General features: G+C 36.4%; 2 protein-coding genes across 4 annotated transcripts; both read left to right on the forward strand.

Moving 5' to 3' along the window:
* The first annotated feature begins 11998 nt into the window (after positions 1–11998).
* LOC101706570 (calcium-activated chloride channel regulator 4-like) lies at positions 11999–44794 on the forward strand. 3 transcript variants are annotated; one of them, XM_087213025.1, is made up of 14 exons: positions 11999–12205; positions 21133–21273; positions 21419–21566; positions 24191–24299; positions 26056–26233; positions 26661–26879; positions 29886–30113; positions 34263–34440; positions 35049–35155; positions 37835–38050; positions 39439–39706; positions 41685–41855; positions 43048–43278; positions 43649–44794. In XM_087213025.1, the coding sequence occupies exons 1-14, from the start codon at positions 12047–12049 to the stop codon at positions 44086–44088; spliced, it is 2793 nt and encodes a 930-aa protein (XP_087069151.1). In that variant the 5' UTR covers positions 11999–12046; the 3' UTR covers positions 44089–44794. The 3 variants fall into 3 exon arrangements, with proteins under 3 accessions (XP_087069151.1, XP_087069152.1, XP_087069153.1); XM_087213026.1 differs by lacking the exon at positions 11999–12205 and adding an exon at positions 12546–12719; XM_087213027.1 differs by lacking the exon at positions 11999–12205 and adding an exon at positions 17067–17104.
* An 18823-nt stretch (positions 44795–63617) lies between these two features.
* On the forward strand, positions 63618–97537 carry LOC101706201 (calcium-activated chloride channel regulator 4-like). Its single transcript, XM_087213028.1, has 14 exons — positions 63618–63809; positions 68858–68998; positions 69140–69287; positions 71140–71248; positions 72909–73086; positions 73514–73732; positions 79611–79838; positions 82437–82614; positions 83214–83320; positions 86600–86815; positions 87339–87606; positions 89828–89992; positions 90863–91096; positions 96803–97537. Exons 1-14 carry the CDS (start codon positions 63630–63632, stop codon positions 97180–97182), a joined length of 2751 nt encoding a protein of 916 aa, XP_087069154.1. The 5' UTR covers positions 63618–63629; the 3' UTR covers positions 97183–97537.
* The last annotated feature ends 42607 nt before the right edge of the window (positions 97538–140144 follow it).

Below are 140144 nucleotides of genomic sequence, written 5' to 3' on the forward strand. Positions count from 1 at the left end.
AAAGTGAATATAAACTTTGTATATTGCAAACATGTACTAATTAAAATTTTAAAAATAAAGATGGATAATTTAGTTCTATAAAAAATAAAATAAGACATCATGAATAAGTCTTTTCTACTTGAAAAGATTTTGGAAACTATGACAACTTTATAAACTTTTATCCCATTTGTATTTACTTAATCTCATTTTTAGTAAGTGTGGTTGAATTTGTCCTTAAACAAACCTAGCCATTGAAAGAGGTGAGGAAATACCTCTCCAAAATAAGTTGCTTTTGGAATGTTCACTACTTTGAGCTACAGGAACTTGAAAAATACCAAAATTAAGAGTGTAGCTTTCTGAATTACCACAAGCTGCTAGACAGATCCACCAAAAGGAATGCTATTGTTATCAATCCTCTCCCTAGGAAGTTTCAGCAACCAAGGAAGATTGACTTTCATCACAGGAGAAACTCAAGACAGATCTTGTCACAAACTATTATCTGTCCCCCTAAGAACCCATTCATTTTTACTCCAAATAATTTATTTTGAGGATGAATCGCTTCTTCATTGCCTGACCATTATACTAGATAGTGATGAGTTCTGTCTGAATAGCAAATAAAGGATTTTCCTACCAAAGATAATGATCTACTCTTGCAGACTTTGACAAAGGAAATGTGGTATTAAAGGTAAGACAGCTTGGTGATATGGACTGTAAAGCAAAGCCAGAATATTCTGTTGGCCACAAAATCTTTAAGAAAGCTGCCAAATTGCCTATTTGTGGATGGAAGAATTTTGAAAATTGAATTTTTTGTACCATTTGGTTAATACTGTAAAGAGATTGATGGATCACAGCACAGTCCTCTAGAAGGAATAATCTCCCTCATCCAACTCCATGAAGAAAACCTGCAGGGAGGTAGGTATGTTCTTTATAGACCTGGTAACCTCTCCTTGACAGGTTTGAGTGTCCAAGTTTGGGGGGAGAGGCAGGAAAGAGCTGAAGTACTACTTTGCAGCCTAAAGAAAAAGCATTTGGAGTTCCAGGAACTTAACAATGCAAGAAGTAAAAGGAAGAAGAAAAAAAAGGGAAGGTAGAGAGAAACTGGACACTAAGGAAGAAGAGCCAATGAGAAATTCTTGTGGTAGAGTGTCCCAAGAATGTACAACAGTATGTGATTTCACATTGTTCTTTGTTTAGTGTACTGGGGCTTTAAATTGGCAAAAACAAAGACACAGCCATCGCCCTTTCAGAGTTTGGAGCTGATTTCCACACTGACACAGGGGTCAAGCAAATGATCAAAATATTAGCTTTATATATGGTGAGGTAAAACTAACAAGAGTGATCTGACCCAAAGCCAAAATTGGGATTTCTAGTGGTTTTCCTCACATCTAGAAGTCAGAAAGACACACCCTTTGCACTCCAAATTAGATGAAAAATAGATACTTATCCACTAGGTCAAAGGAACCAATACCTACCCCAACCCCATTAATTAGAAGCTGTTGTTAGGGAAAGAGCCTGGTTTCCAGATCTTGCTCCAGAAGTTAGGATAGGGCCTGACCCATGTATGCAGCACAGGAGTCCAAGCAGGACAGGCACATTACCAACAGAAAGATCCAAAGACATGGAAGAAGAAGCCAAATGTCATACAATTAACTCCAAGCTATTACATCCCAAGTTCTGTGTTGAGGTGAATAACTCAGGATAACTGAAATAGAGATTATCTTCAGAAAAATGTAAAAGGGTGAGTAACTTAGCATTACAGTTCAGAAAGAAACACTAGTTTTATAATTAAAAATTTTACAAACATGCCTTCACTAAAATGAGAAATGAAATATAGACCACATGACTACATCAACTATAATCCAAGTATTATAGAAGACAAGATTGCAATTAGTGACCAGGAAAAGAAAGCTTTCCTTAAAATTGTAAGGGACCATGAGAAATCAATCCAGCAGCTGCTAGACGATGGAAAGAAGAATAACATAAGACTGATTGGAGACAATGAAGAAACAGGAGAGTGCAGACGGCATAAAGAAAACTGTTCACAGAAGTGATGGCAGAAAATTTCCCAAGCAGGGGAAAAGAACTTGACATACAGATAAGTGAGGTATATAGGACTACAAATAGCCTTGATCAAAAAAAATCTACACAAAGGCATATAATTGTTAAGATTCCAGAAACCCAACAGAAGAACAAACTACTACAAGCAGTTAGAGAAAAGAAACAAATCACATACAAAGGAAAGCCCATCAGAAACACAGCAGACTTCTCAATGCAAATCATCAAGGCAAGAAGAGGCCTTCTGTCCCACCGCTTGTGTCCAGAGGAAGGGGCTTCTGAGCCACCGTCCCACTTCACCTGGTATAGAGGAAGGGGCTTCCCAGCCACCATCACTCCCACTGCTCCCAGCCCAGAGGAAAGGGCTTTTGGGCTGCCTTCTGTCCCACTGCTCCCAGCCCAGAGGAAGGGGCTTCTGGGCCACCATCCCTACTGCAGCTCCCAGCCCCTGTCCCACCTCTCCCAGCTCAGAGGAGGTGATCCAGGTGGGTGCCAACAGCACCCCCCCCCAGTCAAAATGAGAAAACATGTAAATAAGCCTCAAAACCAGACTTCAAGATCACCTACAACAACTCCAAAGGGAAATGAGATGAAACACTCTGATACTCAACCACCTGGGCCCACTGAACTGGAAACAAAAGGGGATCTGGAAAAAAATGAAATCAGAAATAATTTCTCAGATAACAGGAGAAATTGTGCTCCTAGTGCAAGACATGATTAATAAATCTAGAGAGGAGCTGAGGAACAGGATGGAATCCCAACATAGGAAACAAATGGAATCCATAAAAAAGATGTAAATAGATTTCCAGGAGATGAAAAACTCCACTGAAAGTCTACACAGCAGAATGAGCCAATGTGAGGACAGAATTTCAGATACAGAAGATAAGATTGCAATTAATGACCAGGAAAAGAAAAATTGCTTCAAAATTATAAGGGAACATGAGAAATCAGGGCAAGAAGAGCTTGGAGTGATGTATTTCAAGCACTAAAGGAAAACAACCTCCAACACAGATTGATGTACCCTGCAAAACTATCTTTCAAAATTGACGGTGAAACAAGATACTTTCATGACAAAGAGCACCTTAGGAACTTTATGAATACCAAACCAGCATTTAAAAATATTTTAGCCCATATCCTAGGAAAAGACAACAAGGATCACAACCCCAGGAAGCCCTGCAAAACAATCCATTGAGCACAACAAAAAATTAAATGCAAAGAGGGAGAATCCAATAAAAAGAAAAAGTCATGACAACTGTAACTCAATATGTATCAGTTATAACCATCAATGTTATTGGTCTCAACTCACCAATCAAAAGTAGACTGGCAGAATGGGTCAAGAAGCAAGATCCAACAATATACTTCTTACAAGAAACACACTTAATTCAAAAAGAAACTCAAAGACTGAAAGTTAAAGGGTAGAAAACAATACTCCATGTGATGGGAACTCCAAAAAAAGCAGGAGTAGCTATCCTCTTTGCAGATCAAGTAGATTTTAAACCAACACTGATTAAGAGAGACAAAGAAGGTCACTATATCCTTGTAAAGGGAACAATCCAAGGAGAAGAGATGACAATCATAAATATGCACCAAACACTAGTGCACCCAACTATATAAAACAAATACTAACAGATGTGAAAAATCATATAAGCACTAATACAAGAGTAGTGCAGGACCTCAATACCCCACTGTCACAAATAGATAGATCAACTAGACAAAAAACAAGCAACAAAACACTAGAACGCAACCAAACTCTAGAACAAATGAACTTATCAGATGTTTACAGAGTGTTCCACCCCACAAAATCAGAATAAAATTCTTTTCAGCTACATATGGGTTGTTCTCCAAAATAGACCACATACTCGCTCATAGAACATATATAGGTAAGTGCAAAGGAATTGAAGTTCTCCGCTGTATATTATCAGACCATAGTGCGATGAAATTGGAGATCCATGGCAAAAGAAAACACAAAAATTTCATAAACACATAGAAATTGAACAAAACACTTCTGAATAACAAATGAGTCACAGAGGAAATTAATGAAATCAGACAGTTCCTTCAATTAAATGACAATGACAATACAACATTTCAGAATCTATAGGACACAATGAAAGCAGCCTTATGAGGGAAATTCATAGCACTGAATATTCATGTTAGAAAAACAGAGCAAGCCCAATTAAACAACCTGATGCTGAACCTCAAGCTTCTAGAAAAAGAAGAGCAGGACATATCCAAAGCTCATACAAGGGAGGAAATTATAAATATCAGAGCAGACATCAATGCAAAGGAGACTAAGAGAATGATACAAAAAATCAATGAAGCCAAGAGTTGGTTCTTCGAAAGAATCAACAAAATTGACAAACCCTTAGCCACATTATCAGAAAAAGGAAAGAAAAGTCCCAAATCCATGCAGTTAGGAATGAAAAGGATGAAATTACAATGGATCAAGCAGAAATCCAGAGGATCATCAATACCTACTTCAAGAACCTATATTCCAATAAGATGGAAAACACAGAAGAAATGGGCAGATTTCTAGATATGTATGAATTACCAAAGTTGAACAAAGAAGACCTAGAAATTCTAAATGACCCAATATCAATCAATGAAATTGAAAATGTAATTAAAAACTTACCAACTAATAAAAGCCGGGGTCCTGATGGCTTCACTGCTGATTTCTACAAGACATTTAGAGAGGAACTGCTGCCACTACTGTTTAAACTCTTCAATGAAATTGAAAGGGAAGCAGTACTCCCAAATTCATTCCTGGTAGCAAGCATCACCTTGATTCCCAAAGCAGAGAAAGACCCAATGGAAAAAGAGAGCTATATGCCAATCTCACTAATGAACATAGAGACAAAATTCCTTAATAAGATACTGGCAAATAAAATGCAGAAGATCATCAAGAAGATCATACACCCTGATCAAGTGGGATTCATCCCAGGGATTCAGGGGATGGTTCAACATATGCAAATCAATCAATGTAATACATTATATCAATAGAGCCAAGAACAAAAACTATATGATAATCTCAATAAAAGCAGAAAAACATTTGACAAAATCCAACATGCATTTATGATAAAAACCTTGCACAAAATTGAAATAGATGGTCTCAACCTCAATCTGATAAAAGCCATCTATGAAAACCCAACAGCCAATATCATACTAAATGGTCAAAAACTGAAATCCTTCACACTAAAATCAGGAACAAGACAAGGATGTCCACTATCATCATTCCTGTTCAATGTAACTTTGGGAACATTAGTCAAGGCAATTAGACAAGAGAATGGAATAAAGATAGGAAATGAAGAAGTCAAATTGTCATTATTTGCAGATGACATGATACTCTATATAGACGACCCCAAAAATTCCACCAAAAGTCTTCTAGACTTAACAAGCAAATTCAGTAGAGTAGCTGGTTACAAGGCCAACACACAAAAATCAATAGCTTTCTTCTACATGAATAACAGACTCACTGAGAAAGAAATAAGGCAAAGAATTCCTTTCACAATAGCATCCAAAATACTGAAATACCTAGGAATCAACCTAACAAAAGAAATCAAAGACCTCTTCTCTGAAAACTATAACACTTTGAAAAGAGACATTGAAGATGATATCAGGAAATGGACAGACATCCCCTGCTCCTGGGTAGGAAGGATCAACATAGTGAAAATGGCCATAATTCCAAAACTGCTATATAGATTCAATGCAATCCTAATTGAAATCCCAGCAGCATACCTCATGGACCTTGAGAAAACAATCCAAAAATTCATTTGGAAAAAGAAGAGATTGAGAATAGCAAAAGCCATTCTAGGCAACAGACCCATGGCAGGGTGTATCACAATCCCCAACTTGAAACTATACTACAAAGCTACTGTGATAAAAAGAGTACACAGTACTGGCAAAGAAATAGACCTGAGGACCAGTGGAACACATTAGAAGATGCAGAAACAATTCCAGACACACTCAGCCACCTCATCTTCGACAAAGGAGCCAAACATCATCACTGGAGGAACAATAGCCTCTTTAATAAATGGTGCTGGAAAAACTGGGTTTCAACTTGCCAAAGACTACAACTAGACCTGTATCTCTCACCATGCACTAAACTAAAATCAAAATGGATTAAAGATCTAAATATTAAAACAGAAACACTAAACCGGCTGGAAGAGTGTTTGGGAAGAACTCTTGAAAATACTGGTGTAGGAAAAGATTTTATGAACAAAACCTCAGCTGCCCGTGAACTAGCACAAACAATCAACAAGTGGGATCTCTTCTTTATAAAAAGCTTCTGCACAGCAATAGAAACCACCAACAGTGTGAAGAGACAACCCACAATGTGGGAAAAAATTTTCAACAGCAGTCCCTCAGACAAAGGTCTACTAAATCAAATGTATAAAGAACTTTGAAAAATCAGACCTTCCAAATTTAAAGACCCAATCCAAAAATGGGCATCTGAAATGAACAGACATTTCTCAGACAAAGAAGTAGAAATGCCAAATAAACATATGAAAAAATGTTCAACATCACTGGTCATTCGAGAGATGCAAATGAAAACAATGCTGAGATTCCACCTTACCCCAGAAAGAATGGCTGCTATCATTTAATCAGCCAATAACAAATGCTAGCAGGGCTGTGGGGAAAGAGGAACCCTGCTCCACTGCTGTTGAGAGTGTCATCTGGTGCAACCACTGTGGAAATCAGTATGGAGATACCTCAAAGAACTAGGACTGGAAGTCCCATTTGACCCCGCTCTTCCCCTGCTGGGTATCTTCCCCAAAGAATTAAAAGAATCATACCACAGTGATATATGTGCACCCATGTTCATAGCAGCACAGTTTGTAATAGCTAAAACTTGGAAACAGCCCAAATGCCCATCAACTGGAGACTAGAGAAAGAAAATGTGGGGGTTTTTAAAAAATAAAATGGAGTACTACTCAGCCATAAAAAATGAGAAATTAGAGACATTTATAGGTAAATGGATGCACTTTGAGGTGATACTCTTAAGTGAAATAAATGAGACACACATGTGTAAATACTGAATAGTTTTCCTGGTGTGAGAAACTGAAAGTGTAAATAAGAATGAAAAGGTATAATAGATAATATGAAATAGGAAGAAAGGGGGCAAAGTGGAAGGGGAAGTGGGAGGGGTAGGGGAAAGGAAAGAAGGGAATGGAATTAATATGTGAAAATGAAAAAATGGAAACAAAGTCTCTGTAAATAGGGAAGGATGGAGGCATTGAAGGGAGGGCAGGGGAAGGGAGAAAATATAAGTACCAAGGTATTATATAAAGGTGCAAATTTCCAATGATGAATGTCTTTATATTGTATACCTAAAATGTACCAATAAAAGGATATATAAAGAAAAAAATAAAATTTTTTATTAGAAAAAAAGAAAGTGGCCATTGCTCTCCTAGCTTGTGGCTGACTCAGGACTCATAGTCCTATGACAGATTATATCTCTGTCATCATGATAACAAGAAGCTCTTATTCTCCCTGGAGAATTAACTATTGGTCCTCTGAATTCCCAGCAGAGAACCTGCAATGGGATGTTAAAAAGAAAAAACAAAACAAAACAAAAAATGGACACCTTTTTTTGCACATGACATGCTATTTTTCTTTTGAGGAATATATGATGAACTTCCTTCATAACAAATTTCACATGGCAAAGTCCAATTCCGTTTATTTTATAGCTCTTGAGAAACAATGTTATTGAGCCAATAAAATGTCTGTTTGAAATTCAAAGAAAGTTCAAGAGAGAATTATTAACACACTGGAGGTAAATTCTTCTAAGATTTTCATATTTACTCAACCTTTCAATAGTGTTAATCTATTACCCACTTATAAAATATACATCAGTTATATTTTCTGTTAACACACATTGTGTATATTAATGGCAGTCACTATATGTATTTACATACACGCAGTTTCTTTTGTTGTATCTAAATAAATTATAAACTTACCTTTATAAACTATTTTCTGAGTTATCATAAGTAAACTTTTTTGAGCTACAATAGCTAAAAACTGAATTCGAAGTTGAGTAAATCCTTTTATACATAATTAAATGTATATACTGAGAGAATACACAGTAATTATATTTGCAAAATAAAATTTTTGCCAATTTTGTAGTATTGAGCATATCAACCTAAAGATATTACTAAATGTAAAAATAACTACAACTAAATATGAAATTAGTGTATGATATTCAAGATCACTGGGAGAATTTTAGCACACTAGCATTAAATATATCAAATGCCCCTAATCAGGTGTAGAATTAGAGAGAAAAATCAAAATTGGAATTAAACTGATAAACTATGGAGAAACAAATTTCAAATACATCAGTAAAACCAAAGAAACTGTCTAGAGTGGAACACAAATATATTAAAATTTGTGGAATATGGTTAAGATAGAATTAAGTAGACATTTGTTCCTAGGCAAAAATAAAATGAACAAAAATAAATTAGCTAAATAATAAACCTGAGAAGCTAGAAAGAATTACATTATAAACCTAAAAGTATCAAAACCAATGACTAATGATAAAAGGTGAAATAGTGAAATACAAGTACCACCAATATGCCAAAGAAATGCAGCAAAATATAATTTGGGTTGTATAATTTCCTTGATTAGTGAAGTCATGGTAAAAAGCTTCCCCTTACATTTTCTAATCCTCCAAACTGGAAATCTAAAATATATAAATGTTCATCAATAGAATTCTTAAATGATAGCTAATTTACAGTACAAAATGGTATTCAATGTTTTAAAAGGAGATTCTACATATATTAACATAGATTAGTTTTGATAACCACATACATACATGTGCCAGCCTATTGCATGTGACACATCCATATAACCTTGCTTTTATTTTCCTCATATTTTTATTTAAATTGACTCACTTTAAAGAGAAAAAACAACATTCATGTCATTCTACAGTAATATCTGTGAAAATGCAAGTTTGGTATATTGGATATTGTAGGACTGCATAACTCTGTAATCATAAAACTCCCCTAGCCCCACCTGTGATTGAATGTGAGTAAATAGATAAAGATGCTTCTTAGTTCCAGGTCACTAGATAAGATCGTATCAGCCATAATTATCCAACTCTTTGTTCCGGACACCACTATCTATAGAACAATCTACAAAGCATCTGCTGACTATCAGTACATGTCAGGCTAATTAACATACGAATGTAAGACCAGTAAACCTTTGTTCCTTCTTCTGTAAATTTCACCTGTTAACTCCCCTGCAAGCCCCTATAAAAAGAGCCTCGGACTCTGGACTGACGCCTCTCTAAGCTACTTTGCTTTGGGAGTGCCATCTGGCCAGACTAAGGTCTGTTTCACTTTCCAACTTGTCCGGTGTGTTCCTTCCCGGGTGTTCTTCTCTGCAGTCAGCTCTTTGGAGCATTTGGTAAGGCCCTTGGTCTTACATTCTGGAGGCACCCTGGGATCCCTAGGTGTGCTTCACTATAGTCAACTCCTCGGAGCGTTTGGTAAGGACAGCGGTCTTACATTATATTTTTCTATCACATGTAAAGCGAATGCATAACAAATTTTTTCAAGACTCTTCCTTGACCCAGTCATGGGCAAGGAATCCCAGCTCTCTTGATTGATGCAAGTCAGACTGGTTGCCCAGCTTGGATCTGGATTAGACCACTAATCACAGTCTTTTCTGGCTTGTGACAAAGCTGGCCTGTGCCAGAATGTCTTCTGAGGTTGCATGGTGGAAAACATGGACTAGTCACTGGACCAGCCAACTGGAATCCATCAGAAGTTATGGACAGGGATGGTTCTGGGCCACAAAGCAGCTCCTACTTCCTTCTTTACAAAAATGATAATATCAGCCACAGAGATCATTGGAAAAGAATCAACAACATATATTTGTCTCAAATTCCAGGGTTTCTCTGATGCCAGGAACAAGCAGAGGACTATTATACATGCATATTTACCTATTTCTCCCAGGCTATATATGCTCAGTGCCTGAAAGATTTTCCTAACTCTTTTGACAAAGCAAAATTCTCTCCCTGGCCATCTTTTAACCAAGACTTTCTCGAACTTACTGAGTAAATAAGAACTCCTCCTCAGATTAAACTAAATAATCCTCCACACAACAAAGAGGATCCAACCCCATCCCCATCTCCAACATTTCAAAGATTTTGAACAAGCTGCTGTTTAGGCATTGTGATATGTTACTTTTATTAAAATCATAATCAGGCACTGTATCAATCAGTCCAACAGTCAAAAATAATTTCCTGAGTACAAATTCTATGGGATGAGAGTTTATTTGGTGCTAGAGGATACCACACTGAAATCATGTGAAAGGCAAGGAATAATAGGAAGAGAAGGTAGCAAGGGAACCTGAAGATTCCATAGGACGTTTTGTTTAATACCCCATTCTATACCTATTCCAGCTCATCACAGCTTCCCTGGGGTCGCCAGGGTGACATCTCTATGCAGAATCTGTGCAACAAAGTAATTCCATGTACAATTATCCTGCAATATTCCTGAGGGAGTGGAAGGAGAACATATGATGCAGCCTGAGAAATGAGAATCTGGATAACTGAGATTGAGAATCTGGATAACTGAGATAGAGAATCCATCTTGAGGGTGTGGCCAAAATTTCACCATTGTATTCCTTATCTCAACTCCTAAAGATAGTTTGGGCTATCCTATTCCATTTAATTGATTGATCGATTGATTTGTTTGACAGAGGCCCCTCTTTTGACTTCTTATGGATCATGGTTCCCTTTACCTTAGAACAATACATTCTTTTTTAAAAAAGGTTTACATCCATTTGTAAAAGTATAATCTGTTAGATTATTAAAAGTTATACATAGCTTGAGAAAAAGAGAAATGGGTTGCTCATCTCCAGAAAATACAACATTTGAAACATTTGAAGTATTTCAAACAAAAGCTATAGTCAGCCTTCATCAGTTGATTCAGTGCCATTAGAACAATACATTCTTGGTTTATCATAACTCCTAAACTAATTCCTTCTCTCCTCTTTTTTTTGTTTAACTGTTTACACTATTTGCCTTATGACACATTGCTTTCTTATCCAATGAATAAATCCCTGAGCCCTGGCTAAGAAAGCTATGTTTAGAGTCTTATTCTGACTTTCAATATCTATGTGATCTTGGCAAGTTTCAAACTCTGTAATCCTCAGATTCTCCACACCTAAAATGAAGGTAATATATGTCATTACCTGTGAGATAATCTGTGCTTTGGTAAGTATTGATTAAATGTTATCTATAAATGTTATTCTACTATCTTACCAGTAGTAAAGTACCAAACATTGTTATTATACATAGATATAAAACAAGCTCTATTCATTCTATACTTGACAGAATTTCTCTTGAGTTTAATAACTTGACATTTTCAAATCTTAAATGTATCAAAGCCATTATCTTAACTTTAGATTTCAAATAAATCTTACCTCATTTGATGTTATTTATATTTTATGATCTTACATTCTCTTGTACTATTTATGCCATAATGTTTAAAAGATAAAAAAAATCTAGATAATAATTACATTGCTCTGTAAGCTGAGGAACATTTTTAACATGATGCAATTTATTGTTCAATTTAGTATGAATTTTGTTAATTTTCACATTATACTACACAAAGTATAAATTAATCAATTTAGGAAATTAATCAAAAGTAGGAAGTATAAAAAGTTTCCCACTAGTTCAAGATTATTTCCCATTATTCTTTGTCAACAGTTTCTTTTAAATGCAAATAAATACATTTTAAAAAGTAAAAAAAAAGTATCTCAAGAGGAAAATGTTCAGTACATTTTATAAAGTTTTGATTTCTATTACGCTTTTTGATCACTTGATTTACAGTAACATACAATAAAATACTATGTAAACTGAAGGAAATCTTTTCGCCTCTCGTAACATTGACCTTTATACAGTGAATATCACCTAATCAGCAATAGAGATAAGTTTTAGGCATATATATATATATATATATGGAGAAAAACAAGGCACAAGAAAATCTTCTTGAACAACTTGAGAGCAACAATGGGGTTATTCAGAGCCCTTGCTTCCCTCTTAGTCCTACACCTGCTGCAGGGCTCCAACGCTTCCCTAGTGCAGCTGAATGGCAACGGCTATGAAGACATCATTATTGCTATAGACCCTGCTGTTCCAGAAGATGGAGAGATAATTGAACAAATAAAGGTAAGGAGAAAGGGTGTTTGGTTTGAATTATGAAGAAAAAGTTAGTATTAACTGATTATTTTGGAGCTCTGAATGCTGCAGGAAGTTTAGAATCAGCTTGGTGCAGTGCAGACAGTGCTGGAGGGACAGAAGGAGATGGATGGAGTCCTGGGCAGGGTTCCACCCCGTTTCACCACAAGACCGAAGACAGGCTCAAGTCTTCCCTGAGCCTCAGCTTCCGCATCTGCAAATTAGCTCTTGGCCTCATATGATGTAAATATTGAATGCTCCTGGCATGTTGGTGTAGAGAATAGTGAATTAAAGAGAAAAAGGCCTCTGATCTCATAGACTACAATTAATAAAAAGGAATAAATTGCCAGGTGAGATGGTAGTAGGTTGCTGTGGAGTACATAAATCAGGAAAGGAGGACACAGAGTGTGAAGTGTGGCTGGAATAAGAGAATGGTGTCTGGGCAGAGACCGACATGAGTGAGGAAGAGGCCCTTGGAAGCCTGCAGGATGGGAAGAGCACGGAGGTGAGAGCCTGCTTGATGTGACAAAGGAAACAATGGTGAATGAGCAGAAGGAAAGGTTGGGGGAGCTGAAGTTGGTGAAGCGGCAGTGCCCCGACCACTGGGAAGACTTGGGCTTTTACAGGAGATGTGTGCTCTCGTGCGTGTTCTGGGGTCACCATGCCTGAGGCAGACGAAAATGGCGAAGGGTTTGCACTTCCCTCATCCTGTATAAACACTGTGGCCTCATAGAGGTGCAGAAGGACCAGATAGGGAGCGTGGACAGGTGAGAAGTGATGGTGACTGGGGCAGGGAAGTCATGGTAGAGATCGATAAAGTTTGTGACTCTGAACATATTTTGAGGGTGTCATAGGCAATATTTCCTGAGGGTTTCGATATGTGTGGGGTCGGCTAGGGAGGGAGGAAGTGTAAGAGTTAAGCAGGCTTCAAAAATTTTGCCTGATCCCTTGGAAAGATGGAACAATCATCAACTGGGAAGAAAAGACTAAAAATTTGATAGTTTGGAAAGCTGAATTTAGTTGAGCTCATTTGGAAGTAGACAAGCCTTTTAGACATCCATGTAAATTGAGATAGGGATTTGGACAAAAACTTGTATGTAGATAAAAGTTTCAGAGTCATCAACATGTAGATGATATAAGTCCATAGATGACAGGAAGTACAAGAGAAAGGCTCCAAGACTGACTCAAAAAATTTGATACCTAAAGTTTCCTCCAATTATATTTCATATAGTATAGAGATTGCTACTACAACTATATGATTATTTTTCCTTTTCCTGACTCCAATATCCAATAATTCTTTATATTCAATTCTTCCACTCCTGTGTCCTAATGTTCACAGTTCAAGCCTTTTAAAGTACAGTTGTGACCAGGTGATTCTGTGCCTGCCATTTGTCACTCATTCTTTATAAACTCTGTTGTAGCACAGAGGTGTTTGCTTACTGATACCCTTTGAATTATAAGAGAAAATAAAGACTGCTTTTTGTAAAGAATGTAGTTTTGAGAAGCAGATAGCACAGCTGACTCAGAATGATAGAATTTTAGTGTTCAAACTCAAACAGTTTTGAACTTTTATGAACATAGGTATCTGTATTTGATAAAATTTTTAAAGGCAAAAATCTTAATATGTTCCTTTATTGAATGCTACATGTAGAAATTCAATTTAATTCTTTGTGATATGTCTAGGTTTCACAATGTTTCCCTATATTCAGTGTTCTACAGAGTTCTTGAGTTTGTATCAAGTAACCTTGAAAAATATCATGATCTACATTATACAGAATAAAATGGGAGTTTTTAAAGGCCAAATGATTTTTCCAAGGACACACTAAGTAGCATAGTCAGAACTAAGAAAGAAGAAAATATAGAAAGAAAAGAAAGAAAGAAGGAAAGAAAGAAAGAAAGAAAGAGAGAGAGAGAAAGGAAAAAACCCACCAACGAAACAGTTTGTGATTTTAATCTAATTCCTAGGTGTCCTAACATAGGAAAGTCTATACTGAACTGATTTGTAATTCATAAATTGAGATGTTCAGTTTTCAAATTTTCTTTTTCTTTGAGTTTTTGTTTCTTCTTCATTTGGAAGTAACTACTTTTTAAAATATTATTTTATTGGTACATTTTAGGTATATGGTATAATAACATTCATCATTGCAAATTTGCACCTTTACATAATCTCTTTTGGTTCTTGTTTTTCCCCCTCCCCCTGCCCTCTCTTTAACCTCTCCATCCCTCCCTATTTACAAAGACTTTGTTTCCATTTTTTCTTTTTCTCATATTAATTCCATTCCCTTCCTTCCTTTCCCCTACCCCTCCTACTTCCCCTTTCCCTTTGCCCCTCTTCTTCCTATTTCACATTATCTATTATACCTTTTAGTCCTTATTTACACTTTCAGTTTCTCACACTAGAGAAACTATTCAGTATTTACACGAGTGTCCTGTTTATTTCACTTAAGAGTATCGCCTCTACGTGCATCCATTTAGCTATAAATGTCTCTAATTTCTCATTTTTACTCCATTTTATTAAAAAACCACATTTTCTTTATCCAGTCTCCAGGTGATGGGCAATTGGGCTGCTTCCAAGTTTTAGTTATTACAAATTGTGCTGCTATGAACATGGGTACACATATATCATTGTGGTATGACCCTTTTAATTCTTTGGGGAAGATACCCAGCAGGGGAATAGCTGGGTCAAATGGGATTTACAGTCCTAGTTCTTTGAGGTATCTCCATACTGATTTCCACAGTGGTTGCACCAGTCTGCACTCCCACCAGCAGTGGAGGAGGGTTCCTCTTTCCCCACAGACGTGCCAGCATTTGTTATTGGTTGAGTTTAAGAGAGCAGCCATTCTTTCTGGAGTTAGGTGGAATCTTAGCATTGTTTTCATTTGCATCTCTCCAATGACCAGTGATGTTGAGCATTTTTTCATGTTTATTTGCTTTTTCTACTTCTTTGTGTGAGAAATGTCTCTTCATTTCAGATGCCCATTTTTGGACTGGGTCTTTAAATTTGGGAAGTCTGATTTTTTTAAGTTCTTCATAGATTCTAGATAGTAGACCTTTGTCTGAGGAGCAGCAGGTAAAAATTTTTCCCATATTGTGGGTTGTCTCCACACTGTTGGTGGTTTCTCTTGCTGTGCAGAAACTTTTTATTAAGAAGAGATCTCACTTGTTGATTGTTTGTCCTAGTTCACGGGCAACTGAGGTTTTGTTCATAAAATCTTTTCCTACACCAGTGTCTTCAAGAGTACTACCTAACCTCTGTTCCAACCAATTCAGTGTTTCTATTTTAATATGTAGATCTTTAGCGCAGGGGATTTAGCTCAGTGGTTTCGCCACCTGCCACGCAAGCACAAGAACCCAAGTTCGATCTCTAGTACAAAAAAAAAAACTTAGATCTTTAATCCATTTCGATTTTAGTTTAGTGCATGGTGAGAGATATAGGTCTAGTTTTAGTCTTTGGCAAGTTGAAACCCTACTTTTCCAGCACCATTTATTAAAGAGGCTATCTTTCCTCCAGTGAGGGTGTTTGGCTCCTTTATCGAAGATGAAATGGCTGAGTGTGTCTGGAGTTGTTTTGCAATTTTCTAATCTGTTCCACTGGTCCTCAAGTCCGTTTCTTTGCCAGTACCATGCTGTTTTTATCACAGTAGCTTTGTAGTATAGTTTCAAGTTAGGAATTGTGATACCCCCTGCCATGAGTCTGTTGCCTAGAATGGCTTTTGCTATTCTAGATCTCTTCTTGTTCCAAATGAATTTTTGGATTGTTTTCTCAAGGTCTGTGAAGTATGCTGCTCGGATTTCAATTGGGATTGCATTGAATCTATATAGTAGTTTTGGAAGTATGGCCATTTTCACTATGTTGATCCTTCCTACCCAGGAGCAGGGGATGTCTTTCCATTTTCTGATAACGTCTTCAATCTCTCTTTTCAGAGTACCATAGTTTTCAGGGAAAAGGTCTTCAATTTCTTTCGTTAGGTTGATTCCTAGGTATTTCAGTATTTTGGATGCTATTGTGAAAGGAATTCTTTGCTTTATTTCTCTCTCTGTGAATCTGTTGTTCATGTAGAGGAAAGCTATGGATTTTTGTGTGTTGACCTTGTATCCAGCTACTTGACTGAATTTGGTTACTAAGTCTAGAAGACTTTTGGTGGAGTTCTTGGGGTCTTCTATATACAGTATCATGTCATCTGCAAATAATGACAATTTGACTTCTTCAATTCCTATCTTTATTCCTTTTATTTCTTTCTCTTGTCTAATTACTGTGGCAAATGTTTCCAAAACTATATTGAACAGGAGTGGAGATAGTAGACATCCTTGTCTTGTTCTTGATTTTAGTGTGAAGGATTTCAGTTTTTGACCATTAAGTATGATATTGGATGTTAGTTTTTCATAGATGGCTTTTATCAGATTTAGGTAGAGACCATCTATCCCAAGTTTTTGTAGGGTTTTTATCATAAATCCCTGTTGAATTTTGTCAAATGCTTTTTCTGCATCTATGGAGATAATCATATGGTTTTTGTCCTTGGCTCTATTGATATAGTGTATTACATTGATTGATTTGTGTATGCTGAACCATCCCTGCATCCCTGGGATGAATCCCACTTGGTCAGGGTGTATGATCTTCTTGATGATTGTCTATATTCTATTTGCCAGTATCTTATTAAGGATTTTTACATCTATGTTCATTAGTGAGATTGGCCTATAGTTCTCTTTTTCTATTGGTTCTTTCTCTGCTTTGGGGATCAAGGTGATGCTTGATTCCAGGAAAGAATTTGGGAGTACTGCTTCCCTTTCAATTTCACTGAAGAGTTTAAACAGTAGTGGCAGTAGTTCCTCTCTAAATTGTCTTGCAGAATTCAACAATGAAGCCATCAGGACCTGGGCTTTTCTTAGTTGGTAAGTTTTTAATTACGTTTTCAATTTCATTAATTGATATTGGGTCATTAAGAATTTTTAGGTCTTCTTCATTCAGCTTTGGTAATTCATACGTATCTAGGAATCTGTTCATTTCTTTTGTGTTTTCCAGGTTATTGGCATATAGTTTCTCAAAGTAGGTATGAATGATCCTCTGGATTTCTGCTGAGTCTGTTGTAATTTCACCCTTTCATTCCTAACTCTGTGGATTTGGGCCTTTTGTTTCCTTTTTCTGGTAAGGTTGGCTAGGGGTTTGTCAATATCACTTATACTTTCAAAGAACCAACTCTTGGCTTCATTGATTTTTTGTATCATTCTCTTAGTCTCCATTGCATTGATTTCTGCCCTGATCTTTGTAATTTCCTCCCTTGTATGAGCTTTGGGGTTGTCCTGCTCTTCTTTTTCTAGAAGCTTGAGGTTGAGCATCAGGTTGTTTAATTGGGCTTGCTCTGTTTTCCTAATATAAGTATTCACTGCTATGAATTTCCCTTGTAAGACTGCTTTCATTGTGCCCTATAGATCTCAAAATGTTGTATTGTCATTGTCATTTAATTGAACAAACTGTCTGATTTCTTCTTTAATTTCCTCTGTGACCCATTGGTTATTCAGAAATATGTTGTTCAATTTTCATTTGTTTATGAAATTTTTTGAGTTTCTTTTGCTATGGATCTCCAATTTCATCGCACTATGGTCTGATAATATACAGGGGATAACTTCAATTCCTTTGCACTTACTTAAATATATTCTATGAGTGAGTATGTGGTTTATTTTGGAGAACAACCCATATGCAGCTGAAAAGAATACGTATTCTGATTTTGTGGGGTGTAACACTCTGTAAACATCTGTTAAGTTCATTTGTTGAAGAGTTCAATTGAGTTCTAGTATTTCATTGCTTATTTTTTGTCTAGATGAACTATCTATTTCTGACAGTGGGTTATTGAGGTCCTCCACTACTATTGTATTAGTGCATATATGATTTTTCATGTCTGTTAGTATTTGTTTTATGTAGTTGGGTGCACTAGCGTTTGGTGCATATATATTTATGATTGTCATCTCTTCCTCTTGGATTTTTCCCTTTACAAGGATATAGTGTCCTTCTTTGTCTCTCTCAATCAGTGTGGGTTTGAAATCTACTTTTTCTGCAAAGAGGATAGCTACTCCTGTTTTTTTTCAGGTTCTCATCTCATGGATTATTGTTTTCCACCCTTTAACTTTCAATCTATCAGTTTCTTTTTGAATTAAGTGTATTTCTTGTATGCAGCATATTGTTGGATTTTGCTTCTTGACCCATTCTGCTGGTCTTTTTCTTTTGATTGGTGAATTGAGACCATTAACATTGATGGTTATAACCGATACTTATTGACTTATCATTGTCATGACTTTTCCTTTTTATTGGATTCTCCCCTGTTTGTGTTTAGTTTCTTGTCATGCCCAATGGATTTATTCTGCTGGGCCTCCTGGGGTTGTGATCCTCATTGTCTTTTCCTAAGATATTGTCTAAAAGTTTTTGGAGTGCTGATTTGGTATTCATGAAGTTCTTGAGGTGCTCTTTGACATGAAAGTATCTTATTTCTCCATAAATTTTGAAAGATAGTTTTGCAGGGTACATCAATCTGGGTTGGAGGCTGTTTTCCTTTAGGGCTTAGAATACATCACTCCAAGCTCTTCTTGCCTTGGGGATTTGCATTTAGAAGTCTGCTATGATTCTGATGGACTTTCCTTTGTATGTGATTTGTTTCTTTTCTCTAAGTGCTTGTAGAACTTTTTTCTTCTGTTGAGTTTCTGGAATCTTAACAATTATATGCCTATGTGTAGATTTTTTTGATCAAGGCTATTTGGATTCCTATATGCCTCACTTATCTGTATCTCAAGTTTTTTTCCCTGCTTGGGAAGTTTTCTGCCATTACTTCTGCAAAGAGTTTTTTTTATGCCATCTGCACTCTCTCCTGTTTCTTCATTGACTCCAATCAGTCTTATGTTGAATCTTCTTTCCATCATCTAGCAGCTGCTGGATTCATTTCTCGTTGTCCCTTATAATTTTGAAACAATTTTCTTTTCCTGGCCACTAATTGCAATCTTATCTTCTATATCTGAAATTCTGCCCTCACATTGGTTCCTTCTGATGTACAGACTTTCAGTGGAGTTTTTAATCTCCTGGAAATCTGTTTGCATCTGTTTCATGGATTCCATTTGTTTCCTATGTTGGGATTCTATCATGTTCCTCAGCTCCTCTATTTTTTTATGTGTGTCCTCTGTACATTTATTAATCACGTCTTGCACTATGGAAACAATCTCTCCTGTTATGTGAGAAATTATTTCTGGTTTCATTTTTTCCAGATTCTCTTTTGTTGCCAGTTCAGGAAGTCCAGGTGGTTGAGTATCAGAGTGTTCCATCTCATTTCCCTTTGGGGTTGCTGTAGGTGATCTGGAAATCTGGTTTTGAGACTTGATGTGTCTTTTATTTAATATCCTAGTTGGCTTTAAAAAGATAAAATTCTGAGAAGGAATTTAGAGGGGATACTATAGGAATTTTGCTTAGAAAACATTTGAGAAACATTATTAACCACTCTAAGTTATCCCAGGAGATGGCATCCACTGATAGAGTCTCTGAAATCTCTCCACAGCCTATAAACACTTCACTATCCAAGACAGTCACTTGCAGACTCCTAATCCACAACCCACATAATCACACAAAGAAACCTTACTTCAATTTTTCAATCTATAACTGATTTTGAACCATCAAACACAATTTTCTTTCATATCCATAGAACTACCACTCCAAACAATAATAACATGTTGATACCTAAATGTCAAAAGGAAAGAAAAAAAGAGAAGAAAAGAAAAAGAAAAAAACGTATCCTTAGGAAAGAAGTGGAATTCTTTCATCTGTCTTAGGTCATTCCATCCTATTTTGGAGCTCTCCAAAGCTACTTTCCTCATTCCCCATTTGTCCTTTCTGCCTTTATATCTCTGAACTACATCCTTCAGATTCATGGTTCTGAACCCATTTAATTTGTTGATTTGGTACAGTAAATGTCAAAACAAGGGACTCTTAAAGAGAATCAGGAAGAGAGCCTTGGAACTACTAAAGAACAGTTCAGTTGTGGGCTTGTGTTAGAGCAGTAAGCATCAAGGGGGAGCCTGTCTTGAAAAACAGTGTAGACTGGGATGATTCACCAAGATGAAGAAGCTGAAATGATCATCCATCACTTAGGATTCCTCAAATATTCAGTGGATTTGATCACATAGAACAGATCACCCTAAGTGCTTTTTATCCATCTAGATGATATCCCACTAGAAAATAAGCTTTAAGGAGAGTCAATTTATCTTATTCACCATGCTCATTTCAGGTTCATAGCTTTTCCAGTTTGATGGCAGAGTAATACCTCTGTGATAAAAACTTTATTTCTTCTGCACAATTTTCCCTAACTGTAGCCATCGGGCACTTACCCAAGTTACTCCTCCTAGTAGTAGGGTAAGGAGAAGTAAGTTCCACCTAATACCAGTTCCTACAGACTGTTCCTCAGCTACATCAGCTAAAGCTGTTCTTCACCCAGACTTCTTCTATCAGAAATAATAACAGATTTAGGACTGCTGATGTGCATAGTATATTCCTTCTTTGTGCTAAAAATAAAGGTAAGTAATGAAGGATCCATGAAAAGGTGAGGAAACTGAATTTCAGAGCACTACAAAAATCAAGCAAGATCTGCTACCCAGAAAGTGCTAACAGCACCCTTGGGACTAAGTAAATGACTCCAAAGTCCATGTACATATTTATAGTAACAAACTTTTCTGAACACCATGCCTAAGCAGCTGCCTTTTGAAGTAAAAGATCTAAAGACTAACAAGATTTTCATCATGCAGGATGAAGTGATAAAAAAGGATTGGCAGGTGGCAGAGCTGGGATTATGGGCAGAGACCCTACTCATAGCTCAGTTGCTTCTGTATTAACTAACAGTGTATTAACTCGCACTCAACTGACCTCATATACTTTTTTCCTTCCATGATAGGCTATGGTGACCACAGCATCTAATTACCTGTTTGAAGCCACAGAAAAGAGATTTTTTTTCAAAAATGTATCTGTATTGATTCCTGACACTTGGGAGGGAAAACCTCAATACAGGAGGCCAAGATATGAGAGCTACACACAGGTAAGTGTTAAAATTATCTCCAACAGAAAGGAGTATTTCATGATGCTTCTTAGATTTTTCACAGATGGATTGTTTCAAACTTGTTCTCACTAAATATCGTCATTTCTGCTCTTAATGTTTTCATAATCTTTTTCAACATTCTCAGGCTGATGTTATAGTTGCACCACCGACCCTCCAGGGCAAAGATGAACCTTATACCAGGCAGTTCACAGAATGTGGAGAAAAAGCAGAATATATTCATTTCACTCCTGACTTTGTACGAGGAAAAAAACAAGATGAATATGGGCCATTAGGTAGGAAATTTGGTCAAAACATTTGATTTTCAACAAAAAAATCTGTTCCCAGGTTCAAATCCTGATTCTTCTGTATATTAGATATGTGTGAAATCAAAGATGTATCTTCTCAGACCTTATTTCTGTCCAAATATGAATAGAAGAGTCCTACATTATAGAATTTTTAAAATAGAAAATTATTTAATTACACAATATAGTGTATAACAGTGCCCTGAGAAATTTAGACAGAGAGCAGGAACAATAAATGTTAAGACATACTTTTAGTTTCCAAGTTTCAAGTTTTCCATAGTAAGATATTAATTAGTTTCATGCCAGCTTCCTGGATTCCAGATGTACAATAAGCTGGAAACAGCCACAATACCAGTTACCTGTCAAGAGAAAAATTCAGAGGAGGTTAGTAACTGCTACGATTATTTAAACTTTCTGTTTGAGGCAAACAAAACTGTCTATAATTCATCATTTGGACCTATTAAAATTGCAATTTCATCTACTTCAATCTAAATATCAAGATTACTTGTTCAATTAAATGAAATCATATTATTTTTAAAAGACAAATTATAGATAAAGGCCAATTCATGTATCATTATTCACTAAAAACTTTCATGACCCCCCATACACCAGACTCATCTCCAAATGCCTGTTAAGTGAACATTCATGGAGTCTCTTGTCTCTGCCATAGCTCAACCAGCACTAGTCAACTTGAATTTGTTCCTCATTCCCATCTTGAAACCTCCATATTTCCTCCCATTGCAATCTTACATCCTCCCCAGATTTTATCCCTACCAAGTTTGTCTCCTTGCCCTCTAACCTTTTGCATCCTCTTCACTGTTCTTTCTTGCTACCTGGCATGTCCAGAAAACTCTTCAACCATAAGTACAAATGATTCAATTCCCCTACCACTCTCATGCTTAGCGCTTGTTTGACTTACTCAATCTCTAGTACTGAATGATTCAGCTGGGCTCTATCTCCTCTATATCCACAGAAGAGGAAGACTTTTCCAATTTTTAAGGCCAATCCCCCCATCTGAGCTCTTGATCATTCTTCATATCCCACATCTCAGTCTTATCTGAGGACAGATTCTGCCCTTCCTCTTAGGAGTCTTTATTATATAAGGTGATGTGTGTGTTTGTGAAAAAAAGACATTCTGCAAACCATGCCCTAAAACAACAAAGCTTTTGGAAAAATAAGATGAAAAGTAAAGCCCCCAAAATCTATATAATTTGTAATGATTATGGTAAAAAGAAAACAGTGAGAATAGGTCCCTAGAATGATCATTTGGACCCCTAAGGCAGCAACTCTGGGTGTCTGGAGACTACTACAGCATGTGCATAACACACATTAGAAATGAGACGAAAGTAGCCCAAAATAAGACAAGATGTAGATGGGAACAGAATTCTACATCTTTTCGGGTGAGTCTGGGAAGCAGGCCAGGTTGAGGAGAGAGCAGATCTGGAAGCAGACATGGCTAAGAAGGCAGCCGCAGGTGCAGCAGTTTCATACTGTCTTCGGGTCAGCTAAGTTCCTGTTGTAGTAGTTGACATGAGCGGTTTCCTCCTCCATGAAAGTTATCCCACTCCCACTAACTTGACTTGGTTTTCACAGAACATTACCAGCAATTTTAAATTTTAAAGTATAAAGTAATAACTTAAGGATCTTGTTATAATGCAGACTCTGATTCAATAGGTTTCGAGTAGGCCAGAAACTGCTTCTCCAACAAGTTTCCAAGCTGTTGCCCCTGCCTCAGACCACATTCAGGGTAGCAAGGGCTTAGAGGAGAAACATGACTTCTCTTCCCTATTACTAATAGTTCCCTCCTATTTTCAGATCTCATATGAGGTTATCTGAGCTGAGGAAACACACATTACAGCAGAACTGACTTCCAGCTCTCCCTCTCCATTTCTGTTTCCTCTCAAGTTATTCCCAATACTGCTAAAACAAGAATTCTGCTTGTTTCTTCTTTCTGCATCTCAAACTGGTTTCACTTTTATTTCATTCATCTGGAAATTTCTATAAAAAATGTTTTATTCCAACTCTTCTCAAAACATCTCCAAGTGAAAGACTGTATGTTCATATTTTTAATGCCTAGAATTCCACTTAATGTATATAACTAAAAATACTAAAATACTAATTGTTTTATATAAATAATGTTTATATATACTACAAATGAGTCACTTCATTTTGACAATTCCCAAATCCTATACAGTGTATAATAGTGTTTCTCAATCGTTCTTTTCATTGGCAACTTCAGCAAGACCATTTTTAGACATTTTTATCCTTGTTACAGCCACATAATATCTCAAAATAACAGAATTATTATATAAAGTTGAAGTTTGAAGAGTAAGAACTTTTGATTCCTTTGGACACAAACCCAAATCCCAGCCTACTGTGACAATAGTATATATTCCACAAATTTTTATTGATTAAACTGTTGTAGAGTAAAATTATAATACATGAGGTAAAAATACAATGCTATCTAATGCAATAGGTTCCTTTTATATATGAAAATACAAATGGTTAGGAGTTATGGAAAACCTAAATCTAAATATATCTGTGACTGCAAGATCTTAAAATTTTTGAGATATGGGATTTGTCATTTGAATGTTGGTCACAATATTTTCCCACAGGGAGGCTGTTTGTCCATGAGTGGGCCCATCTCCGCTGGGGAGTGTTTGATGAATACAATGAAGATGAGCCTTTCTACAGCGCCAAGTCAAAGAAAATTGAAGCCACAAGGCAAGGCTACTTAAATTCTCCTAACACAATATCAGACTTTTACCAAATTTTATTTTTTAACCTGACTTATTATAAATGATAATCACTCATGTCTGACCTGAAGCAGATGACAGATGCAATATCACAAAACTGCTTTTACTTTGTTAGAAAATTTCTCTTCAAGTAGCTAGTTATCTATTTAAAATACACATTACTTCAATGGCAAGCATTTTTTGGCAATTTTACACATTTTACACTTGCCTGCCATACCTGCCAGAACTCACTTTGAAGCTATGCACAATGCAGGTGGACTTACTATACATTTGGAGATCAAAATCAGTCCATTTTGGTTAAAATCAGTCTAAAATGGTTAAGTACTACTGAATTGTTTAGAACTTAACTGGTGAATTACTGCATAAAATCAAGTGGCTTCAAAGAGCCAACCAAGAACTTCTTGGAGATTTTTACAGGTCAGTTTAAAATATTGATCTAGCATTGCAGTTAATAATAAACTGTTCTTTAAATTATGAGATCAAGAGAGCAAGCCTGATGGGAGGGATCCATTTAAAGTAGGGTGCCATCAGCAACTTGTGGTACATGTCCTGTTACGATTAAAGAATTGTCACTAATTTGCAAATTAAAAGGAATATGATTTCAATGAAAACTGCTTCTCTGCCCCGTTGCACCAGGTCTTAGGGACGTATTTTGTTTATTGTTTTTTGTTTTTCTGAGACAGGGTTTCACTATGTACTTCAGGCTGATCTTAAACTCACTTACGTAGCCCAGGCTGGCCTCAAACATATGTCAATCCTCCTGCATCAGCCTCCCAAGTGCTGGGATTACAGGTGTGTGGCACCACATCCAGATAGGGACATATTTTGAAAAGTATTACATTGATTACGCTTTTTAAGCCATATCTGCCCAAATGGTTTTTTCAGCCCTAAAATATTCATCATGAGTGTTCATATAGATGGCAACATTATGTTAACTAAGTTTGGGGGAATAGAAGAATAGACATATTTAAGAGACTCCCTAAGGACTGAAGGAGATCTAGTCATAGTTTTCTGACTTTCACATGAAAACCTATGGAGGAGATGAGACATAGTCACATCCCAGCATATCTGCCATAATATCTGCCGCCTATTGCCAATTCCATACAAGCACATGTTGTAATGCCTCCATCAATATTTATTCTATTGTCATTTTTTACAGCTCCTCACTCTTTGCTTCCAGTCACATTTCTTTCTGGATAAGAAGGTCTTGAACAGGGGGCGGGGATTTAGCTCAGTTGCACCGTGCCTGCCTCACAAGCGCAAGGTCCTGAGTTCCATCCCTGGATCCAAAAAAAAGAATGTCTTGAATAATCAAAACACTTGTGGCTTTGCCTTTTCCCATTTTGGAGGGATATCTGCTTAAGAAGTGTGCAGAGAATGTAGTACCCAGAGGAAATGGTTTCACAAGTTCCTTTATCCAGGTGCCTGTAGTGCATTCACCAACATAAGGCCAGCAGGAGAGATCTGTGAGCAAGACCCTAGCAGCTTTAATTACATCCGAGAACTCAGTCAAGTATAGCACTTAAATGTTTCCATTTTGCCCTCTTAAAAAATAAATGATTGCTTTGATTGGACCTCTTAAAATTTGTTATGAGCATAGGAAGTAAATGGAACACACAAAAGAAACACCTTGATGTAAACATTATCATGAACAGAAGCACTTAAGATTTTAAGAAGTATTAATGACTAAGTTGCCTAAATGATTAACTGTCACATATTTTCAGGTGTTCCACAGGCATCTCTGGGACAAACAGTGTTTATACCTGTCAAGGAGGTAGCTGTGTGACTAAAAGATGCAGAATAGATTCTGCCACAAAATTGTATGAAAAAGATTGTCAGTTCTTCCCTGATAAAGTTCAAATAGAAAAAGCTTCCATAATGTTTATGCAAAGCATTGATTCTGTAAGTATGCCAATCCTTGCTTTCAGAATTTATAATCGAAGCATATGTATGATTTTATTTAATTATTTATTTTGTGGTGCTGGTGATTGAATCCAGGCCTTTCCACATGCTAGGTACGCACTCTACCTAACAGTGTTGCACTTCTAGGCCCCAATTGTCCGATTTTAAAATATGTATCCAGATGACATGAGGATTAAATACATCAATATAGAATTTGTTAGTCATTGGCTGACACATGGTAAGCATTTAACTAGCGTCACCTCTTGCTACTATTATGGTCAGCCTACTTTAATACTGACTTGTGTTAATTATATTTCATCCAATAAAAGTATATTTGTAGAACATAATCTAAATCATTCAAGTTTATAGTTAGGTTTTCTATTATGTGGTAGAGTAAAATTATTTTTTCATTTAATCAACCTTCTAGGTTGCTGAATTCTGCAATGAAAAAAACCATAACCGAGAAGCTCCAAGTCTGCAAAACCTAAAGTGCAATTACAGAAGTACCTGGGAAGTGATCAGCAATTCTGAGGACTTTAAATCCACCACACCAATGGTGGCACCACCTCCTCCACCTGCCTTCTCATTGCTGAGGATCAGTGAAAGAATTGTGTGCCTCGTTCTTGATAAGTCTGGAAGCATGGGTGTAAGTTCAACGGGCCCATTTTTCTGGGTATAGCATAGGGGGTGATTAAATGCTAGGAACACACTGTACTCTACCTGTACCTGGATTGCTCCAAATCATGGTGATAGAGTGGTGGAGAGCCTCAAATATGGACTTTCAGGAATTTTTCACTGTGATTTGGTTCCAGGAATTCAGAGGGAAATTTGGATATGGGTCATGGGTAGGTACCACCAAGGAGCATAGTGCAGGGAATGGAGAAGGCAAATGGATGAGGCAGTGTACATCCTGGGCAGTCACCTAGGAAAGAGGGATGCAAGTATCTTCTAATTTTTATTTAGTGCCCGTTAATTTTCAAAAACATTGGATTTCAGTGTGATATTTTCATACATGCATGTAACATATTTTGATAATATCCATGCCCCTATTACCTTCCTTTTCAACCCTTTGACCTTCTATTATTCCTTCCTCTCATGTCTACTTTTGTTTCTCTTTTTGTTTTCAATTCCACATATGGAAGAAAAGATATCTTTCTGATCTGGCTTATTTTGCTTAACACAAGGCTTTCTAGTTGCATACATTTTCCTGCAAATGACATAATTTTATTCTTTGTGGCTGAACAATACTCGATTTTATACAGAGTATATACCACATTTTTTATCCATTCATCCATAGTTGGGCATGTAGGCTGGTTCCATACCTTGATTATTGTGAACTCTATTGTGACTCTCTATGGTATGATAACTTTAATACCTTTAGGTATATACCAAGGCAAAGTATAGCTGGGTCATGCACTACTTCTATTTTTATTTTTTTGAGGACCCTCTATACTGATTACCATAGTAGCTGTACTAACTTATATTCCCTCTGATAGTATAAAAGGTTTCCTAATTTTTGCCTCATTAGCATTTGTTATTTTTTGTATTCTTGGTGATAGCCATTCTGACTGAGGTGATATACAATCTCAATGTAGTTTGGATTTGCATTTTCCCAATGGCTAAAGATGGTAAGTATTTTTCATATGTTTAGTAGCCATTTATGTTTCCTTTGAGAATTATCTGTTCAATTCACATGCCCAATATTCTAGATATTAATGCTCTGTCAGAAGAGTAGGTAGAAAAGATTATTTCCCATTCTATAGACTTTTTCTTCAATCTATTGTTTCCTTTGCAGTGCCAAAACTTCTTAATGTAATATTGTCTCATTATTGGAGTCCTATCCAGAAATACTTTTCCTATGCCCATGGATTTAAGTGTTTCTGGTTTTTTTTTCTTAGCACTTTCAAAGCTTCAGGTCTTATTATAGGTCTTTGATTTGTTTTGAATTGATCTTTGTACAGGATGAATTGTTGGAATCTAGTTTAAATTCTCTACTTGTGGTTATGCAATTTTCTAAGCACCATCTGTTAAAGAGATGTCTGTTTTCCAATTTATGTTTTTGTCACCTTTGTCAAGAATCATGGCTGAAGTTATGTGAATATATTTCTATTTCATTGGTCTGTGAGTCTATTTTTGTTCCAATACCATGCTGTCTTCATTACTGTGACTTTCTAGTATAGTTTGAAATCAAGTATTGCTATGCCGCCTGACTTGCTCTTTTTACTCAGGATGGCTTTGGCTATTCTGAGTCTTCTGTGTCTTTACAAGAATTTTAGCAGGTTTTTTTCTCATTCTACTATGAATATCAGTGGTATTTTGACAGGAATTGCCCTGAATCTGTAGAGCATTTTGGGTAATATGGCCATTTTAATAAGATTAATTCTGCAAATCTGTAAATGTAAAAATCTTTCCATCTCTTTCTGTTTTCTTCAATCATTTATCTTTTTAAATGTTTACTGTAGAGGTCTTTCAATTCCTTGGTTAGACTGATTCCTAGGATAAATTTTAAATTATTGTTAATGGAATTATTTTCCTGACTTCTTTCTTAGGTACATTATTAGGGAATATGAAAGCTATTAATATATTAGTATTGATTTAGGATCCTGCTGCTTTGTTGAATCTGTTTACCAGATCTAAAAATCTTTTGGTGGAGTTTTTAGTCTTCTCAATAAAGGATAATATCTTCTGTAAAAAAAAAAAAAAAAAAAAAAAAAAAAAGGATAATTTGACTTCTTCCTTTCCAATTCATGTCCTTTTTATTATTTTTTTCTCTGTTGTAATTGCTCTGGTTAAAATTTCAAGCACTTTATTGAATAGGGGTGGTGAGAGGGCACAGCCTTGACTCAGTATCTGATTGTAGAGGAGATGCTTTCAGTTTTTCACCATTCAGTTGGTGATGTGAATCTGGACAGGTGACCAAAGAGCGAATTTTTTTTTTTGCTTAAATTCTTTTATTGGTACATTTTAGGTCTACAATACCTTTACCTTCATCATTGGGTGCTTGTACCTGTACATGATGTATCTTGGTTCTTGTTTTTTCCCCATTTCCTGTGCTCCCTTCACCCCAAAGAGCCAATTTTGATTAACCTATTGGTGGGGAAAAGTTAGGAGTAAGTAGCAGAAGAAAAGGGGGGAGGTAGGGACTGGGCTTCTCAGGATTTAGCCTCAGCTCAGGGAGGTTTCACCTTTGGGGTAAACTTGACCTCAGCAAAGGGGGCGATTTCAACTCTGATTGGAGTCTAGAGAGCCTGGTTGGATTTGTGAGCTCTGGGATGTGATTTCATCTTAAGATGGCGGGCACAGAGGCTACCAATAATAATGACAGGGGCTCTAATGTGTAAGTCGTCACCTCCCATTCCAACTCAATCTCCATCCTAGCTTCTGCTTTTAACTTGGATGATTAGCAGCCAGGAATCTGCTCTGGTTGAAAAGTATGAGCTCTTTATTTACTACAATATATACATCCCATAATACACATAACCACATTTTTTACTTTATCAATTGAAAAAAATGACTATTGCTTTTTTCAAAAATGCTAATTAACATTCATAAAAGGTTCTCACCAATAAATTTATCGCACTCATTTTGTGTTACATTATTATCTTCACTTGTTTTTGTTGTTGTTGTTGTTGTTGTCCCTTTTTTTACTCAGGCTGAAGAGCGACTTAAGCGAATGAATCAAGCAGCAAAACACTTCCTGCTGCACACTGTGGAAAATGGTTCCTGGGTAGGAATGGTTCAATTTGATAGTAGGCCAAACATTAACAGTGAGTTAATACAAGTAAGAAGCAAGAGCGAAAGAGACACCCTGGTGAAGAGCTTGCCTACACAAGCTGGTGGAGGAACTATTATCTGTGAAGGGCTTAGATCTGCATTTCAGGTGAAAGTCATACTGTAAATACATTTTGTTCTTCTTGTTCTTGTTTTCAGGACATTTTAATGTGAAGTGCAGTTGCACATATTTGCAGCCTATTTCTTTTTGTTTGTTTTGTTTTTGATACAGGATTTTGCTATATAGTTCAAGCTGGCCTTGAAATCATGGTAATTCTCCTGCCTCAGCCTCCTGAATGCCTTACAGCCTAATTTTAACACCATTAATCTTAAGAGGCACAGGATAAAAGCACATATAAAAAATTTATTTAATGTGTTTTTAGTGTTTCACTGAATCCTTGCCTTAACTGTGGGGGAATAAACACCTACAAGAATGCCACTAGATTATAAACACAATGAAGTGAGGGATTTTTCTCGCTTGTTACTATACAAAAGTGAGTACTCAATGAATTTCACTTAAATAAATAAGTATTCTTGAGCACAAAAGCAATCACCTTTGGATTAATAAAGAAATTACATGGTTTGAATCCACTTTGGACCAAGTATCCTTTTAGTTTATTGGTCATTCAAATAGGGAAAACTGACATGTATCAACTAAAGCAAACGTAGCAGGGACTGTTGGTCATAGTTAACAGTTAAGGTAAGCCATATGAGTTAACACATGAACTTTGACAGCAGAGGTAGGAAGTAGCAGGGTAAGTACTTTGCTGATAGTTGAGGCATTCTCCTGCTTAGAAATCCTTTCTTTCTCTCATAGTCTATGAAATTAAGTCTGAGTTCCTCAGTTTAATGTTATTGAAGTCTCCCAGACCCTGCAATTGCACTTACCTACCTTTCCAGGCTTTTTTTTCAGTTCTCCTCTCCAATGTCTATGCTCCGAGCAATTTACTGCCTATACTGTCCTCCAAGCCCACCGTGTGCTAGCTGCTCCATACTTATGCACAGGCAATTCCTCTTCCTAAAAAATATGTTTTTCTTTCTCATCTCTCTGTATTTTAAAATTTCACCAATTCCTCAAAATCCTTTCTCCTTTGTGTAGCTTTTCTGTTCCACCACCAACCATATTGAGTCTCTTTTATGAATTACATAGCATTGTAGTGTAGGTTTGTAACACGAAGATCTACATTCAAATCAAAATGGTCACTTATTAGCTTTATGACCCTAATAGCATGATCCTTGACCCCTCTAGTTCTGGATTACTTCAGCAGTAAAATTGGATAGTTAAAGCTAGCACAAAGGGTTTTTTTATGATTTCAGTTATTTAACATGTATTTATTGTCTTCTTTTAATGTGCCAAGCAAATCTTCTTTTCTCTTGTGGTGCATAACAGTGGGAAACAGATACTACACAGATTAATTAGAATGGTAATAGTACATTACGGAGACAATGTTGTGAAGAATCCTAGCATAGTGATCTGGTCATAAATAACTGGAAATGGAGGGTAATTACTTGAAGTAGATAGAGAGATTAGTGAAGCCACTACAATCTCTCCAAAGGGTAACTCAAAGCTAAAGATTTGAAGGATGAGGAGTTAATCCTGCATGCAGTAGGGGAGCAAAAAGTGCCTTGGGAAAGAGGTGGGAAAGCACCAGATAATTCTAAGTGGTAAAAGTTAATGGCAATGGACATTGGCATAAAAGACTGTATGAAATGTGGCTGGAGAAGTAACAATGACTAAAACTTTCAAAGCTTCAAAACATACATAAATAGTTTATATTTTCTTTTAAGCACAGCAGAGCTACTGAAGGGTTTCAAGCATCAAAGTGTGATAATCAATGTCCTGTATGTTTCAGGAATGTGACTCTTGATGCTCTGTAAAAAAGAAAAAGTAGGGAGAAAATTTGGTAATAAGGAGACAATTTGGGATCTTAGAATTAGATAAAATTATAAATGTAAAAATGTAGTTAACACATAACAAATTTTCAGTAAATGGTAGCATTACAATATTTTTTATTTATTGTGAATTATAGTTATGTTGTATAATATGTTGTACATATTAGCTGTACTTTGTTGCTCATCTTTCCACCTCCTCAGTCTCTGACCAAAACTCAGTAAATATTATTAATTGGAATTCAAGTCTTTACATGAATGTAGAAATGAACTGTAACTACTAGATCTCCATCACAGTGGTTGACATGTTGTCCTCAGTGAACAAATTAATACAAAAAAGTGAGAGGTGAAATAAGAAAACTCCACTTCATCCCTGAATCTACATTTTGCACTCATAAGTATGAGAGGAGGGAGATGGTAACGCTGTATAAATACCATAAATACGTGAAAATCATTCTCCATTTTTAAGTTTGGTTTCATGCATATCAGAGCATGAATATCACAACATATATAATAGTCATTCTGCCTCAAAATAAACAAAATTTATGGAGGTTTTGAGTTTTCCCCACTATCAGCTTTATTAGGGACTATACACTCCAAATCCTGTTCTACAAACCTATACATACCTTCATGCCATGCTTGAGAAAGCCAATGATAATAGGGCATTTTCTTCTGTCTGGCTTAGACTCAGTTTCCCATTTTGCTCAAGGAAGCCACTACCAGTTAAAGCTGTCAGAGAAGATGAAATATAATTGCTATCCTGAGATAATGTTTTTGATCCTCTATACAAGTTTCTACTTCAGAACTCTGAGTTTTCATCTGTTGAGACTTTTGTAAAAAAAAAAAAAAAAAAAAGGACTAAGCTACAAATAAAATTCATTAAGTATTACTCATATGGTTTTGAGCATCATAAATGCTCCTAGTTCTGGGCTCATTGCTAATAAATGTAAATTAAAAGTTATGTAATAAGTTCCTAACCTCAACATGTTTAGAACTAAACCTATCTTTCATGTATAAACATACTGAGGATTTTCTAATTAGGAATCAATAAGATGTTTTTATGTTGAGGTGGATTCTTCATTCATTATCTGTCTAGATTTATACACTAAAGGTTTGTCAGAGGGTAGTTCAGTCAAAGAAGCAAAAAAATTAATGTTCCATTTAACATTTTTATTTGGGATATCTGGTCCACCTGAGTTTCCCAGGCTGTGTTATTTCTTACTGGAATACCAGGGTTATGTCCCACAGTGATGAAGAATGAAACAGGATGGAGATGGTATTTAAAGGATATAAAGGCAAGTAAGTAAAAGATATAAAGACAAGGAAGTCAAGCTCCTACTATCTGGAGGGGGTTCTGGGTTGGATACCCATGAGGGCTCTTTGTCTAGGGATTTTTAAAGGATTTAAAAGGAAGTTCAGGCTATTGTATAAGCAATATAGCCTCTACCCTATAGGAAACTGCACAAGTTTTAGAGTCCAGTCTATGGAGCATTCATTCAGTGACCACGCAGGGCCCATAGGCTTGAGCCAATGGCTCACCTGATCACGCTCTGAGAAGATCCTAAACCACTGAAGGACACCTGGTATATGTTTTTGTAAGATTCCTGGAGACTCAGAAGATTCCATTTTGGGTATCCTATCTCTATTTGGGGACCACTGCCATTACTGCCTGATAGAATCCTAACTCCTGTCTCTCTAATCCTGTTATATTGTCACTGACATTTAATAGAGACAGAATTTTCCAAAGCTTTGCTTCCACCAATAGTCATTTGAATAAATATTCCCTGCAGTGGGATTGGGGAGCAGAAAAAGATTGAAAGTTAAGGTCCCCTGGGGTAGCTAGGCATGATGGTGCTTACCTGTAACCCCAATAGTCTGGGAGACTGAATCAAATGATCACAATTCAAGCCCAGATGGGGCAACTTAAGAGAGACTCTGTCCTAAGGAAAAGAGGGAAAGGAAAAACTATGAGAAAAGAAAAAAAAATGGAAATGATGTCTATGTAAATAGGGATGGGCACACAGGTAATGGGGAAAAAATAAGAACCAAGATACATCAGTGCAGGTACAAACACCCAATGATAAATGTAAACAAATTGTATGCCTAAAATGTACCAATAAAAGAACAACAACAAAAAAAAAAAAGCAAAAAGAACTGGAGATGGAAGCTGCTGATTGAGCCTTGGCTCCATCCTTAATACAAAATTTCTTTTAAATCCCTAGGCATTGTTGATTGTAAATTCTATGGCTTTAAAATAGACAATATCTTTTATATTCTGAATACTTCTATTTTCTCTGTCATTTTTTTTCTAATTTTCCATCAATCTTTTTAATCAAGTATCAGAGTTGTAGCTGAATTCTGTTTGCAGGTGATTAGAAGCAAAGACTTCCAATTAGATGGGTCTGAAATAGTGCTGCTGACTGATGGGGAAGACAATACAGTAGGAAATTGTAAGAATGAAGTGAAAGAAAGCGGGGCCATCATTCATTTCATTGCTCTGGGACCATCTGCTGATAAAGCAGTAAATGAGATGCAGAATACAACAGGTAAAACATGGTCTACATATTCCAGGCCTGTTATAACAATGTATAAATGGCAAAGTTGACAACCCAACATCTTTTGAGCTCCTCCTCTGTGGGTTGGAGTTAGAGACCATGAAGCCTACTCCCTGTGCTAGTGATCCTCAGACCAGCTGTATGGAGAGACAAATAAAACTGCTGATCAAATCACATAGTCAGATAACATTTCTTCATAACAGGAGGAACATAGAATTCTAATTTTTTCTTTCTGATCTACTCTGTTTGGAAAATCTAAAACCCAATGTTGTTAGAACTACGTCTTAAATAAAAATGAGTAACTGTTTAAAGACTGTGAACTAAATACACGGAATTTTAACACTCTTCATAGTCTGATTATTTGATGTACTGTCTTTCATCAGCTAAGATTGTGATACTCAGATAGTAAAGTATCTTATGCTTCCCGTTAAGATATTTTAAATTCACATTTCAGAGTTAATCTTATGCTATCTGCCATTGATCTGTTTAATGATACATATTAAAACTGTCACTTGTTTAAACTGTTGCCTGATTAACTAATAAAATGTGATAAGTACTTATTTTCTAGAAATCAACCAGCTCATGCATTTACATTTTAGGAGGAAAATATTTTTACGCTTCAGATAAAGCCGAAAACAATGGCCTTATTGATGCTTTTGCAGCCCTTACATCAGAAAATGCTGATCCCAGACAGAAGTCCCTTCAGGTAAGTGTTCCAACTCCTAGGTTTTTGTATTTTCACTTACCATAACAAAGAAAAACAATTGGGTAGCTTTAAGTTTTGAGTTCTATATTCCTTTCAAAGTAAAATCTTAATTAAAATCAAAACCAGAAATATAAAATATTCTTTAGATATAACCAAATTAAATGGTCAATAAGAGTAAAATAACATGAAATAGACAATATTTTTTATGTTCCCATAGAGGTTAGTTAGTTAAGGGATATCTTTAAGACTAAATGCTATCAATTTTCCAACAAAACTAGACTTTGTCTAAAACAAAGCACTGAATTTTCAATGAAAATGTTTTTTAAAATTTCTCACGTTTCCAAGCTTACCTCACCCTTCTCTGTTTTGATATAGTTTTAGATAAATGAAAGCAAACATCTAGTTTGAAAATGCAAGAATTATCTGGGAAATAAACAGAATAGTAAGGCAAATAATTATTGTATACCTACAATCCTAGGGCTTCTCTCACTTCTTCAACAACATTTTTCCATTGGCTTTATATTTTATTTACCTCTTTCTGAACTCAACTCTTTTTCTCACCGTGTTTCATTTTCTGTTACTGAGATTTCAAAAGTTTTAGTAATCTTTAGGCTCTTAATTCATGTCTCATGTACAATTCGACACACTTGTTTCTATCAAAATATATTTTACAAAACTGTTTCTCTTCTTTCCTTTCCCTCAAATGTACAATATGTTTCTTTGTGACAAGAGTTCAGTCTTCTGTTTTGCAGATTTTCAAGACATTAGCTACATTAAGACTGACCGTATGGGCTGGGGATTTAGCTCAGTGGTGCCGCCGCCTGCTTCAAAAGCGCAAGGTCCCGAGTTCAATCTACAATACAAAAAAAAAAAAAAAAGACTGGCCGGAATCACCTCAACAAACCTATTTGTCTCTATTCTACAACAATGAAATGAGCAGAAGTTACAGAACATGGGTTTAGCATATGAGCAGATTGGTCTGGAGATCTGTTCTGCAGATTTATCCTGCATATGAGTTAAAAATTCATCTGAGATCTAGCCTGAAAGTTTATGGAGAATAAAAGAAAGGAAAATAAAGAGAATTTTGGAGATTTTTCAACCTGATGATGGGGAAATTTTTCAACCTGTTGATGGGGAAAGTGATGACAGATCTGAAATTGACAAGTATAGAGGACAAATTGATTTTTTTTTTTTTGGAAGAAGTGATTTTGAGGGTATTATTTTATAATCTATTTTTCTTTTAATAATTTTGAATGTATGAAGGTAACTCCAAGTGTAACATTCCAAAGACATTTAAAAGTATGAAAGCAGAATATTGGAATCAGTTAGAAAGGAGCCTACTGTGCAATGAAAGGTTGTTTTAAAGTAAAATTAATTCCCTTCTATCACCATGAGATTGAAGGTATTTTCAGTTGAGGACTGGGTTAGAGTAGAAACAAGATTTCTTATTGTTCCTGGACAGGCACCCCCTAGGAGGCACCTAAGTGAGTGAACAAAGTGAGATTTCCTGAGACTTTACGTGAAGTGAAATACGGTACACACAGAAAAGCAACGGCCTCACTTACAAGTGGAATCTAAAAACGTGGACTCGTAGAAGCAAAGAGCAGATGTTAGCAGCCATTGAGGTGTGGAGATGGGAGAGATGTTAGGCAAAGGATATAAAATTTTAGTTAGGAGAAATAAGTTCAAGTGAACTATTATACAAACATGGTGGCTATAGTTAATAACATAATAGTGTATTCTTGAGAATCATGAAAATAGTGTTCTTACTATGAAAATGAAAAGTTTGTGGAGTAATGTTTATGTTAATTACCTTGATTTAGTTCTTGCATAATGTGTACACATTTCAAAACATCATGTTAGCTGGGCCTGGTGGTGCATATTTAAAATTCCAGCACTCCGGTAAATATACACAAATTTTGTCATTTTTAAAAATAAATTAGTTTAACCAAAAAGTTGGCTCTCTTCTGGTGAGCATTGTCAGCAAAGACTTGAACAACTTCTTTACATCTCCTCTCAGAAAAGGTCTTCTTACATTCTCTTTTAGGATTACCTCCTTCATATACCAGTCTGTCGTTTTCTTGAATATATGTGCTGTCCACTTGCTCACTCTTTGTCATATGTGAAAAAATTATTTAAAGTTTCCACATCAGGAAAATATCCATGAAAGCTTATTAGTCCTAATTTTATCATTGAGACCCTCACTCTGTCTCTACTTAAATACTCTATTCCCCTGTAATTCTTTTGATCCTCATCATGATGTTTAAACTAAGGATAACACACACACACACACACACACACACACACACACACACATAGATAGTCCTATGTGACTGTAGCTCTCTTTACTGGTGAAGATTATACTGGATATTTACCCAGGACACTGGGAAAAATAATAATAGGATCATATCCCTACCTGTGGCACCATGTTCCTGCTATGGGCTTTTATTATACACTGCCTTTCCTCAGACCCTGTGTTTCCACATTTCCTGGCTCACAGATGTTGCATTTCACAAATCAATATTCAGTATATTCAGTAAGTTCAGTATTCAGTAAGCGTAAGGTGGTATGCTGTATATAAACTTGTTTTCAGATCACAAATTAAGAAGCATATTTAAAAGAAAAAAGAATACAGTTGTTATTTTTTATAGTCATTAATGTTTAAATATATTTAAACAGCTTGAAAGTAAGGGACTAACCTTGAACAGTGATGCCTGGATGAATGGCACTGTGGTAATTGATAGCACTGTGGGGAAGGACACGTTCTTTCTCATCACGTGGAACAAACAGCCTCCCAGTATTTCCCTCTGGGCTCCCAATGGAACACTGACAGAACCTTTCACACTGGACTCTAATTCCAGAATGGCCTTTCTCACTATTCCAGGAAACGCACAGGTAAGCAATCAGCTTTTACACTTCCTCTGAATTTTTTAAAGCTTAAAATAAATTGTTTAATGTCATAACTGTTAGTGTCAACAATTATATTTTCTGTGAATTAAGATAAAATATGTACTTTCCTTGACCACGTGATCCTGAAAGATGTAATGACAGGAAACAGGAAAAAAATATGTATCAGGAGAAAGGAAGAGAAGGTAGTCCAAGAAGAATTCTAAGAAGGAAGTATAGGAAGAATCTGGATGACTTGATATGCACAAAGCCACAACCAAGGCAAAGTTCCCAAAACTAATTTATTCCAGCTGAGATGAGACATAGGATTAGCAGCATTTATGCCATTAGTCAGGGTACCCAGGCTAGATTTCCTCAATTTGCACCCGTTTTTAAAAATTAATTTTATTGGTACATTTTAGGTATACAATATGATATTCGTCATTGGAAATTTTCACCTTGACATAATCTCTCTTGGTTCTTGTTTTTCCCCCTTCCCCTGCCCTCCCTTCAACCCCTCCATTCCTCCCTATTTACAAAGACTTTGTTTCCATTTTTTCATTTTCTCATATTAATTCCATTCCCTTCTTTCCTTTCCCCTTCCCCTCCCACTCACCCCTCCCCTTTGCCCCCTTTCTTCCTATTTCACATTATCTATTATACCTTTTAGTCCTTATTTACACTTTCAGTTTCTCACACTAGAGAAACTATTTGGTACTGACACATGTGTGTCCTATTTATTTCACTTAAAAGTATTGCCTTAATGTGCATCCATTTAGCCATAAATGTCTCTAATTTCTCATTTTTTATGGCTGAGTAGTACTCCATTTTATAAAAAAAACCACACACACATTTTCTTTATCCAGTCTCCAGTTGATGGGCAATTGGGCTGCTTCCAAGTTTTAGCTATTACAAATTGTGCTGCTATGGACATGGATGTACATAACATATATCACTGTGGTATAATTCTTTTAATTCTTTGGGGAAGATACAAAGCAAGGGAATAGCTGGGTCAAATGGGACTTCCAGTCCTAGTTCTTTGAGGTATCTTCATACTGATTTCCACAGTGGTTGCACCAGTCTACACATCCACCAGCAATGGAGCAGGGTTCCTCTTTCCCCACACCCCCGCCAGGATTTGTTATTGGTTGATTTCTTGATAGCAGCCATTCTTTCTGGAGTGAGGTGGAATCTCAGCACTGTTTTCATTTGCATCTCTTGAATGACCAGTGATGGTAAACATTTTTTCATATGCTTATTTAATTTGCACCTTTTTAAAACCATCAACCACCTGTTTATTCTAGTCCACACTTCTATGATTTATTTTAGAAATGCATAATGAAATCAGAAAATAGCTTGACAATATATACTTACTATTTTTCCATTGAACATTGTAGGTGGGCACTTGGACTTACAGCCTTCAAGCCAAGGAAATTTCAGAAACACTGACTATTACAGTAACATCTCGGGCAGCAAATTCTGCTGTGCCTCCAATCATGGTGAATGCTAAAATGAATAAAGATACAAACAGCTTCCCCAGCCCCATGATTGTTTATGCAGAAGTTAAACAAGGATTTGTACCCATTCTTGGAGCTAATGTGACCGCTATCATTGAATCAAAAAGTGGAAACACGAAAGTTCTGGACCTTTTAGATAATGGCGCAGGTATTAATTCACAGGATTTTATTCATAAGTCCATATTTTCCTAACTCGGGGTATGTTATGTCCCTATAGTAGTGTAGGGCAGGAAGACAGATACCAAATGAATTGAAGCAGATTACAGAAGAATAATAGAAACAGCAGGAAATTCAGTCAGCTAAAACATAGTGTTTAGCAAATGTGTAGCACATGCTAAGCCCTTAATGATTGTTATTTATTGTTATCATCATCAGACAGCCAATGTTGGTCACCAGTTAGAAAGGTATCATTCAGGGTGGTGAGGACAGAATCTGGAATTCTAGGCAAGTGCTACTTAAGGGGACGTCATCGAGAAAGTCTGGGCAGAGAAGCTGAAGCAGAGATGCTGACTAAATGGTAGATCCCAGGCCCTGGCAGGGAAAAAGAGAGAAGAGTAGTCCCTTCAGCTGAAACAAAGTAAAAATACAGTCCTGAGAGCTGTGCCCCAGGGGCAGGTAGAACTACCACAAAAGAGGAGGATTCATCACTAGCACATCAGGTGTCAGGTCTGGCTCACAGAAAACAAGGGACAGTGCTGGCCACTCTGTCTTCTCGTGTTTGACTGGGTGGTGCTCAAGGACCTTTTTCCAGACTCTGAAGTTTTCTGGCAACTGAATCTTCTGTTAGTAGGTCAGTGAACAAGGAAATAAGCAATTTGATACATATCCGAATTATTACAGAATTTTACCTTTCGCGGGGTAATTTATTCATTCATTTTATAATCCTGTCTTCAACTAGAGTTGGCACATTGTTCCTCGATGTACCTCAGTGCTGTCTTCCTCACTACTCTTTTCCCTTTTCATAAAATCTTCTACACAACGTTAAAATGTACCTGTATGTGGATTTATTTCAGATGAATATGTAGCTAATTGGAAAATTAGCTTATTTGGAATGCCTTTACCTAAGAAGCCTGATGATTGACAGTGGCTTAGAACAGGCATTCTCACACTTTAGTATGCAAAAGAATCTTCTGCAGAATGTGTTGAAGCACATACTACTGAGATCCTTCTCTGGACTGTCCAGCTACTAGCGTGTATAAAAGTCTTCAGAGTTAGAGAGATACAGACACCGTTGGTCAAAGTACTGTACCTTATTTTAAGATCCTCTGATTTAGACTATTAAACTTGCTGGGAAATGTACTTTGCAATTTAATAGGTAACTCCAATGCTGGGCAAGAAGTGTACAGTATTCCTGAGCTCCTCAAAATATTTATTCTAATGGTAGATGGTCTTGTCTTCTTCCAGACTAGAGAGTTAATGGATCAAGAGAGAAAGGAAAAAAGATGAACTATTGAAGATAAAACAAAACAAATAGATTTAGATAACTATAGTAAAAATAAATCTTCCAACATATAGCTTTTTCTTAAAGAAAACCCTTTAGAAGGGCCGGGGATCTAGCTCAGAGGTTCTGCTGCCTGCCTCGCAAGCACAAGGTCCAGAGTTCAATCCCCAGTACCAAAAAAAAAAAAAACGCTTTAGATTTAAATAGACATGGCACAATTAATTTGATTATGTAAGCAAATCAACTGTCAGATAAATGGGAAGAAGAATACTATATATTGTAAACAAATCAATGAGGGACAGAAAGATGAGGTATATAAGTATTTATTATACATATGCAATTAAAATATGTATGTATGGGGCAGGGGATTTAGCTCAGTGATGCTGGCACCTACCTCACAAGCACAAGGTCCCAAGTTCAATCTCCAGTACCAAAAAAAAAAGATTAAAAAAATTTGTTTAAATATGTATATATGTGTTATATAGGTATGCATACATAGATATCAAAATAACTCTAGGGCATCAATTCATCAATACATTGGGCACAGTATAATGGAAATATTCTCTACAAGGTCACTCCCAAAATAGCAAGCAGAGGTAATACTTGACAGGGCCAATGCTTCTCTTAGAGGATGCATGAGTTTATTTAATTTACAACAATAATTTATTTTCCATTCTTTAACAAGGTGCTGATTTGTTCAAAGATGACGGGGTCTACTCCAGATATTTTATAGATTTTTCAGAAAATGGCAGATACAGCTTAAAAGTACAGGCTCATGGAGGAACAAACTCTGCCAGACAAAGCTTACAGCATCCACTGAATAGAGCTGCATATATACCAGGCTGGGTAGTGAATGGTGAGTACCTCATGGAATCTGAAATCAGTGATAGCTTAAGTAGTATTTATGAGTTGATTATGACTAAGGTAAAGCTTCAAACATTTTACAACTCAGTGTGTAGCTCTTCCTGTTTCTGGAATGAAGATGCCAGTTAATTGCCTCCAAAATCACCTTTAGAAAAATGTGTGGCGCTCAAATGTGTCAGCTTAGAATTATGTTAGTTTTGAACACATTGATGACATAAACAATAATATAGTGGTGTCTCTGTTCATGAACTTAATGTGTTCTACAATTTTGGAAAAGATGCCCACATTTGTGTTTCTGTGGGAAAGAGGCCACAGTCATGTTTGTCACCCAGTGAAGAATTTGCAAACAAAAACAAAATTTTGCCAAACGCTTCTGTCTGTGAACCAAATTATTTGCATACAAAAGTGTTCATGAGCTGAGGTATCACTGTACACTCAATTTTCAGCTCAGAACAAAGGAAAAAAATCTAATATTTTATGAGCCTAGATACAAGCTAATAGCAGAATTCATCCTTCTAATTACATGTGATATCACAGTAAACATTTATTTGGAATGTTATTATTAAGTCAAAACCATGAAGCTGGTGTGGTGTGCACACCTGTAATCCCAGCACTCAGGAGGCTGAGGTGGAAGGATAACCATGAGTTCAAGGCCAGCCTGGGCTACATAGTGAGTTCAAGGCCAGCGTGAACTACACAGTAAGACCCTGTCTCTAAAAAAAAGTGTAAAATAAGGTAATAACAAGTATTGACAATGCATATTCTTTCCTACTTTTCCTTTGCCTACTCCCTTATGTGACAGTTCAGGGTTTTTAGTTATCAGTTGGAATACACTTAGCACTTGCAGCAAGAAGGGAGGAAAGAACCTGGCTCAAGTGTTTGGAAGGGAACTGACAATTATTTCCCTAGGTATATTCCTAGCTTGAGATAATTTGAGAAAAAAATACATTATAAGGCATATATTGAATTACATATCATTATTTTCATTCAGGGTATTCCAAAGCAATTTGTTATCTAGACTTGTCCTACAACACCTTGGTTAGTATACTAAAGGAAGAATTCTCATACCAATTGGATATTTAAGATAGCGTGACAAGACTTAATTAAAAATGTAACTGTATATATGTGGGGGGGTAACATAAGTACAATTTTGCCCATTTGAAACTAGAAAATGTATAATGCAGGGAGTATTCAAGGAAACCCACCAAGACCTGAAACTGAGGATACCCAGGGAATCTTAGAGAATTTCAGCAGAACAGCATCTGGAGGTGCATTTATGGTATCAGGATTTCCAAGTACTTCCTTCACTGACCCGTACCCACCAAGTCAAATCACGGACCTGGATGCTGTACCTGAAGGAGAAGAGATCACTCTCACATGGACTGCACCAGGAGAGAATTTTGACGTTGGAAAAGGTAGGAACAAAGTGTCATGTGCTTTGTTCATGTGGTGAAAGGTGATGATTGCAAAAGCAAGGTGTCAGGTTGGCTTAGGTGAGAACAATTTTTAATATATACTTCAGTGAAGTATAAATTTGAAAACCTGGTATTTTTGAATCAATGAAACATGACACATTTTACCTTGGTCCTACTTTTCATACAAAGATAGTAGTATTTGGCAGAGTTTAAAAGTCAGAATTCAGCTTGTATTGAAAAATGAGTAAGACTTCTGATATGAACATATACTTTCCGAAATTATTTATTCCCAAAATTATTTTTAAATGAATACAAAGAAATTTAATATGACATGCTACAATTACTAAACTACATGTAACTTTTTTCTTAGTTCAACGATACATCATAAGGATAAGTGGAAACATGATTGACCTAAGAGATAATTTTGAAGATGCTCTTCAAGTTAACACTACTGACCTGTTACCAAAGGAGGCCAACTCCAAGGAAGCCTTTACATTTAAACCAGGAAATATCCCAGAGGAAAATGCAACCCACATATTCATTGCCATTCAAAGTGTAGACCAAAGCAATTTGACATCAGAAGTGTCCAACATTGCACAAGTGGCTTTGTTTATTCCTCAAGCAGATCCTAGTCCTGATGAAAGTCATCCTAACCCTAGTCCTAATAAAAATTATAATTCTGGAGTTAATATTTCTATTCTTGTCTTATCAGTAGTGGGGTCTGTTATAGTTGTTAGTATTATTTTAAGCACCACTATTTGTATTTTAAAAAAGAAAAACTCTTCAGGCAGACCTAGAACAGGGTTTTAAAAAGCAAAACAGTGTAGTCTCTCTTATGTGAAGGTGCAAATTTGAAATGATGAATGTCATTATATTGTATACCTAAAATGTACCAATGATTAGAATGAATAATCGATAATGCAAAATAGGAAGAAAAGGTCCAAAGGGGTAGGCGTAGTGGGAGGGGCAGGGGAAAGGAAGGAAGGGAAAGGAAAAATGATGAGAAATGGAAAAAATAGAAATAAAGTCTTTGTAAATAGGGAAGGGTGGAGGGGGTGAAGGGAGGGCTAGGAATGGGGAAAAAATAAGAACCAAGATGCATTATGTAAAGGTACAATTCCCAATGAGAAATGTAATTGTGTTATATACCTACACTGTACCAATAAAAGAATTGAATAAAGTGGAAAAAAAACAAAACAATGTAAGTAAAGGATATCTCTGAATTTCTAAATTTCTAAACTACTGAAACAGTATTGAGCTGTCTAGAAAGGATCTTTGATTAACAGTAAAAACTTCATAGGAACTGTCAATACTCTACTAATTTCATTCACTTTTATTTTATTTTTCATTGTGATAAATAAAAAGATCATTTTTCATATTGATCCCTAATTGTGCATTATCATTGTGATGAACTCTTTTCTGAATGATATTCAAATTTCATTAAAAAGTTAAAATTGTCTATTTGAGTATTCAAAATACACATTAAAAAGCAAATAAATAATATTTGGGAATAATGAATTTGGTGTTGGTGCTATTGGTATTAATTGATGGAATTATAGTCACCAAAAATCTCCAGTTATACTATACATTATAATGCTAAGTTGATATTTACTGCCATTCCTGGGTATAGGAGATAATAGAAAAAATATCATGTACTTCCTGTCAAACAATAGCATTTCCTGATTTCAGTTCAGTATGAATATGTAGCATCTTTTTTCTTAAAAACCCATACTTGCTTATGTACTTTTTCTTTCAGCACAGAAAAAGATTACTACTATCTATTGCTACTATTATCTATAGTATATCTATATATTATATTTATCTATTATATCTATATATTATATCTATATTAGCTACTTTCTATTGACTCTATTTTCAGAAAAGGAAAACAAAATATATTTAAAACATATTTTCATTCATCATTCAGTTCACAGCCTTGAAGTTGCGACCACATGCAGGTTGAGAAGAGCAGGCTCACATGACAGTCCATCTTTATAAGCTTATCAATGTCCAGGTTTACAATATGGTTGTCCTTTTCTTCAACTGCCAATTTTCTCATGCTTCACAGGGAGTTTTATTCCCCTAACTCAGCAACTAGAAGAACTGAAGAGGATCTCACCAAAAGCATCCACTCATTTACTCCCTTAGTTCGTGCATGTTGGTCAAGAATCATTTGCTGATTTGGAAGTTAACTAAAATGAGTCATATAAGCCAAGCCCAAGGGTCACTTTTAACAGTCTTCCAACACAGACTAGACTTTTACCTGGCATAAATAATTTGGTCTGATTAGCAGGGTTGACAGAAAGGGCCTGTAGTTTAAGTTCGAAGTGATAAAAGATCAAGGGAACAAAAACTAGATCGGAGACTCCCGATTACCAGGGTGCTTTGACTTACTCCCACAGCACTTCAAGAGAAACAGTTGTGCTCTGGGGCACTTAGGGACTATGCTTTTGACAGAGAAAATCATGGCAGTGTTGATTCTTTTAGCAGGTTTCACCTGCTTAGGCAGAACTAATGACTGAAGATGTATACATACACATGGAGAAAATATAGGAGAGTAGGAGAGGAATGTTAGACGCCTGGCCTTTTACCAAGAGAGAACTGAAAATCTAAAGTTCTGTATTGGTGATAGAGATACGATGCAACAGTCAGACTTTCCCTGTCTCTTTCCCACCCATCCACCCCATGGGCCTTTTAGCAAGCTTATCTGACCACTTGTTTCTCTCTCTGATGCTCCAGTGCAATGACTATGTTCAGGTGGATGGCAGTAGTAGGCTATTCCCCTCCACTGGTCAGTACCTAATATAGTTCTATTTCCAGATCTGCATCAAGATAGAGATAAGTAAGTAAGAATAAGAAAACTAAATGTTGATTATGGTTGAGATAGGACAGGCTGAATACTTCGTGTTGCCCCATCAATATGAAATGGAGCCGGGGATTTAGCTCAGTGGTTCCGGCGCCTGCCTCGAAAGCAGAAGGTCCTGAGTTTAATCCCCGGTACCAAAAAAAAAAAAGAAATGAAATGGAGACTTCTCTGCTTAAAAATTAGTAGGAATTTAAAGATATCAATAGCAAAGAATTTAACTGAGTTCAGAGCCATCTAAGCACTGAGCCCTGAACAACTCCACAGCCCCATGCCCACAAATCCAGCTCTGCCTCTAGCATGAGAAAAACTAGCAATAGAATCTGTAGAATAAGGTGTCCTCAGGGTCTCTCCATTTAAGGACATGACACCACTCATAGTCTCAGAGTTGGTCTAGTTAATCATGTCAAAGTACCAGGTTTAGGAAGCAAGTTTAGGCTCAATACCACTGGGAAGGTATCTAGAAGTAGAAAATCAATCTAAACTGTCCCAGTAAGAAAGAAAGGAGCCCTTTGTGAATGGGCGCAGCTCCTATTCCAATCTCAGACACTCAAATGTCTTCAGGGCTCCTGAACAGGAAAAAGCCAGAACCAGCAGTCATCTAAGTGGATGGTACCTCTGTACACAAGCAGTCTAAAACGTTATAAGCTAAACATCTGCCCCTACAGGTCTGTCACTGTTGTAGTGCTGAGAAGTAATATACAATCACAGTTTCAGTTCCCCATGACTGAGGGAAATGCCATCCTATATTTCTATTCATGTAATGAAGGCTGGTGTTATAGAACTGAGTGTCCAAGAGAGTTTGAATAAATGGTGGAAGCTAAAATGTGATGCCTGATAAGTAGTCATACCAGCATTAAATAAGCCTCCAAAGAGTGGAACTCAAAGTAACACAGAAATGATGGAGGCCAACTGATCATCAAAAAATGTCTAGTGGCTAATACCCAAAATAGATTCCAAAGATGCACAAATCCTGTCATTCATGACATTGTAGTTCTTTCTCTCATTGGGTCTGAACCGGATGAATGACTTAACTAATGATTAATTAGTAGCATGCAGCAGATATGACACATTTCTACTTTTTTTGTTTTTGTGAACCCTAACCTGACCTATCAAAATTCAAATATGCTAATAGACAGCACTGGAGGTTCAAGGAGTATCAAGAAAGTAGTTAACCCTTCTTTTAGATTTTTCAGTTTGTAGTCATCTGACTGATTATAAACAGCAAAGAAACTTCCTTTTAAACCCAACAGACTCCACCAAGAGAATCACGGAAAAAACAAAATTTGTGTGGCTTGAAGCCATGGGTTTATGGTGGTTTGGTCCACAATACTAGATTAGCAAAACAACCAACTACTGATAATACAAATTCCATTGGGAAAACATACCTACTATGACTACTACAAAGCAAGGAACTTACTATAAGAGCTAGTAATAGGAGGTGAAGGATTAAAGAAAGAAATTGAGCATAAGAAAATGTCTGGTGAGCTTATCTACAGCACTGGAGTTGATGCTGAATGTTGGATGTTGAGACTAGGCACATCCAGGAACAGGACTGAAACTTTGAAGAGGCTGGTGTAGAATTCTGTGGACTTTTGCATAGCTACCACCTCTGTAGGGTTGTTGCCAAGCATCCTTTGGTCGTCTGGGGCCACTGTGGGTCAGCTCACTCAGGCTTCAGGAAGAAAACTCAGACATGGAACAAAGAACAGCAAGGTCACCAGTCCACCCGCATCTGTTTCTTACACCCTCTTATCACCCACCTTCAGACAGCTATGGGCTGCTGCTTTACTTCCTCCTTCCAATTTCAAGTCCATTATTCTTTTGGCCAACTCTACCAGCAAATTATAAAGATTTTAGGAAATATAGGTCTGATTCATTCAAGTTGCCTGAGCAAAGCCACTACCATCATGGAAGTCTGCAACTGCAACCAACTGTGGATAGCAAAGAATTTACTTCTGTGCAAGTGAGGGATTCTATCTGTCCTCAGCCCAATAAAAAGGCAGTAAGTTAGAAGCTCTGAGCTCCTGTGACCCAGAAGACACTCAGTACACACTGGTGACACTGATAGAGAACTTTCAGCACATCCTCATGTAGAACTGTGGAACCATATTGCACTGGTCCACTTCTTCACTTAAATCTGTATATGTAACGGTCCCAAGTGCCAAGGAATAGAGGCCCCCAGCTCTGAGGAGCTGAGACTTTCAGGCCACCATATCACTCCCCATAGCACCAAGGAGCAGAGCACCCCCCCAGCACCAAGCAGCTGAGCCTTTCAGGCTGCCTTACCACCACCCCCCCATGCTGAGGAACAGAGCCCTTGTCCAGCACTGAAGAGGTGGGCCAAACAGGCACCAGCACCACACACACACACACACACACCTTTGAAATAAGAAGACAATAAACAAGAAGACAATAAACAAGTCTCAAAACCAGACTTCGAGATCACCTAAAGCAACACCAAAGGGAAACAAGTTGGAAATATCTGATACTCAGCAACCTGGACTTCCTGAACTGGCAACAAAAGAGGATCTGGAAATAATGAAATCAGAAATAATTTCTCAGATAACAGCAGAGATTGTGCCCATAGTGCAAGACGTGATTAATAAACCTAGAATGGACACAAACAGAGGAGCCAAGGAACATGATGGAATCTCAACATAGAAAACAAATGGAATCTGTAAAGCAGATGCAAACAGATTTCCAGGAGATTAAAGACTCCATTGAAAGTCTACATAGCAGAATGAGCCAATGTGAGGACAGAATTTCAGATATAAAAGATAAGATTGCAATTAGTGACCAGTAAAAGAAAAATTTCTTTAAAATAGTAAGGAACCACGAGAAATCAATCCAGCAGCTGCTACACAATATAAAGAATAACATAAGACTGATCAGAGTCAATGAAGAAACAAGAGAGAGTGCAGATGACATAAGAAAACTGTTCACAGAAGTGATGGCAGAAAACTTCCCAAGCAGGGGGAAAGAACTTGACACACAGATAAGTGAGGCATATAGGACTCCAACTAGCCTTGGTCAAAAAAAATTTACACATAGGCATATCATACTTAAGATTCCCAGAACCCAACAGAAGAACAAAATTCTACAAGCAGTTAGAGGAAAGAAACAAATCACATACAAAGGAAAGCCCATCAGAATCACAGCAGACCCCTCAACACAAACCCTCAAGGCAAGAAAAGCCTAAAGGAAACAGCCTCTGACCCAGATTGATGTACCCTGCAAAACAATTTTTTAAAATTGATGGAGAAATAAGATATTTTCATGACAAAGAACACCTTAGTAACTTCATGAATACCAAACCAGCACTCCAGAAAATTGTAGACAAAATCCTAGGAAAAGACATTGAGGATCACAACCCCAGGAAGCCCAGCAAAATGAATCCATTGGGCATGACGAGAAATTAAACACAAAGGGGGAGAATCCAACAAAAAGAAAAAATCATGACAAGGATAAGTCAATACGTTTCAGGTATAACCATCAATATTAATGGTATAAATTCACCAGTCAAAAGAAAAAGACTAGCAGAATGGGTCAAGAAGCAAGATCCAACAATAAGCTACAAAAAACACACTTAATTCAAAATAAACTCATAGACTGAAAGTCAAATAGTGGAAAACAATACTCCATGCGACAGAAACCAAAAAAAAGCAGGAGTACCTATACTCTTTGCAGATAAAGTAGATTTCAAACCAACACTGATTAAGAGAGACTAAGAAGGACACTATATCCTTGTAAAGAGAACAATCCAACAGGAAGAGATGATAATCATAAATATATATGCACTAAATAGTAGTGCCCCCAACTATATAAAACAAATATGAATGGACATGAAAAGTCCAATAAGCACTAATACAATAGTAGTGGGGGAGCTCAATACCCCACTGTCACAGATAGTTCAACTAGACAAAAAACAAGCAATGAAATACTAGAACACAATCAAACTCTTGAGCAAATGAACTTAACAGATGTTTACAGAGTGTTACACCCCACAAAATCAGAATACACATTCTTTTCAGCTGTACACGGGTCGTTCTCCAAAACAGACCACATACTTGCTCATAGAAGTTATCCCCTGTATATTATCAGACCATAGTGCAATGAAATTGGAGATAAATAGCAAAAGAAACTGCAAAAATTTTATAAACACATAGAAGTTGAACAACGCACTTCTGAATAAACAATGAGTAACAGAGGAAATTAAAGAAGAAATCAGACAGTTCCTTCAATTACATGGCAATGACTATACAACATATCAGAATCTATAGGACACAATGAAAGCAGTCTTATGAGGGAAATTCATAGCAGTTAATACTCATATTAGGAACATAGAGTGAGCCCAATTAAACAACCTGATGCTGAACCTCAAGCTTCTAGAAAAAGAAGAGTAGGACAAACCCAAAGCTCATACAAGGGAGGAAATTACAAAGATCAGAGCAGATATCAATGCAATGGAGACTAAGAGAACAATACAAGAAATCAATGAAGCCAAGAGTTGGTTCTTTGAAAGAATAAACAACATTGACAAACCCTTAGCCAACCTTATCAGAAAAAGGAGAGAAAAGGCCCAAATCCATGCAGTTAGGAATTAAAAGGGTAAAAGTACAATGGATCCAGCAGAAATCTAGAGGATCATCAATACCTACTTCCAGAACCTATACACCAATAAGATGGAAAACACAGAAGAAATGGACAGATTCCTAGATATGTATGAATTACCAAAGTTGAACAAAGAAGACCTAAAAATTCTAAATGACCCAATATCCATCAATGAAATTGAAAACATAATTAGAAACTAACCAACTAAGAAAAGCCCGGGCCCTGATGGCTTCACTGCTGAATTCTAAAAGACATTTAGAGAGGAACTACTGTCACTGCTTTTGAAACTCTTCAATGAAATTGAAAGGGAAGCAATACTCCCGAATTTATTCCTGGAAGCAAGCATCACCTTGATCCCCAAAGCAGAGAAAGACCCAACAAAAAAAGAGAACTATAGGCCAATCTCACTAATGAACACAGATGCAAAAATCCTTAATAAGATAATGGCAAACAGAATGCAGAAGATCATCAAGAAGATCATACACCCTGACCAACTTGGATTCATCTCAGGGATGCATGGATGGTTCAACATAAGCAAATCATTTGATGTAATACACTATATCAATAGAGCCAAGGACGAAAACCATATGATCATCTCCATAGATGCAGAAAAAGCATTTGACAAAATCCAACATGCATTTATGAAAAAAAACCTACAAAAAATTGGAATAGATGGTCTCTACCTCAAACTGATAAAAGTCATCTATGAAAAACCAACAGCCAATAACATACTAAATGGTCAAAAACTGAAATCCCTCACACTAAAATCAGGAACAAGACAAGGATGTCCACTATCACCACTCTTGTTCAATATAGTTTTGGAAGCATTTGCCACAGCAATAAGACAAGAGAAAGAAATAAAAGGAATAAAGATAGGTAATGAAGAAGTCAAATTGTCATTATTTGCAGATGACATGATACTGTATATAGAAGACCCCAAGAACTCCACCAAAAGTCTTCTAGACTTAATAACCAAATTCAGTCAAGTAGCTGGTTACAAGGTAAACACACAAAAATCAATAGCTTTCCTCTACATGAACAACAGACTCACTGACAGAGAAATAGGGCAAACAATTCCTTTCACAATAGCATCCAAAAAATTGAAATACATAGGAATCAACCTAAGAAAAGAAATCAAAGACCTCTTCTCTAAAAACTATAGCACTTTGAAAAGGGAGATTGAAGATGATATAAGAAAATGGAAAGATATCCCCTGCTCCTGGATAGGAAGGATCAACATAGTGAAAATGGCCATACTTCCAAAACTACTGTATAGATTCATTGCAATCCTAATTTAAATCCCAGCAGCATACTTCATGGACCTTGAGAAAACAATCCAAAAATTCATTTGGAGCAAGAAGAGACCCAGAATAGCAAAAGCAATTCTACATAACAGAGCCATGGCAGGGCGTATCACAATCCCCAACTTGAAACTATACTACAAAGCTACTGTGATAAAAAGAGCACACGATTCTGGCAAAGAAACAGACCTGAGGACCAGTGGAACACATTAGAAGATGCAGAAACAATTCCAGACACACTCAGCCACCTCATCTTCGACGAAGGAGCCAAACATCATCACTGCAGGAAAGGTAGCCTCTTTAATAAATGGTGCTAGAAAAATTGGGTTTCAACTTGCCAAAGACTACAACTAGACCTATATCTCTCACCATGCACTAAACTAAAATCTAAATGGATTAAAGATCTAAATATTAAAACAGAAACACTAAACCGGCTGGAAGAGTGTTTGGGAAGAACTCTTGAAGACACTGGTGTAGGAAAAGATTTTATGAACAAAACCTCAGTTGCCCGTGAACTAGCACAAACAATCAACAAGTGGGATCTCTTCTTTATAAAAAGCTTCTGCACAGCAAGAGAAACCACCAGCAGTATGAAGAGACAACCCACAATGTGGGAAAAAATTTTCACCTGCTGTCCCTCAGACAAAGGTCTACTATCTCGAATGTATAAAGAACTTAAAAATATCAGACCTCTCAAATTTAAAGACCCAATCCAAAAATGGGCATCTGAAATGAAAAGACATTTCTCACACAAAGAAGTAGAAATAGCAAATAAACATATGAAAAAATGTTCAACATCATTGGTCATTTGAGAGATGCAAATGAAAACAAATGCTGAGATTTCACCTTACCCCAGAAAGAATGGCTGCCATCATGAAATCAACCAATAAAAAATGCTGACTGGGCTGTGGGGAAAGAGGACTGCTCCAGTGCTGGTGGGAGCGTAGACTGGTACAACCACTGTGGAAATCAGTATGGAGATACCTCAAAGAACTAGGACTGGAAGTCCCATTTGACCCAGCTATTCTCCTGCTGGGTATCTTCCCCAAAGAATTAAAAGACTCGTACCCCAGTGATATATGTGTACCCATGTTCATAGTAGCACAATTTGTAATAGCTAAAACTTAGAAGCAACCCAATTGCCCATCAGCTGGAGACTAGAGAAAGAAAATGTGGGGTTTTTATAAAATGGAGTACTACTCAGCCATAAAAAATGAGAAATTAGAGACATTTATAGCTAAATGGATGCACGTTGAGGCAATACTCTTAAGTAAAATAAATAGGACACACATGTGTAAATACTGAATAGTTTCTCTAGTGTGAGAACCTGAAAGTGTAAATAAGGACTAAAAGGTATAATAGATACTGTGAAATAGGAAAAAAAGGGGCAAAGGTGAAGCTGAAGTGGGAGGGGTAAGCAAAAGGAAAGAAGGGAATGGAATTAATATGAGAAAAAGGAAAAATGGAAACAAAGTCTTTGTAATAGGGAAGGATGGAGGGATTGAAGGGAGGGCAGGGAAATGAGGAAAAAATAAGAACCAGGAGTCATTATGTAAATGTGCAAATTTCCAATGATGAATGTCATTATATTGCATACCTAAAATGTACCAATAAAATTTTTTTTAAAACATGTATTTCTAAAACTTTTGTTACTCTTGTTTTCTGGTTCAGTAATGAGCCTGAGTCAAAAGAATTTAAGATAAGTTTAAGTTGCCATTTTCATGAATCGTCTAACTGATACATATGTGTTTGGGACTGAATAGAGAAGGATGATCTGCCAAAAAGCAAATATAAAGAAAAAGGAAAAAAGGCTATGCAGTACTTCTGAAAACAGGAGAAAATAAAAAATTCAAGAGAATTTATGGTCATGGAAAGAATAATTCAAAGAGGAAAACTCGACCAACAACTTTGATTAATGCTGAGCAGTGGCCATTTTTTTAGCAGTGTAAAGTAAATTAATGAACTTAATAAGAGAAATTTTTAAAGAAAGAATGAGAGTAAGTAGAAATTAGAAGTAATTTGTGGCAAAGAGGGGCTTTATTTGTAGAGAAATTATTAAATTTTGTTTTAAATGTTACAGAATTTTATATTTTTAACTCTGCATATCTAAAATTGACTAAAAACTTAAAAGAAGTCTTTGGAGGGGTATTCTATTTGCAGAAAAAGTGCATTTCAAGCCAATACTGATTAATAGAGACAAAGAAAGTCACTACATCCACATAAAGGGAACAATCTAAGAGGAAGAGATAAGTCATAAATACATATGTACCAAATATAAGCATACCCAACTATATTAAAACAAATACTAATGGACATGAAAATCAAATAACCACTGATACAATTGAAATGGGGGACCTCAATACATCACTGTCACAAAAGACAGATCAACTAGACAAAATAATCAACAAAGAAATATCATAACTGAAACTTTTGAACAAATATACTCAGTAGATATCTACAGAGTGTTCCACCCCACAACATCAGAATACACATTCTTCTCAACTATACACGTGGTGTTCTCCAAAATAGACCACATATTAGCTCATAGAATATGCTTAAGTTAAATGCAAAGGAATTGAAATTATCTCATCCACACTATCAGACCATAGTGCAATGAAATTGGAAATCAGTGGTAAAAGAAACCACAAAAACACGTGGAAATTAAATAACACCCTCCTGAACAACCAATGGGTCACAGATAAAATTAAAAAAGAAATTAGACAGTTTCTACAATTAAACGATAATGAATGCAAATGCAGGACATACTGGAACTTATGGGATGCCATGAAAGCAGCCCTATTTCCAAAGGAAAATTTGTAGCAATGAATTCCCATATCAGAAAAACAGAGCAAGCTTGAATAAACAACCTAATATTGAACCTCAAGCTTCTAGGAAAAAGAAGAACAAGTCAAGTCCAAAGCTGATATGAGAGAGGAAATTATAAAGATCAGAGCAGAAATTAATGCAATTGAGACTAAGAAAACAATACAAAGAATCAATGAATTGAAATATAAAACTGATAAATCCTCAACCAGCCTTATCAAAAAAAAGGAAAGAAAAGACTCAAATCTATGCAATTGGGAATGAAAAAGGTGAAATCACAACAGACCCTGAAGAAATCCAGACGATCATCAATACCTTCTTTGAGACCCCATATTCTAATAAGATGGAAAACACAGAAGAGATGCACAGATTTATAAATACATATAAATTACCAAAGCTAAATCAAGAAGATATAAAAATTCTAAATAAACTAGTATCAGTGAATGAAATTAAAATGCAATTACAAAACTACAAATAAAGAAAAGCCCAGGCCCTGTACAAGAAATTTAGAGAAGATCTAATATTGCTAATTCTCAAACTCTTTAATGAAATTGAAAGGGAAGCAATACTCCCAAACTCATTCCTGGAAGCAAGCATTACCTGATATCAAAACCAGAAAAGAATCCAATGAAAACAAACTGTAGGCCAATCTCCCTCATCAACATGGATGCAAAAATCCTCCATAAGATACTAGCAGATAGAATACAGCAAATCATCAAGTATATACACCAAGTAGGATTCATCCCAGGGATCCAGGGATAGTTCAACATATGTAAATCAATAAATATATGAATAAATAATACACCATATTAACAGAACCAAAGATAAAAGCCATATGATCATCTCATTAGATGCAGAAAAGGCATTTGACAAAGTCCAACAGGCATTCATGATTAAAAAAAACACACAGAAAATTGGAATAGATGGCCTTTACCTCAATCTGATACAACAACCAACATATACTAAATGGAAAAAATTGAATGCTTTTAGCCTAAAATTAGGAACAAGGCAAGAATGCCCATTATTACCAGTCTTATTCAATATAATTCTGGAAACATTAGCCAGAGCAATTAGACAAGAGAAAAAATAAAAGGAATACGGATAGGAAATGAAGAAGTTAAATTGTCATTATTTGCAGATGAAATGATACTCTACATAGAAGACCCCAAAAACTCCACCAAAAAACTTCTAGACTTAATAACCAAATTCAGTAGCATAGCTGGATACAAAGTCAACACTCAAAAGTCAATAGCTTTCCTCTACACAAATAACAAAGTCACTGAGACAGAAATTAGGGAAACAACACCTTTCACAATAGCATCCAGAAAAATGAAATACCTAGGAATCAATCTAATTGATATAGGGGATATAATATAATAAATTTAATAATAAAATAATCTAAATAATATAAATAAGGGATAAATTATAACTCCCAACCTGCTAGACAGCTGAAATGTGAATTTGTGTTCTTTAAAATTGAAGAATGAATTCTAGGAACAATTGAGGCAAAGAGTAAGGAATATTTATTGAGGAAAAGACAGCTCCTGCCTGAGATGGACAGGAGGGGACACCCAGAAAATGGGTTGCCTGGAACCCCATTTCCAAGGAGGGGTTTTATAGAGCAAAGCCATGAAGTGAAGTGGGTACAAAAGTGGGACAAAACCATAGTCAACTAATATGATCTGATAGAAAATCACAAGGAGAGCAGGAGGTAAGACTAAACCAATAAGACTACAAGTACAGTTGCCCAGGTAATATTGATTAAATGGGTATCAAATAGGGAACCAAGTCATGTAGCAACCATACATAGAATGAACAAGAAGTTTCTGGAAAGGAAATGGGCTAGGCAGATTCTGGTCCCCAATTAAGGTGACTGATATCTATTTAGAATATCAACCACTGCTATTTATCTCTAGAGGAAGTATGTAAGTTTAGTACTTTTTCTTTTTTATGATGCTGACCTTCAGTGAATATATTGGCTGGCCCTGTCTAACTGCCTACAAGATATCTAATTAACTTAGTGGTCTACAATATAATGAAGGAAGTAAAAGACCTTCACATTGAAAACTACAGTACTCTGAAAAGGGAGATCAAAGAGAATATCAGAAAATAAAAAGTTATCCCTTGTTCTTGGGTAGGAAGAACCAATATAATGAAAATGGCCATACTTCCAAAATTGTTATATAGATTTAATACAATCCCAATCAGAATACCAATAGCATATCTCACAGAATCAGAGACAACAATCCTAAAATTTATTTGGAACCAGAGAAGACCTAGAATACCAAAAGCAATTCTGGGCAACAAAGGCACAGCAGACAGCATCACAGTTCCTAACTTGAAATTATAGTACAAGGCTACTGTAATAAAAACTTCATGAGGGGCCGGGGATTTCGCTCAGTGATTCCGGCACCTGCCTCACAAGTGCAAGGTCCTGAGTTCGATCCTGGTACCACCAAAAAAAAAAAAAAATCATGATATGGCAAAAAACAAATAAACAAAAAACACTAAAAAACAGACCCAAGGATCAATGGAACAGATCAAAAGATGCAGAAACAACTCCAAACACATTCATCCACCTTATCTTTGACAAAGGACCCAAACACCCTACTAGAAGAAAGATAGCCTCTTTAATAAATGGTGCTGGAAAACCAGGCTTTCGACATGCTGAAGATTAAAACTAGACCTATATCTCTCACCATGCACTAAACTAAAATCAAAATGGATCAAAGATACAAATATTAAAACAGAAATTAAATTTTCTGGAAGACAGAATAGGTAGAACTGTTGAAGACATCAGTACAGGCAAAGACTTTATGAACAAAACCCCAATTCCACATGAAATATCACAAAAAATCAACAACTGGGATCTCATCTTATTAAAAAGCTTTTGCAAAGCAAAAGAAACCACACCTACAGACAACTCACAGTGTGGGAAAAATATTTTTGCCAGCTGTTCCTCAAACAAAGGACTAATATCTAGAATATACAAAGAACTCAAAAAAATCAGAACCCCCCAAATTTAAAGACCCAATCCAAAAATGGACATCTACAATGAATAGAGACTTCTCAGATGAATAAATAGAAATGGCAAATAGATACATGAAAAAAAAGTTCAAATGGGAAGGGAATCAGGGAGGGGAGGGAGAGAAAAGAAGGAAGGGACTAGAAAACAAAAAGGGAAAACAGAAGGAAAAAATGGAAACAAAGCTTTTGTAAATAAGAGGGGAAGAAAGGTTGAAGGGCGGGGAGGGGAATGAGAAAAAAAAGTGAAAAGGCAAGATATAGTATGTACAGGTAAAATTCCCTATGATAAATATTATCATTCTATATGTCTAAAATGCACCAATAAAATTTTTAAAAAGAAATAACTCATATATTTCACAAATAACATTATTTAAAGGAACATGATTAAGGTAAGACATCACTACTGGAAAAGATTTTTTAAATTATGATAATTTCATTTATAAATTTTATTCCATTTACATTCACCTGAATAATTATATTCATTCTTAATAATTATGCTCGATTTGTCCCTTAAACAAAACTACCCCTTGAAGGAGGTCAGGAAATGCCACTCCAAAATAAGTTGCTTTTGGTATATTCATTAATTTAAGCTACAAGCATTTGAAAAATACTAAAATTCAGAGGGAAGCCTTCTGAGTTACCCTTAGCTCATAAAACAAATTCTCCAAAAGGAACCCTACTGTGATCAGTCCTCTCCCCAGGGAGTTGCAACAACCAAGAAGACTGACTTGGATCACAGGGGAAATTCAGATCTAATTAAAAACCATCATTTTTCCTTAAAGAATCCATTCATCCTCCCCCCAATTACTTATTCTAAGAATTCTTCTTCACTACCTGACCATTCATTATACCTAATTTAGGAAGGGGTTTGAGTCAAGTGCCATTACCATTTTTTAATTGACCTGTCTGATAATTGTAATCACTGCCTTTCACCACTGCAAATATCTCCAAAAAGAGGTACAAGGGATGACTTGGGGCCCTGTAACACTGGGGAACCTGTAATGAGTCCCTTCAGTCAATTCAAGTTACAGAGGACCAGAAAAAGGGAATGACAGGCTGAATTGCTCCAGGAGGGGTTTCACAGAAAGTAGAACTTAAGCTGGACATTGAGGAACCGGCATCACAGAAAAATGAGTGTATTCAAGACTATAATAGTGGAGAGTAAGAATAATTTTTTATAAAACATAGACAAATTCTACACAAGGGCAAGATTTATTATAGGTAGTATCAGGAAATGAAATTATGAGAGAAAATTATGGAATTATCTTTCACTCTCCATTCCCATGTAGAGAACATCTAGGAAGCTAGGTTCCCCTTCCTTTATGAGACTACACAGCTCTTTATAGCCAACATCACCTCCCCATGACGAGTTTGAGCATACAACTTTGGGAGGAGGGGCAGGAAGGATCTGTGCTACTGCTTCGCAGAACAGGGAGAAAACACTGGAGTTCCAGGAACTTAGCAATCCAAGAAGGAAGAAGGAAGAAGAGAATAAAGATAAGGCGAGGGAAAACTGAACACTATGAAGGGCCAATGAGAAATCCTTAAGGGTAGAGCATTCTCAGAATGTACAAACACTATGTGATTTCACATTGGCAAAACCAAAACACAGTCATTCCCCTTTCAGAGTTTGGAAGTGATTTGCAACAGACAAAAGATGCTTGCTTATCTGACTAGGTACCAAAGGAATCACCCTTCCTATTAACTGGACACTGTAAGGAAGCAGAGCCCAGCTTCCAGACTTGTATCTAGAAGGCTTAACCCATAAGTGCTTAGCACAGGAATCCAAAACAGAACACACACATTTCCAACAGAGATCCAAAGAGGTGGGAGAAGAAACTAAGCATTACACAATAAATCCCAAGCTATTACATTCCAGGTTCTGTGTCAAGGTGAGTAACATATAATAACTAAGATCCAGAATTACCTGCAGAAAAACAAAAGAGTAAACAACTCAACTTCATAGTTCAAAATGAAGCTGTTTCCAGTTTTCTAACTAACAATTTACAAACATGATTCCTACCTGAAAATCAAAAATGAAATCATAGACCACTTGACAACCCCAATTACAATCCAAGTCTTCTTCTCATAAAGAATGTGGCTATTAATCCCCTAGCATGTGGCTGACTTATGATTCAAAGTCCTATGAAAGAAGACCTCTCCATTGCCATGGTAATCGGAATTCTCCCTGGAGAATTCAATGTTTTTCATCTGAAGTCCCAGAGAAGAACTTATAAAGGGATGTTGAAAAAAAAAAAAAAAAAGGAAACAAAAATTAACACCTTGTTTCCTGCTCTTAGGATACTATTCTTCCTGTGAGGAATATATAAGAAACTTCTCTCAAAATAAATTTCACATGGCAAAAGCTGAAGTCCATTTACTTTATAGCTCTTGAGAAAGAATGTTATTGAGCCAATAAAACATCTGTTTAAAATACAAAGAAAGTTGAAGTGATAATTATTAACAGGCCAGAGGTAAGTTCTCCTAAGATCTTAAATATTCACTCTGTCTTTCAACATTGTATCACAGAATCTGTTCATCTATTACTCACCTAAATCAGTTGTTTTCCTATTAACACACAGTAATGGTACATATTAATGGGATTCACCACATTTCCTTATATGTACATAGATTACATTGATCAATCTAAATAAATTATTAATTTAACTTTATAAATTGTTTTGTTTATGAAGCTCTGATAACTAAGCCTTAAAAAAGGTTCTTTGAAGTTGAATAAATCTTTTTATGCATAATAAAGGTTATATACAAAGAGAATGTATAGTAATTATATTTGCAAAATAAAATACTTGCCAGTCTTATAGTTTTGCACATATTAACCTAAAAAGATCTTATTAAAAGTAAAAATAACTACAACCAAATACAAAATTAGCGTAAGATAGTCAACATCACTGGGAGGATTTTGGCAAAATAGTCTCAGCATAAATTATGCCAAATGCTCCTAACCTGGTGTAGAATTAGAGAGAAAATCAAAACAAATTAAACTGATAAACTATGTAGAAACAAATGCCAAATACATTAGTGAAATAAAAAAAAAACTTGTCTAGACTAGAACACAATATATGAAAATTTATGGGAGGTGGTCAAAATAGTGCTCAGTAGGCTGGTGTCAACATTTGTCCCTAAGCAAAAATAAAATGAGCAAAAATAAATTAGCTAAACAATCAACTGCAGAAGCTAGAATTACATTATAAATCTAAAAGTAATAAAAGCAATGACCAATGGTAAAAGATGAAATAATGAAATATAAGCACCACAAGTAACAAGGAGAAGCAGCAAAAATAATTTTCAAATGTATAATTTCTGAGATTAGTAGAGACATGGGGAAAAGCTTCCCCTTCCATTTTCTAATCCCCTAAACTAGAAATCTAAAAAAGATGTTCACCAATAGAATGTTTCGATGATAGCTAATTTACATTACAAAATGGTATTCAGTATTTTAAAAGATGATTCTTTATGTACTAACATAGAGTAGGCTTGCAAACCTCATACATACTCGTCCCAGCCTCATATATCTATTCTATAATTTTCCTGATATTTTCCTTCAAATTGACTCATTTTAAAGAGAGTAAAACAAACTTCACATCATTCTATAGTAATACTGTGAAAGTATGAATTTGATGGAAATATTTTTCTATCAAAGAGTAAAATGAATGCACAATCAATTATTTTTTCAAGGCTCTTCCTTCACCCAGTCATGGACAAGGAATCTCAGCCCTCTTGAGTCATGCAAGTGAGCCTGATTGCCTAAATTGGATCTGGTTTAGACCTAGTTGGCATAGTCCTTTCTGACCTGTGACAAGCCAGCCTGGGCCAGATGTCTTTCTGAGATTGCTTGATGGAGACAGTGGACTACTAGCTGAACCCATCTGAAGTGACAGACAGGGATGGTTCCAAGGGCACTGGATCAGCTCCCCCACTTCCCTCTTTACAAACATAATGACTCTTGTAAATATTTTTCTATTTTCCCAAGGCTACATTTGCTCAGTGTCTAAAGGGAGATTTTCCTAACTCTTTTAGCAAAGAGGAAGTATCTCCCTTCCAATCTTATAACCAAGATTTTCCAGAACTTACTGAGGGAGGAACAGACCTTCCTCAAATTAAACTGAATTAAATAATCCCCCAAATAGTAGAGAGGCTCCAAGTCCCCCAGATATCTCCAGTATTTCAAAGACCTTGGATAAACTACTGTTTAGATGTTGTTATGTTATTTTTGCTTAAAACAATTATTCACTATGTCTCTTGGTCCAACAGTCAAAAATAATTTCCTGAGCACAAATTATGGGATGGGAGCACATTTGGTGCCTGAAGCCACCATGCCATAGTCATGTGAGAGGCAGGGAGCAACAGGAAAGAAAGGTAGCAAGGGAACCTGGGCGCAACTGCATAGGATGGATTTGTGAGTACCCCATCTAGCCCAACTCAGTTTCCCTGGGGTTCCCAGGGTAACAGCTCCATGCCGAAACTGTGCGACAGAGTAACTCTATGAATGTGCTACTGCCCTGCGGTATTCCTGAGGGAGTGGAAGAACGACATAGGGTGCAGCCTGAGAAGGCAGTCTGGGTACCTAAGATAAAGCTTCTGTGTGGAGGACACGGTCAAGATTGCCACATTGTGTCCCCTACACTGAGCTTTTAAAGGCCATGTCTGCTATTCTATTTTCAGTCCTCTTCCATTTTAATATATCCTGGCTCTTTTGATTTCAGGATAATGCATTCTTGATTTATTATCTCAACTTGTAACCCGCCTCCGTCTTCTCTCCCCTTTTTAAAACTTATTACATTAATTTTTCTTATGAAACAACATTGCCCTGATATGGAATGACTAAATCCCCAGGTCATCAGTAACAATATTCATTTTACATCCTGATTCTGATATTTACTACCTCTGTGATTTTGGCAAGTTTTAAACTTTGTATGCCTCAGTTTCTCCATACACTAAGTGAAGAAAATATATATACCAAATTTAGAGAGTTGTAGTGAAATGTAAGTGAAATATTCTCTGCCCAGGAAAATGCTGATGAAATGTTAACTATTAATATTATTCATACTGTATAGATAGTAACCAGCAAAGCATCAGATGTTTTTAACATGTTTCAATAAAAACAAATTCTATTCCTTCTTTACTGGACAGTAATTTTAGTTACTAAATTGACTTTATCAAATCTTAAATTTTATCAAAATCATTAAAATGCTTAAGTTTCATACTCATTTTGCCTATTTTATTTACATTGAATGATCTTATATTCTGTTTTGTTATTGTTTAGATGAGATAAATAATCTAGAAAACAATTAAATTGCTCTGCAAACTGAAGAAAATCGTTAGCATTACTACATCTGTTCATTTCGTTATGAACTTTTATTAATTTTCACAGTACACTCTGCACAAAATGTAAACTCTGTGTCCACATTTAGGAAATCAACCAAAATTAGTGACTATAAAAATATATGTCTCAAGAGAAAAGTAGATATCTCAAAAGAGAAAAATGTACAGTACATTTTGTAAAAAGATCTGATTTCCTGTATGTCTCTTGGTCATTTACTCTACCATACAATAAAACTTGTGTAAATGAAGTCATACATTTTCCTACATATGTTACAGTGACCTTTATACAGCTAGCATTCCATAATTAGCCAACCCTCATAATTTTTAGGAGTATATATATAGTGAAAGAAAAGAGAAAAGCAAGGTGTAAGAAAAGCCTCATGAACAACTCAAGAGGAGCAATGGGGATATTCAGAGCCCTTGCTTCCCTCTTAGTCCTACACCTGCTGCAGGGCTCCAACGCTTCCCTAGTGCAGCTGAATGACAATGGCTATGAAGACATCATTATTGCTATAGACCCTGCTGTTCCAGAAGATGGAGAGATAATTGAACAAATAAAGGTAAGGAGAAAAGGGGTTTCTTTGGTTTGAATTATGAAGAAAGAAAATTAATAGTGACTGCTTATTATGGAAACTGCTGCTGGAAGTTCAGAAGAAGCTTGGTATAGTGAGAACAGCACAGAGGCAGACAGAGTCCTAGACAGAATTTCATTTTGTCTCAAGACCAAAACAAAGCTCAAGTCTTCCCTGAAACTCAGTTTCCTCATCTATATATTAGCTCTTCTTCTCATCTGATCTTGAAATAATTATTTATTAAATACTATGTCATGTTGGAAGAAAGAGCCATGAATTGAAGTCTCCGGTCCCAGGGACTGTATATTCTTTTAAAAGACATGAATGAAGTGGTGAAATGGCAGGTGAGATGGTAGTAAGTTACTTTAGAGGACAATAAATCAGGAAAAGAGGACACAGAGTGTAGGGTGTGTCTGGAACAAGGGGGGAATGTGAGTTACAGTTGCATGTAGGGGATTCAGGAAAGAGCTCACTGAGGATGGGACATCTGGGCAGAGACAGAGATGAGTGAGAGAGGAGCCCCTTGGAAACCTGCTGGATGGGAAGAGCATGGAAGTGAGAGCCTGCTTGATGTGTCTGTGAAAACAACAGTGGATGAGCAGGAACAGGGGTTGGGGGAGCTGAAGCTGGAGTGGCAGCAACACCCAGTTCACAGGCCAGACTTGAGCTTTATTCTGAGTGAGAGGAGAGCCCATGGAAGGCTTCTGAGAAGAGAAGTATGCTCTTGTATGTGTTCTGGAATCACTCTGAGGTGTGCAGGAAATGGTGGAAGGTTTGCATTGTCACTCCTCCTGTATGAAGCTGCTGCAGCATAGAAGTTTAGAAGGACCAGGTAGGAAGCTAAGGCTGGTGAGTACAGAGTAGGTCAGGGAGGTCGTTAGAGGTCACTGAGGTGTGTGATTTTGAAGATATTTTCAGGATATCACAGATAATATGGCCTGATAGTCTAGATGTATGTGGGGCAGGGAAGGAAGGAAATGTAAGAGCAGAGGAAGGCTTCAAGATTTTGCCTGAACACTTGGAAGCATGGGATTTTCTTCATCTGTCAAGGAAAGACTGTAAGTGGAGAATATTTGGCAGTTGGAAGATGCAGAGTTAGTTTGGGGCACTTTGAAGATGAGATGCCTTTTAGATATCCAAGTAGAGAAGATAGGAATCAGAATTCATAGTGAGAATTTGTATGTAGATAAAAATTAAAAATTTGAGAGCCATCAGTCTGTAGATGATATGAGTCCACTGGGTGAGTAAAAACAGAAAGGGAATGGATCCAGAAGCAGCCCAAGGACTCTGATTTTCTAAAGTTTCTTCCCACTATAATATTCCATGTAGCATAGGTACTGCTGTTTCAGCTGTATGAATTATTTTTCCTTTTCCTGGTGTGTCAACATCTAACAATTCTTTCTACTAAAGTCCTCCACTCCTAGGTCCTATTTAAGCTTTGTAATGTACATGACCTGAGTGGTGACCTGCTGTCATGATGGATGACATTTATCATTCATTCCTTATAAACTCCATTGCAACCCAAATCTGTTTGTTTATTGGTACCCTTGGATTCTAGGAGAAAATGAAGATTGCTTTTACTAAAGAGCGTGGATTTGGGGAATAGATAGCCAGCTGATTCTGAATGATAGGTTTTTACTGTTCAGATAATCATTTGGTTGCAAACATTTATGAACCCAGAAATCACTATTTAATAGAATTATTTGTAAGGGAAAAACTTCTTAATATAGTCATCTATTAAATAACGCAAATAGAAATTCAATTATTTGCAGACATTTCTAGATATCACAATGTTTTTTGACATTCAGACCTCTACATAGTCCTTATTTTTATATAACTAAAAAATGTTCTTATAGTGCAAGACATGATTAATAAATCTAAAGAGGACACAGATAAAAAAATAGAGGAGCTGAGGAACATGATGGAATCCCAACATAGGAAACAAATGGAATTCATAAAACAGATACAAACAGATTTCCAGGAGATTAAAAACTCCACTGAAAGTTTATGCAGCAGAATGAGCCAATGTGAGGACAGAATTTCAGATATAAAAGATAAGATTGCAATTAGTGACCAGGAAAAGAAAAATTTCTTTAAAATACTAAAGGACCATGAGAAATGAATCCAGCAGCTGCTAGATGATGCAAAGAATAACATAAGGCTGATCAGAGTCAATGAAAAAACAGGAGAGAGTGCAGGCAACATAAAAAAACTGTTCACAGAAAAGATGGCAAATAACTTCCCAAGCAGGGGGAAAGAACTTGACATACAGATAAATGAGGCATATAGGACTCCAACTAGCCTTGATCAAAAAAATCTACACATAGGCATATAATTGTTAAGATTCCAAAAACCCAACAGAAAAAAAGTTGTGAAATTCCATCATCCATGTAATACATTAAAAAAAAACTTGGGTTCTAAAAAGCCAAATGATTTCTTTCAAGTTCACATTATGCAGCATAATTAGAATTAAGATCCAACTCATGAGATTTGAAGATTGATAGACATGGATTTGAGTTCTGGTTAGGATAGGAAAGATAACAAAATAAACAAAGTAGCAAACAAGAATCACTTTTTTAAAAACTGATGAGCTGATTGCAGTGACACAAGCCTGTACTCCCGGTTACTAGGAGACTGAGGCAGGATTGCAAGCTTAAAGCCAACCTGGGAAATTTGGCGAGAGCCTTCTCAAAAAATCTTTTAAATAACAATTTATAAAAACCTGGAATGTAGCTCTGAGTGAGACTGTGGGTCTCAGAAAACACTGATGAATCAATTTGTGGTTTTAATCCTACTCTTAGGTATACTGTCTAACCATAGTAAGATGTATGCTGAACTGGTTTACAATTCATGGCCTGAAATGGTCAATTTTGAACTTTCCCTATTTTATATATTCATATTTCTTCTTGCTTTAAAATTAGTTACTTTTGCAAACACTGGTGACTTCTCTGACCCACCTAGAATATTATAGAAATTCTGAGAAGGAATTTGGAAGGAATACTACATAAAATGAAAATTCTGCTTAGAAAATCTTTAGGAAGCATTGTGAGCCACTCTAGAATATCCCAGGAGATGACAATCATCTCTTGGATCTCTTAAATCTCTCATGACCTAAGAACACTCCACTAGTCAAGACAACCATGTGGCCAGGGAGTCTCCAAAACAAATGTAGTCCCTTTTAATTGTACAATGAACAACCCAGACAACTGTACACAGCAACCCTATTTGTTCAATCCATAACTCAATTTCAACAGCCAAGAATACTTTTATCTCAAAGAGTCATCATTTTTCAAGAAGAACATAATAACATGCTGAGACATAAATATTAAAAAAAGAGAATGGGAGAAGAGAAGGAAAGGAGGAAAGAAGGGAAGGTGGGAAGGAGGGAGAGGCAACAGGCTTCTTTAGAAACGAAAGAGAATTACTTCCTCTCTCTCTCTCTTAGGTCTGTGCCAAAACAACCTCCACCCTATTTTTGAGCTCTTCAAACTCTTTTCCTAACTCCCAGCTAGTCCACTCAACCCTTAGTGCCCTGAACTCTGTCCTTCTGATTCATCCATGGTTCTGAACCCAGGCAGTTTGCTGACTTCATACTCTAAAGGTGAATCAACACACTGAATGCTCTTACAGAAAACCAGGAAGAAAGCCTGGGAATTCCTGAGGGAGAACTATTTTGTTATGGAACCTGGAAGTATCATAGAGGAGCCAGTTGTGAAAGAAACACTGTAGACTGAGATGTTTCCAGCAAGATGAGGTTTCTGTCATTACCGTTCCCCTAAGGTTCCTCAGTTATTCAGTGGGCTTGATCACATACAACAGATCACCCTAAGTGCCTTTCCCCATATATTTCTCCCACTAGATAGTGAGCTTAACAGAGGGCCAATTTCTCTAATTCATCATGTTAATTTTAGGTTTATGATTAATTTCAGCTTATGGGCATAGAAACAATTCTGTGATCAAAATTTTACCTCCATGTGAATATTCTCATAACTCCACCTATCAGGCTCCAACCCAGTGGCCTCTGCTAGGAGTGGAGTAGGGAGAGGGAAATCCCCTTTAATACTAATTTCTACAGACTGTCTTCTTCAGCTTGCATCAGCTGAAGCTGTTCTTCACTCAAATTTTTATAATCAGAAATATCAGTTTTAAGGCTGCTGATGTGCAGAGTACTTTCTAATTTATTCCATCTTTATGTCCACTACAAAAATAAGTAGTGTTGCTGCAGAATTTGAAGAGACAGGAGAGACCAATGGGAATCGGGAGAATTTACTTCAGGTTTTAGGTGAACACCGGCTCAGCAGACTCCTGTCGAAAGGAAGAGTGATGAACAAAAAGTTCCAGTTTTTATAATTTGGTCAAAGGTGGGGGGTGGGGTCTTTTTAGTGACAAAGTAAGTGAGTTTACCAGAACAGGACAAGGGCAGACAGTTTTGTAATTTAGTCTTATAAAAAGACAGTGTCTTAATGAATCATACGAAAACAGTGTCATAAACTTTGTTTACAGGATATAGTTGTTAATTTTATCTGTACCAGAACAAGGAGTTACAGCTATAAGGGGAGAGGATCCAAGGGTTGAATGGAACTGCCTAAGGCTGGGAAGAACTTGTTTTTTGTTTAAGTCCTGCTTCAGTGTAGCAATGGCCCATTAAGAGGTGGGGAAACTGAATTTCAGAGCGCTACAAAAATGAAGCAAGATCTGCTACCCAGAAAGTACTAACACCACTACTGGAACCAAGTAAATGACTCCAAAGTCCATGTATATATTCATAATCATATTAATCAACTCCTCTAATCACTTTTTAAAAGAAGCAGGCATTTTTTGAGGTTAAAGAACTGAATACTCAAGAGGCTTTCCTTGAGTAGGATGAAGTGGTAGTTTAGGTACTGGGGCTGAAGTTATGTGCAGAGGACATAACCCTGCTTATAGCTCGGTTGCTTTTGTATTAACTAGCAGTGGGAAATGCTGGGGATAAGCCACTGCTCTGTTAGTTCACTCTTACTCTTCCACCCTCACATATTTTATCCCTTTGATAACAGGACATGGTGACCACAGCTTCAACATACCTGTTTGAAGCCACCGAAAAAAGATTCTTTTTCAAAAATGTATCTATATTGATTCCTGAGACTTGGGAAAGAAATCCTGAATACAGCAGCCCAAAATACGAGAACTACAAACATGTAAGTATCAAAATCGTCTCCAACAGAAAGGAATATTTTCTGATGCTCCCTACTTTTGCCATAGATGGTTGCAGAGTCAATCTCATTAAATATTGTCACTTCTACTCTTGATGTGTTTGCAATCTTTTTCAACATTCTCAGGCTGATGTTATAATTGCACCACCAACCCTCCAGGGCAGAGATGAACCTTATACCAAGCAGATCACAGAATGTGGAGAAAAAGGAGAATACATTCATTTCACCCCTGACGTTGTTCTGGGCAAAAAACAAAATGAATATGGACCATCAGGTAGGAGACTGGATAAAACATCTAATTTTCAACACGCAAATGTGTTTCCAGGTTAAGTAAGCAGGCTTTGGAGTCAGAGATCCTAAGCTCAAATACTTGCTCTTCTGTATATTAGTTATGTGTGATGTTAAAGTAATCTATCTTCTCAGAGCTGATTCCTGTCCAAATGTGAATAGAGGAATCCCTACACTGTGGAATTTTTTAACTAGAAGATCTATGTAAATATACTTAATGTAGTGTATAACAATGTCCTCAGAAATTTGAACAGAGCATGAACAATACTAAATATTTTTAAGGCACATGTTTTAGATTTCAAGTTTTCAGTTCTTCATAGGAGGATATTAAATAATCTCATGCCAGCTCCACAGATTCAAGATGTACAGCAAGCTGGAAACAGCCACAATGCCAGTTACCTGTCAAGAGAAAACATTCAGAGGCTGTTAGTAGCTGCTACGGATTACTTAAACTTTTTGTTTGAGGCAAATGAAATTGACTATCATTTGGACCTTTTAAAATTGTGATTTCATCTACTTCAATCTAAATGTTAAGATTATTTGTTCAATTGAACCAAATCATATTATTTTTAAAATGCAAATTATTGATAAAGGAAGGCCAATTCATGTATCATTATTCACTAAAAACTTTCATGAGCCCCCATACACCAGACTCATCTCCAAATGCCTATTAAGTGAGCATTCATGGAGTCTCTTGTCTCTGTCAAAGCTCAGCCAGCACTAGTCACCTTGAACTTGTTGCTCACTCCCATCTTGCAAACTCCATCTCTCCTCCCAACCCAGTCTTACATCTTCCCCAGATTTTATCCTGACCACCATTGTTCTCCGTGGCCCCTCTAATCTTTTGCAGCCTCCTAGCTACTCTTTCCTGCTGCTTGGCATGTCCAGCAAGCTCTTCGAACACAAGTTGGAGACTCAATTCCCACACCACTCTCATGCTTAGCATTTATTTGACTTACTCGATCTCCAGCGCTGAGTGATTCATCCAGGCTATATGTCCTCTATATCCAGCTGCCATAGAAGAGGAAGACTTTTCCGATTTTTAAGACCAATGCTCCCATCTGAGCTCTTGATATTTCTTCTTATCGTACACCTCAGTCATATTCTGTTGCTTATTCTGCCCTTCTTCTTAGTTGTCTTTATTACATAAAGTGATGTGTATGTTTGTGGAAAAAAAAAAACACATTTTGCAAACCATGCCCTCCAACAATAAAGCTTTGGGAAAAATAAGATGAAGAATAAAGCCCTCAAAATCTAATTTTGTAATAAATATAATAACAAGAACAATGAGAATAGGTTACTGGAAAGAACATTTGGACCACTAAGGTAGTAACTCTGTATGGCTGCAGGGTGGCAAGGCATACACACACACACACACACACACACACAAGATAAGAACAAAGTAGCTCAAAATGAGACCACCTCAGCAGGAACATTTTTAGATTTTTTTTTTAGTTATATCCACATAGTATTTAAAACAATAGAATTACTTTATATTTGCTTATGAGGCTAATAGGCTTGAAGTCTGGAGAGCCATATACCATTTTAATGTGTAAGACCTTTTGATCCCCAAGGACATAAATCCAAATGCTAATCTATTCCAATGATAGTATACATTCCGCCAAATGTTTTATTGATGAAACGTGTGTGGAATAAAATGATAATATATATATAAGGTAAAAATATAATGTTATTCAATGTGATAGGCCCCTTTTAAATGTTAAGAGTTATGGAAAACTTAAATCTAAATATATTTATGCTTGAAACATCTTAAAATTTTTGAGATGTAGGATTTGTCACCTGTATGTTGATCACGTGTTTGACATGATTTCCCACAGGGAGAATTCTTGTACACGAGTGGGCCCACCTCCGCTGGGGAGTATTTGATGAGTACAATGAAGATCAGCCTTTCTACAGTGTCACTGCAAAGAAAATTGAAGCCACAAGGCAAGGCTATTTAAATTCTCTTAACAATATCAGGCTTTTAACTAATTGCATTTTTTTAAACTGACTTATTACAAATGTTAAACACTTACCTATCCCAAAGCAGATGATAGATACAATATATAGTACTTTACTTTTTAGGAAATGTTCTCTTAAAGCAGCTGATTATCTATTTAAAATATACATAATTTCAATGGCAAGCATATTTTGGCAATTTGACACATTTTACACCTACATACCATATAAAGGCTTTGAACTCACATTGCCTGAAGCCATGTACCATGTAAATGGACTGACTATACTTTTGGAGAAGATCAAAATGGATCCAAAACATCAAGAAAAATGGTCAAGTACTACGGAATAGTTAAGTACTTAACTGGTGAATTACTGAGTAAGAAATCATGTAATTTCAAAGAGCCAACTAGGAATTTCTTGGAGATTTATAAAGGTCATTTTAAAACATCCATCTAGCATCACAGTTAATAATAAACTATCCTTTTGATTCTGAGATCAAAAGAACAAAACTGCTAGGAGGAATCCATCTAAAATAGATCGCCATCAGCCTCATCTATGTTACACGCCCTGTTGGAGCAAGGGAATAGTCACTAATGTGCAAATTAAAAGTTACATGATTTCAATGAAGGTCATGTCTCTGCCCCATGGCACCAGGTTTTGTTTTGTTTTGTTTATGTTTTTGTTTTGAAACAGGATCTTGCTATATAGTTCAGGCTGGCCTTGAACTTGCTTATGTACCCCAGGCTGGCCTGGAACTTGTGTCAATCCTCCTGCCTCAGCCTTCCCATTGCTGGCATTGCAGGTGTGTGCCACCACATCCAGCTAGGGACATATTTTGAAAAGTATTACATAAATTACACTTTTGATGTCATATCCCCCAAAACATTTTTTCAGCCTTAGAATATTCATCAAGAGTGTTCCTATAGATGGCAACGTTATGTTAACCAAGTTTGGGGGAATAGAAGCATAGACATGTTTAGGGGATTCCCTAAATGACTAAAGGAAATGTAGTCATCACTTTCTGAATTTGAATTGGAAACCTATGGGAGAGATGAGACATAGCCACATACCAGCATATCTGCTATAATCTCTGCCACCCCTTGCCAATTCCATGTAATAAAACTCATTTTTGAAACCCTCCATCATTCTTTATTCTACTGTCCTTTTTGACAAGATCTGACTCTTTGCTTCCAGTCACATTTCCCTTTGGATAAGAATTCATTGAATAATCAAAACACTTATAGCTCTGCCTTGTCCTGCTTTGTGGGGATATCTGTTTGAGAAATCTGCAGAGAACTTCAAGCTAATATAGTACCCAGAGAAATAGTTTCACAAGTTCCCTCATCTGGGTGCCTGCAGTGCATTCACCATCATAAGGGCCAGCAGAAGAGATCTGTGAACAAGAGCCTAGCAGCCTTAATTACATCCGAGAACTCCATCATGTATAGCACTTAAATGTTTCCACTTAACTCTCTTGAAAAATAAATAATTGTTTTGATTAAAACTCTTAAAATTTGTTATATGCTTAGGAAATAAATGGAACACAAAACAAGCACCTTGATTTAAACATCATCATGAATAGAAACACTGAAGATTTTTTAAAGTATTGACTAAGTTGCCTAAATGATTAACTGTCACATATTTTCAGGTGTTCCGCAGGTATCACTGGGACAAACAGTGTTTATACCTGTCAAGGAGGTAGCTGTGTGACTAGAAGATGCAGAATAGATTCTGCCACAAAATTGTATGAAAAAGATTGTCAGTTCTTCCCTGATAAAGTTCAAACAGAAAAGGCTTCCATAATGTTTATGCAAAGCATTGATTCTGTAAGTATGCCAATCCTTGCTTCCAGAATTTATAATCAAAGCATATGTATGATTTTATTTAATTATTTATTTTGTGGTGCTGGTGATTGAATCCAGGCCTTTCCACATGCTAGGTACGCACTCTACCTAACAGTGTTGCACTTCTAGGCCCCAATTGTCTGATTTTAAAATATGTATCCAGATGACATGAGGATTAAATACATCAATATAGAATTTGTTAGTCATTGGCTGACACATGGTAAGCATTTAACTAGTGTCACCTCTTGTTACTATTATGGTCAGCCTACTTTAATACTGACTTGTGTTAATTATATTTCATCCAATAAAAGTATATTTGTAGAACATAATCTAAATCATTCAGGTTTATAGTTAGGTTTTCTATTATGTGGTACAGTAAAATTATTTTTTCATTTAATCAACCTTCTAGGTTGTTGAATTCTGCAATGAAAAAAACCATAACCGAGAAGCTCCAAGTCTGCAAAACCTAAAGTGCAATTACAGAAGTACCTGGGAAGTGATCAGCAATTCTGAGGACTTTAAATCCACCACACCAATGGTGGCACCACCTCCTCCACCTGCCTTCTCATTGCTGAGGATCAGTGAAAGAATTGTGTGCCTCGTTCTTGATAAGTCTGGAAGCATGGGTGTAAGTTCAACGGGCCCATTTTTCTGGGTATAGCATAGGGGGTGATTAAATGCTAGGAACACACTGTACTCTAATTATACCTGAACTGTTCCAAATTATATGGTGACATAAAGTACCATCATTTCTGGTGATCATGTCTTCAATATATTGCAACAAAATATTATGGTAAAAGAAAGACATCAGTAGAGTTTAAAAAGACCTAACCCAAGAGTGACTTTCTTTTCCAGAAAATGGTTTACTGTAGAGAGCTCTTAGTCAAGCTTTAGTTAGAAGTTCAGTACCAGAGACTGGAGAATTAAATTGCTTTTTGTCATGATTTTTTCTCTGAAAATGTTTGAGAACTTGAGGATTAGTGGATGTTAAACCACATTCCAGGTTAAGGAACAGGAAGAATCATCAGGATCCCTAACATGGATTTTTCTTCTTTGTACTATCTGTACAAATGACTTCTTTATACCAAAAAAAATCAAACAGAAACATCATAATAAAGAATATATGTTTAGATGCAGCCATTCCTTCCATTACCATGCAGCAAATAGAAGGTATTACACTAGGCTCTGAGAATAGAGATCCATCTCCTTGAGAAGTTTATAGTTTAATAGTGAATGTTTTTTCTCCCTTTCTCCATTACCTGGTTAAATCATACTTATCCTTCTAAATTTAGGTGAGGCACTCAATTCCTCCAGTAGATGGACTGAACACATTGCCTGCTATTGGCCCTTCTGCTAATTCCTAACACTTCCCTGTGCATAAACTGTATATAATTGTGAAAGCATACTTGCTTCTACCAACTAGACTGGAAGATTCCCTAGGTATTGGAACCCTGTGTAATGCATCTGTGTATCCCCATGGCCTAGATCAGAATTCCTCAATGGGACTAATCAATAAATAGTTATTGAAATGAAAGAACTATTCACCTGGAAGGAAGCTCCCCGCCTCCACCCCAGACTCAGCCGGTCCCAGCACCCAGAAGGAAGCTCCCCACCTTCATCCTGGGTGCCTAGGGCAGTGAAGCTCAGGCAGTCCCAGCACCCAGAAGGAAGCTCCCCAACCGCCATCCCAGGCTCCTAGGGCAGAGAAGGTGAGCCTCGTGGGCACCAGAAGCACACCCCACTCCCCGTGGAATGAGGAGACACATAAACAAGCCTCAAAAACAGACTTCTGGATCACCTACAGCAACCATAAAGGGAAACGAGATGGAACATTCTGATACTCAACCACCTGGACTCTCTGAACTGGCAACAAAAGAGGATCTGGGAAAAATGAAATCAGAAATAATTACTCAGATAACAGAAAAGATTTTGCTCAAAGTGCAAGACATAATTAATAAATCTAGAGAGGACACAGATAAAAAAATAGAGGATCTAAGGAATATGATGGAATCCCACCCTAGGAAACAAATGGAATCCATAAAACAGATACAAACAGATTTACAAGAGATTAAAAACTCCATCAAAAGTCTGCGCAGCAGAATGAACCAATATGAGGATAGAATTTCAGATATAGAAGATCAGATTGCAATTAGTGACCAGAAAAAGGAAAATTGCTTTAAAATTGTAAGGGAACATGAGAAATCAATCCAGCAGCTGCTAGACAATGCAAAGAAGAATAACATAAGACTGATTGGAGTCAATGAAGAGGAGAGAGTGCAGATGACATGAGAAAACCGTTCACAGAAGTGATGGCAGAAAACTTCCCAAGGAGGGGAAAAGAACTTGACATACAGATAAGTGAGGCATATAGGACTCCAGCTAGCCTTAATCAAAAAAAATCTACATATAGGCATATAATAGTTAGGATTCCAGAAATCCAACAGAAGAACAAAATTCGACAAGCAGTGAGAGAAAAGAAACAAATCACATACAAAGGAAAGTCCATCAGAATCATAGCAGACTTCTCAATGCAAACCCTCAAGGCAAGAAGAGCTTGGAGTGATGTATTTCAAGCCCTAAAGGAAAACAGCCTCCAACCCAGATTGAGGTACCCTGCAAAACTATCTTTCAAGATTGATGGAGAAATAAGATACTTTCATGATAAAGAGCACCTCAGGAACTTCAAGAATACCAAACCAGCACTCCAAAAACTTTTAGACAATACCCTAGGAAAAGACAATGAGGATCACAACCCCAGGAAACCCAGCAGAATGAATCCATTGGGCATGACAAATTAAACACAAAGGGGGAGAATCCAACAAAAAGAAAAAGTCAGGACAAGGCTTTTAAAACTTTTGACTTCATCTCCCTAATGAGTATATAATTCAATCTTATTATTGTACTGATGAGTATTTTTCTGATTCTAGAGTTGCACACCATTCCTTGTGCTATACTGGCTATTTATCATCTTCTTATGTCTACATTTTAATTAGGTTGTCTATTAATGAGCTCTAAGAATTCTTTATATATTCTGCTCATAGGTTATATGCATTGTAAATATGGTCTGTTTAAGGTCTACTTTTCATTTTGATGATGTCATTTAAAGTTCTAAATTTTGATGGAATCTGATTTATCAATTTTTTTCTTTTATACATCATGTTTTTTGTATCCTAGGTAGTTCTTGCCTACCCTGAATTCATAAATATTTTCCCTTATAATTTCTTCTTAAAGTTTTATACTTTTAGGCTTTCATATTTGGGTTCATAGATCCCTTCAAGTTATTTTCATGTATGGAAAAAAAGGGTTGAGGTTAATTTTTTATATACGGATACCAGGTGTTCTAGTGCCGTTTGCTGAAAACACTATCTCTTCCTCGGCTCTTGAATCAAGTTTATATTCTATAAAATGCTAATGTTAAATAATCTTTCAAAACTCAGTGGACCGTATATGTGTGGTTCTATTTCTAGATTCTCTGTTTTATTCCAATGATCTATATGTCTTTCCTTACACCAACACTGCCTTGATTACTGTAGCTTTAGAAGAAGTCTTAAAATTGGGTGCTAAATGTCTCCCAACACTGTTTTTGTGTTTGTTTTTGGCTTTTCTGGGTCCTTTGTACTCCTACATAACTTTTAAATTTCAATATCCTATTCTTCATTTATAGCAAGTATACACAGACCTGAATTTTTCTATATACCTTGTGTTTTCTAATCCTGCTAAATTCAAGTACAAGTTCTAGGGGCTCCTAGAGATTTCTTAGTATTTTCTCTGTAGATGATCATTTCATCTACATATAAAGATTTTGCTTCTGCTGTGCCAATCCTATCCTAGTTGTGTCATTTTATTGTGACTATTTTGGTGGGGACTAGGTTTCAAAGTTTAATGGACAGATAAAGAGTAAACATATCTGCCCTTGTTCCCCACCTTAAGGAGAAACCATTGTTATCTTCTCCATTCATACAAGGCATTCTCGCTGGAAGTATGGAGTACATGTCTTTAATTGGTTGAGAAGTTTCTGTTCTACTTCTAGTCTCCTGATAGCTTTTACCATGAACAGCTGTAGAATTTAGTCCAATACTTTTTCTCCAACTAGTGACAGGATCATATGGCTTTTTCCTTTCCCCTGTTCAAATGATGACTTTTGGGGGTGGATCTTCCAATGCTGAACCAACACTGCCATCCCTATAACAAAACCACTTTCTATATCCTGCCAGATCTGACTTCTAATAGTTTGTGTTGTTAAACAAATTTCTATCTATGTTCATACTTTTTCTTCTATTATCTTTATCCAGTTTTAGGATTAGCACAATGCTGATTTCCTAAAATGAGGGGAGAAGTGTTCCTTTTTTTTCTGCTTTAATTGTTTGATATAATTTATCAGTTAAAATGTTTATGAGCCTGCTGTTGTCATATAGGTAGGTTTTCAAGATAGGAATATACTTTCTTTAATAGGTGCTATTCAAATTTTATATTTCCTCCAGAGTTGGTTTCATTAATTTATCTTCTAAGTTACTTCTTAGAAGTTGTCAAATTTATTTCAAAACAGATTTTTGTAATATGCTTTCTATATCCTTTCAAATTCTGTAAAATCTGTGGTAATGTCTCCTAGATCTTAATATTGTAATTTAAAAAATGTATAACTGATATTGTGTAACCAGAAGAAAAGGTCTAAAAGAGCAGGGTAATTGGGAGGGGTAGGGGAAGGGAAAAAAGGGAAAGGAAAGAATATGAGAAGAGAAAAAAAATGGAAACAAGGTCTTTGCAAATAGGGAAAGGTGGAGGGGGTGAAGGGAGGGCAAGGGAAGGGGAAAAAAATAAGAACCAAGAGACTCATGTAATGGTACAAGATCCCAATGATGAATGTAACTGTATTTTATACCTAAAATGTACCAATAAAGTTAAAAAAAAAAAAAAAGAAAAAGAAAAGAAATGAAAGAACTATAAACAAGTAATGCAGTGTGGTCAAACACCCAGAAGGATGCACACTTGAGGCAGAACAGAGCATACTAAAGACCTGAAATAAAAACTTCACTAAATGAGGGGAGGTGTTTATTGAAAAGGGTAGAGAATGACAGAGATTAATGAAATGAGCCACAGTTACACAGGATTTCAAAGAGGCCAGCAAAGCGCTGACACCACCACATACACGTGATTCAGGAAATGTCACTGAAGAGAGGAGAGCTTCCTACAGGGAGAAGACAAGCGATCTCCCCTACACAGGATGCTGTTAGATCCAGGTTTAAAGATAAAGCAAAGTGGTGGGGAGCTTCCAACATGGACCTGTAGGAATTTTTTAGTGCAATTTGGATCAGGAATTCAGAGGGATTTTCTAATTCTGTTAAGAATGTCAGTGATATATTGACAGGGATCCCTGAATCATTTTTGGAAGTATGGACATTTTAATAATATTAATTCTGAAAATCTACGGATGTAGAAAATCTTTCCATCTCTTTCTGTTTTATTCCATTATTTGTCTTTCAATTTTTATTGTAAAGATCTTTCACTTCTTTGGTTAGGTTGATTCCTAGGAAATTTTTTAAATTATTAATGGAATTATTTTCCTGACTTCTTTCTGAGCTACTTCATTATTAGGGAATATGAAAGCTATTAATATCTTAGTGTTGATTTTGAATCCTGCTGAATCTTTGTTGAATCTGTTTACCAGATCTAAAAACCTTTTGGTGGAGTTTATAGAGTCTTCTAAGTAAAGGGTAATATCTTCTGCAAAAAAAAGGATAATTTAACTTCTTCCTTTCCTATGTATGTCCTCTTTCATAATTGTTCTGGCTAAAATTTCAAGTAATTTATTGAACAGGGGTGGTGAGAGGGCACAGCCTTGACTCAATACCCGATTGTAGAGGAGATGCTTTCAGTTTTTCACCATTCAGTTGGTGATGTGAATCTGGACAGGTGACCAAAGAGCGAATTTTGATTAACCCATTGGTGGGGAAAAGTTAGGAGTAAGTAGCAGAAGAAAAGGGGGGAGGTAGGGACTGGGCTTCTTAGGATTTAGCCTCAGCTCAGGGAGGTTTCACCTTTGGGGTAAACTTATCCTCAGCAAAGGGGGCAATTTCAACTCTGATTGGAGTCTAGAGAGCCTGGTTGGATTTGTGAGCTCTGGGATGTGATTTCATCTTAAGATGGCGGGCACAGAGGCTACCAATAATAATGACAGGGGCTCTAATGTGTAAGTCGTCACCTCCCATTCCAACTCAATCTCCATCCTAGCTTCTGCTTTTAACTTGGATGATTAGCAGCCAGGAATCTGCTCTGGTTGAAAAGTATGAGCTCTTTATTTACTACAATATATACATCCCATAATACACATAACCACATTTTTTACTTTATCAATTAAAAAAATGACTATTGCTTTTTTTCAAAAATGCTAATTAACATTCATAAAAGGTTCTCACCAATAAATTTATTGCACTCATTTTGTGTTACATTATTATCTTCACTTTTTGTTGTTGTTGTTGTTGTTGTTGTTGTCCCTTTTTTTTACTCAGGCTGAAGAGCGACTTAAGCGAATGAATCAAGCAGCAAAACACTTCCTGCTGCACACTGTGGAAAATGGTTCCTGGGTAGGAATGGTTCAATTTGATAGTAGGCCAAACATTAACAGTGAGTTAATACAAGTAAGAGGCAACGGCGAAAGAGACACCCTGGTGAAGAGCTTGCCTACACAAGCTGGTGGAGGAACTATTATCTGTGAAGGGCTTAGATCTGCATTTCAGGTGAAAATCATATTGTAAATACATTTTGTTCCTTTGTTGCTCTTGTTGCTGCTGTTGTTTTCAGGACATTTTAACTTGAAGTGCTGTCATATTTGCTGCCTATTTCCTTTTCTTTGTTTTGCTTTGCTTTGCTTTTGATGGAGAATCTTGCTGTATGGTTCAGGCTGGCCTCAAACTCATGGTAATTCTCCTGCCTCAGCCTCCCGAATGCCTTACTGCCTCATTATAATATTACTAACCTTAAGAGGCACAGGATAAAGCACATATAAAAAATTCACTTGTGCTTTTAGTGTTTTGCCAAATGGGGAAATAAATAACTACAAGAATGCCACTAGATTATAAACACAATGAGGTGAGGGATTTCTCTTAGGGTAATGAGTGATTTTTCTTACAGTTATATGATGTGATTCCACTTTAAGCCAGATATCCTTTCGGTTTATATAGCACTTCATAGGGCAAACTGCTTTATATCTGCTAAATCTAACATAGCAGGAACTGTCAGTCATATCTAACGTAATCCATATAAGAGAGCCCATGAACTTTGACAGCAGAGTACTGGCCCTGGTCCTTAACTACCTTTGTAATTTTAGGCAAACTTTTCAGTCTCTGGATGTTCTATACCTCATTTATGAAATATAGGAAACAGGAGCATGTATCTGAAAGGATTATTGTGAATCTTAAGTAAAATTATACAGTTATATACTTACAACCACATTTATCATATTATAAAATTTTCCAAACAGTCATCTTGAATACAATATTAATTGGGTCATGTTCCTGCTTAGAAATCCTCTCTTCCCTCATAGTTACAAAATTAAGTCTGATTTCCTGTTTGTGTTTATTCAAATCTCCTAGACTCTAAAATCACCCTTACGTACTTCCAACCTTTTCCTCAGTTTTCCCCTCCTGATGCTCTGTACTCTGAAAAATGTATTGCACACATTGCCCTCCATGCCTGTGTGCTAGCTTCCCCACACTTTTGCACACGTAAAAGTGCTTTCTTCTTTCCCACATTTATGTGTTAAAGTCTACCGATTCTTCAAAATCCTCTCTACATGTAGCAGTCTCTGCTCCCCTCACCCTACTGAGTCTTTCTCTGCTATGAATTACATACTATTTTAGTGTAGGTTTGTAACAGAAAAGTCTGCAGTCAAATCGCAAATGTCACTAATTATTCTTGACTTCTCTAGTCCTGCATTACCTCATCATAAAGTGGGATAGTCAAAGTTAGCACAAAGGTTTTTAAAGCTGTTTTTAATATTTTCAATATGTATTTACTGCCTATTTGTGTGGTGCATGTTTTAATAGTAGAGTACTCAATTACACAGACTAATAAAAATGGTAATTGCAGATTATAGAGATAGTGCTGTGACCGAACCTAACAGCGTGATACGATGAGTAACTGAGAAAGGGAGGGAATTGCTTTATGTAGAGAGGCCATTGAGATCTCTGAGAACCTTCTAAATGACTCAAAGCCAAACTTTGAAGGATAAGACTGAGCTAGTGAATGCAGAGGGGGGAACATGAAGGACCCTGGGAAAGAGATGGAAAAGAAGCATATTATTCTAAGAAATGGTAGAAGCTAGTGGCACTGAAGATTGGCAATGAAGAGTCATATGAAATTTGGTTGAAGAAATAAATGATAGCTGAATCTTTCAAACCTTCAAAAAACATAAGGGGTTTCTATTTTGTCTAAAGCACAATAGAAAGCTATTGAGGGTTTAAGGCATCAAAGTCTGATAATCAGTGTGTGTTTTAGGAATGTGATTCTATTTGCCCCACAGAAAACAAATTGTAGTGAGTAAGAGTGATAATAGAAAGTTTGGAGGCTTGAACTTGGATTAAAAATATAGTTAACACTTAGCAAATGTTCAGTAAATAATAGAGCTATAATATGTGGTTATTTATCTTGAATTATACACATCTTCACTGTATGTATTAGTTGTGACTTTATTGCTGATCTTTACATCTCCTCAGTCTCTGACACAAAGTCAGTAAATATTAATAAATTGAATTCAAATCTTTCCATGAATGCAGGAACCATGCAGTTCCTACTGAATCCCTAGCACGGTGGCTGACACATTGTAAGTGCATGAGAAAATGAGATGTGAAGGAAGAAAACTCGATTTCTCACCTGGATCTTCACTGTGCTCTCAAATGTGTGGAGGAGTGTGATGGAGAAACTGTACAAGTGCCATAAATATATAAAAGCCTTCCTCTATTTTTAAGTTTAGTTTCAATGCATGTCAGAATATATTTTTTATACATCACAATATAGATAATAGTCACTGTACCTCAAAGTATGCAAAATTTCTAATGAAGGCAGTGAATTTCCCAATACCAGCTTTCATAGGTACCTGTACATTTCAAACCCTCTTCCACAAAGCTATACATATCTCAACTCTATGTCCAAGAAAGCCACTGTCATTTTATTCCTTTGGCCTAGACTCAGTTTTCCAACATGGTGCTCAAGGAAGCTACTATCAATGAAAGCGGTCAAAGAAGATGAAATATCATGGCTATTTTGTAAATTCTTTTCTAATTTCCCATCAATCTATTAGATCTAGTATGAGAATTGTGTCTGAATTCTGTTTGCAGGTGATTAGAAACAAAGACTTCCAATTAGATGGGTCTGAAATAGTGCTGCTGACTGATGGGGAAGACAGTACGGCAAGCATCTGTATTAATGAAGTGAAAGAAAGCGGGGCCATCATTCATTTCATTGCTTTCGGACCACAGGCTGATGAAGCAGTAAATGAGATGCAGAATACAACAGGTAAAACTTGATCTACATATTCCAGGCCTGTTATATGGCAAAATTGACAACCCAACATCTTTTGAGCTCCTCCTCTGGGGGTTGGAGTTGGAGACCATGAAGCCTACTCTCTGTGCTAGTGATCCTCAGACCAGCTGTATGGAGAGACAAATAAAACTGCTGATCAAATCACATAGTCAGATAACATTTCTTCATAACAGGAGAAATGCAGAATTCTAAATTTTTCTTTCTGATCTACTCTGTCTAGAAAATCTAAACGCCAACGTTTTTAGAACTATATCTTAAATGAAAGTGAGCGATTGTTTAAAGACTGTGAACTAAATTTATGGAAGTTTAACACTCTTCATAGTCTGATTATTTGATGTACTGCCTTTCATCAGCTAAGATTGTGATACTCAGATAGTAAAGTATCTTATGCTTCCCAAGTAAGATATTTTAAATTCACATTTCAGAGTTAATCTTATAGCTATCTGACATTGGTCTGTTTTAATGATACATACTCACACTATCACTTGTTTAAACTGTTGCCTGATTAATTAATAAAATGTGGTAAGCACTTATTTTCTAGAAATCAACCAGCTCATGCATTTACATTTTAGGAGGGGAATATTTTTACTCTTCAGATAAAGCCGAAAACAATGGCCTTATTGATGCTTTTGGAGCCCTTACATCAGAAAATGCTGATCCCAGTCAGAAGTCGATTCAGGTGAGAGTTTCAACTCCTGGAGTTTTGTGCTTAAACTTACCATAACCAAGAAAAAGAATTTTGTAGCTTTAAGATTTGAGTTCTATCTTTTTCTCAAAGTGAAATTTTAATTAAAATCAAAACCTGAAATGGAAATTATTCTTTAGATATACCCAAACTAAGTGATGAAAAAAGAGTAAAATATGTCATGAAATAGCAACAGATTTTTTGTATTCCCATAGTGCTCAGTTAAGGAATAACATTAATTAATAATATTAATTTTCTATCAAAACTAGACTTTGTCAGGGCCAGGGATGTCGCTCAGTGGTGCTGCGCCTGCCTGGCAAGTGCAAGGTCCTGAGTGAGATCCCTGCTACCAAAAACAAAACAAAACAAAAAACTAGACTTTGTCCAAAATAAACCATCCACTTTTCTATGAATACTTTAAAAAAATATGCTTCTGAGCTTTCCTCACCCTTCTCTGCTGTGCATAGATTTAGGCAAATGAACTCATTCACCTAGTTTGGAACTGAAGGAATATATCTATCTTGAAAATAAACAGAACAAAAGCAGGGCAAATAATTATATATCTACCTGCCTACGGCTTCTCTCACCGCCTCCACAAATTGTTTTCCACTGGCTTTTTATTTTATTCACCTCTTTCTGAACTCAGTTGTTTTTCCTCAGCTGTGTCTCAATATTACTGTTACTTTCCATTACTTAGATTCACAAAGTTTGCGTAACCTTTAGTTCTTAATTCATGTCTTATGTACAAGGTCAACACAACCTGTTTCTATCAAAATGTTTTACAAAACATCTCTCTTTCCAGTATGCTCAAGTCTCTGTCTTGTCTCTTAATGACAAAACTTCTGTATTCCAGTTTATTAAATCATTAGCTATATTAAAATTTTCTATTTTACTATTTAAACAAACCTGTTTCCTCTACTTCCAAACAATAAGGAAAGTAAAAATTATAGGATATGGACCTAGTATATGTGCAGATTACCAGCAGCTATTGGAGCTCTGGTCTGTAGATTTTCTCTGCAAAAATATGTTAAAAATTCATCTGAAATCTAGCCTGACGGCATGTGGAGAATAAACTAAAGAAAAGTAAAGAGGGCCGGGGATTTAGCTCAGTGGTTTCGCCACCTGCTTGCGCAAGTGCAAGGACCTGAGTTTGATCCCCGGTACCAAAAAAAAAAGAAGAAGATAAAGAAAAATAAAGAGTATTTCTGAGGGGCTTTCAACCTGGTTGATGCAGAAAATAATATTATTACTGTCTGAAATTTAAAAGTAAGGAGAAAGAATTTTTTTGGAAGAAGTATTTGGAAGATATTATTTTGTACTCTGTTTTTCCTTTAATAATTTTCAATGGATGGTGGTAACTCCAAGTGTAGTATTTCAAAAACATTTAAAAATATAAAAGCAGACTATTGGAATCATCTAGAAAGGAGATTACTATGTAGCTAAAGGTTGCTTAGAAGTAAAATTAATTCCCTTCTGTCAGCATGGCACTGAAGGTGTTTTCAGTTGAGGACTGGGTTAGAGTAGAAACAAGATTTCTTATTGTTCCTGGACAGGCACCCCCTAGGAGGCACCTAAGTGAGCGAACAAAGTGGAATCTCCTGGGACTTTACGTTAAGTGAAATACCGTACACACAGAAAAGCAACAGCCTCACTTAAATGTGGAATCTAAAAACTTAGAGAAGCAAGGAGTAGATGTTAGCAGATATTGGGGAGCAGAGAGAGAAGAGATGTTAGGCAAAGGCTGCAAGATTTCAGTTAGGTGTATTCTTAGACATCATCAACCTCATTTGACATTTGTATTCTTAAACATCATCAACAACAACATCATTTGAGTGTTCTCACCACAAGTTAGTGATAACTATTGGAGGTAATACTTTTGTTACTTTGTCCGTTTAGCCATTCCATAATTTATACACATTTCAAAACATGTTAGCTGGGCCTGATGGTACATACCTATAATCGCAGCATTATGGGAGGTTGGGGCAAAAATATCACAAGTTGGAGCTCAGCCTGGGCAACGTACTGACATAGCAAGATCCTGTCTCAAAAAAAAAAAATCACGTTGTATATGATAGGAATATACAATTTTGTCACTTTAAAAAATAATTAATCTTAATATTCCAGGCTTTCCTACACTAAGCGCTATTACAAAAACATGAATAGCTTCTTTAAAGGTCCTCTCAGAAAAGATTTTTACTCTTTTCTTAAGATTTCATCCTTCACACATCAGTTTTTCCTTTTCTCCAATATACTTTTTGTAGTATTTCACCCTTCCACCTGCTTGAAAACTTATTTCAAGATGTCTAGTCAGGAAAATATTCATGAGAGTTTGCATTAATGCTTTACTAGTCCTTATTTTATCTCTGAAGCCTTCACTCTGCCTCCGCTCAAATACTCTAGTCCCCCTTGACTATTTCCTTGCAATCATCTTGAAAATGTTTAAACTGAAAGACATACACACACACACACACACACACACACACACACACACCTACAGCTTGGCCTTCCCTGCCAGTGACTGTGACTGTAGCTACTAAAGATTTAAAGGATACCTGGGATTTTACCCAGAAAATTGGGGAAGCAATAATAGCATCCTATCCCCAGCTGTAAAACCTTTGTTTCTGCTCTAAGCCTCTTATTATATGCCCTCCTTCCTTCAGACACTTTATTTGCACACTCTGCCTGAAAAAAATTGCATCCCAGAATAGGAAGAAAAAGTCAAAAGGGGAAGGGGAAGGAGAATTGGGAGGGGTAGGGGAATGGAAAGAAGGGAAAGGAATAAATATGAGAAAAGGAAAAAATGGAAACAAAGTCTTTGTAAATAGGCAGGGGTGGAGAGGTTGAAGGGAGGGCAGGGGAATGGGGAAAAAATAAGAACCAAGATAGTCATGTAAAGGTGCAAATTTCCAATGATAAATGTCATTATATTGTATACCTAAAATGTACCAATAAATTAATGAATAAAAAAATTGCATCCCAATTAGCTAAGTTGACAAGTCTAAGGTAGTATGCCATATATAAGGGTTTTTTTCAGGTCAGAAATTAAGAACTATCTTTAAGGTGGAGGGGTTGAAGAGAGGGCAGGGGGATGGGGAAAAAAATAAGAACCAAAATAGAATATGTAAAGGTACAAATTCCCAATGATGAATGTCATTATATTGTATACCTAAAATGTACCAATAAAATTAATAATATAAAAAAGAACTATCTTTAAAAGAAAAATGAATTAAATAATTTTCTATAGTCATTAACTTTTAAAATATATTTAAACAGCTTGAAAGTAAGGGACTAACCCTGAACAGTGATGCCTGGATGAATGACACTGTGATAATTGATAGCACTGTGGGAAAGGACACGTTCTTTCTCATCACGTGGATGGTGCAGCCTCCCAGTATTTCTCTCTGGGATCCCAGTGGAACACTGATAGAAGATTTCATTCGGGACCCTGATTCCAGAATGGCCTATCTCACTATTCCAGGCAATGCACAGGTAAGAAATCAGCTTTTACACTTCCTCTGAATTTTTTAAGGCTAAAACTAAACTGTTTAACATCATAACTATGAATGCTAATGATCATACCATATGTGAAATTAAATACCATGTTCTTTCCTTGACTGTGATCCTGAAAGTTGTAATGACAGGAAACAGGAAAAAAGAACTGTGTATCAAGAGAAAGGAAGAGAAGGTAGTCCAAGAAGAATTCTAAGAAGGAAATATAGGAACAATCTGGGCAACTTGACATGCACATTGTTACTGAGGTCAACAAACAAGGCCACAACTAAGGCAAATTTAGTTTTTCCAGTTGAGATGTCACTCAGTATACACACCATGTATGACTCTAGTCAGGTGCCCTGGCTAAACTTGCTCAGCTCCCATCTTTTTAAAAACCTCAAAACTATCAACCAGCTCTTTATGCTAGTCCACACTTCTATGGTTTATTTTAGAATTGTATAATGAAAACAGAAAATAGCTTAACAATGGATACTTACTATTTTTCCACTGAACATTTTAGGTGGGCATTTGGACTTACAATCTTCAGGCCAAAGCAAACTCAGAAATATTCACTATTACAGTAACTTCTCGGGCAGCAAATCCTGCTGTGCCTCCAATCACAGTAAATGCTAAAATGAATAAAGATACAAACAGCTTCCCCAGCCCCATGATTGTTTATGCAGAAGTTCAACAAGGGTTTGTACCCATTCTTGGAGCCAGTGTGACTGCTGTCATTGAATCAAACAGTGGAAACACTGAAGTTCTGGAACTTTTGGACAACGGTGCAGGTAATTCACAGGCTTTTATGAATAAACTCATGTTTTCATTACTCAGGGTATGTAATGGGTCCCTGTTGCAGTGTTGGGCAGTAACACAGGAACTCAACAAATTGAGGGAGATTATGGAGGAATAGATGGACCAGCAGGTAAAACTTACAAAATGCTTAACAAGTGTTACACATTCAATAAATGTCATTTATTGTCAAAGTTGTGGTCATCTACACAACCAATGTCTATCACCAGTATGTCTCATTAAGGAAAGTAAAGAGAGAATCAAGATTTCTAGGTTAGTGCTTCTTGTGGGGGTTGAGCATTATCAAGAGAGTCTTGGCAGAGGGTGAGGCACAAGCAGCAAGAGAAGGCTAAGTATTAAAACCCAGGCCACTGGCAGGGAAAAGGAGAGCAGCAGGAGTAATTCCAAAGAGCTGAAACAAAATACAAATGCCATCCTGAGAGTTAAAGTCCAGGAATAGTGAAAACTGCCACAAGAAAGGAGGACACATCAATGGGGCATCAGATTCGTCTGACTGGCAGGAAAGGTGGCCAGAGACTGGCCAATCTCTGTCTTCCTGTTCTGTCCATACAGAGTGGTGCTTAAAGGCCTTTTTCCAGACTCCGAATTTTTCTGGGAACTTGACTTTCGATTTGAGAGAAATAAAATGAGCCAAAACACGAACACCCAAGGCGAGGCTTTTATTAAGGGACAGAGCTGCCAGGCTGTATCGAACAAGGGGGGAAGCAGCAACCAGGGGCTGGCTGGGTGAGGTTTATAAGGGCTGGGGGGAGTGTGATGGAGGCAGATGATTGGCTATGACTGGGGGCGAGGCTGGAAAAAGCAGGTCTTTGTTCTCTCTGGAGTGACTCACCTCCTGTAGGCAGGGGCCATTTTAGGATGCAGGTTTGTCAGGCCATTTTATCTAGCAGAGAACTCTATCACTGTTAAAGGTCACTGAAAAGGAAATGAACAATTTAACACGTCTGAATTATTACAGAATTTTATATATATATATATATATATATATATATATATGCAGTGTAATTCATTCATTTTATAATCCTGTCTTCAACTAGTGTTGGCAAATTGTTCTTCGATGCACCTCAATGCCTTCTACCGTAACTATCCCTGGGCTCTTATTCCCATCTACACAATATTAAAACTTACCTACATGTGCTGTCATTTCTTGGCACTTTGCCATATGAATATCTAGCTAATTGGGAAATTATCTTATTTGGAATGTCTTCACCTAAGAAGATATCAGTAATTAATTATAACTTGGGGCAGCAGGCATACTTGCACTTTAGTATGAAAAGGAAACCTCTGAAGGTCTTGATAAAATACATAAAACTGAGACCCTTCTCTGGATATTCTTATCAATTAGCATGTTTAAAACTCTAGAGTGTGAGAGACACAGCTACCTCCAGTCTAAATGCTGAACCTCACTTTAAGATCATTTGATGTAGAATCTTACATGCTGGTGTTAGTGTTATTTTGCAGTTTAACGGGTGGTTAAAAAGAGCACAGTATTTCTAAGTTCTTCCAGTTGTTTGTTCTAAAAGTAAATGTGATTTTATTCTTTTTGAACTAGAGAATTAATGGGTCAGGATAGCAAGAGCTGAAAAAACAAGAGAAGATATTGAAGATAAGACAAAAGAAAGTTTGCATTTTCTAAGTTCTTTCTAAGTTCTAGTAAAACTCGGACCGGGGATTTACCTCAGTGTTTCCACCACCTGCCTCACAAGCACAAGGTCCCGAATTTGATCCTCAGTACCAAAAAAATAAAAATAGTAAGTTCGAGGAAAACTTAAATCCTCCAAAGGATAGTTTTTTCTTAATGAGGATCCATTAGATTTAAATAGAAGGATAGAACCATTAATGTGATTAGATAAGAAAACCAATTGCCAGAGAAATGATAAAAAAGTACAATATTAACTGTATACAAATTGATATGGGAAAGAAAGATGTGTTATGTAAGTATTTATTATACATACACAAACATTAATGTCTACATATATATTTAGAAATATAGATAAACAGGTGTCAAAATAACTCAAGAGCATGAACTCAACAATATATTCTTTAAACAGAGCATAATGGAAATATTCTCCAGTGGGTCATTCCCAAGATACCAAGCCGAATTTAGACTATTTCTTTATCAAGATCAATGCTTATCTTAGAAAATGTATTAATTTCTTCTTGAATTTACAATAATTTCTTTATTTCTATAACAAGGTGCCGATGCTTTCAAAGATGATGGGGTCTACTCCAGATATTTTATAGCTTTTTCAGAAAATGGCAGATATAGCTTAAAAGTTCGGGCCTACTCAGGAACAAACTCTTCCAAACGAAGCTTACCAAGGAATAGAGCCACATATATATCAGGCTGGGTTGAGAATGGTGAGTACCTCAAGATATCTGAAATCCAGTGATAGCTTGAATAATATTTGTGATTCGATGTAATTGAGGTAAGGAGACAAACATTTTAAAACTCAGAGTTTAGCTTTTCCTGTTTCTGGAATGAAGATCTCAATGAATTGCCTACAAAGTCACCTTTAGAAAAATGTCTCATAATACTCCAAGGTGTCAGCTAGCATTGTTAACTTTGGAACACCTTTGATGGTATCAACAAAATACTCTCAATTTTCTGCTTAAGATAAAGGAAAAAAATCAGTACAAGCTAGTAGCAGAATTTATCTTTCAGAATACACATGCTATAACAGGAAATATTTATTTACAATGTTTTTATTAGATCAAAAGAAAAAATGTGTAGAGTAAAGTGATGCCAAGCAGAAGCATTGCATTCTTTTCTACTTTTCCTTTGTTTAGCGCCGGATCTTATGTCTTTTATGGGCTTTTTGTTAGCTGTTATAATACACTTTCAGCAGGGAGGGAAGGACCTGACCCAAATGGTTGGAAGGGAACTGACAATGATTTCTCCAGGTATACTCCTAGCTTGGAGATAATTTGAGAGAAAAAGCAATAGTTTTTTAAAGACATATATTGAATTATATAACATAAATCTCATTCAGTGTGATCTTTATTTCAAAACAATTTGTTATGTGGATTTAAACTCCAACAAACTGGTTAAGACACTAAAGAAAGAATTTTCCCACCACTTAGCTACTTAAGATTGTGTCACGAGACTTAGCAAAAAGTAACTGTATGAAAAACAAGAAAAAGATAAATGACACATTGAAAGTAATTCATTAAATCCTAAAAACACAAGTGCATTTTCCCCCATTTTAAACAAGAGGATTTTTAATGCAGGAGAAATTAAAGGGAACCCACCAAGACCAGAAGCAGATGAGAGTGCTCAGGTAATCGTGGAGAGTTTCAGCAGAACAGCATCTGGTGGTGCATTTGGGCTATCAGGATTTCAAGATTCTTCTTCGACTGACCTATTCCCACCAAGTCAAATCACCGACCCTGAGGCCACATTTGACGGTGAAAACATCACTCTAACATGGACAGCACCAGGGGAGGATTGGGATGTTGGAAAAGGTAAGAACAAAGTGTCCTGTGGTTTTTTCATGTATTGAAAGGTATTCATTGCAAAACAAAGAGTATAAGGGTGGGTTTTTAATAGTTTAATACTTTTAATAATTTGGGGGGTTTTTGTTTTTTATGTTTTTTAAATTAATTTTATTGGTACATTTTAGCTATACAATACAATGACACTCATCATTGGAAATTTGCACCTTTACATAATCTCTCTTGGATCTTATTTTTTCTTCTTCCCCTGCCCTCCCTTCAACCCCTCCATTCCTCCCTATTTCAAAGGCTTTGTTTCCATTTTTTCATTTTCTCATGCTAATCCCATTCCCTTCCTTCCTTTCCCCTACCCCTTCTATTTCCCCTTTCCCTTTGCTTCTTTTCTTCCTATTTCACATTATGTATTATACCTTTTTGTCCTCATTTACACTTTCAGTTTCTCACACTAGAGAAACTATTCAGTATTTACACATGTGTGTCCTATTTATTTCACGTAAGAGTATCTCCTCAAGGTGCATCCATTTAGCTATAAATGTCTCTAATTTCTCATTTTTAATGGCTGAGTAGTACTCCATTTTATTAAAAATACCACACCTTTTCTTTATCCAGTCTCCAGTTGATGGGCATTTTGGCTGTTTCCAAGTTTTAGCTATTCTAAACTGTGCTGCTATGAACATGGATGCATATATATCACTGTGATATGATACTTTTAATTCTTTGGGGAAGATACCCAGCAGGGGAATAGCTGGGTCAAATGGGACTTCCAGTCCTAGTTCTTTGAGGTATCTCCATACTGATTTCCACAGTGGTGGCACAAGTCTACACTCCCAACAGCAGGCGAAGATTTTTTTCCCACATTGTGGGCTGTCTCTTCACACTGCTGGTGGTTTCGCTTGCTGTGCAGAAGATTTTTAATAAGAAGAAATACCACTTGTTCATTGTTTGTACTAGTTCACGGGCAACTGAGGTTTTGTTCATAAAATCTTTTCATACACCAATGGCTTTAACAGTTCTTCCTAAACTCTGTTCCAGCCAGTTCAGTATTTCTGTTTTTAATATTTAGATCTTTAATCCATTTCAATTTTAGTTTAGTGCATGGTGAGAGATATAGGTCTAATTTTAATCTTTGGCAAGTTGAAACCCCATTTTTCCAGCACCATTTATTAAAGAGGCTATCTTTCCTCCAGTGAGGGTGTTTGGCTCCTTTGTCAAAGATGAGGTGGTTGAGTGTGTCCAGACTTGTTTCCGTATCTTCTAATCTGTTCCGCTGGTTCTCAGGTCTGTTTCTTTGCCAGTACCATGCTGTTTTTATCACAGTAGCTTTGTAGTATAGCTTCAAGTTGGGGATTGTGATATCCCCTGCCATGTCTCTGTTACCTAGAATTGCTTTTGCTATTCTGAGTCTCTTCTTGTTCCAAATGAATTTTTAGATTGTTTTCTCAAGGTCCATGAAGTATGCAGCTTGAATTTCCATTGGAATTGCATTGAATCTATGTAACAGTTTTGGAGTATGGCCATTTTCACTATGTTGATTCTTCCTACCCAAGAGCAAAGGATATCTTTCCATTTTCTGATATCATCTTCAATCACTTTTTTCAGAGTGCCATAGTTTTCAGAGAAAAGGTCTTTTATTTCTTTTGTTAGGTTGATTCCTAGGTATTTTAGTTTCTTGGATGCTATTGTGAAAGGAATTGTTTGCCCTATTTCTCTGTCAGTGAGTCTGTTGTTCATGTAGAGGAAAGCTATTGATTTTTGTGTGTTGACCTTGTATCCAGATACTTTACTGAATTTGGTTATTAAGTCTAGCAGGCTTTTGGTGGAGTTCTTGGGGTATTCTATATAAAGTGTCATATCATCTGCAAGTAATGATAATTGACATCTTCATTTCCTCTTTATTCCTTTTATTGCTTTCTCTTGTCTAATTTCTGTGGCTAATGTTTCCAAAAACTATATTGAAAAGGAATGGTGATAGTGGACATCCTTGTCTTGCTCCTGATTTCAGTGTGAAGGATTTCAGTTTTTGATCATTTAGTGTGATATTGGCTGTTGATTTTTCATAGATGGCTTTTATCAGATTAATAAAATTTATCTATTTTCAATTTTTGTCTATTCCAAGTTTTGTAGGGTTTTTATCATAAATGCATCTTGGATTTTGTCAAAGGCTTTTTCTGCATCTATGGAGATGATCATATGGTTTTTGTACTTGGCTCTATTGATATAGTGTATTACATTGATTGATTTGCATATGTTGAACCATCCCTGCATCCCTGGGATAAATCCCACCTGATCAGAGTGTATGATCTTCTTGATGATTGTCTGCATTTTATTTGCCAGTATCTTATTAAGGAATTTTGTCTCTATGTTCATTAGTGAGATTGGCCTATAGTTCTCTTTTTCAGTTGGGTCTTTCTCTGCTCTGGGGATCAAGGTGATGCTTGCTTCCAGGAATGAATTCAGGAGTATTGCTTCCCTTTCAGTTTCATTGAAGAGTTTAAAAAGTAGTGGCAGTAGTTCCTCTCTAAATGCCTTGTAGCATTCAGCAGTGAAGCTGTCAGGACCTGGGCTCTTATTAGTTGGTAAGTGTTTATTTATGTTTTCAATTTTATTGATTGATATTGGGTCATTTAGAATTTTTTGGTCTTCTTTGTTCAACTTTGGTAATTCATACAAATCTAAGACTGTCCATTTCTTTTGTGTTTTCCATCTTATTGGCGTACAGGTTCTCAAAGTAGGTATTGAAGATCCTCTGAATTTCTGCTGGGTCTGTTGTAATTTCATCCTTTTTATTCCTAATTGCATGGATTTGGGCCTTTTCTCTCCTTTTTCTGATAAGGTTGGCTAAGGGTTTGTCAATTTTGCTGATTCTTTCCGAGAACCAACTCTTGGCTTCATTGATTTTTTTGTATCCTTCTCATAGTCTTCATTGCATTGATTTCTGCTCTGATCTTTATAATTTCCTCCCTTGTATGAGCTTTGGGGTTGTTCTGCTCTTCTTTTTCTAGAAGCTTGAGGTTCAGCATCAGGTTGTTTAATTGAGCTCGCTCTGTTTTCCTAAAATGAGTATTCACTGCTATGAATTTACATTGTAAGACTGCTTTCATTGTGTCCCATAGATTCCAAAATGTTCTATTGTCATTGTCATTTAATTGAAGGAAATATCTGATTTCTTCTTTAATTTCCTCTGTGACCCATTGGTTATTCAGAAGTGTGTTGTTCAATTTCCATGTGTTTATGAAATTTTTGTGGTTTCTTTTGCTATTGATCTCCAATTTCATTCCACTGTGATCTGATAATATACATGGGATAACTTCAATTCCTTTGCACTTACTTAAAGATGTTCTATGTATGAGTAGGTGGTCTATTTTGGAAAACAACCTGTGTGCAGCTGAGAAGAATGTGTATTCTGATTTTGTGGGGTAGAATACTCTGTAAACATCTGTCAAACACATTTGTTCAAGAGTTTGATTGAGTTCTAATATTTCGTTGCTTGTTTTTTGTCTAGTTGATCTATCTATTTGTGATAGTGGGGTATTGAGATCCCCCACTACTATTGTAGCAGTGCTTATTTGACTTTTCACGTCCATTAGTACTTGTTTTATATAGTTGGGTGCAGTACTGTTTGGTGTATATATATTTATGATTGTCACCTCTTTCTCTTAGAATGTTCTCTTTACAAGGAAGTAGTGTCCTTCTTTGTCTCTCTTAATCAGTGTTGGTTTGAAATCCACTTGATCTGCAAAGAGGATAGCTACTCCTGCTTTTGGGGCGTGGGGGGGGCAGGGTTCCTGCCACATGGAGTATTGTTTTCCACCTTTTAACTTTCAGTCTATGTGTTTCATTTTGAATTAAGTGTGTTTCTTGTATGCAGCATATTGTTGGATCTTGCTTCTTGACCCATTCTGCCAGTCTATTTCTTTTGATTGGTGAATTGAGACCATTAACATTGATGGTTATAACTGATACATGTTGACTTATCATTGTCGTAACTTTTTCTTTTTGTTGGATTCTCCCCCTTTGCATTTAATTTCTTGTTGTTCCTGATGGATTCATTCTGCTGGGCTTCCTGGGGTTGTGATCCTCACTGTCTTTTCCAAGGATATTGTCTAAAATGTTTTGGAGTGCTGGTTTGGTATTCATGAAGTTCCTAAGGTGCTCTTTGTCATAAAAGTGTCTTATTTCTCCATCAATTTTGAAAAATAGTTTTCCAGGGTACATCAGTCTGGGTGGGAGGCTGTTTTCCTTTGGGGCTGTTTTCCTTTGGGGCTCTTCTTGCCTTGAGGGTTTGCATTGAGAAGTATGCTGTGATTCTGATAGGGTTTCCTTTGTATGTGATTTGTTTCTTTTCTCTAACTGCTTGTAGAACTTTGTTCTTCTGTTGGGTTTCTGGAATCTTAACAATTATATGCCTATGTGTAGATTTTTTTTTGGTCAAGGCTAGTTGGTCCTATATGCCTCACTTATCTGTATGTCAAGTTCTTTTCCCCTGCTTGGGAAATTTTCTGCCATCACTTCTGTGAACAGTTTTTTTAATGTCATCTGTACTCTCTCCTGTTTCTTTGTTGACTGCAATCAGTCTGATGTTAGTCTTCTTTGAATCATCCAGCAGCTGCTGGTTTGATTTCTCATGGTCCCTTACTATTTTAAAGAAGTTTTTCTTTTTCTGGTCACTAATTGCAATCTTATCTTCTATGTCTGAAATTCTGTCCCCACAATGGCTCATTTTGCTGTGTAAACTTTCAATGGAGTCTTTAATCTGCTGGAAATCTGTTTGCATATGTTTTGTGGATTCCATTTGTTTCCTATGTTGGGATTCAATCATGTTCTTCAGGTCCTCTATTTTTTTATCTATGTCCTCTCTAGATTTATTAATCATGCCTTGCACTGTGGGCACAATCTCTGCTGATATGTGACAAATTATTTCTGATTCATTTTTTCCAGATCCTCTTTTGTTGCCAGTTCAGGGAATCCAGGTGATTGAGTATCAGATTGTTCCATCTTGTTTCCCTTTGGGTTGCTGTAGGTGATCTGGAAGTCTTGTTTCGAGTCTTGTTTACATGTCTTCTCATTTCAGTGGCGGGATGTGGGAGAGATGTATGCTCCTGGCAACCCGAGGCTCACCTCCTTGGTGCTGGGGGCAGTGGTATGGTGGCCCAGAAGGTTCACCTCCTCTGCACTGGGGGAAGCTCTGCTCCACTGCACTTGGGGCACTGGTACAGCAGCTCAGAAGGTTCTAATAGTTTTTAATTAACAAAGTATTAACATTAAAAAGTATTAACAATAAAATCTGATTTTTTTAAATCAATGAACCATGACACATTTTTACCTTTGTCCTACTTTTCATATAAAGATAGTATCATTTAGCAAAAATTAAAAGTCAGAATTCAGGGCTGGGGATATAGCATAGTAGCAGAGCACTTGCCTAGCATGTGTAAGGCCCTAGGCTCAATCACCAGTGCCACAAAAATAAATATTGTAAAGAGATTTTTGGGCCAGGGATATAGCTCAGCAGCACTGTACCTACCTAGGAAGCACAAGGTCCTGAGTTCAATTCCTGATACCAGAAAAAACAGTCAGAATTCAGCTTTTATTGAAAAATGAGTAAGACTTCTGGTATGAGCATATACTTTGCATAACTAAATATTATTGAAAATAGAGGAATGAAGTTTAATAACATGTGCTACAATTACTAAACTACATGTAACCTTTTTTTCTTAGTTCAAGAGTATATCATAAGAATAAATGAAAGTATGATTGATCTAAGAGACAATTTTAATGATTCTCTTCAAATTAACACTTCTGACCTGTTACCAAAAGAAGCCAACTCCAAGGAAACCTTTACCTTTAAACCAGGAAATATCCTAGAAGAAAATGCAAGCCACATATTCATTGCCATTCAAAGTGTAGACAAAAGCAATTTGACATCAAAGGTCTCCAACATTGCGCAAGTGGCTTTGTTTACCCCTGAAATTGAATCTACTCCTACTCCTGATGGAAATCACAGTTCTGGAGTTAATCTTTCTGTGATCGTGTTGTCAGTTGTGGGATCTGTTGCAGTTGTCAGCATTGTAGTATCACTATTTGTATCTTGGACATGAAAAGGATCTCTAAGCAGACCTAGAATAGGGTTTCAAAAAACAAAGTAACATGGACCAGGGATTTAGCTCAGTGGTTCTGCCACCTGCCTCACAGGCACAAGGTCCTGAGTTCAATCCCCAGTACCAAAAAAAAAAAAAAAAGCAACAAAAGTAAAGGATATTTCTGAATTTTTAAATTCATTGTCTGTGATCATGAACTTACAAAAATGATTTTAAGAAGCCTAGAAAGAATATTTTGATTAAATAAAAACACCCATATATTTGTGAATTACTGCCAATACTAATCTTTAATAATTCTGTGTACTCATTTTATTTGTCATAAGTAGTGATGAATAAAGATTATTTTTCATATTCATACCTGGTTGTATATTATTTTCTGATGCAAAAGTTTTCTGAAATAATATTCAAATTTCATGAAGTTAACATTGTCTGAATAGTCAAAACACAAGTGTAAAAGAGCAAGTAAATAATATTTGGGGAAATGAATTTAGTGTTGGAGCTACTAGTATTAATTAATGGTACAATAGTCATTGAAAGTCTCCAACTATACATTGTAATTGCTAAGGTCATTTTTACTGTAATTCATGGATATGGAAAATACTGGTAGAAAAAAGTCAGATACTACCTATCAAACCAGTTTATTCTGATTTCAATTGAATATTAATATATATCTCTCTTTTCCCTTAAAAGCCATACTTACCCTTATACTTTTTCTTATATATAGGAAAGAATGAGAGAAGTCATTATCTATTGACTTTACTTTCAGAGAAAGAGAAAACAAAATATATTCAAAACATATTTTAATCCATTATTCATGGGCACAGCCTTGGAATTGCAATCACATTAATGAGTGAGACAGTTAAGGAGAGAATGTAGGTTTAGAAGAGCAGGTTCACATGACAGGTCATATTTATAAGGCTATCATGGTCCAGGATTACAATATAGTTTTCTTTTTCTTCCAACTGTTAGTTTTTTCATATTGTACAAGGAGTTTACTACCCTAAGTCAGCAACCAGAGGAACTGGAGAGGAACTAAAGAACAGCATCCTCTCATTTGTTTCCTTAGATCATGTATGGTTGGCAGCGATCATTTGCTGATTAGGAAGTAAACTAAAATGAAAGTCATATAAGCTGAGCTTAGGCATCACTTTTAACAATCTACTAACATAGACTTTGTGACCCTGGCTTAAGTAATTTGGTCTGACTAGCAGGGTTGACAGAAAGGGCTTGTGGTTAGACTTGGAAGTGATAAAAGGTCAAGGGAAAAGAAAAGATATGAGAGACTCCTGATTAGAGGAAGGTTTGTCTTGCTCCCCCAGCATCCAGAGGAGAATGGACTATGCACTAGGGCATTTGGGGACTGTGGTTCTTGAACAGAAGGTCTCTGGGCAGTGTTGGAGGTAGCACTTGCTCAGCCAGGACTAATGGATGGAGCTGTATATGCACACCTGGAGGAAATGTGGGAAAGGAGTAGGTGTTAGACCCCTGGCCTTTTACCAAGAGAGTAACCACCCATCCTCCCCATAGCAGTTAAGGCAAAGCCTGTCAGGCCTATTATTTCCCTCTCTGATGTTCCAGTGCAATAACTATGTTACTGGAGCTAGTGTAAATGTGGGGACCCCAAACATGGTGCTTGACGAGCATTTACACCAACATAAAACAGGACTCAGAAAAGCAATGTTCAGAGTATCTCAGAAGTGATGCAGACCAATTGCTTCACCAGAAAAGTCTGCTGACTAATATACAAAATGGTTTCCAAAGATGCAAAACATCCTGTTGGTTGAGGCCATGTGCCGTCCTCTCTCTTGGGTCTATGTAGCCTGAATGATCTGCTTTACTAAATAGAAAGTAGCATAAATGATAGATGTTTCCATTTTTGTATTCTTAGTGACCCTTGCCTGCCTTTTCAAAATCTGAATATGCTAATGGAAAGAGCAGTAGAGGTTCTGAAACTTACAGAAGTTAACCCTTGCTTTCCAATCAGTCCTCAAGATTTTACTATGTGCAGTCACCAGACACAAAGTATGACCAACAAACAAACCTCCCATTAAGCACAGTCAATCATCAGAATCATGGAAAAAATAAAAATAGTAATAGCCTTTTAAACCATGGAATAGTTTCGTCCACAGCATCAGATTAGTAAAACAACCAGCAATTGTATAGTAGTCCAGATTCCATTGGAAAAACAGAACACTATGAATATTACACATCAGGAAACATGATAAAATGAATTAGGATGAGGCAGTAATAGACTGAAGAAAGGAAATAAACCATGAGGAAAAATCTGACAAGCCTGCTTGCAGCACTGCAGTTGATCTTGGTGTTGGGTGTTGAATGTTGGTACCTGAGCACATCCAGGAAAAAGAGTGGGACTGTGAAGGGAGCTGTTCTAAAAGACTATGGAAGACTGTTGCCTCTGCATAGCTACACCTCTGTGGGGTTTTTTCCAAGTTCCTTGGGGTGGGCTAGGACCACTGTAGGTAAGCAAGGTCAGGATTAGGGAAGAAGAGTCAGATGTAGAGCAGAGAAGAGCAAGGATGCCCACGTGCAGTCGTTTCCTACTGCCTGTTAACACTCTGCCTTCAGACAGTTATGGTTGCTACTTTATTTCTGCTTTCCAATGTCAAGAGTATTATTGTTTCAGTCAGCTCTACCCCCAGAATCACGTGGTTTCTGAGAGATGCAGTTTTAATTTATCCAAGTTACCTCAGCACAGACAGTACAATCATGGAAGCATGGAACTGTGACAGACTATGGAATAGCAAGTAATTTCCTCATGTGGTAGTGGGTAGTCCTTGCTCTCAGCCTAATAATAAAAAAGGCAGCAAACTAAAAGCCATGAGCTCCCATGACATGGTGGACATTCACTTCCCACCAGTGACATTGACCATAGAACTTCTGGCCCATCCCCATGTGGAGGTGTGGAGCCATATGGCAGGCATTTGGCCTCATTCGTATAGTTAGTACTCAATTAATGGAAGCTCTCATGTTAAGAACTTTTGTTATAATATCATTGAAGGCCAAGGATGATAACAATGAGAACTGTCCATAGATAGTTTGAAATAGGAAGAAAAGGTCCAAAGGAGATGGGGAAGTGGGAGGGATAGGGGAGAGGAAAGAAGGGGAAGGAATAAATATGAGAAAAAGAAAAAACAGAAACAATGTCTTTGTAAATAGGGAGGGTGGAGAAGTTGAAGGGAGGGCAAGGGAATGGGGAAAAAATAAGAACCAAGATACTCATGTAAAGGTACAAATTCCCAATGATGAATGTAACTGTATTGTATACCTAAAATGTACCAATAAACTTAATGAATAAAAACAAAAAAACAAATGGCCAATGGATGTATAAAATTGTATAATATCACTAATTATCAGAGAAATGCAAGTTAAAACAACAACAAGATTATCACTTCACACCTGCCAAAATAGCTAGTATCATTAAAAATGATCAATAACATGTGCTGCCAAAGATGTGGAAAAAAGATAACCTTGGCATACTGTTGGTGGGGATACAAATTAGCACCACAATGGAAACAATTTAGACTTCCTCAAAAAATCAAAATTAAAACTACCATATTGCAGTAGTTTGGATCGTGAATGTCCCCCAAGTGTCTACGTGTTAAAAGACTTGGTCACCAGCCTGTGTCACTATCAGGAAGTGATGAAATCTTTAAGAGGTGGGGTATCAGGGGAATCAGAAGAGGAAGTTAGATCATTGTCCTTGAAGTGAATAATGCGTCTGCAGCCCCTTTCCCTCCCTCTCTTTGCTTCCCAGCCACCACAAGGTAGACAGGCATCTTCTACCAGGGCCTCAAGCCATGATGTGCTCTGTTACCACAGAACTCAGGCTACAGGACCAAGCAGCCAAGGACTGAAATGTCTGAAACCAGAGCCAAAATAAAGCTTTCCTCCTTATACATTGTTTACCTCAGGAACAGTCTATCTGTCTCAGTGACAGAAAGACAAATAATACACATGTCATCAAGTAAACCTACTACTTGGTATATATCCACAGGAAAAAAAGCCAATATGTCAAGGAGATGTGAGCATTCCCATGTTCATTATAGCATTATTTACAACAACCTAAGGGTCCATCAATAGATGAATGGGTAAGGAAAATGTGGTATACAATGGAATACTACTCAGCCTTTAAAAAGAAGGAAATCCTATCATTTGCAGCACATGGATGAACCTAGAGAACATTATAGTAGGTAAAATAAGCCAGGCACAAAAGATTTAACTGAAGCCAAAAATAAATTGTGATCCTTTTTGTCCAAATGAAAGAGAGAGAGAGCGGGGAAGGAGGGGAAGGAGGGAAGGAAGGAACGAAGGGAGGGAGAGAGGGAAGGAAGGAAGGAAGGAAGGAGAGAGAGAAAGAAAAGAAAAGAAAAGAAAAAAGAAAAGAAAAGAAAAGAAAAGAGAAAAGAAAAAAAGGCAGGCTGGTTCGGAAAGACAAATGCCACATGCTTTCACTTATACATAGAATCTAAAAAGGTTGAATCAAAATGAGAGCAGAATGGTGGTTAGCAGAGGCTGAGGATCCAGAAAATTGGGAAGATGCTGGTCAGAAGATACAAAAATCAATAAGACAGAGGAATAAGTTCAAGAGATCTCTTGTACATTATGGTAACTACAGTTAGTAATAATATATTATATAACTGAAAATTGTTAAAAAAAATGTAATTTCAGTGCTCTAGCTACAAAAAAGATAAATATATGAAGAAATGTACATGTTTATTGCCTTGATTTAGCCAGTCTATAATGTATATGTACATATCTTGCTATATACTATAATATATAATTTTAAATTATAAATAAAAACATTGTCTATCAAAAGTATACCAATAAAATTGATTTTTAAAAATAAAATAAAATTAGAAACTTGAAAAAATAAATAAAAGCATTTTTCTAAAGGAAAATACAGTTTTAGTCTTCAAGCCAAAAGGTAGATAGTAATCAAAGCACAATATGTAAATAATTAGAAGTTTAAAAGTGCTCTTTGGGTGTCAGGGATTTAGCTCAGTGGCACCGCGCCTCAGCTCAAGGTCCTGAGTTCAAACGCCAGTACCAAAAAAAAGTGCTCCTTTGTTTCATTCAATGACATACCTTTCTCTTTTTTTTAATTAATTTTATTGGTACATTTTAGGTATACAATATAATGACATTCACCATTGGAAATTTGCACCTGTACATAAACTCTCTTGGTTCTGATTTTTTCCCCCTTCCTCTGCCCTCCCTGCAACCCCTCCATCCCCCCTTATTTACAGACTTTGTTTCCATTTTTTCTTTTTCTCATATTAATTCCATTCCCTTCTTTCCTTTCCCCTACCCCTTTCACTTCCCCTTCCCCTTTGCCCCTTTCTTCCTATTTCTCATTATCTATTATACCTTTTAGTCCTTATATACACTTTCAGGTTCTCACACTAGAGAAACTATTCTATATTTACACATGTGTGTCCTATTTATTTCACTTAAGAGGATCGCCTCAATGTGCATCCACTTAGCTATAAATGTCTCTAGTTCCTCATTCTTTATGACTGAGTAGTACTCCATTTTATAAAAAAAACACATTTTCTTGATCCAGTCTCCAGTTGATGGGCATTTGGGCTGTTTCCAAGTTTTAGCTATTACAAACTGTGCTGCTACAAACATGGGTGCACATATATCACTGTGGTATGATTCTTTTTAATTCTCTGGGGAAGATACCCAGCAGGGGAATAGCTGGGTCAAATGGGACTTCCAGTCCCAGTTCTCTGAGGTATCTCCATACTGATTTCCACAGTGTTTGCACCAGTCTACACTCCCACCAGCAGTGGAGCAGGGTTCCTCTTTCCCCACAGCCCTGTCAGCATTTGTTATTGGTTGATTTCATGATGGCAGCCATTCTTTCTAGGATGAGTGGAATCTCAGCATTGTTTTCATTTGCATCTCTCAAATGACTGGTGGTGTTGAACATTTCTTCATGTTTATTTGGCATTTCTACTTCTTTGTGTGAGAAATGTCTGTTCATTTCAGATGCCCATTTTTGGATTGGGTCTTTAAATTTGGGAGGTCTGATTTTTTCCTTTTTTTGGTACCAGAGATTGAACTCTGGTCCTTGAGCTTGCATAGCAGGTGATAAAACCACTGAGCTAAATCCCTGGCTGGGAGGTCTGATTTTTTAAAAATTCTTCATAGATTCTAGATAGTAGACCTTCGTCTGAGGGACCACTGGTGAAAATTTTTTCTCACATTGTGTGTTGTCTCTTCACACTGTTGGTGATTCCTCTTGCAGTGCAGAAGCTTTTTAGTAAGAAGAGATCCCACTTGTTGGTTGTTTGTGCCAGTTCACAGGCAACTGAAGTAAAATCTTTTCCTACACCAAGGTCTTCAAGAGTTCTTCCTAACCTCTGTTCCAGCCGGTTCAGCATTTCTATTTTGACATTTAGATTTTTAACCCATTTTGATTTTAGTTTAGTGCATGGTGAAAGGTATAGGTCTAATTTAAATCTTTGGCAAGTTGAAACCCAATTTTTCCAGCACCATTTATTAAAGAGGCTATCTTTCCTTCAATGAGGGTATTTGGCTCCTTTGTCAGAGATGAGGTGGTTGAGTGTGTCTGGAGTTGTTTCTGCATCTGCTAATGTATTCCACTGGTCCTCGGGTCTGTTTCTTTGCCAGTACCATGCTATTTTTATCACAGTAGCTTTGTAGTATAGTTTCAAGTTGGGGATTGCGATACCCCCTGCCATATCTCTGTTCCCTAGAATTGTTTTTGCTATTCTGGTTCTCTTCTTGTTCCAAATGTATTTTGGATTGTTTTCTCCAGGTCTGTGAAGTATGCTGCTGGGATTTCAATTGGGATTGCATTGAATCTATATAGCAGTTTTGGAAGTATGGCCAGTTCCACTATGTTGATTCTTCCTACCAGGAGCAAGGATGTCTTTCCATTTTCTGATATCATCTTCAATCTCTTTTTTCAGAGTGCCATAGTTTTCAGAGTAGAGGTAGAGGTCTTTGATTTCTTTTGTTAGGTTGATTCCTAGGTATCTCAATGTTTTGGATGCTATTGTGAAAGGAACTGTTTGCACCATTTCTCTCTCAGTGAGTCTGTTTTTTGTGTGCAGAAAATCTATTGATTTTTGTGTGTTGACCTTGTATCCACCTACTTTACTAAATTTGGTTATTAAGTCTAGAAGACTTTTGGTGGAGTTCTTGGGGTCTTCTTTATAGAGTATCATGTCATCTGCAAATAATGACAATTTGACTTTTTTGTTTCCTATAAATGAAACAATCTTCAAAAAGAATTAAGTTGAAGCACATATACTTCTTGTTTCAAAACTTACTAATAGCTGTAATAGTCAAAACAGTCAACTGACTTTCAACAATGCCAAGACAGGGGAGAAAAATTGTCTTTTCAACAAATGATATTGATACAACTGGATAGTCACATGCAATACAATGAAGTTAAACTATTACCTAGCATCATATTCACATTTTCTCAAAATGGACCATACACTCAAATATAGGAACTAATACTCTAAAACTCCTACAAGAAAACATGACCTCTTACACCTCAGTAACAGAAATGCATATAAATCCTGATCTTAAAACAAGCAAAAGAGCTGAAAGATGGTTTTTAAAAAAAAAAAAATACACAAACAACTAATTGCATGGTCTCCTAGTATCATTAAACATTAGGAAATTGCAAACTAAAACCAAACTGAGATACCAATACACTTCTACTAGGATGGCTGTAATAAAAACAAAATGGAAAATAACAAGTGTTGAAGAGGCCATTGAGAAACTAGGCTCATCATACATTGCTGGTGGGAATATAAAAGGGAACAAAGATTCAGCAGTTCTTCAAAATGTAAGCATTACCACAGGACTCTGCAATTCTGTACCTAGGCATACAACCAAGAAACCTGACAAACATGTTTACACAAAACCTGTATATGAATTTTCACTGTAGAATTACTAACAATATCCAAAAGGTATAAATGGCCCAAATATTCATCAGTTGATAAATGGATAAATAAAATGTGTTATCCACATGATGAAATATTTATCCATAAAGAAAAATGAATTACTGAACATACTACAACATGGATAAACTTTGAAAATGTTATGCTAAGTAAAACCAGCCAGTCAGTCGCAAAAGGCCACACAGTGTATGATTACATTTATAAAAAGTATCTACACAGGCAAATTCATAGAGATGAATAGTAGATCAGTCATTTCTCTGAGCTAGAAGAAATGAATGCTAATGGATAAACATTTTGAGTTGGGGGGTTGATGAAAATGTTTTGGAGTTAGATAGTGGTGATGATTATATACACTTTTTTAAAAGTTGATCTGATGTGAATTATTTTTCAATTAAAAAGGAAAAGAAAAAAATCCAAGGATCTTCTTAATTTTAATGTAAGGAAAAAGTTAGTAAGACTTGCATTTATCATTTAGTTCATTAAATTTATCCTTACTGATATGGGCACATGCCTATAATCCCAGATACCTGGGGGGCTGAGGCAGGAAGATCATAAGTTCAGGGCCAGTCTGAGCAACTTAGTGAGACTTTGTGTAGCTCAATAGTACAGCATCTGCCTGATATGCACAGGACCCCATACATAATTATTCTTACTGAGCTCAATCTCACAGTATACAATTAAATTGTACCAACTGCCTGCACACATAGATGTAGTGAACTGCTCTGCATTCCACAGGAAGCACCTAGCTTTGAGTATTCTTTTCATTGCATAGTTGTTCAAATGCCTATGTATCGTCTTGGCTCTACACTAAGGGTCAGAAAAGCTGCCAAGCAGCATAAGAATGTCATCATGATTGAGAGCACAGGCTCTGAATTCTAAATGTCTTCTTTAAATACTGGCTATACAATTTACACTCTGTGATCTTGGCCACATGATTATTAAACCTTTCTGAGCCTTTGTTTCTTCATCTCCAGGTATATTGATGGTGGACTATGCTCCCCACCGAATTTATCCAGTAGGGCCGCTATGTGTTCCTGTGTCATCTTAATCATTTGTTTGATGTTCCATATCTCCTCGGGAATGTCAGGGTCTGCAGCCAAAGAGACCATGGCACCGGCACCAGCCTCAAGCTCCATGTCTGCGTTGAACAGAGCCTGGCCCTCCACGCACTGCCGCCACTCAGCGCCGCCATCTTACAACTGAGAGCAGGGCCAGAGCCAATAACACACCTTTCATGAGACTCATCAAGTTCCTAGGCTAATAAAACCTTTCCTTGTCTACACAATGCCCTTCCATTTACATTCTGAGTCCCTAGAAGCTCCTAGTTTTTGCCCTCCACAGGGTATCCTCCCTGTTGGAATAAATTGTAGTTAGTACCCATCAAGATCCCATTTTCCCAAAATCAACAATACAGGGAAAACAGCTGAAAACTAAAGGTACCATGTGTTCCAGATACCAAATTTAACAACTGCCAGCTGTATTGCTTTATAGCAAGCCAAAGCTACACAACTACCACCCACAAATCTCATATCTCAGCCACCCATCATCTGAATAGGACTAGAAAGCTGGGCATGGTGGTACACACCTGAAATCTCAGCACTTTGGGAGGCTGAGACAGGAAGATTGCATGTATGAGCCCAGGCCACACAACTAAGTGACTTAATGAGATCTTGTCTCAAAAAAAAAAAAACCAGAAGTTTCTGAGAATATAGCTCAGTAAAAGTGCTGGGTTCAATCCATAGTACCACACACACACACACACACACACACACATGAGGACCAAGATACAAAACGTGTTCTTTGGGAGAGTGCCCTGTGCTGAAGTGGCAGTCTTTAATAAAGATTAAATCTCAGAAGGGCACATAAGTGATGACAATCCTCTCAAATATTGCTGGACCACTGGATGGGCAGAGTTTGTGATACCAAATTGAGATTGAATAAATGGCCAGAAGAGAGAAGGTGGGGAAGAGAAGTATGCCCACTGGACCACCTTCACACATGTTTGATACACCAGGAAGTAGAGAGTTTCTTGTTGATAGAGTGGACATTGGACAAAGTGGCTGAATTTAGTCTACTTGAGATCTCTCCCGTGCCAAGGGACTATGCATCAAGAAGAGCCCACTAACACACAAGAACCAAAGAGAGAACCAGTCTGGGGGCAGCTACTGCTCTAAGAAATGTCTGAAACCACACCACAGGACAGGCTTATAAGGAGACATTGGCTTCTTTATCTCCAAAACTTAACTTCTTTATCTTGAAACTGAACACCCACAGGGAAAGAGAGAAGAAAAATCCCAGCACTCTGAAAGGCTGAGGCACAAATACTGAGTTCCAGCCCGAACTGTGCAACACAGTGATGTAGCAAAACCCTGTCTCAAAATACAAAAATATAAAATAAAGACCAGGAGTGTAGCTTAGTGTAAATGCACTGGGTTCAATCCCTTGTACCACAATAATAATAATAATAATAATAATAATAATAATAATAGCAGAAGCAATTAAAAGAGATAGATCATACATCCCCTCTTCTCCAAGTTCAAGCCTCTAAAGACATAAATCTGCCCTGATTTACAAGAAAAGAAAGAGAACTTCAGCTCAGATAAAAGACTGAAGTTTTGAAAAGAACAGATCTGGGCCTTAATTATCAAATCTAGACAATTTGAACACTCAAAAGTGACAATAGTAATTGAATTGGCTCATACAAATACAGAGGCACTCCTATCCTCCCACTTTCTTTCCCTCTATGTCGTCATTCACCAACTCCTGTCAATTCTTAATGTCTTAAAAAGCTCTCAATTTGTCTCTCTCTTAGCTCATGCCCTCAGCATCTGCTATGTGTGTTGCCCTCAAAGCCCTTCGCCAGAAAGAGCCACTACGAACCCTTGTGCAGGTTATGCCAGTGCCCTGCCTTAGAGCACCAGGGTCAAGGAGTGAGGGCTTAAATGCAGTCCCACTCAGCTGCCAGTACCAAGGTAAAAGGACACCGTTCCATCACTGGGGTGCCCAGAGGGGGCACACTGTTCTGATTTACAAGTTATTTTTCTGATTCACACAAAAGTTCATATGTGTACAGCCCAAGCCTGTTTCCAACCACTATTCACTTTCAAGCCAAAGTCTTTTTAAAGTGTGAAGCTGGGGGCTGAGGACTTAGCTCAGTGGTTCTGCCGCCTGCCTCGCAAGCACAAAGTCCCGAGTTCGATCCTCAGTACCAAAAAATAATAAATGAAGTGTGAAGCTGAGCCTAAATCCCCATAATGACTCTTCTTTGCAGTGAATGAGGTTCCAGCCCTTTGATGTCACTGATAAGGCCTTTCAAGTCTTTGTCCCTGTCCACCTCTCCAGTCTCAGGTCTCACGACTCCATTCTCCCTGGCCCACCTCTAGCTCCTCTAACCTTATCTAATTCTTACTTTGAGGTTCACTTTAACTCTCTGTTTCAGATTGTCATTTGCTTATCCTTATTTCCCTCCACATGGTGAGATTCTTAAGGACAGGAGACAATCTATTATTTATCATGATAGCCCCAATGCCATGACCTTGCTCAGTAAAGAAATGTGTTTTAAATGAGAGCATAAAGCCTGTTTCTCTCAAGTGGTAATTAGTCTGGGAGCTGACAAAAGGAACCCAAAGGGCACCAGTGACTACCTGATAATCACAGCATAAATTACAGAAAGAAACTAACATACTTCCAGGCAGAAATGCTGAGTCATACCATCCAAAATGAAGAAAAGGACTTTGAACTATACCCTCAATTGTACTACAACAATGAACTTTGCCCTAATGGCTTCTAACAACTCCTCTTCCTTAATCTTCCAACTAGCCTGTGTTAAACAAAGCTATGGGAACTTATAACAGGGACACTGTTTGGACTACTTTGCTGCACTAGGCCCCGTAGAACAGATCAAACCAAAATGGAGTAACTACACTAAGTGAAGGGGGTAAACCTCCAAACAGACCAGCCATTGCTTAGATTTGCAGTAATCAATCAGGAAGAACATCAAGTATAAAGAAGTCTCCTCTACTTTAAGCCTTACTAGAAAAATGACCAACCCAATTTTTTCAATTATTGTTCTGTTTCCTTGACCCAGCCTAACAAAAAGCAATCACTGTCTGGTGTTTGGAGGAACACTCACCTTATTTTATAGAACAAGGTATTGCCTGATTTCAGAATCAGAAGTGAAAGCCAATTAGATTTTTAAATTATTTTTTCTTTCCTTTTTTTTGTAATTTTGTATTTTGACACCTTCAACCTCTATTAAAACTAATTCAAATTTTAAATGAAGTTTCTTCTTCCTAATTTATTCCCACAATCCCATTTCCTATATCTTGGTCTTGATTCATCTGTCCAGGACTCATATTTATTACCTCAACTCAGTTTCAAAGATGTGAAGTTCAGACTCACTCAAAAGAAGCTTAAGGCTTGTTTTGCTCCCGAGAAACAAAACCTTCTCTACTGCTCTGAAACAGGTGCCACTTATTCTGCATTTCTAAAAAGCAGCACTGTTCTGCCCAGATGCCCGAGCTAGTAAAATTGCATGTTACAATGTTTATTATTTGTCTTCCCTTATTGCAATACAAGCACTGATAAGAAAAGTTACCTGTCTGCTTTATCAACAAAAATTTGGCCTGGCACAGAGTAAATTTTGAATAAATAAATGTTGAATGAATGATGAGATGAGAAGAATGAACTGGTTATTTTATGGATGTTCTCCTGTACAGTGGCATTTATGTCAAATAAAATCTTGTTTATATTACCCTTTTTTACTCTTTGCTCTAGAGCTTATTGCATGTAAGCTTTCTGTCAGTCACTAGATGAATCTTTATGAACCATACATCTGTATAACTAGCATCAGTAACAAGAAGAGAGCATCACCAGCACCTCAGATTTTCACCTCTTTTTCCTCATAGTTATTCTCTCCTTCAGGGTAACCATTGTGATGACTGACAGTACAGATTATGTTTGTCTGTTTATATACTTTCTATAGCCAGAATCATATGACATACTCTCTTGTGATTACTTTCTCTTACTCAAATTTGTATGAGATTCATCCATATTATGAGTTTTATTTTGTTGATTGTCGCTATAGTAAATTATGAGCTTTTATAATCAACACTCTGTCAATAACATATTGAAATATAATTCAGTTTTAATTATCATACATATATATAACAAAATTATACAAAGAAGTTTAGTTTACTCCTAACCTAAATTGTCCTTTCTTTAAAAACAATATTTTCTATGATCAACATTCTTATACTTAGCTTTTAAATACTGTAGAATATCTCATCTCCTTCCTTCTTCTGGCTTTGTGAACTTGAGCAATACACTCAACATCCCTGGTTATCTCTTTCACCAGGTAGATAACTAGTAAATGATAATTTCAAAGAATGGTTATGAAAATTAAGAAACTGTAATTATCAAACTGTGCTATATATTATATGTTCAAAAAATATTAGTTCTCCCTAAAACTTATAGGATTCCCTCCCTACTTCTAAAGAATGTAGTACTATGTGAAAACATTATTTCTATTTTTATCATATTACCAATTTATTAATATATAAACTTTCTTTTGAGCATGCTAAAGGTCTGTTTCCTAGAGACAGAAAGAGGAGAAACATTACCTCTTCTTTCATTGATTAAGTCATGATACCTTCTAGATTCTAAATTAGGTGCTGCCAGTGATGTGATAACTAAGAAGCATGATGCTGGTCCTTAAGGAAGTTATAATATAAAGAGATGACCAAAACTGGATTAGTATAAAGCCAAGCTGCTGGTATGCACAGAGCAAAAGACAGGAAAGAATGGGTACTCTCATTGGCTAACAACTAGTTCAGTATATTTAAACTTCCAATTGCTTTTTTTTTTTCCAGTACTGGGGATCAATCCCAGAATCCTCACACTAAGCTACATCCCAACCCCACCCCACCCCCCTTTTTTTTGTTTTTGAGGTAGGGTCTCCCAAAGTTGCTAGGTTACCCAGGCTGGGCTCAAACTTTCACTCTTCCTGCCTGAGACTCTCAGAGTGCTGGGATTACAGGCTTGTACCACCACACCTGGCTTCAGTTGCGTATTTTTATTAATACATTCATATGTTCTACATTTAAAACTCTTGTTTTAAAATATAATTATTTACTATAAAGCAATGGATTTCTAAAACAGTACAGTCAAAAATCGTATAAGCTTTATCTAACAACCTGTTGCAACTAAAAGAGAAAAAATATAATAAATTATGTTCCATAACAAATGTAGTGCATTTTATGAAAAGTTCTGATTTCTGTTGTGCTTCTTCAATACTTTTATAGTAAGGTACAATAAAACAATGTGTCAACTGAAGACATGTGTTTTCCTACATGTGTAAAGTTGACCTTTATACAATCAATATCGTATAATCAGCCTATGCTGATATGATATTTATGTGTGTGAGAAAAAGCCAAGAAAAGGTGATAGAAAACCTTGACAAACCACCATTCAAACCAAAAAGGACTAGAGAGGAGCAATGGGGATATTCAGAGCCCTTGCTTCCCTTTTAGTCCTACACCTGCTGCAGGGCTCAAATGCTTCCCTAGCGCAGCTGGATGACAATGGCTATGAAGACATCATTATTGCTATAGATCCTGGTGTACCAGAAGACGGAGAGATAAGTGAACAAATAAAGGTAAGGTGGAATTTCTTGAATTGTGGAGAACAAAGTTAATAGCGAATGATTGCTATGGAAATATATCTGTAGGGATGCTGCAGGAAGTTTAGAAGCAGCATGGTTCAGTGAGGACAGTGCTGGAGGGGCAGAGGGAGATGGAGGCCTAGACAGGGTCCCACCTTGTCCCACAAGACCAAAAACAAAGCCCGGGGCCTCCCTGAGCCTCACTGTCCTCCTATGTAAATAAATTTTTAGACTCATTTTTTTTAATTTTGAATTTTACTAGTACATCTTTGCAATACATAATGATTACATTAATTGTGGGGAGTTGATACATGTGCAAAACTCATCTTAATTCTTTTTCCTTCTCCTTCTCCTCTCTCTTCCCTCTCCCTCCATCTCTTGAATCCATTCCTATTTGCAAAAGATCTATCTTTTATTTTGCTATCTTTTATTATCTATTATCTTTCATTTTGCTCTTTAATTTATACTGAGTTGTTATATAAAAGAAACCATGCAATATTGTGTTGTTTAAATAATTATTTTTTGAATGCTTGCAGCATGTGGGAGTAAAGAGAAGTAAATAGAGAAAGAGGGAGGAAAAGACGCCCATGAAGAATATATATATATATATATATATAGTTTTGATTTTGGTTTTTTTTTTAAGACAAGGTCTCACTGTGTAGTTCATGGTGGCCTTGAATTCACTATGTAGCCCAGGCTGGCCTTGAACTCTTGGTGATCTTCCTGTTTCAGCTTCCCAAGTTCTTAGATTACAGGCATGCACCACCACACCCAAGAGCATATATTCTTTACAGATGATGTAGAGAATATAAAAAGACAAAATTACAAATTACATCAAATTTAGTTTAAAGATCACAATTTGCTTTTTATAATTCTGATGAGCTAAGCAGAGATTAAGCTAAATATTGGGAGAAAGAGAAGAATTCAGGACCTAGGCCAGCCTTCAGGGCAATAATAACAATTTGAAAACAATGAATAGGGCTACAATCTAATAACAGAAGTACTATAGTTTTTCTCAAGAAACACTATTTTTCTTTCCATATTCACCCTCATTTTTACCAAATATTATCAAAGCAAGGTTAATTTTTTTACAAAATAAATTTAGTCTCATAAAAATAAATAATTATCTATATATTGTTGGAACTAGGTTCCCAACAGTGACAATCACCCGAGTCATGACACGATGTAAAATCTGCAAAGAACTTTATTTTCCAGCTGGGACCAAATCTCTGCAAGGAGACTAGCCCCGTACTGAACTTTTGGTCCATTTTTTATAGACAACCCCCCCTCCCCCCTCCCTAGCCCTGCAGTAAGCACATCTACAGAAGCAAGAAAGAATGAGTGGTTAGCATATCTGGGTCACCAGGGGCATGTTGTAAAACCAGCTCTCATAAAATGCAAACACCCATTCTGTTATCTACGGTGGAGGTTAGCACGTCTGGTGTACTGAGACATCACACAGGGGTACAAACATGAGATAAGACTCTCTCAGAGGACTGTTTCCCACCAGAACAGGGGCAATTCTGACAAAATGTAGTCCCTTAAGCTAACTTAGGTCTCTCATATATGAGTACAGCATGAATAGTAATCAGACACATAAATTCTTCTAAAGTTTACTTAGCTGGAAATTTTATAAAGAATCTCAGGTTGAACTTTTAAATCTCCTTGATACTAGGAAACCAAACCAAGGGAGATTTCAGACTCTACCCATAGTACGTACAGATTCATCTTATCTGCATTCTCAAATATGACATCGCAGTCCAAGCCTTGGTAATAACATCAATATTTCCAATTATATCCTGTTACATAGACTAATTTCTTGTTGAGCTTATACAAATAACTATATTTGTCATACACATAAAAATATGCATGAATAGTTTCAAATTTCTGGAGCAATCAGATACTTTACCAAACTTCTGGAAGTTACAGAGACTAAAAGAAAAAAGGCTTCCTTGAATGGGGGTTGAGGGAACACTAAAAGAAAGCCATGCTTTATTTTTAAAAAACCAGAAAAATCTATAATTCTTGCCAGTTGATTCAATTTCATGTAATTAGTTCTTATTCCGTTTGATCTTGGTTAGCAGTTTAATGAACCCATCAGTTTCTGCATTAGAATTCTGTAATTTCTTAACCACACCAATGGTATGATCTTACCATTATCAGATACCTATACTTGTCATAGTCTTTTCTATGAGTCTCTGTGACCTTTTTAGTCTGATAGCTAGTCTTTTCAACTTAGTTTCTATTTCCTAGGTAGATTACTGAGATCATGGTGAAGCACATTAAGGAATATGTCAAAGAAAGCATTTTCTATGCCTAGACTTAGCACAGATAGCTGAAGAAGAAGAAGATCTGCTTGTCCTGAGAGTGAAAAACACTTTATCTAGCTGACTTTTTGCCAATGGAGTAGGATAATAACTAAGTAGAAAAGTTGGCGCATTCAACCTTCTTATCAATTATTTCTTACATTTGTACTTGCCTTTTGGAAAGTCTTTTTAACAAAGCAATAAGTTTTTAAAAATAATTTTAGGAGCTTCAGAACATCATTAATGGTCCTAATTTGACTGATCTTTTTTAACTATACTTCTTAAAGTATAGTATTGTTTATGTGGGATATTTCACATAACCCATTATAATTCTATATCACCTTTAGTAAGATATTGGCATATTTGGTAAGTATTTGCAGCTCCTGTGACCTAATAATGGTTAGGGGGTTGTGGGACAAATGTTTATCTAGCTGCTTTTCCTGCAATACTGTAGTTGACTCCAACAGTTAGTGGTTCAGTTACTTAACAGTGGGATTTTTCAGAATTTACAGCATGAGGGCAAAGGGGAAGAACAAAGAATAATTTCACAAGGGCAATTTGTAAAGTAGAGCTAATCTAAAATAGGGTGGCATAAGATGCAATGGGGTTGCCATTTTTACTATTACAATAAAAGACTAAGAGGAAAATGTCATAGGGTTGGGTCATGCAATGCTTTCACAAGGTTAGGTCATGCAATGCATTTCACAAGTGCACCTTGTTGTGCCCAACAACTTTTCTAGACTTTTCTAGAGCCTAGTGGTTGAACTAATGTCAACTAACCCATTTCCATGACCAGCTTATCCTCTCTTGGTAGTCTTATTTGTTGTTGGTGAGTGCTCTAATAGTTCTTCTGTGCCCACCAGTCAAATTGTCACTTTGTCTTTGAGATAGATCCCTTTGACTAACACAGTCAATGATTTCCCCTTGTATAAGCAAGCAGGACTAAGAAAATAGAACAAAAAATCCCTGTGGATTTCCATAGGTTGAAGTTCACACACTCTGTAGTAATTGCCATTTATAGTCTGACCCAGTCTGACATCTGAGGCCTCCCTTCAGAACCCAGTCTTGTTTCTGTCTTCACTTCCACTCCAACCCCAAAAAGTCATACGCACTCTTATAGCATAAACTAACGTTCGGGATCCAGCCCAAGCTTATTTACTCTCTTACAACAAAAACTAAGCCTGATTCAAAGGTCAAAAGGTAGGTGGGAGGAGTAGAGCTCAACAACAAAAACATAAATAGAGTCCAATCTGAAAGGAATTGACTTACCACCCTCAGGTCTCAGTAGGGAAGAAGGGTGACCTCAAATGGGTCAGCAGTGTTGACCTCCTGCATTCCTCCAGGGTCCTGAGAGTTGTCACCATGGCTTTCTGGACTTTTTGTTAGTCACCAACTGTACTGTTAAAAGACAAAATTACAAGTTTACTTTAAAGATCTTAATTGGCTTTTAATCATTCTAGAATCAGGTAACACTTCATTCTATAAAATAGTGAGTGCTGCAATAAGCTGAGCAAAGTAAGTTGACTTTATAGACAAAAAAAGGCCTAAAGAAACCAGACACAAAAGAAAAAGTGAATCGGTCATTTCAAAGTTACTTTTCTTGTGAACATTAAAGCAGATTCACTTCCTTATTATACTACAAGTGACATGTTAGGGGATTTTCTTTCTGTCTCTGTCTCTGTCTCTCTTGATTTCTTGGAAGTAATTAGCTTCAGCCTCGTTGCATGGAACTTCAGCATGTGTAATTCCATTTTGGTTTGGTCTATTGAGCCTAGTGCAGGAGCTCAGTCCAAACCAATGGCTTCCTATAGATTTCATTTAACAGTAATAAAAGTATATAGATGTAAAACATATCAAATGGTTGCCATGGATCGTGTGGTAGGGATGGAATAAGGGGAGAGTGTGAGTTACTCTTTCATGTAGTCAGGAAAGACCTCACTGATAATGAGCCATCTGACCACAGAACTAGGTAAATGAGGCAAGAGCCCCTTGGAAACCTGCAGGATGGGAACAGCATGGAGGTGAAAGCCTGCTTGATATGGGAATCACATCAAGGAATCAACAGTGAATGAGCAGGAGGAAGGGTTAGGGGAGCTGAAGCTGAAGAGACAGCAGCACCTGGATAACTGGAAAGACCTGGGCTTTTACTCTAAATGAGATGAGAATTTATGGAAGTCTTCTGAGCAGGAGGCATGTGCTTTTATGCATGTTCTGTGATCACTCTCACTTCCATGTAGAGGAAACAGTGGGAGGGTTTGCAAATGCTTCTGCAGCATGAGGTTTAGAAGGAACAGGTATGGAGCTGGGGCAGGTGAGAAGTGATGATGACTACAACAGGGAGGTTATGGTAGAGATCATTAAAGTGTGTGATTCTGAATATACTTTGAGGGTATCACAGACAATATTTCTTGATAGTTTAGATGTATAGGGAGTAGGAAGGTGAGAAGTAAGAGTCAGGAAGACTTCAGGATTTTTCCTGAAAGCTTAGAAGAATGGGATTTTCATTGATTGGGAAGGAAAAACTAAGTGGAGCGTATTTGGAAGTTGGGAGATCAAAGTTAGTGTGAGTCATTTTTAATTAAGATGCTTATTAGTCAGATAGAAGAAAATAAAGATAGGAACCTGAATTTTAGGCAAAATTTTTGAATGTAGACAAAAGTTTGAGAGTCATCATTGTATAGATTATTTGAGTCTATTAGGTGAGTATAAACAGAGAAATAAAAGGTCCTAGGGCTTTGATTTTAAATGAAGGACTTTGAATTTCTAGCTTCTTCTAACTGTAAAATTGTACTTCATATAGAGATGTTATTAGAATCATATGAACTATTTTTCTGTTCCTGACATCAACATCTACTCATTCTTTATGTTCAATTTCTACTGTGTCCTGACACTTTCTGTCAAAACGTTCCATTTGGTGCTGTTCCAAACAAAAATTGATGGCTATGAACTGAGTTGTGATTTGGCGATTCTGTGCCTGCCATGCATGATTCATTCTGCATAAACTCTGTTACCACACAGAGGTATTGCTTATTGGTACTTTATGAGTTCTGGGAGAAGACAAATAATCCTTCTTACAAAGATGACAGGCTTGAATAGAAGTTAATACAAGTGATTTGAATGGTGGCTCTTTATGTTCAGAGATTACCAATACAGTTTGAAACTTTTCTGAACCTCAGAAATCCACAATTGGAAGAATTACTTGTAGTGCCAAAGAATTTGTTAAAATGGCCCTTATTAAATAGAAATAGAAATTCAATTGTTAGTGGACATTTCTCAATCACATGATGAAGCCTATCATTTCACAGTGACATTGTGAAGTATTGTGATTCTTATTTTATGCAAAAATAATCTGAGGTCATAAAGGTTAAATGACTTGTGTATGGTCAAGCATAATGAGAGTTTGCTATTGTTTAGATAAGTGTTTTCCAAAGATCTATGTGTTAAAGGGTTTCTACTTTGTGGCACCACTGAGAGGCAGTGGAACCTTTAAGAGATGGGGTCTAATAGAAGGACTTTAGGTCATGGGGGCATTCCTTGGGGGGCATGGCATGGGGGATAGTGGGGCTCCCCTCCTTCTCTTTTCTTCTGTTTCCTAGCAATGAAGTGAATATTGCTCCATATGAAGAAATACCACCATGATGTGCTACTTTATCACAGGCCCAAAGCTACAGGGCAAACTGATTATGGACTGAAATCTCCAAAACTGTTAGCCAAATTAAAACTTTTATCTTTAGAATTTGACTATCTCAGGTATCTGTCATGATAACAAAAAAACTGATTAACAGAGGTAAGATCAGAGATTCAATAATAGTAAATAAAGCACATGCAATTTGAAGACCAACAGACTTCCATTTGTATCCTGGCTCTGATAAAATGTGAAAAATAATTCTGTGTAAAATTAGTGAGCCAATTTGTTATCTTTACTTCTAGAGTATTCCCTAATTAAATTGATATTTATGACTAACTGGATCACAATCTAGAATATGAAATATTTGGATTTAATTTTCCTTATTATTGATGTTTACATTTTGTTATGGTTTGAAAGAATTTACTTTAGGGAATGTTGGTATTTTAATCTCCTTTGATCCAACTAGGAATTTTGAGAAGAAATTTGGAAAGAATAGTTAAAAATTCTAGGTCCCACAGCTCCTGGCTCAGAGGAAGGGGCTCCCGGGCCACCATCCTTCCCACCACTCCTGGCCCAGAGAAAGGGGCTTCTGGGCTGCCTTACCACTGCTCTCAGCTGAGGAGGTGAGCCATGCAGGTGACAACAATACCACCCCCACCCCCCTGGGGTGAAATGAGAAGACACATAAAAAAGTCTCAAAATCAGACTTCCAGATAACCTACAGCAACCACAAAGGGAAACAAGATGGAACATTCTGATACTCAACCACCTGGACTCCCTGAACTGGCAACAAAAGAGTATCTGGAAAAAATGAAATCAGAAATAATTTCTCACGTAACAGTAGAGATTGAGCATATAGTGCAAGACATGATTAATAAATCTAGAGAGGCACTCAGGAACATGATGGAATCCCAACATAGGAAACAAATGGAATCCATAAAACAGATGCACAGACTTCCAGGAAATCAAAAGCTCCACTGAAAATCTACACAGCAGAGGGAATCAATGTGAACAGAATTTCAGATATGGAAGATAAGATTGCAATTAGTGACCAGGAAAAGAAAAATTGCTTCAAAATTGTAAGGGACCATGAGAAATCAATCTAGCAGCTGCTAGATGATGTAAAGAAAAATAACATAAGACTTATTGGAGTCAAACAAGAAACAGGAGAGAGAGCAGATGACATAAAAAAACTGTTCACAGAAGTAATGGCAGAAAACTTCTGAAGCAGGGGAAAAGGACTTGATATACAGACAAGTGAGGCATATAGGACTACAAATAGCTTTGATCAAAAAAATCTACACATAGGCATATAATTGTTAAGATTCCAGAAATCCAAGAGAAGAACAAAGTTCTACATGCAGTTAGAGAAAAGAAACAAATCATATACAAAGGAAAGCCCATCAGAATCACAGCAGACTTCTCAACACAAACCATCAAGGCAAGAAGAGCTTGGAGTGACATATTCCAAGCCCTAAGAGAAAACAGCCTCCAACCCAGACTGATGTATCCTGCAAAACTATCTTTCAAAATTGATGGAGAAATAAGATACTTTCATGACAAAGAGCACATTAGGAACTTCGTGAATACCAAACCAGCACTCCAAAGAATTTTACACAATATCCTAGGAACAGACATTGAGGATCACAGCCACAGGAGGCAAAGCAGAATGAACCCATCTGGCATGACAAGAAATTAAATGTAAAGGGGGAGAACCCAACAAAAAGAAAAAGTCATGGCAATGACAAGTCAATATGTTTCAGTTATAACCATCAATGTTAATGGTCTCAATTCACCAATCAAAAGAAATAGACTGGCAGAATGGGTCAAGAAGCACAATCCAACAATATGCTGAATACAAGAAACACACTTAATTCAAAAGGACACTCATAGACTGAAAATTAAAGACTGGAAAACAATACTCCATGTGACAGGAACCTGAAAAAAAGCAGGAGTAGCTATCCTCTTTGCAGATCAAGTAGATTTCAAACCAACACTGATTAAGAGAGATGAAGAAGGACACTACATTTTTGTAAAGGGAAGAATCCAAGAGGAAGAGATGACAATCATAAATACCTATGCACCAAACACTAGTGCACCCAACTATATAAAACAAATACTAACGGACATGAAAAGTCATATATGCACTAATACAATTGTAGTGGGGGAACTCAACACCCCACTGTCACAAATAGATAGATCAACTAAAAATAAGTAATGAAATACTAGAACTCAATCGAACTCTTGAACAAATGAACTTAACAGATGTTTACAGAGTCTTCCACCCCACAAAATCAGAATACACATTCTTCTCAGCTGCACATGGGTCATTCTCAAAAATAGACCACATACTCACACATAGAACATGTTTAAGTAAGTGCAAAGGAAGTGAAGTTATCCCCTGTATATTATCAGACCACACTGCCATGAAATTGGAGATCCATAGCAAAAGAAACAAAAAATTTCATAAGCACATGGAAATTGAACAACACACTTCTGAATAACCAATGGGTCACAGAGGAAATTAAAGAAGAAATCAGAAAGTCCCTTCAATTAAATGACAATGACAATACAACATATCAGAATCTATGGGACACAATGAAAGCAGTCTTACAAGGGAAATTCATACCAGTGAATATGCATATTAGGAAAACAGAATGAGCCCAATTAAACAACCTGATGCTGAACCTCAAGCTTCTAGAAAAAAAAGAACGGGACAACCCCAAAGCTCATACAAGGGAGAAAATAATAAAGATCAGAGGAGAAATCAATGCAATGGAGACTAAGAGAATGATACAAAAAATCAATGAAGCCAAGAGTTGGTTCTTGAAAAGAATCAACAGAATTGACAAACCTTTAGCCAACCTTGTCAGAAAAAGGAAGGAAAAGGCTCAAATCCATGCAATTAGGAATGAAAAGGGTGAAATTACAACAGACCCAGCAGAAATCCAGAGGATCATCAATACCTACTTCCAGAACCTATATGCCAATAAGATGGACAACACAGAAGAAATGGACAGATTCCTAGATACATATGAATTACCAAAGTTGAACAAAGAAGACCTAAAAATTCTGAACAACACAGTAACAACCAATGAAATTGAAAACATAATTAAAAACTTATCAACTAAGAAAAGCCCGGGCCCTGATGGCTTCACTGCTGAATTCTACAAGACATTTAGAGAGGAACTGCTGCCACTACTGTTTAAACTCTTCAGTGAAATTGAAAGGGAAGCAATACTCCCAAATTCATTCCTGGAAGCAAGCATCACCTTGATCCCCCAAAGCAGAGAAAGACCCAACTGAAAAGGAGAACTATAGGCCAATCTCACTAATGAACATAGATGCAAAAATCCTTAATAAGATACTGGCAAACAGAATGCAGATGATCATCAAGAAGATCATACACCCTGATCAAGTGGGATTCATCCCAGGGATGCAGGGATGGTTCAATATATGCAAATCAATCAATGTAATACACTATATCAATAGAGCCAAGGACAAAAACCATATGATTATCTCCATAGATGCAGAAAAAGCATTTGACAAAATTCAACATGCATTTATGATAAAAACCCTACACAAAATTGGAATAGATGGTCTCTACCTCAAACTGATAGAAGCCATCTTTGAAAAACCAACAGCCAATATCATACTAAATGGTCAAAAACTGAAATCCTTCACACTAAAATCAGGAACAAGACAAGGATGTCCACTATCACCACTCTTGTTCAATATAGTTCTGGAAACATTAGCCACGGCAATTAGACAAGAGAAAGAAATAAAAGGAATAAAGATAGGTAATGAAGAAGTCAAATTGTTATTATTTGCAGATGACATGATACTCTATATAGAAGACCCCAAGAACTCCACCAAAAGTCTTCTAGACTTAATAACCAAATTCAGTCAAGTAGCTGGTTACAAGGTCAACACACAAAAATCAAGAGCTTTCCTCTACACCAATGACAGGATCACTGAGAGAGAAATAGGGCAAATAATTCCTTTCACAATAGCATCCAAAACACTGAAATACCTAGGAATCATCCTAACGAAAGAAATCAAAGACCTCTTCTCTGAAAACTATGGCACTCTGAAAAGAGAGATTGAAGATGATATCAGAAAATGGACAGACATCCCCTGCTCCTGGGTAGGAAGGATTAATATAGTGAAAATGGCCATACTTCCAAAACTGCTATATAGATTTAATGCAATTCCAACTGAGATCCCAGCAGCATACTTCATAGACCTCGAGAAAACAATCCAAAAATTCATTTGGAACAAGAAGAGACCTAGAACAGCAAAAGCAATTCTAGGTAACAGGGACATGGCAGGGGGTATCACAATCCCCAACCTGCAACTCTATTACAAAGCTACTGTGATAAAAACAGCATGGTACTGGCAAAGAAACAGACTTGAGGACCAGTGGAACAGATTAGAAGATGCAGAAACAACGCCAGACACACTCATCCATCTCATCTTCAATAAGGGAGCCAAACACCCTCACTGGAGGAAAGATAGCCTCTTTAATAAATGGTGCTGGAAAAATTGGGCTTCAACTTGCCAAAGATTAAAACTAGACCTGTATCTCTCACCATGCACTAAACTAAAATCAAAACGGATTAAAGATCTAAATATTAAAATAGAAACTCTGAACCAGTTGGAACAGAGGTGAGGTAGAACCCTTGAAGACATCAGTGTAGGAAAAGATTTTATAAACAAAACCTCAGTTGCCCGTGAACTAGCACAAACAATCAACAAGTGGGATCTCTTCTTATTAAAAGGCTTCTGCACAGCAAGAGAAACCACCAGCAGTGTGAAGAAGACAACCCACAATGTGGGAAAATATCTTCACCTGCTCTTCCTCAGACAAAGGTCTACTATCTCGAATCTATAAAGAACTTAAAAAGATCAGACCTCCCAAATTTAAAGACCCAACCTGAAAATGGGCATCTGAAATGAACAGACATTTCTCAGACAAAGAAGTAGAAATAGCAAATAAATACATGAAAAAATCATCACTGGTCATTCAAGAGATGCAAATGAAAACAAAGCTGAGATTCCACGTCACTCCAGAAAGAATGGCTGCTATCATGAAATCAACCAATAACAAATGCTGGCGGGGCTGTGGGGAAAGAGGAACCCTGCTCCACTGCTGGTGGGAGTGTAGACTGGTGCAACCAATGTGGAAATCAGCATGGAGATACCTCAAAGAACTAGGACTGGAAGTCCCATCTGATCCCACTATTCCACTGCTGGGGATCTTCCCCAAAGAATTAAAAGAATCATACCACAGTGATATATGTGCACCCATGTTCATAGCAGCACAGTTTGTAATAGCTAAAACTTGGAAACAGCCCAAATGCCCATCAACTGGAGACCGGATAAAGAAAATGTGGTTTTTTAATAAAATGGAGTACTACTCAGCCATAAAAAGTGAGAAATTAGAGACATTTATAGCTAAGTGGATGCACATTGAGGCAATACTCTTAAGTGAAATAAATAGGACACACATGTATAAATACTGAATAGTTTCTCTGGTGTGAGAAACTGAAAGTGTAAATAAGGACTAAATGTATAATAGGTAATGTGAAATAGGAAGAAAAGGGGCAAAGGGGAAGGAAGTGGGAGGGCTAGGGGAAAGGATAGAAGGGAATGGGGAAAAAAAGAAAAGAGAAAAAAGAAAAGAAACATTGGGGTAATATCTCTAAGTGTTGTGTGGATTTCATTAGATAATGGTAGATGCTTGCTCCCATTCCTATTTATAATTATTGCTCAATTCATAACAACTCTGTTTCCATGTAGGTTAAAATTAAGCAGGGAAAACAAATACAAATCATAGGATATAAATAAATAGATGTTTTCAAAGTAGTTTGAAGTTTCATTGTGTTATTACATCTCTCATGAGATTCATCAAGCCTACAACAGATATTATTTATTTTTACATTGTCCGAGTCCATAGATTTTCCCTCAACATAGGACTCTTGCTGTTGACTCAGAATAGAATTTAGTAGACTGAAAGTCTTTGATGAAAGATGCAGGACTGGAGGGTATGGTTCAATAAAAGATGGGGACGTAAACAGAGGGGCCAAATGATGGTGGACCTAGTACTCATTCTTTTGGCAAATCTGTAGATGTCTTTAAGCTAGATGACTGGCAAAAAGTAATGAATTAAACAGGCAAAGGTTAAAATTTTCCCCTGAAAGCAATGTGTAAGCTACAATAGTTTTCCTTAGATTAATTTGGAAGAAATGTGGATTGTGAAGGGTAAGCCGAAGACACAGACCAGTTAAGGACCATTTTTTCCAGAAGAAAATAATGAAGGCTGAACTGAGCCAAAATCTCTGAAGAGACAGGGAGTCCCTGTAGTATTGTTCAGAGGTGGTAGAGAGAAATCATGTCAGATAAAATTCCACTCCTGCCCTTCCTGGTTCCCCCACCCCCATACTCAGACAGAATGGACTACTCCCCATCTTGTGCCTCATTCTTCATACAGTATTCTAACCCTCAAAGTCAGTTATGTGTTTATCTGACAGAACTGCCCCCCCCATTCCCAAGCTCCCCTCACCCATCCACAGAATTATGTTGGAAACAGAATGACAGGGGGGAAAGGAAAGGCAGAGCATAGAATATTCTAACGCTCATAAAAATACTTCCTTATTCTCTATATCCAGGCAGTCAGCAAGTGGTATTCTTGGTTTTTGGTGGTGGTGTTGTTCTTTGTTTTGTGTTCTTTTGCTTTGTTTGGATTTTGAGATGGCATCTTGCCATGTTGCCCAGGCTGGCCTTGAATTCATGACCTTTCCACTTCAGCCTCCTGAGTAGCTGGAACTACAGGTGTGCACCACCCTTGCTGGCCCTATCAACTCTTAATACTCAAATTGACTACTGTTTGCCTCTGTTCCAGTTCACCCTCACAGCATCTTTTATTTGAATTCCTTATAAAAGCCCTTTCCAAACAGAGCCATTGTGACCTGTTATACAAGTTGTGGCTTGCCTGAAGATACCCAGGTACAAGGAGTGGGGGCTGATGTACAGTCCAACTCACCTCCCGGGATGAGAGTTGAAGGGACAATGTGTGTGCCAAAAAGGGGCACATTGTCCTAATTTACAAGTTGTTTTCTTGATTCACACAAAATATTGTGTACAACCTAGGTCTTTTTCCAAGTCTTTCTGATCCAGTCACTCTCCTGTCTAATATCCTCTAAGGAATCTCTTGCACTTAGTGAGGTCCCAGCCACTTGATGTCACTGATAAGGCCCTTCAAGTCCTTGTTCCTGCTCACCTCTCCAGTCTCAGGTCTCCCAACTCCTCCCATCACATACAAGGCTCCATCCTCCCTGGACTGCCTCAAGTTCTCTGCATACCTCACAGGACCTCTCCTCCAGGCCTGGGAGCTGCTTCTATTTCCTCACAAATGACCCCTCTCCGCTATCCCTCCACTTCCAACCACCTGGGCAACTTGAGCTCATGCTCAGGTCTTAGAAAATGGGTCAGTCTTCCAGGGAAGCATGTTCTAACTCCTCCAACCTCCCGACTTAAGTTCCTCTAAGCTCATCTAATTCTTACCCTTGGAGTTCCCTTTAACGCTCTGTATCATAATTGTCATTTACTAATTTCCTTCCGGATGGTGAGATTCTGAAAGCCAGGAAATAACCTCTTATGCCTCATTATAGCCCCAAAGACTATCAGCATGCTTAGTAAATATTTGTTCAATTAAAGCACAAATTCTGTCTTCTCCCAGGTATCAGTTGTAATGAATCAGTCCGAGTTAACAAAAGAAGCACAAAAAGGTACCAATAACAACCTGATAGTCGTAACTTAAGATACAGGGAGGAAATATACCTTTAGACTGAAACGCTGAATCATCCATCTAGATTGAGAGAAAATTGTCTTCAACCATATCCTCATTGTTTCAGCAATAACAAACTGGTTTAACATTTCCTCTTAATCTCCCAGCTAGCCTTCAAACTATATTTAGATTGATTAATATCCTGCCTGAATTTTCATCTCCCTAATATATCCTGTAAATCTCAATTTCTCCTATGACCTTTTTTATATCTGCCTAGGACTTTATTCCTTCACATTACCTTCAAAGATATGAAGGTCAGACTCACTCCAAAGCAACTAAAAAGAACATTTATTTCACACTGGAGAAATCCGGTCCCTCCCTACTCTGCTATACCATACATAAACCACAGTACTGACCCCCAGCAGCCCCCACTCAAACCAGAAGCCAATTGTTTCTTCAAAATTGCTGATTCATCTACTTGTTGTTTTAATGACTGACTCTTTTTCTTTAGAGAAGCCTTTCCTGTCAAACTAATCTTAACCAGTAGCTTGGTCACTACGTAGAGAGTTTGTCCCTAGGTGATATTTTAGGTTTAATTCAATGTTAGAATGCTTGTTGTTTCTCTTTCTACTATAGATCCCATATAGATTCCATGAGAGCAGTGGTCAGTTTCCCTCGATTCATGACTAAGAACTGGATCTAACTATAGCAAATTCTCAATAAGCAATGGTTGGACAAATGAAGAGATAAGACAAGAGGGAACTGAACATTTTAGCCACACCAAGGAGGATTATTTACAATATTTATGTTACATGATATCTTTATATATTTTTTTGCTCCTTTCTCTGGAATTTAGTACAGGCAAACCTTGGCTTTGGTCATTTACTAGATGAATTTTCACAAATCAAACACCCATGTAATCAGGACAAATATTGAAAAAAGAATGTTACCAGGACCCTAGATGCCCCCTTTTTCTCTCTTCCACCTGTCATCCCCTATAAAGGAAACCATTATCTTGACTTCTAAAAGCATAGTTTTTGCCTTAGTTTTGCCATATAATATATATATAGTGTGTTTGTATATATATGTATGTGTGTGTATATATATATGTATATATATGTATATATATAATATACTATATACCTATATATATATGGTATATAGTATATTTCTTGACTGGCTTCTTTCACTCAAATATATGTAAGATTTCCTTATATTATTGTATAGAGTTATATTATTTTAATTATCAGTGCAGTACATTACAAACTTTTAAAATTCACCACTATCATGAACATACTAAAATATAAAACTGTTTTAATGTTTATATATGCATATTACAAAGCTATACAAGGCAGGGGGATTTAGCTCAGTGGCAACATGCCTGCCTCACAAGCACAAGGTCCTGATTTTGACCCCTGGGGGGGAAAAAAGTTATATAAAGAAATAATTATTATGTATTTTTTATTTTTTAAATGTTCTCTAAAGTGAACAGTCTTTTCTTTTTTTTTGATACCTTGCACTTATGTGGATTTCATCTTTCTTGATTATCAGAAAGAGGTACAGTAAATGTCTGTCAACAACTACTATGTTGTAGCAACATTCAAATTTTCAAAGTCTAAATGATAAACAGTTCTTTATTATAATTCAAATAAAGTAGCATTAGCACTCTTGGCAAACAGAATGTGACCAACTGAAGGGACAATATTAATAAACCTCCTTATCTGGTTATCTCACAAGTTTATGGCCGGTGTGAAGCAATTGTTCACTTGCAATGATTTTTTAAGACTATTTTCAGGATTAGCTGCTTGTATAACATTCCCTATGGCTCACCTTGGACTTCTTCTTCCCCTTCTCTCCTATCTCCCTCCCATCAGCAAAGTCATTTCTTCAGGTTTAATTTAGCATGACAAATATTTGTTGAGTGCCTATTATATACATGTCTTTAGAAATATAATGTTTCAGATGTCCCTAGCATCGGGGCAAAGTTCTTAGCTGTCTCACATTAGTGTGTGAGAACAGGCTCAGCATAATTTATATGAGTATTCTCTTGTTTGAGCTGCCTCCAACTGGCAAGCTTTTATGACTAAGGAAGGAGAATGATAGCTCCATCTCTGTGTGTGATGTGGTGGGGTGGGAAGGGCAGGCAAACAGAATGGAGGGCTTGATTTCCCTAAGGAAAAGGAAACTCATAAAAGATCCTGAAAGAGGAAGGGTGCCCAGGATGGTATTGCTTCTTTTGATCTTTTCTCCACTTCATATCTTTATGATAAGAAGTGGTAAAACATTATGAAAGAGCCTCTGTGTAAGAGAAGATCGCCATCCTTAAGGTTGTCTGGGAACCAACCTTTGACTTTTGACATGAGTTTACATATCTATGCAAGACACAAATCAGGAAAATGCGTGAGCTCTCAGGGATTCACTCCTTAGTGGTGTTGATACCACCCAGTTTCTTTATGGATAACCACTGCTTTCTTTGTCTCATTCCCTGCAGTATCATGTAGCTGTAACCAGTGTTGTGGGACCTCAACTCCCTTGTCATAGTGTGCACCTAACTGGACACATCAGTCCAGAACTCTAACAAACTGGCCATAGAAATTGATCCTGATGGTGATCAGATGCCCTAAACCAGTGCAACCAGAGTCCCCTGCCAGACTTGTTTAAGGTGAAGTAGGAAATATAAGGTGACAAGACTCGAAAGATGAGAGCCTGGAACCACCAGTTCACAAGCCTCTGCCTTGTGGAGAAAATCATTCTGAGAGATGGAGACTGATATCACGAGCAAAACAAAAGCAAGAAACAGAGATTCCTGCTCACCTGTGGTTCCCTAAGTAAAACATTTCCCTCTTTAATACGGTAATAAACTTGGCCTATTCAAGAAACTGAAGCCCTGTGTGTGGGGAGAGAGTGGAAGCAGGTAAGATTGGCGAACTCAGCAATAAAGAAATTTTAAGTAAGTTAATGAACCTCAATTGGCTAAACATTAAAATTACCTGAAATGTTTCTAAAAACATCACTATGGATTTTCATGACTAACTTGGTAATTCAAAACAACATTCGCTCTTCTACTGGAGATTCTAACAGCATGATAAACCAAAAAAAAGTCATTCGAATTGGGGGAAAAAATTATCCTTGTTAAATTTATCCTAGTTTACAGATAATGTGATTGTCTTTGTAAACTAAAATCCAAGAATTGAAAGGAGCAGCGAGGAAGGGAGGTAGGGGATGAAAAAAAGAAAAAAGAATGAAAAAAAGAAGATGAAAAAGAAGAATTAAGATGCATTAGTACATGTACCAACTCTCAGTGATAAATGCAAACACTATGAACTGCAAACATGTACTAATAAATAAAAAACTGAAGGTACATTAAAAAAATAAAATAAAATAAAATCCAACTAATTCTACAAAACAGCAGCTAAACCTAGTATGTAGTAGTGTGTGAGTTTAGCAAGATAGCAGTATACAAAAACAATCTACAAAAATATCAATTTTATTTTATAGATAATAAAGAACAATTGGAAATTAATTTTTAAATATCATATACAATAACCTTAAAAGTATTTAGGAATAACATACAACACCTGTTTAAAAAAAATAAAATGCAGCCAAGAATGGTGACATATGCCTGAAATCCCAGTATTTCAGAGGCTGACACAAGAGAACCACAAGTTCAAGGCCAGCCTGGGCAACTCAGCAGGACCTTGTCTCAAAACAGACAAATAAATAGGTAGGGATTTTAGCCAAATGGAAGAGTGTCCCTGAGTTCAATCCTCAGTACTACGAGAGGAAAATTGTGTACAAAATATTATAAAATATTGCTGAATGAAATTAAATATAACCTAAATAAACTGGAGAGATATACCATGTTTATGGATCAGAAGACTCAATAATGAAATAGGACACACATGTGTAAACATCAAATAGTTTCTCTGGTGTGAAAAACTAAAAGTGTAAATAAGGATCAAAGTGTATTATTGATATTATGAAATAGGAAGAAAAGGTCTAAAGGAATAAGGGGAAAGTGGAAGTGGGAGGGGTAGGGGAAAGGAAAGAGGGAAAAGAAAAAATATGAGAAAAGAAAAAAGTGGAAACAAAGTTTTTGTAAATAGGGAAGGGTAGAGGGGTGAAGGGAGGGCAGGGAAATGGGGAAAAAAATAAGAACTAAGATACATCATGTAAAGGTAAAAAATCCCAATGATGAATGTAACTGTATTGTTTACCTAAAATGTACCAATAAACTTAATGAAAAATTTTAAAAAAGAAGACTCAATAATGTTAAGATGGTGAACTTCCCAAAATTGATCTGTACATTTCATAAAATTTCAATTAAAATTCCAGGAAGTTTTTGGTAGAAAGTGAGAAGACAATTCAAAAGCTTATGTGGAAATTCAATAAAAATAAAAAATAATCTTTAAAAAAAGAACAAATTAGAAGACATACTATCTGATTTCAAGACTTACTATGGCAGTACAGTAATCAAGAGAGTGTGGAACTGGCAAAAGGATAGACACATAGATCAATGGAACAATATGGAAAGCCTAGAAATAGATCCACATAAATATAAAAACTGACTTTTTCGATCCCTGGTACCAAAAAATAAAAAAAAATTTAGAACTGACTTTTTAATACAATTTTTTATTTTTATCATTATGTGTTTGCAGTATATAATGATTACATTCATTGTGAGGAATTGGCACATGTACATAACACATCTTTTTTCCCTTCCCTCCACCCTTGCTTTAAAAAAATTTATTGCCAGCATCATGTTCATTTATTTATTTTATAGGTCCTTATCAAGTTAATTATCACAAACACAAATTAATAGCCAGACAAGAGGCCAAAAAAACATATAAAATACATAAGACAATCATACTGCATCAAGGAACATTTTTAAATACATAGTCCATGCTAGAGTACCTAACTTTTTTCTCTCTCTTTTTCATATTATATGTCTTTTATTTTGTACTGTATTTATGTATTGGGTTTCTCATACAAGAGAAATTAGGCAATATTTAAGTATGTGTGTCTAATTTAGTTTGCTTAGCATTATGGTCTGAAAGTGCATCCATTTTCCTACAAATGACTTGAGTTTGTCCTTATATAGAGCAGAGTAATACTCCATTATATATAAATGACACATTTTCTTTATCCATTCATTTCTTGATGAACATATAGGCTGCTGCCAAGATTTAGCTATTATGAATTGTGCTGCTATAGCCATGAGTATGCATATATCACAGGGATATGATGTCTTTAACTCTTTGGGAGGATTCCTAGAAAGGGAATAGCTGTATCAAATGGAATTTCTATTTTAATTGATATCAAATTCATATAACATAAAATTTGCTGTTTTAAAGTATAAATCCTTAAAATATGTATGAGGCCACCATCAAAGATGTATTTTTTCAGATGTTTACAATTCCCTAAAATGTAAATCATTCAATTCACTGAACATTATAATATTGCTCAACCACCATCACTTCTAATTTTAGAACATTTTCATAACTCCAGAAAGAAATTCCCTATTCTTTTGGCACTTTCTATTTTCTCTTCCCTCTCCCAATGCAATCCCTTATAAGGACTAACCTGCTTTCTGTCACCCTGAATTTGCCTATCCTTTGCATTTTGTATAAATATAAGGCCTTTTACATATAGCTCACATCACCTAGCACACTTTTTTTTAAAGTTCTTCCGCATTGTAGCATGTATTATTACTTCATTCATTTATATTGTTGAATAATTTTCCATTGTGTGGATATAACACATGGTATTTTATTTATTCATTAGTTTATGGACATTGGATTGTTTCAGAATGAATCAGAAAAAAATAGTCTTTTCAACAGTGGGTGCTGAAACTACTGAATATATTTATGGAAACAGCATGAACTTTATCCCTTACTGCATCCCATATAGGAAAAAATAATTAGTCCCAAATGATTACATATATAAACTTAGAATCTAAAATTACAAAACTTCTAGAAGAAAACTAGAGAAAATTTTCATGACTTTGAAGCAGGTATTTAAACAGAAAACAATGTTTAAAAAAACCCAAAAATCCCATTAATTGGATTATACCAAAATTAAAGCCTTCTGCTCTTCAAAAGGTACCATGAAGGAAATGAAAACCACATGTTTATGTGTATGTGTATGTCTTTAGCCATATTTGTTTATGTATAATGAGTATAATATTATTGCTTTTAAAATATAAAAAGAAGGGGCCGGGGATTTAGCTCAGTGGTTCCACCACCTGCCTCGCAAGTGCAAGGACCTGAGTTCAATCCCCAGTACCAAAATATAAATAAATAAATAAATAAATAAATAAATAAAATATAAAAAGAAGTTTTAACTCAGTATAGGATGGTAATCCAATTAAAAATAGTTGAAATATTTGAAGAGATATTTTAAAAATTTGAAGAGATGCTTCTTTTGTGTCATAAAAGAAGAATTATAAATAGCCAATAATCATATGAGAAGATGTTCAAAATCATTTGCAATCAGAGAAATGCACACTAAAACTTAATGTAATACTATTACATAGCAGTTTACACTGGATAACATTTAAAAGACCAGCAGTATAAAAATTGAGCAAGGATATGCAGCAACTGAAACTTTCATACATTGCCTATAATTATAAAACACTTTGGAAAATAATTCAATAGTTTCTTATAAATATATGCATAATTATGATTCTATCCTTCAGTCTCATTTCCATTATTGCCTGAAGAAAAAAAACAAAATCATGTTCACACAAAGACTAGTACACAAATGTTTATTTTTGTATTTTTCATAATAAACAAAAAAAGTAGGGGGGGAAATAAATACTCTTCAGTTAGTGAATTAATAAGCAAATTGTAGTAATATGTTTATACAATGGAATATTATTTATATGTAGTTATGACCTACTGATACATGCAATAATATGGATTTATTTCAAAAACATGATGTTGAATGAATGGAACTAAGCACCAAAGAATAAACACTGTGTAATCCATTTATATGAATACTTGTAGTGGCATAAACTGGATTAGTAGTTACCTAAGTCTAGGATTATAGCAGGAGAGTTGACAAAAAAGCAAATACAAGGGAAAGCTTTATGGAAATGCTTACTTAAAATAGATGCATTTTGTATATAAGTTTTATTTCACTGAAGTTGATTTTCTACAAATATCATTCTGGCTTCTCTTTCCAAAATGCTAAAATCCAAACCTCTCACTTAGGTACTTAAGCTCCAGCCCTACCTGCCTATCTATTCTACCCCTACTACTTCCTCATACTATTTTCTATAGCACAAATTAGAAACCTGTCTTTCTGGCCTCAATTCCAGTCATAGCTTAGTTCTTCTCTGAGTCCATAGGTACGTCTCTTCCTTCTCTGGACACCAAATTACTCATTTTTTAAAAATTGAAATAATGTATTGCATCCTACTAGATTACAATGGAATGAAATAGAAATCAACAGCAAGAAAAACAGGAGAAATTTAGCAAATACATGGCAATTAAACAACATACCATTATACTAACAGTGGTTCCATATTGTAGCAGAGATCCCTGATTCACTTGTAACATTCTTAAATCTTTGCAAATTACACATTTGAACATTGAACTATACCACACATCATATTAGAATAATATATTTGAATATATATATATATATATATATATATAAAATAGAATTTAGAGCTATAAAAACAAACAAGGCAGGAAAAATTCTTCCCTAAAGGCAGGCATAGGACAGATCTGTTTTAGTCAGAGAGACTCTGCCAAAATAAGGAAAAGCAAGTAGAATTTTAATAACTATGTATACTGGTATGATAAATTAAGATCTGTAGATGCCCCAAGTGCAAAGATAACTAATTCTCTTCATCTGCCCATTTTCTTCATGAGACTTTTATAAATATACAGCAGCACAAATGGCTGCTAGCAAAGCAAAAAAGCTCATAATATTCAGATCCAAAAATATTTTTAGAAGGGGAGGCTTGTAATACATGCAGAGCAGCTCTCATTCTCAAGATGTTTGAAATTACAGGTAAATTGAAACTACCTAAAGCTGCAACTTATCTCTGACTCAGCTTGACTACGGACAAGAGGAAGAGCATGCCCTTTTGGGGAGAAAATGATACTTTTTACAATCTCTACAGTTATTTAAACACAATTAAGATTAAGCATATAATTTTTAAATGTCAATATAAGAATAACAACTGTGAGACAATCAGGAATATGTGAACCACAATTAAGAGAACAAACAATACACATATTAAAGAAGAGTTGAAGAAAGGCAAATTTTCAGTAAAAATATAGAATATCTAAAACATCTCTCAAGGCACAGCTCATTTTTCATAAATAGGGTAAGGAAACAAGAGAGGTCAAAGTGTAACACACTTCTATCACCTCAAGAGTTAACAACTTCAGTAGACAATCTCTGGGCAAGAACAGCAACATTGTAGATGTGGATGCTAGTCACAGTGGTCATGATAAAGCTTTCCTCCAGTGACTCTAAAGACAAAGTCAATCAAGAGGATGAAGGACTTAGCTTATACCATTCACTATGTTCTTGCAAAACACATTCATAATCTTTCAGGGAAAACTGTATGGGACTTTGAGACTGCCTAGAGGTCATATTTGGAGGAAAGAAGTTTAAATTTAGTTATCATAATTAATGTAATATCGTTTATATATAAATCTAAAGAAGCATATGACTATATATATATATATATATATATATATATATGTAATATATATGGTATCCAGCTCTTTTTCCATTTAGAATTAGTAGAAATATAGCCAGAAACATGTGCTATCATTTTCAATTGTTATGCATGAAGTCCAGTAAAGAAGAAATCATCATTGAGAAACTCTTGAACTTACAGTCTGGCATACATCAGACATACAATTGTGAAAGCAAGTATCATGAGAAAACAGATTGAAAAATCAGCAAAATAAGATATCACCTGAGAGTAGAAATCTTCTTTATCTCTGCCTTCTGATAACAAAATAAGTACTTCACTTTCCACCATGTTTTTGTTTTGTTTCATTTTGTTGGGGGGACTACAGTGCTGGGGACCAAACTCAGGACCTTTTGCATGCTAGGCAAGCACTTATATATAATATAAAACTTACATACAATATATTCTGCCTTATCACTTATTCTAATGGTTCATTTATTCTCTCACAATGGTTGCTCTTTTGCCTTTATCATCAAATTTTCTCTCTTCACTGGATCATTCATATAATTATAGTTGCTATAATTATGCCTATCTTATGCTAAATCTCTCAGCTACTGTTCATTTCTGTCTCTCATAAAAGCAAAACTCACAGAAAAGATTTGTCTATATTCATTATCCCACTTCTTCCCCATGTATTCTCTCATAAACAAGTCTGTTCCAATCAGACTTATTCTTACCAGGTTTGCTAATGATCTATATCTTGTCAGAGTCAATAATTGCTTATTGTTTGATTTCTCAGAAAACTTAACTACTCCTCAACCCTTCTCCTCTAAACCTGCCCCATCTCAGTAAATGTTACTGTCTTATAGATCAAGTTAATGTAAAAGATCTAGTTGTCTTTGAATTACGTCCTTTTCTCATACCCCACACCAAATCTAGTTCTGTCAGCACTACCACCAGCATAACCTATTTACCTCTTCCATTTTATACTGCAGTCTAAGCTACTAGTATTCTTTCACAGAGTTTCCTAACTGCTTTTCCTTCCTTAGCTCTTTGCCCTCTAACACCTTTTTGTTGGCAGTTATCATCCTGAATTATAAACCAAGTTATATCAGTCTCCTGTTTAAAATCTTTCCAGTAGCTTCCACTTACAATACAATCCACTTCCTTTCTGTGACTTTCAAATCTTTATGTGATCTAGCCCATGCCTATTTTTCTGTTCTCACCTCCTACAGTCTCTTCTTCTTGCATTGTGTTCCAGCCACTTTGGCCACTACTTTTTCACTTGAATATGAAAACAAAACAAAACAAAATTCCAAGCAAGATAAATAAAAACAACACTACTCCTAATTACATTACAGTGAAAGGACAGACTAGTAAAGAGAGAGAGGTAAAGGAGTTCTTCCAAAAATAACTAATTAGGCTGACATATCACTTCCCAGTAGCAACAATGGAACCCAGAGGACAGTGAATATTTTCATTGTCCAAAGAGAAAATGACTGCAAAACTAGAATCCTATATACAGAGAAGATAGTATTAAAATAATAAAATACCACGACACTTTCAGTAAAACAAGAATTCAGAAAAAATTATGAAAGATATACTTTAGGAGAAGAAAAGTGACCTTAGTTATAAGGTCTAAGAAGTTAAAAAGGCACAGGAAACAAAATTGGCTAAAAATATGAGTAGATATGAATAAAGATTGAATATTCTTTAAAAGAATATTTAATGTCATAAAATAAAATATTTTGAGTTTAAAGATGTAAAATTAAAAGATGACTTGGGAAGGGAGTACTGAGATTCAAGCTTTCGAAGATCTTTGTTTAATTTGAAAATAATGCTAATTTGATTAACCTAAGATTTTGGACTAATTTTCATGTTAAATTTCTAGAGTAATAACTAATAGAACAGAAACAGGGTTAACTTCCGAACTGTTAGAGAAAAAAAACTGGCAACAGAACTGTCTAATGCTATTGAGCCCAAGCAGTTAGTTCAGTGGTTACAGTTCAGCCATAGCAGACATTACTTCTGCAAATTTTATTTGTATTTAGATCAATTAGACTCATACAGAAAACATTGTATTTTATGGATGAACACATTGTTTTTATTTTTGCAGTACTAGGGATTGAACCCAGGACCTTCACACTGAGCTACAAATCCTGCCCTTTTATAAAGTTTTTATTTTGAGACAGAGTCTTGTTAAGTAGCTAAATTGCCCAGGCTGAGCTCGAACTTACAATCCTCCTGCCTGAGACTCCCAGAGTGCTGGGACTACAGGCATGCCCCACCATGCCCAGCTGTGGCTGCACACTTTGAACCCTAACCCAAGTAAGATGTCTTTTAAGTATAAGTAATAAAATCATTACTGGAATAGATATGATAAAATAAAATGGCATTTACAGCCCAAATGTATCACTATTTCTAAAGCCACTCAAAACACATAGTTTACCAATAGTGCACTCTCTTCCTAGACCAAAGCCTGAACCTGACTTCTTTGACTTACTGTGTAGAAGACTCATGGCACTGGGCACTCCAAATATAACACTTCCTGTTTAAATAGTGACATATGTATACATATATATGTATATATACATATATATGTATATATATATATATATGGGAGTTTTTACATGACCTCATATGATTACTGAGAAAATATTTAAAGATAGATATATTTTATAGTGTAAATGAGGAAATAGAGTCTATATCAATTAAGGTAGTTGTACAAAGTGAACTAGTTGTACATAAAGACCCCAAACACTGGTCTTCTGGCTACCTACAGAACACTCAAAAACTCCAAAATTGCCACTTTACTAAATTTGCTATTTCCAAAAGACATTTAAACATATGATTATGCAAATGTTTAATTTCCAAAATCCTTTTTTTTATAAGTTGTCTTCCCAGTTCACTTCTAATCTATATTTTTTTCAAACTATTCATAAGACTTAATTTCAGGAAAGCAGTAAATATCGATTCCTGATAAATAACTAGGAGGTGGTAGTTATGGTGCATTCTTCTTTTAATTTTCCATTTCTTTAAATTCTTAAAAAAATTATTCCTTGTGTAATCCATAACTTTGAATAATAAATGTAACTAATGCACTAATAAATGCAACTAATCCTATTGAGGAACAAATAATTAAAATGCAAGCCAAACTTTGTGCTTTTAAGTGGAAAGACATCACTAAAATCAGTTATTAATTGGTATTTAAAATTCAGGTGATCTATTTTCACATTTTAAGTGATATTAGTTTTACTAAAATTTTAAAATAAATGTTATTAAACATTCACTAAGTTAGAAAACATATAACAAATCAAATAAATTGCTATTCTGTTAAATAAATATCCATTGGGAGTAGGGGGAGCATCTCAGTGGTAGAATACTTGCTGAGCATGCTCAAAGCCCTGGTTTGATTCCCAGCACTGCAAAGTGAATAAACATCCATTGGTCTGTCTTGAACTTTGAATGGATCATTTATTCACACATAATTTTTAAAAATCATGTTTGGTCATTTGAAAACACTGGTTCATGGAGTTGTGGCTCTTCCAAATGTTAACATATTTTATTATATAATATCAAAGTTTTACCTTAATTAAAATCACTTGTGAGAGGAAGAAAAGGTCTAAAAGAGCAGGGGAATTGGGAGGGGTAGGGGAAGGGAAAAAAAGGAAAGGAAAAAATATGAGAAGAGGGAAAAAATGGAAACAAGGTCTTTGCAAATAGGGAAGGGTGGAGGGGGTGAAGGGAGGGCAAGGGAAGGGGAAAAAAATAAGAACCAAGAGACTCATGTAATGGTACAAGATCCCAATGATGAATGTAACTGTATTGTATACCTAAAATGTACCAATAAAGTTAATGGGGGAAAAAAAATCACTTGTGAGAATTAAAATCACTTTTAGAAAGCTGTCATACTTGCAATGGCAGAAAATGTTTTCAAAATTTCTTTTTAAAAATTCACATTTTATCAGGGCAAGAATAGTATTGATTGTTTCTTCTATGTGACATTTTTGAGAAAATATATGCTAAATACATGAATTTAAATAATCATTGCTTGTCAATAGATCTTTCAAAATGTGGTGCTTATGAAAAATGTGATTCACTCAGCTCAATATATACATCATAGTTTGCTATGCAGCAGAAGAGCTCACAAAGAACATCAAAATTATATATATTCAAAGTTAGAAATGTATAAAATTAATATTTATTGCTTCTTCAGCCCATTCCTAAAATGAAATCACCATCCTTTCAGCGTTTGGCAATGAAGAATTCAATAAAAGTAAGTACAGTTTAGCACCACTGCTTAGATTTATGCTAAGGTGCCAAGAGTTTTATCCACATCTTTTGTACCATAAAATGTTAACATACTAAAAATTGAAATAACCTATTAATATGATTATTAAAATAATTTTTGACTTTTCAGATCCTCTTCAGGGAGCTGCAAACCACACTTTGAGAACCATGAACTTAGAACAACTTGGATTTACCCTTAAGCTTGGAATGGGAGCAACATTCCTTTCAGTCATATAAAGGTGGAAAATACCTGAACAAAATAATTTTTAGCAAGAGAATAAAGTGAGCATACATTGAAGAAAATTGCATGGTGTGATACTGAATATGGAAGTTAATAAATTCAGCTTCAGATAACTTTAGGTACAAAATTCATAATAATCAACTATACAGTAATCAATCAAATCATTCTCTAAACTGAAAAAAATGCTTAATGTTTTATAAAGAGGAACAGAAAATCAATCAAAATAATTATTAGTATCTGAGATCCTCACTAGATCATAAGGACTTTGGAAAAGTTAATGACCATAACTTAATGTTCCATACCACTGTGTAGCAGAGTATCAGACATATTGCAGGCGTTCATCAAGTTTGGTGAATAAATAGAATTAATAAATGAAAAAATTTAAAAATACTCTCAAATTCTAGGCATGATTATTTCCAGCAAATAGAATGATGTTTCAAAGGTGATGGTATAAAAGAAGAAGCAAAGAAAGAAGAGCTAATGAAGACAATTCTGAGGAAGTATTTATCTACACGGGAGTTAAGCTGCCAATTCATTGCATTCTGCAATTTCAAGTTCATGTACCAGTTACTTAATTCCAGCATAATCTTCCACAGGAATTAACTAAAATAGCTAAGAATAATTGCACTGGAGCATGAACGGGTGTGTGGAGTTGCATTGTTTCATAAATCTGAGTCAGTGAATCATATCTATGAGTGAGTTCCATTTTCTTCTTTAAATTTTGTATTAGTAAAAATGACATCTGTTTTTAATTCATTTTCATTTCACTCTCTAAAAAGTAGTATAATTACGTAAAAATTGGTTTACCATTACCTCAACACTTAACACATTTCCAATCCTACATCTTTCCATCTAGAAAAATATCTTAGAAAGAAAAGGAAGCATTAGAGTTGGGGATTTAGCTCAGTGGATTCGCCGCCTGCTGCGCAAGCTCAAGGACCTGAGTTCAATAACCGGTACCAAAAAAAAAAAAAAGAAAAGAAAAGAAAAGGCAGCAGGAAAAGAGTAAAGAAACAGGTTTAACAAAGATCACTTAAGAAAACTTGGTTAAGTTTCTAGAATTTTGTGAGAATATGATTTTTAGTCTTATTGTTCACTTCAATTTCAGATCCAATTTAAGAATGATGAGATATTTTTCTGTCCTTGAAATTATCAAAAGCGAATAAATTCTGAAAGATTTCCAATGCACTTAACTTCAAAGTTTTTGGAATTCAAGGAAAACCAACCAAAAAAAATCCATATTCAACTTACAGTTGAAACAAGATAGAAATTCTTTTGAATTATACCAATCTACATTCTCTAGAATGTTCTACTGACAACCACTGGCTATGACAGAAACAAACTAGTTTCAAAATAACTTCCAAAACCAATATTCTCTCGTCAACCTTTTGAAAGTATTGTACGTCACAAATTTTTAAAAA

The sequence above is a fragment of the Heterocephalus glaber genome, unplaced genomic scaffold (assembly GCF_053883595.1).
Source record: "Heterocephalus glaber isolate CG9 unplaced genomic scaffold, H.glaber_assembly_v1.0 deba00001442, whole genome shotgun sequence".
NCBI lineage: Eukaryota > Metazoa > Chordata > Mammalia > Rodentia > Bathyergidae > Heterocephalus > Heterocephalus glaber.

Excerpts from the sequence above, each read along its gene's own strand:
- LOC101706570 (XM_087213025.1), top strand. The coding sequence starts at position 12,047 with ATGGGGTTATTCAGAGCCCTTGCTTCCCTCTTAGTCCTACACCTGCTG. Across the intron at positions 30,114-34,262 it reads GGCTTAGATCTGCATTTCAG|GTGATTAGAAGCAAAGACTT; the intron begins GTGAAAGTCATA and ends TTCTGTTTGCAG. Across the intron at positions 35,156-37,834 it reads CCAGACAGAAGTCCCTTCAG|CTTGAAAGTAAGGGACTAAC; the intron begins GTAAGTGTTCCA and ends ATATTTAAACAG.
- LOC101706201 (XM_087213028.1), top strand. The coding sequence starts at position 63,630 with ATGAACAACTCAAGAGGAGCAATGGGGATATTCAGAGCCCTTGCTTCC. Across the intron at positions 63,810-68,857 it reads AGATAATTGAACAAATAAAG|GACATGGTGACCACAGCTTC; the intron begins GTAAGGAGAAAA and ends CTTTGATAACAG. Across the intron at positions 91,097-96,802 it reads GGATTGGGATGTTGGAAAAG|TTCAAGAGTATATCATAAGA; the intron begins GTAAGAACAAAG and ends TTTTTTTCTTAG.